Genomic DNA, 144,179 nt, shown 5'->3' on the forward strand with positions numbered 1-144,179 from the left:
TGCAATGGATGAAAAGAGTCCATTGCAATAACTGTACAATTCATTAAAAAACTAGTCATTCATCCATTTTCAGCTTTTGCATGGCAACATGGTCAGCAATCAACATTATAACATATTACTAAAGATTACTAAACACATTGTGAGAAGAGTTTACTGTTTATGGCTCCTCTAAATTTAGTTACAAAATCCTTCTCAACATCTGTCTTGAGGAAGATTTCAAATGTAGCCTTAACTGTAATAGTTCAAACAGCCTAATTACAGTCATACTTATGAAGCTGTGAGTGTAATTTGTTATTTTTAAAAATAAAAAAAAAATATTGTAAATTCACACACAGTAACCATTGAAGTATATTGCCTGAGCTTATCTGAAGGGTCTAGTCATTGCAGGCAGGGGGCAGCAATGTTCTCCAAGACGTGGATAAATTTAAACACTTCAGAAAAAAAAGATTAGCAATGTTTTCTGTTTCTTTTCCACCAATTCTGAATGATTTTACCTGATGGTAATGATATAACACCTTAATTCCAGGTTGCACTTGAAATCTTCGAAATCACACCCAAAATATTATAGGCTAATGTTCCTTTTGTCATTGTCACTTTGTTTGTATTTCAGTGGCACTCATAAGAAATGAAGAATGAAGTCATCACTTAAATAGCTTAAAGCCTTTAGGCTGAACAGACACCACAGTTTACATTGTGATTCTTTCTTCTTTTTTTATTCAACCATGACCACTGAATTATCTTTAACATTTAAGTACCATGCAAACTAAAATAGAATATTATACTTTTGTGATCATATAATGCAGTACATTCTGTGCTTTTACATTCATCTAAAGTTGAACTGTCATATAAAACACCTTTGAAAGATAAATATTTCAGTGAAAATATATTACATATAGTACACATAGAGCCAAACTCTAACTAAACACCATAAATAATCATAAACAATTTCATCAAAAGTGGCAAGTGAAATCCCCACCCACCCCAACCCATATATGTTTCAATAATTTGATTTCAATACATCTTTGTGTGTGTATTGTAAACATGAAAAGCTTATTGACTAACATAAATATGCACAGACAAGTGATAGGCCTTTTTTCATGATCAATGGTGACAATTATCCTTTATGACATGTACTATGTAACACACACACACACAAACACACACACACACACACACACACAAATAGCCATACTGGATGTGCAATACACAAACTCACACACAAACAGACATACTACCATTTCAGGCCTGAGATGCTGTTAGACCTGTGATTGGTATGATCCAAATGCCAACAAAATCTCCATGATGTAGGTAAACCTTTTAAGGTGATAAAAAAGACACATGGCATTTCACCATATGCTTGTGTGGATGGTTAGATTATCCAGGATGTACCTGTGTGTCTGCTGCACTGAAGTACAATGTGTGATTGCTGGGTGATTCCATTTGCTGCCATTTTCTTTTTCCATCTTCTAGCCTCTGAGCAGCTATCAACCAGTGAAACATTTCCAATAAATGAGCGGTCCGAGGTCAATAAAAAAATGGGTGATACAGATACAGGAAAGAGTTAAAGTTGGTCTCTGCGCAGTCAGTGTTTGTCCTCTCATTTGGAAAGCTTGCTGATGACACGGATCAAGGCTCCATTCTCATCCTTCAGTCGCTGATTGTCTGATTTCAGTTCATTCAAAACCTGTAGAGAATAAAAAAAGACATGGATGAATCTAGATTGAGAGAAGTCAAGCTTTGGAGATCTGTCAAAACGCTTTTCACAAACAGTATCTGTGACCTAAACTGCACAACATGCAGAGTTACTCAAAGAAAAACTCAGTGAAATTTCAGTGAGGTAAATGGAAAAGTTGTGGGTGAAGGAAGCCATGATGATTTTTATTTTATTTCATTTTAAACCAATAATCACAAATTATACCCACAACTCCCCATTGACTATTAGATCCATAAACTCAATGTGACATTTACAGTTTTGTGTAAATGAACACTTGTGACTCAATACTGAGCGAGTGCCAGGATTCACATCACCACAACAAAGCTTCAAATCAATTAGCCCGTTTGAACTGATTACAGAAAAACAGTCAACATGCTCATGCCATGCGTTGGAAACCATTAAAACTCAACTCTTCTAAATTTCGACCACGAAGACTCTAGCAAGAACACACACACACACACACACACACGCACAGACACACACACACACACACACACACACTGCAAAAGAAGGAAAAATTTACGGGCCTGGTATGCCGAGAAAATAATTTGGCTTATAAATTGTGTCAGTGAAAAATTCCTTTCTCTTTGTAGACGCCGCTCCCCATAATCTCACAGACACTTTCTCCACACATCTCCCATGTCATTTAAACGACACAATAGCTTTTGTGTGTTGGCTTTGACAGAGAGAGAGAGCAGCGTATTGGCACATATTAAAGGGCCAGGGCTTTCAGGCACAAGGCTTTTTTTCTCTAGAGGAGGAGGAGGAGGTGGGGGAGGCAAACTTTGACATTTAAGTCCCCTTTGGATGTGTCTGACAAAGACTTTCTCATTGCATTTGAATCGTATTTTAGAGAGAACTCAACATCCCACAGAAGCATCTGATCATCTTGCCATCAACCATAAAATACAATTTTTTTCACTATGTTTATCCATAAACATAAAACACAGTGGAGTATATAAATATCTGGCCATTAATAATGGCAATTATAAAAATATGGCAATTCTAAAAATATTAATCATTAATCTTCACATAATTGTAATCATTACTATCGTTATTTACTGTATGTGATTATTTGACTAATCGAATTGTTCATTGCAGGAGTTGCCCCTTCCACACTCACTCTCTCTCTCACGCACGCACGCACGGACGCACGCACGCACACACGCGCGCGCACACACACACGCACACACACACGCGCACACACACACACACACACACACACACACACAAACAGGTTTATTTGAAAAGTCTTCCATCTAAGCCCTGACCCAGTTATTAATATCTCCCAGTGTGATGGCCACATGAGGAATTTGAGGGGGTGCCCTTCATCAGCTCTGACACAGAAATGGTGAGACACAGAAACTAAAGAGAGAAAGAGAGAGAGATAAGAAAGAGATGGGAACACAGCAACAAAGAGAGGGAGAAAAGAAGAGTGTGAGAAAGGAGGAGAAAAGGGGAATGACGGAGGGCAAGGTGGAGGTAGAGGTGGAGGTGGACATGGCCCAAAGCGAGTGTGAGACAGACAGAGCGGGACCTGCCTGTGAGGCCTGCGGAGGAGGTGGCCGAGTAGAGAAACAGCAGTGGGCAGAGGTGCCGCAGGAGGGTCAGGAGCGCTAGCTGAGGAAGACAGTAGAGGACAGCTGCAGCGGCTCAGGGAGAGTGCCAGTGGAGAGGAGCGGAGAGGAGAGAGGAAGGAAGGAGGGAAGGAGGGAGGAAAGAAGGGGGAGAGGAAACGAGCCCTAGAGGAGCCTAAAGGTCCTCAGTCTCAGGCGGAGCGGCCATCTCAGAGAGGCGGGCGAGGACGCGCAGCATGGCCCTGTTCTCAGCCAGGAGCCGCTCGTTACTCCGCCGCATGGCGTGAACCTGAGCCACGGCAGGAAGCTCCTAGACACACACACACACACACACACACACACACAATAAAAGAGAAAAAGACAAGAGAGAGAAAGAGAAAGAGAGAGAGGGAGAGGCATGGAAGGAGGGGGGCATCAGACAGGGAAAATAAAAGGAAAAAGGCAGACAGAGACAGTGGGAGAGATAGAGAGAGCAACGGAGAAAAGCAGAAAGTGTTGGATTTGAAAGATTCAGAAGTTGAAAATGCAAACAAAAAAACAAACAAACCAAGGGTAGTTTACTTCTGAACTGAGGCAACCAACTTTTGAAGTGAAAGTTTTCCACAAGGACCTCTGCAAGTCTGTATATGATTCTTGGGGGGGCTAACGAAAAGAAAATCCCTGCAGTTCTGTGGTGTGGTCAGTATGTGGTCTGAACATATGGTCCTGCGGTCTGTGTTTAGTGTGTATCAGTTTCCAAAGTCCACTTTGAGGAAAGGCTTGTGGTAAACCTCAATGTAACTCCGTAGCAGCATGTTAGGAGTGACTGTGGCTGACAACGTCAATTGTGTGATTCCAAGACACAAACTGATGTTCAAAATGACAAAGAAAAGTTCATGATCAAGAGTGACTGTAGAATTTAGGGTACAGCTGGAGAGCTGAATTAAATTCCCTGGGATGACACACAAGATACCCCTGAACACATTTAAGTAATATGTGCTGTTTAGCAAAGTTCTTCACTGATGTCACTACTTTCTTTGACATCACTGATCATCACAATATCTCTCAGCTCGTGAAGGAAACAGAGTGAATACAAAAGAGTGAAAACAGAGTGAAACAAACAACAATATAACATCTTATTTTCAGTGACTTTCAGTGACAAAACAGTGACCGAGAAGCTCCCCTGCACACCAAACAACAACAAAAACAACAACAACCTAGATACTGTGTGTGCAGCAACCCCTTGGGGCGAGTGAGTCAGTGACAAGCAGGTGTCATCTGTGTAAGCAGGTGTCTGCAGTTCTACTGGTCACACTCCTAGCCTCAACCACTCACCATGGTCCACCCCCTCTCTCAATGATCCAATAAAAGATGAGTTCAAGGCTGGTAACCACAGCGAAATGGCCGAGCTGGCTGCTGGGGCAATGATAACAGTAGAGAAGGGGTCAAACAGTCACTGCGCCAGGCCCTGATATTAGGCAGGATGCGGGCTCTTTCATTGGATGGGTAACACTGAGTTACTGACCTAACACTGTGTCGGTCATGGTTCCCACAGTGTAGGTTTACTGTTCTGTTCTGTTTATACATGAGGAGGAAAATTCTTTCAACATCTCCCTATAATACTGTCTATCTGTCTCTGTCTGTCTCTGTGTCTGTCTCTTGTCTCTCTCTCTCTCTCTCTCTCTGTCTCTCTGTGTGTGTGTGTGTGTGTGTGTAGATGTAGATGCAGACCTTTTAGATGCCAATGCAGGGGGAACACAGTAGAAGCTTCAGTTGATCATATTAGGCCATATTCACCTATCCAGGCCAAATTTAGTCTGTCGTGATCTAGCCATCTAACCCCTCAAAAAAAAACATCCAGCTATGTGCAATTACAACTGGAATGTCGAACAAAAGCTCGAGTGCCTGCTCCCTGTGATAGGAACACTCTGCAATATCCAGAGAAGCCTGGAACTAGGTCAGAGTGTGCTTCTGCAGCTCTGCAGTCTCTCTCTACCCCCCCCCCTCTCTCTCTCTCTCTGTCTCCCTTTCACTCGCTCTCTATCTCTTCTCTCTCCCTCTTTCTTTCTCTTTCTATCTGAGTTTGGCAGAAGGGCAGATCAGTCTAGCTGGCAGGTAATGAAGCCTGCACTCCTCTCTGGACTCTGAGCAGACCTGCGCCACCCTTAACGCTGCAACTATTGCCATCTCTGAGCTCAATTTAAAGGGGATTATTTCCCTCGGATTCCTGTGGATCTCACCTTCAGCTCCTCCTCCATGTCTGACACCTTTTTCTCCAGAGCTTGTTTTTCCTGGCGAAAGAGATTTCAAAGGTTCTTTCATAAGCTACATCAGGAAAAAAACAATCCAGTACTACACTACACACACTACACAATAATTAAAATAATTATGTTCAGTATTCATTTTAGAAAATAATTATCCAGCAACAAATCCTATTTACACTTACTCTTTTTTCAGATTCATACACACCAGACCTCTCTGATATCCGGTCTTGTTTCTAAAACACAAAGTTGAAATAAACGGCACACTGAGTTATAGTTATAGCTATAGTCCTTAGCTGTTGTGAAGCTGGGCAGTGCTCAGAACGAAGCACATATAATATCCACATGTGCCCAAAACCTAGCCATGTCCACAGCTCAAAACAGGCAGCACAGAGATATGTTCCTCTGGAGGCTTCTCAGCTGTACCACAAGAGGAGCTAAGAGGAGCTTAAGGTCAGGGATTTGGCTTCCAGAAAGTCCAGCTTGAGAACACATGAGCTGGCACATAGGGATGAGGAAGTTCATTTTCTTTAAGTCTTTAGCGGGAGCTTGATTAGGAGACAGTCTACACAATATAAAGTAAGACATTTGTGGAAAATTACAGAAAATATACTTTACGTGCTACCTCCCTCATTTCCCTCAACCATTATGCGGACATAGCAAACTATAACTCTCAAACGTTAGTGTGACTGGGCATTGAAGAGGGGTACACAAACAAGCTCATAAAGACCTTATTCAAAACTCAGAACTGCTCGAACATCGAGGAAATGACCTGGTGACCTGGAGCATACCTGTGTGACTTTCTGCAGCTGATTCCGAATTTTAACCAGCTCTTGTTTACTGTCTGAAAGCCTGGATTTCAGCTTGTCATTCTCTGACAGGGCATCCTCATATAGCTGGGGAAAACAGAGAGAAAAATGTGACCTTAGTTTGTGTTTTTTTTAATGATGTTAATGTTAATGTACTGCACTCTGGGAAACTATGAATTAATTCCACAACCTTGCCAATGGCAATCATTAGAAGTTATGTTTTGTGGCAGAAAAAAAAAAGTTCAACCAAAATTTGGAATCTCATTAAAATAATTAGACCAACAAATAGACAAAACACAAACACATTGTGAACCTTTTTGTAGTCTCTGTTTCCAGAGTCATCCTCGGCCTTGTTTAGAGATGCGAGGCGGTTTTCCCGCCGTGTGTAGGAGGTTGTCCGGCCAAGTAGCCTGTCAGTGGCTCCCTCCCCACCACTGGAATCTGACCTGACCACAAAAACTCCCAGTCAGTGTGGTAGACATCACATACATCACACTTGTGTAGCAGCCCACTGCTATATTGCCTAGAGTGGATTGTTGGATATGCATTCTGGTATGTGACAGTGAGACAGTGACATATTTTCCTTGTGAATGACTAAAATATTGCAGCACTGGCGGGTTTGGTGGAGTGCTTACAGTCGAGTGAGTGTTCCCATGATCCAGAGTATGACCAGAACAATGTGTGTTTTTACCCTATTTGTGTGATTAAGTTGTTTCAGTGTGTTCCCTGGTGATGTAACTTCTAGCCTGGGATATTTCTGTTAGTTATAAATCTCGTCAGTGTGACTACCCCCTGTACTGATCCTTTTGTTCAAAATGGATTAAACAATAGCTCTGTATTCATGCATAATGTCAGAGTGAGTGGACAGGCACCCTGCCTATGAACTTTGAATAGGGAAAGTAGACAGGCCATTCCTTAGACTACCAAGTTCTTCAGCAGCAGAGTCATAATGGATTTCAGCCATTGCTGACTGGATGAAATCTCTTAGCACGTCTCAGTAGGTAATATGTCATAGCTTCACATCTCTGTTGTGTGACAAAACAGTGACAAAACGTCCTCGCTATGGGCAGCATTATGATGGGCTAAAGTGACTCTAACCTAAGTGGTGCTTAAAACTTCATAAGCCTGTGTGTGTTCAGTTCAGTTCAGTTCAGATATCTTTATTAGTCCCCGAGGGGCACACACACACACACACACACACACACACACACACTTCGCCTACCAGTGACGGAACAGAGCAGCAGAGTCCAAGAAGCAGTATTGTTGTAGATATGTGCATTCTTTTAACAGTCTTATATGATGTTCATTTAACAATCTAATAGCAGAGGGAATGAATGAGTTGGCATAGCGGTTAGTTTTACGTATTGGCACATGGTACCGCCGACCTGACTGCATGATAACCAATTCATTACTGAGTACATGATTTGGTTGGCAAGATATTCTTTCTGCTTTCTGAACCACCCGTGTTTTCCAGAGAGAACAGAGATCTTCTAACTGGGTACCAGTGATTTTTGAGCATACATGTACTTTGACAATGTAGCTCAAGCTCTTTTTGTCCTTCACAGACAGTCCATTAAACCAACATATAAAAGAAAATGTCAATAGACTCTCAATGAAGGCTTGATAAAATGTACATAGAATTTGTTTACAGACACCAAAAGAGTTAAGCTTCCTCAGTAAGTATATTCTTTGGTTTGCTCTCTTAATAATGCTGTCAGTGTTCTCACTGAATTTCAGTTGCGGGTCAAACACTGTGCCTAAGTACTTATATACATGTATATATATATATATATATATATATATATATGTTTGGACTATTTGAACATCTTCATTGTGCATTACACTCGGTTTTGGTTCCTCACTGTGCTTCCTAAAGTCTATGATTAATTCTTTAGTTTTAGACACATTTAGGTCAAGGAAGCTGTGTGTGTGCGTCGTGGCAGTGTAGCACAGGCAATGTTCATGCTGAATTTTCATACGTCATTTATTATGCATGAAAGAACCATTCAAGCAGTTACTTACCTTGAAGCCCTTTCATGCTGTAAAGACAAGAGAAAGAGAGAGACAGTAATGACTTATCAGACTCCTTGTGCCTTGTTTTCAAGATGAAGGGTTTAATTTCCTTAGTGTTAGCCTACATTAAACACATTGCAAGACCATTTTTCCGCAGCTATGTCTTTGCAAACCGTAGGCAAATGTGTGCTTTCCAAAATTTCATTATGCATGCATGGATGATTCTACACAGAATTTCAAAAGATGACCCATCCACACATCTCAAGATTTTTATCATCATGCACTGTGAATATGGACCAAAACTGTGGGAGAAAAATGTGAGGGAAATTCTATACAGTGTCTTTCATCCAACAAAAAGAATCCATCATCATAAATTTTGGATTATAAACTACACAATTGAAAAAAATAACTCATTTTGTGCCAAGTGCCAGAAGTGGTCTATCTACAGTATGTGACTTAATGTCTATGAATTTTCCCTGTGATCCCTGACATGTGCAATGTGCCCTCCGAAGTGGACGGTAAGCATAGAGGCCTTCAAAGAGTGTCATAGACAGTGTCCCTGTGCTCTTTGTGTCAGGAAATGACTATGACTTCATGTAATGACATAATGTCAAAGAGCTTCAATTGTCTCTGCACGTGTTACTCCAGCCCACCTCCGGACAGCAACAGTCCCCCAGCAACTGCACAATGCATCATTTTTATACACTTTCCATTGGATGCAATTCTCGTATCCCCAAGCATTTATCAAGGCATTCACCTTTATTTATTTACCATATCATCACTAGCTTGCTATGCGTAACTACAGGAACTCTTCATTCCAATGGCAGAGGCGCTGGCTAGCTCTTAATTCCACCATGCCATCAGAGGAATCTTTTTAAAAATGGTTACTCCTCTCCTCAACACTAATCCTCTCCTTCTCGTTCCAGGCCCTCCCACCCTGTCCTTTCTCTGGTTCTCCTGGGGGATGCAAAATATCCCGGCCTCCTCCTTTATCCACTAGTGTCCATCCCTGTGGGACAAGCCACTCCAACTCAAGAGACCACAGAAGGCATTACAGTAATGGGAAAGGCAAGGGATGTGTGCAGCGTCTGACCGATAAAGACAGAGGACACACATAGAGAGGAGAGGAAGGAGGGAGAGGAGAGGAAGGAGGGAGAGGAGAGGAGAGGAAGGAGTGAGAGAAGAGGACAGGGTGAGCTGGAAGGTCACTGTTTTTTTCTGGTGCTTTCCTGCTGGATGTTGTGTTGTGTCGTGCATTCCTGGAGATTAGGGATCATTCCCTGGCCCAGCCTGAGAGAGTGTGCGCTAACACACTCTCCCATCAGGATCTCAAGCCTGATTCCCCCAGCACAGTGATCTTATCCTGTTTGTGAACACTTTCCACTGGAAGGAAGCCTGATGATGTGTTTGAGAAGGAAACTATAGATAATGCACAAACTTTGTGTGATGTAAAACACACACACACACACACACAATAAACCACACTCACAGTAAGTGAGTGAGTGAGTGAGAGAGAAAGAGAGCAAAAATTCAATTGCAAGGTGTTAATTCAGACTATGTGTGATTTTAAACTATATAGACAAACTAGTCGATATCAAAACTGCTAAAATCAGATCAACTAATATCTTTTCCAACACCAAATATGGGTTTCCCTGGTTGATAAACAACACAACATATTTACGAAACAGCGATGCTTGGTTGTCATACACATGAACTAATTGTTTGCTTATTTGGTGGCCCCCGGGCCCTGACATGGTTTAGTGCGAAAGAAAACAACGTCGGCAGGAATGCGGGGCTGCCGCGCCTAACAAGCCGTTCCTCTGTAAATGTTTATGCTCCACTGCCAGAGCTGCCTGTCCTTATGTGGTCATGGAACAGGCTCCGGCCCCCCCTCCAGTCCAGTCCCAGACCTGGGATTGTAAACATGATAAATGAGAGTGGACTCCACGCTGAGCACAAGGGGAACCCTGAGCAAGAAGAAGAAGGGGAAGAAGAGGAAGAGGAAGAAGAGGAAAAGGAGGAAGAAGAAGAAGAAGAAGAAGAAGAAGAAGAAGAAGGAGAAGAAGAAGAAGAAGAAGAAGAAGAAGAAGAAGAAGAAGAAGAAGAAAGACCACCACCAGATCGTCTTCCCCTTTGCTTTCCCTTTCCAGAGGAAATTATATTCCAGACTGATATGGTTGATGGGGTTTTGATAAACAGAGAAGATAATGTTTATTAGGGGGTGCTATGATTTTTTCCTCTTTTGGTCACACAAAGGATTTGTCCTCAGTAGACCTCTCTCCCTGTCGGTCGGTCTGTCTGTGGTTCTCCTGATTAGGTATGAGATTTGGCCCCAAATGAATAGTTTCTCGATTCAGGCGAAATCAAAGGGAGAGGCTGGAAGTTTGGCTGCCCATGCAGGGCCTGGGATTAGCAGGGCATGGCCGAGGTTCCAGGGCATCTGTGAGAACCATTAAACACAGCGGCTCACAACCAAAGGCACCTGCTGGCACAGTGGTGTTTACACACGCACACACACACACACACACACACACACATGAATGTAAGAGAAGAAACAGAATGCATGCTTCAGGCGCCGTAAGCCTTGTAAGGCAGAGCAGATGCCTGTGCATGGACATTCCATTCCTGGGGTAAAAATAACACTGCATCAAATTGATGGAGATGGCCCCTGAACGGTGCTGTGAGTGAAGCGCGTGCTGTGGATAAACACGGCGTGTTGTTTTATGGTGTGTCTAAACCTCTCCCCCACATAGGCCAAGTGGGCTCGCACGGTTCTCTATCCCCTTTCTCACTCCACACAGTTTGTGTGTGTTAAGTACTGTAAATATCCCCATAGACTACCCATCCGTCTCATGGGAGCCAGGTCCCCTTTTGCGCCCACCGGATTACTACTCCATGCCGAAGCATAACCATAAAAGCCCTTCTTTGCTTTTTCCTCCCTCTTTGTCACACTGACTCCCCTGCTAGATCCTCACTCACTCCCTCACTCACTCATTTGCTCCCTCGCTCACTCCCACTCTTCTTTCTCAGTTCAAAGAGCATTTAGCATTCATTTTAATCTTGGACAGCCGCTCTCTGTTTGGTGCGAAACTCTCTCTCTCTCTATGTGGGCCTCTGTTAGATTAGCTCAGGCGAAGACTGCCGGTCTGTGTGAGACAGATCTGAGACAGATTTGTTGGTGTGTTTACAGTGAAGCGCATGAGGGCTCTGTGCAGCTGGGCACTCTCTCTCCACGCACACACACACACACACACACACATACATACAGTATACACACACACACACACACACACACACCAGACAGACCAAGCCTTCTGTCATAAACAAAAAAGCAAATGAGCTAAAAATAAACACTTGCATTCTCTCTCCCCATTACTTCCCCCCCGCCCCCGCCCCTCTCCCTCTCCCTTAACTGTTTTTGTTTTTTACTTTCCCAAGGAAAAGTTGCCAATAAGTGCTTGTTGGCGTCATGGAAACTTTATGCCTGACTGCAAGTATGGATATATTCTGGGTAAAAGGAACATGACACATTATTAGGGAGGGAAAAGCCAAACGCAAGAAATTTTATTTCTTTGGCTTATTGTATACATTGCTCTTGACTTCATATCCCCTCCGAGGGGAGTAAGGATAGCATCTGGAGACCTTTAACACCTGTTTCCACAATGCGGCACTGTAACATTGGCATAAACACATTGCCTAATTTCTGCTAGGCTTTTGAAGTGGTCCTCGCTTAATTTTCTCCATGCCCCGTGCAAACATAGCAGCTGAAGCATGAAGGAGCAGAAATGCGGTAAACAGATTAGTTTGGGGGTCTTGTTTGGCTAAATGTCTGTGTGATGAAGTGCACTGGACGCAGAGATTCACAGCAGGTAGTCCCTCTTGCTCTCTCCCTTCTGGACTCTAAATCGCTTACAGTTTTGGCACTGGACACTGCCACGGAGTTTGTGATTTTGGACATGTTCAAAGAGAACAGATATCCATATGAAAAGAACATTCACCAAGGTGTTAAGCAAATGGCAAAGTTAAGAGCTGGCAGCTGTTAGTACCATAAGGACAATGAAAAAGTAGCAATTTTGAGAAATATAGACCACTATTGGTAGGAAAAGCTCACAATTACTGTTGTTTATTTACTAAAATAGACAAACATGAGAAACAAACATAAATGAGGAACACAGACACCCATGGGTGATGGAAGCACAGCAAAAAAAGAAAAAGAGATAAAAAGCAGATGACAGATCAAGTCCTGGCAAGCACACAAAGAGAGTGATCAACATCAATTTCCTGTACTGGTCATTTGGGAGAACTTGAAAAGACACAGCTACAACAGTGGGGTCAGTTTGTTTAAACTTATATGGCTGCAAATTGATAAGTAGTCATTAACGTGTGTCTTCAAGATAAGCCATTATGGCATTAAAAGAAAACGCAAATGTTTTCTTACACTAACCATCTGTTTAAAAGTGATCACTGGGTAAACAGCGGTTTAATGATGTAAACATTTTCTTTAAGACAAGTGATTAAAGGCGTAATGAGAGGTGCAATGGTGTCAGTGGTCATATCCATGAAGAATTAATAGACTTAGAAGACATCTTCTTAACCTGGAACTTTTCAACTTTACTAAAGTTCATGGTCTTTTAGTCTTAGAGTAAGCCACGTCATAGTCATCACTGAACTGTTGCTAAATATGCTTGCCACTTTCGACAGTTCAACAGTTTTTTTCTCAGATTTTCAGTACTGTATAACTGCATCACCACCAGTCTCCAGTTACGCTCCAGACACTACCTAAATAATAATAAAATCCCTAAAAGACAAGAACCTTCATATTCTTCTAAATCAACAATACACAAATATGGCAATGTAGTGTAAAATCAGATAGCTCATGCTTACTCTGTAGCTTTGTGTGGTTGCAGTGGGGGAGGAGGGGGGCGAGTCCGACAGCGACTTTCTTGTGCGCGAGAGGTCCTTGTTGCGATGATAAAGAGATGACATCTCTCCAGCGTAGGCAGAAGAGGCAAAACTGTGGTACAATCCACCTTTTGGTCCAGCAATGTGCGACAGCTTCTCAAGTCCCAGAGGCGATCAGATAGACACTCTGCACACTCCCATAGCTGCCGCGCGCGACACATAAAGCATGCTCAACAGGTGTCTGATCGGCCAAGTTTAGAGGAGTTGCCGGCACTCACGACTGGCTGCTCCTGACACAGCGGCAGTCAAGACTGATCCAGCAATCTGTGGCTCCTTCCCTCTTCTCAAAAAGCACCAGTGACGGAGGAGTGATCATTAGAGAAAAAAATGAAAACAATCAAAACTGCTGTGCTGCGCGCTCTCTCTCTCTCTCTCTCTCTCTCTCTCTCTCTCTCTCTCTCTCTCTCTCTCTCTCTCTCTCTCTCTCTCTCTCTCTCTCATGGCCTCCCCTTTTTCTTCCACTCTCTCTCTCTCTCTGGTCCACCCACCCCCTTCTCCGGAGTCCTCTGGCGCACACACACACACACACACACACACACACAGATACATAAATAAACACACAGACACACATGCACGCACGCAGGCATGGATGCACGAGCGCGCGCACACACACACACACACACACATGCCAGGTATACAGAAATACACACTAATCATGTAAAAAATCCTAAGTTAATTGTGCTACAAGTGATTTAAACCTGATCCTTTCGCATTTGTAAACATTGACATGATTATCAATGAAAAACACCATTGTTCATTCTCGCTTTCAATCTTAGACACAGACTCTCTCTCTCTCTCTCTTTCTCTTTCTCTCTCCTGTTTGGAGAAGTATAGAGCTCTGTCCAACTTTGGCCAAATTCTCTCACCCTCCCCTCTCTCTTTCCTTGTCCTTTACTCTCTACATCCCTTCCCCTCCTCTTTTCTCTCCCTCTTTCCTTCCCCTCTCTCACTCTCTCTCTCTCCCTCTGGCTATCTGCCAAAGGGCTTTAGTTGTGGGCAGGCCATGAGTTAGGCTGAGAGAAAATCATTTGGAGGAGGAGGAGGGAAGGCAGAAGTCTGGAGTTACCAGAAAGCTGACAGTATTATGACAATTAGCCCTTTCATGTTTGCATATTTAAAATTGCTGATTCATTTAAGCTCAGTGTATTCTCTATATATAATGCCGAAAAATTAACCCGAATAATGCTCTATGCATATGCCTCTTAAAAGACGTATTCCTCTTTAAAGAATTTTGACTACATCTTACAAGCTTCTGCACTGATATGCAAATGCGCTGGCCATTCTCACTGTAGGCATGGACTGGGAAACAGCAAACAAACATCTGCTTCTGATGTTCCTCCTAAATCACAGAAGAGCACAAATTATGCTGAAATTAAGCTGTTCTACAGAGTAAGCTGGAGACACTGAAGCATCGTCAGAGAGAGGAAGAGAGAGAGAGAGAGAGAGACCAAATGCTTTCCTCTAAAAGTGAACTCAGTCGACCCCGGTTGAGGAGATAGGCCTTGAGAGACTTGTTTGAAGCCGTGCAGCTCGGCTGGCTTGCCAGAGCTCTTTGGAGCCGTACGGAGGGCGTGGGCCGAGTGGACTGTTGTTCCTTTATGATTTTCCACATGGAACATTCGCATCACGGGGAGAGTGTGGCCAAGGTCGGCTCCGGTCTCCACTCCACTCCACTCCACTCCGCTCGCTCTCACTTGGGCCATAGAAGAACAGAACCTTATCTCCATCCCTGCAGCTGCACTCGGGTTGGGCAAGGCCGCAGCTCCTGCAGCAAGTTGCACACCGGTGGACTGGCGGAGGGTTTTCATCCACACCAAGTTTTTCTCAAGGTCCGCTGTGTGCATATTTCAAGGTGTTTCCTTTCTCCTGCTCTTTTATATAATTTCAAACTAGATCATTCTCCTTTCTCCTCGACTGCTTTCCTTTGGGCCTTCATATTTATTTCACAGCACAAAAGAACAAGAAAAAGACAGAGGGAACGGGCAGCAGAGGCACAGGAAGACATTTTGACATCTTAATCGCATCCTGTGGGAAAGGGAAATGTTCATCTTCTGAGAGAATAGTCTTTCTAATCTCCTTTAAGAAGCTAGCCTGACGAGCCAGACCCACATTAAAATGTAGGGTCTGGGCACTCACCGTTCGCAGTGCTCAGTCCGAGGGGCGGGATAATCGGTTGTCTTTCAAATATCCTCTGCACGCAATAGGACAGCGCTATGAGTCCCATGCGTTCCAAGCGGAGCTAGTTGCCTAGTTCAAACTTTTGCCAACTTAATAAAAGCTTAACTAGTGTCACACTGTTCGCCAACAGCAACATTATCTTATTTGTTTTCAAGTAGCAGGGAATTCAAGCCAAACCGTTGCAACTCTGCCATCAATCATTATGTTAAGCCCGCCTAACGACTCTATACACGATTTGATTGGCCTGATAGAAGTTTAATTTTTCGAGCTCACAAGCCAACGGAGAGTTGCTAGACTAGCCCTGGAAGCAAATGTAATTTGCTGCCGCTAGGGTACGTCTAGATTTCTAAGCTATTAAGAAGCAGCACCACTGCACTCAAACTCACAACATTTCAGACATACATACTAACATATTTTGTCCCTTCTCTCGCCTGGTAGTCCATAATGGCTTCAATCAGCCCACTTGTGCACACTGTCTATGGCTTATGTACAGATAGCCAACAACCATAGCTGCAATATACATTTGTGTCTAGTTCTTGAACAGCAGAGGGCATACCTTACTATCATCATAAGCAGCCAGCAAAGGACAATTCATCATGTTTCCACAGAGGTGATTATCTCGGACAAATATAGGCTGCTGCATCACTACAGAGCCTGCTCATATTACCCACCGGGCTCTGTGGAGTACCAGACTGAAAACAGCTGAAGATAAAAAAAAAAAAAAAAAAAACATTCACTGAAAACTGAAAATGCCTCTGCAAAAATCCCCTTTCCCCTGCCTCTCATTCCTGCTAAAACTACACACGTGCTGAAACCAATCACACGGAAGTACATGGTCTTCCTGCTTTCATGCTAATGGTCTTCCTGCCACTGTTTGGATTCTTGATACCCTAAAAATATCCCACCTCTCCTTCTCTCCCCCGCCCTCCCCATCCACCACCATGTGTATTTCAAGGTGGGCTCACTGGGTCACGCAGGGTGCAGGAAGGAATTATGATCTAATCATTCTCATATTGCCAGGCCGTGCTTTCTGGTTGAGCTGAAAGGGACCTTTTGCCTTTGGCTTCGTTTCTAGTAGCGACTGCCTGACGCAGCTCCAAGCACATATTTAGTTCCCAGCCAATGGATGCCAGTATATTTAATATCTATAAGTCAAGGATTGAGCAGCATGTCGTATCAGCAATTACAAAGGTCAGAAGGAAAAGCAAGACATGCTGTACTGGCCATTTTTTTTCATTGGGTGATTGCTGTAGACAAGTTCAAGGCATGGCTGTAAAGGTACAAGGCCAATGCTGAGATGAGAGGAGCCAGTTAGTTTCTCCCTACATGGTATGGAATGCTAAGATACCTCTGCCATGTGATCTATGCGGGAGAAAAGGAAGAGAGTTTTGCCAAAGAGAGTAAAAGCTACTGGTACCACTATCTGCCTGGAAGATTCTGGAGAAAAAAAAAAACAACAACTCAGAACAACTCAGATGTGATGAAATTCTATCCGTGACACAGTCATCACCAGCTGTTCCCTGTCATAAAATAAAGCACGCTGTGAAGTACACAACAACATCAAGTTTTCATGCTCATTATCCCTGCCATTTGTGTCTGACAACATGAAAATATAATGACTAAAATCCTCAGTCACTACACTTGTCTGTCTAATGCTTGCATCAGCCAGAAGTTACAACTAAAAATACGAACCTGAACATCCATCCGTCACACAAGTACCTGAAGCAAGTCAAACACTGACTGATACTAACATAGGGAATACTCCAAGGCCAATCTATTTTTTGAATGACACATGAGCATATCTAAATGTCTCTATAAGATGACAGTGCAGTGCTCACTATTGTACATTTGAAAATGAGTTCTAAGGTCCCATGATAAAGCAAACTGAACTCCTTAGCTGCTTATTGCAAGCCTCCATATGAGTTCACAGATGACTCATCTCATCTGGGTTTTACTCTAAAAACATCTATTTCCTTGCCTTGAGTCATTTAGATGGTTCTAGCCATATTAACAGTGACTTGCTCAAGATCACACAGTCGGGTCATTATATCCTCCACTTCACGGTTCGGGTGTCTGTGGCCTATTTATGTGCAGGGGCACACTTGATGGAAGAAGAAAGCATTTAGGGCAGCAAGAGAGATATGCTCCTTTTGCATAATACAGATGTCTACAGATGTTTTAATGAACTTGTGTGAACTTGTTAGCCATGACTCAGTCTTCCAGGAGGCTCGTTATTCCATCCTGACTTGCTCTAGTCTGTCAAGCTTGTGATTTCTAGTGTGCAGGTGACAGTACACCACTTATTATAGAACACCAAAAATAATTTCACCATACGACTCTGTCTGTGTGATGCACAATGTCACGATTAATAAATTAAGTATGGTCAGATCTAGAAATGCTGGGCATCCTGGAGGTCTTGCTGTTGTTGTGACATTCACAATCATACTTTTGTTTTTTACTTAGGTCCTCTTCAGATGTGATGTATTTAAATACAACAATAGCATACACATTTATACTCAGACATTACATGTGCGTAGAGTTTGAGTCTATAATACAACAGCCAATATGTTTTCCAGCCCAGTTTGTCCAAACCCAGAGATTTTATAGAGTATTTTAACTCCATCTAGTGGCCAATATGAAAAATGGTCATACCATGGAATACTTCAACAAAACAATGTTTCAACATATTTGATGTCATGGTATTGACAGCACAAGTACCTTTGCAATCTGGTAACAGGCCTGAGCTGTTGTGAAGTTGTCTGTCTTCTCCTGAGCAGCATTGAGAAGGTCAAGGGTACCCATAGGGTTTTCATTCTCATCTCTCCAATCAATACCTAAGAACAGCAGCATTATGCAACATAAAAACAAAATTAACAATAGACAATATATTTAAGATTTGAACTAGATGCAATGCATTAACATTGATTGACATTTAGGGTAATGTCAAATTCCATAGCAGCAAACATCTGTTAAACTGCCTAAGGAGTGCTGATTTCTTCTGAGCTGAGACAGTGGAGCACATTGACTTAGACAGAACAAGTAACCTCCCTGATCACAGAGCAGGTGACCTGCTGCAGAATGTGATGGTATGGAATGTTAAGAAAAACATTTTGGGTTTATAGTATATCTAATGGACTATAAGGCCCTGCCTGTAGGTCTGTGTGAGGCCCCTCTGGTTCTGTGAGCCGCTCTACTCTACTTCTCCTCTGGGACACTAGCATGCCTGTGGGTTGAGGTAAGAGTGGAATGCTGTGTGGAAGAGTAGGAATAACCTGTACTCATGTCTGACAGAGTGCCACCACTATGGCTGAGCATGTGCTCTGAGTGCTGTACCAGTGAGTCGGGCTGTTGTAAATTGCTGTCAGGGAACAGGTTTGAAGGTCAGGTAAGTGACTGCTCTTACCTGCTATTACATCATGCTAATTAGTTTGCAAGAGGCGAAGGGTGATGTAGAAGGTGCCTCATGTGTGTTGTTCACTGATTCAAGCAATGTAACTATGTAACAATTTTCCATGTTTTACATTTATAAACAAGCTTAAAGCAACTACTTTTTGGTATAATCTTCAAATGTATTTTAATGGTAGGCCTATATGGTAGTTCTGTACAGATCATCGTGCTGAAATGTAGGCGTACAGTATGAATAGCCTTATTAGCACATCACCACCACCAACCATTTCATCAAAAGATGCTAGTTAGCATGTTATCAACCTTATTAACAATGCCAAGGAGCCTGTTTCTAAGGTTTTTGCAAGCCTTTTCAGATACTTGCATGGTTTGTTTTAGACCAACCTGATAATGCTGCTGTAAAGTACTTATTGCCTGAAGCAGTGTTGTCTGTGTCTGATGCATGATGGGAAGCTGTAGAATACTCAGTCTCCAAACACACACGAGCCCTCCGATTTCCCAGCTTGAAAACAAAATGGGTTTTCGTCACTGACTCAAAAGCACATGAAATATTTCAGTAACATACAGCAATTAGAGTAATTTCAAGATATGTCCTCAGGAGAAATAAACGGCAATTGACACATTTTATTTAGTGTGTCCTCTCTAATGCAGTTAAAAACGTTTTCTATTTGCAAACAAACCCTGATATATCAAAAACCCTTAACCCACAGAACCTGATCTCTGGATAGCACATTTACCTATTCAAAACAACTCAAACACATGTTAAACAAAATAAAACTGCAATTTTGACGGGATTGTGGTGGAATCCCACTCTGCTAAGAAGTCATTCTGATAATGCATTATTTGTGTTTTTAAAGATGTACTGGTGGACATAGGCTACAGCTGAAAACAGGATCAACCTACAGGGTGGAACTCAACATAAAACAACATGATGGACACAATGCCAGTGGGTGATATAGTGATGCCTGGCACCCCACTTACCTCATCTAAGTCTGTGCTCCACTGGGAGCTGCTGGCATCACACTCGGTCAGCTGCGGTAAGATGGGCAGAGGGAGTCGGTCATCTCCCGTCTGCAGGTGCACTCCACCGAGGTACCTGCTGCTCACATCACTCTGAGTGTCCAGGGTCTTCTTGGCCTCTTTTAACTCTGCTAGTGTAACTCCCTAGGTTAGTGGCAAAACAACTCGTCAGATGACATCTCTTATGTAGAGTATGTCGACGTTAAAACTTCAAATAGATCACTTTGCATTATAATGTACCTGGGTTGATCTTCGAGTCTGCCTTGCATGGCGAGACTTTGCCTTTCTTTGAGATTCAGCCTCATCATCCCTGACTGGAGCCAGATATGACCTGGCAATCAGCAGACAGTTAGGGTCATTTGACACTGTTGAGCAAAATCTGAAGTTGTCTAAATTCTATCTTTGCAATGTAAATTGTTCTCATAGGGTTTTTTATTTATATTTATATATATATATATATATATATATATATTTATATATATATATATATATATATATATATATATATATATATATATATATACATATACATATATAGTGTTTACAGCATATGATTACTGCAATAGCTTATGCATTCTTGTTTGTTTTCCTCAATTTACCCAGCATCATTTTTATTCAGGAATGATTGATGCAACTAGTTTACATATTTTCCAGTTCCAGTTCAGTTACAATCACCTCTTCACAGCAGGCACATCTCACAAAAGGTATGACAATACTGTACATGACCATATTCAACCTGAGCCTAAGACAAAGCTTGAACGTCAAACTATTCATAGAACTGGGAAAGGATATTCTTAGTATGCATGTAACAAATTCAGTAGGATGAAGCTTCAGGGTTCAAATCTGGCCATTGCCGCCTCATATCACCGTATACACCACACTGTCACCTTCTGAAGACTATATATCAGCAGCTGACTTCCTGGTGCCCTCTGACACACTGACACTGACACTTGGCCTACTAATGGAAGATATGATGAGAATGAAGAATGTAGACCAGCGTGTGGTGTCATGAGACACATTAGCATGTTGCGCTGCTAACAGTGATTCTAGATAGCACAATGAAAACACCATAGACAAAGGTCTTTGTTTTTAAGGGAAGGAGTTGCAATTATCTGACCATTACAGACTGATTTGATTAACTTTCCTGTTACAATATTATTGACAACCGACTTGTGCAAAAATGTATGATTGTGTTGTCATACATTCTCATCCCATTATGGGGAGATTAGAAAATTAGAAAATGCAAAGTCAGGGAAAAGAATATCAGTGTACAGCAGACCAGAGTTGAACACTTGCTTTTGTTCTAACCACTTTACATGTCCTGCTCACACATACACTCACACAAATAGCTCAGTCAGATCTTGTTACAGCTGCAGCATGGAGAAAGTAGTATGTGTTTGGGTGTGTGTGTACGTGTGTGTGTGGTTAAACAACAGACACCAGTTCAAGAGAAGACTATTGTAGAACATTAGTTAAATAGAATTCAAAATCCATTAGCAGTGAGCATGTAAGCATTTTTTCAGACAAATCAAGGACATTTTTGTCTAACACTGAGTCTTGTATGGCCTTTTCTGTCTTCCCAGCTTGGAGGCACAGCGTTCACAACTCAGAGTAAGACAAAAAAATCAATTTTTCCCCACAGGTCACATTTCCTATGTGCAAGCTGTTAGTGCACATAATTGATGACCACTCAATGACATCCTAACGGTTGGAACCCCAAGACCCACAGTAACCGGAAGAGCTGAGAAAGCATTTTGTCTAATGGCCGTCCTACTCTATTGAGAAAGTTTCTCCTCCCTGACCCGTCTCGTGCTGCAAATCGATCCATCCCACGGTAGCAAACACCCGAGCACTCGAGTCCTGGTAATCCTAAACCCACATGATCTTTCCTGCAACTTTGCTTTGGCAATGACAACTAAAACCAAATCATTGATATTTTAGGAAGACTTGACATAATATTTTCATGACAATTTTAGCAGTATAAAAATAATCCATATCAGTCCATCTAACAGACATCAGTCATGGTAGCATGGCACAACACAAAACACTCTGAGATGGCATAGTACACTATGCATAGGATGACAGTATTTAAGAAGTACCAACTAGTCACACAAAGTCCTATAAACAGCAGTACACCATTTGCCAAACAAACACATAAAAATGCATAAAAACACAGTATTTCATATAGTATGTTACCTCGGTAAGCAAGCTTGCATGGTCCACGTATGAGTTTACAAGAGGCTGCCTAGCACTATCACTGAAGGAGTGAGCTCTCGTGTGAGACTGCAGCGCTGACCAGAATGGGCAAAACAGCCTGACTAAGCATGAGCCACTGATTTAAAGAGAGGAGAGATTGAGAGAGAGAGGGGGAGGGAAAGAGGGAAAAAGAGAGAGAGAGCGGGGCGGGGGAGAGGGGAAAGGATGAGAGAAAAGAGGGGCTGTTGTATCTTTCATATGTTTGCTGTTAGTCAGTTAGTTGAGATCTGCTGTTACATACAGTACATCTGAATATGTACGTCCATGACTACGGCATATGGTCATTGACAAGTAGGTAATTGTATTGTCAAGATAAATCTGATAGCAAAACGTAAAAAAAAAAAATCCCTCTTAAAAAATAAGAGGACATTTCATTTTCATAGTCTTTTTCCAGAGCCAGTAAGCTGTTAAAATGTCCCTACAGCAAAGCCAGAATCTACACAGACAGCAAATCCCTGATGGGGAAATAGAAGAGACACATACACTGGAAACATCATCTGACAGAGTTATTCCCATTTTTCCCAATTTATGAACCTATTCCAACCTCTACAGTAATGGCCCACTATTACACACTTCCACAGGAGGTCCTGTCAGGGGACTTGAACCTCCCTGCTAAGAGGTAGAGACTAACACCATTATCTGATCTTCTGTTGGAAAGCAAGTGGGGAAAAATCATTCTGACCACTTTGCACCCACAGAGAGTACAATGCACATGAATGTCTCTCCATCACCTTTCCAAAAGAGTCAGTGTATCAGCAGTTAAAACATTTTGTACACATTTTCTAACCCATCAATATTGCGAACACTAAGTATCACATGGAAAGATGAACTAACTGTACATTATGTTCTGTCCAAAACACATGCACTTCCACAGCATCAGAGCAGATTAAAAATGCATAGGAGGAGAAAGAGCAAGTTAAATATATCCTAAAATAGCAGCATGTTTAAAAATAAAAGAGGTCTTCTGGAGGTCTCCAAACATTTTGGTTGTGAACAGCAGTGGCGTTTACATTTATATTACTTAAATTCTCTCTGGATCTAGTTCTTTCAGTCAGATCAGAATCAGTCAGAATAATCTACTGTTCCTGCTACATGTACATCTACAGTATATATCAAAGCACCCTCAACCACTAGAACTAGCATGCTACTTGTCTGAGGGGAAAAGGTAAAATGTAATAATCGGTCCTCTGTGATGCAATGGCATAATGCTTCATCTGCCTATGCTGCCACATCATGTGGCACTTAAACAATTACCCACAGGAACATAGAATCAATGATGACATACACATTTGCTTATTTTCATCTGCAATATTGTATTCATTTGCGCAATTTCAAGAGCATTCTATTGACAAATACAGTAGTTACTGCAGTTGAAGGCGGATGTGGGGTGGGGGTGGTGGTACTGGTGCTGAAGTGGGCCAAGGGAGAGGTGCTAAGGGAATGGTCTTCACTTCTTTCATGAAGTGTTGTGCAATGGAAGCCTTTCAGGCAACAGGAAATGGCTCTGAAGACATAAAACACGCACATTTCTAAAGCTCAAAAGCCAGACCTTACGCAGATGATACAAGGGGCACATTTTTGAGCAATGTTGCCGGGCAATGTTCCTCATTAGTGTAGTTGCATTTTGCTATTGGGCAACAATTTATTTTATGGAGAACTTTAATCATCTGCAGGCAAATCATGATCATCCAATCAGAACACATGGTTATGTGGTTGCCCTGCAACATTGTTCAAAAAGTTGGCCCATGTATTATCACCTAAGACAAGGTTCAGCCCGTTTTAGTCATCTTCATGTGTTATAAATAAATACTCTAAGAAATTCAGTCAAGTATTAAAAAGGGGGTGAATCCAGCATTTATTTCAAAAAAATTACATTTTTTCAGACCCAAGATGAAGTGTGCAAAAAGCACCATTTGATAGTGAGCCTGGAGTGAGATCACAGAACATTCTAGAAGTAAGTGAAATCAAAAGACATTAGAACCCATTCTCAATTAGCGCAGCAACCATTTCCCTTCCTCCCCAATTCCCTTTCTGACATAGAGCTCTCCCCCCAGTACTCTTACTTCCTCTACTGTATAAACAAACCTGATAGCACTGGGATGTCATTTCCAAGAGTCTGGGGTGCATCCCGTTCACAAAAAGTGCTCCCCAGAAAGAGACAGAAGGCAAAGTCATTCTCACAAAAACAGCGATCACATTTCATGGGACACTTTGAAAAAAAGTTTGGCGGCAGAAAAAGATACAGTACTGATTTTATCTAAGGGTAGTGCAGTAAAAGTGAAGTGTGATTTTAAAAACTCTAGAAAGACAACTGTGTTGGTATAAAACGTTAAGGCTTACAAGGTTGGTATTGGCACCAGAGTGTCCTGCATATTGTAAAATCCTCTGGCCAAGGTACCCTCCAAAAAAACAAGCCGTTTCTGTTCTGTCTTTGCAAAATGAACCCTCGTATGTGACCTGGTTGCTGTTTGTGAGGAAAACAAAGTTAACGCCTTCTTAACTTCTTGTTTTATTGTCCTGCTAGTCTTAAGACACGTGGAACTGTCTATTCTGTCCTCATCACTGGGTTTGGTGGAAGATTCTCCTTGTGAAACCGTGTCCAGATACAGTAACTCTGTTGATGGAAAAATATAGTTAGCTTTAAGTCAGCGTTTTCATACACAATCCATGAACCATATAAGACGATGAAACAAACCAATAAGCATGCTAGTCCATTGAACTAATGGAAACTACAAATTCTAGAACTTGGATGATAGAATAGCACAACATGGTCACAATGAAACCATTCTCTAGACAGAAACTTACATTATTCTTCTGCAGACGTGTCTTCTGCCGGCGGCTCCGGCTCTGCCTCCTCCGCTTCTACCTCTGGTTCTGAAGCTGCCATGTCCTCACTCGTCTCCGCTAACTCTTCAGTAGTAGTAGCAGCAGGAGCAGGCTCCACCTCCTCCGGAGCAGAGGCCTCTTCCACGGCTTCCTGCTCCACTTCCTGCACCACCTCCTCCTCGCCCGCTGAGGCCTCCTCTGCCTCAATCACCGCATTGTCCTCGACGGCCTCCTCGACGGCCTCCTCGACGGCCTCCTCGACGGCCTCCTCGACGGCCTCTGCTACTTCGGCTGCTGCCGTTTCTTCAGTGGCTGCAACTGGTGCTTCCTCTGCCTCCACTGCAGGAGCTGCCTCCAGCACACCACCATTTTCCAGCTTGAACACAAAAGAAAGGAGTTCATTTTAATGGTCATAGGATTCATATAATTCCAACTAGCTTCCTAGGCTATTTGTTGTTGTGTGGATCAGATCAGAAAACCCAGCAAACATGCCAGAAAAGCTTTTACGGCATGACATCACACACAATATCCCTACAAGACACCAATTAGGACATTATACAAGCTTTTACCAGTGGCAGTGGGGATAATGCTGGTGTGTTTGCAATGTTTATACATACTTTCTAGGTAGGTTGCACACTAGTTTTGAACTAAAACTCCAGAATGGTTCTGTAATTCAAACGATTTGATCACGTTCAAACTTGCATTTGGGAAAAAGTGAGACAGGCCTATTTGACTCACCATGTGGTATTTTAGTATTAAGGTGTGCATAGTAAGGATGCATGTGGTAGTCACTATGAGACAAGTCACAACTTGCACACGGCAAGATGCTGTGGACTGATCTATGAGTAGTGCCATTCTGGCCGCTAATCTAAAATTGCCCATTTGAGACTTTAGGAGATAATTAGCCTATTTGCATATTGGAGAAAGAGATTCCAATGGGAAAACACCGAGCCAAAAATAGTGCAGCCGTGCCATGTGTAAAACTCTGCCTAGTATATAAACCTCTATGTTCAAGCTATTTGTAGATATTTTAACAGTACATTTTCCTGATGAATACAATCAACATAGGGATAAATAAAGGAAACCATTCCAAACTCATTAAACAGCATGAAATGCAACCTGAACATGAACTAAGCCTGACAGATGTTTTTGAAGGGACCCAAACAGGAAAGTGACAGTTCTGACCTGGGCCACCTGACTCTGAATGGCCTGTAGCTGGGCCAGGAGCTCGGAGTGAAGATCCTGGGCAGCCTTGCTCTGCTCTTTGAGGCCCGCGCGCATCACACTCAGCTGTTCCTCCACGTTAGCCTGCTGGGACCGCTGGACCCCCTCGGCCTCCAGTAACGCTCTGCTCAGCAAGCACAGGAAAAAGCAAAATGACTTACTGTACAAGACACACACACATGTGTAACTAAATTAAAGGCACTGATGAAATGCAAGTCGGAGTACAGACACAGTAGTTGACACCTGAGAAACCAGGTGATCAGGAACTAGAAATCCATCATGGCAAATAGTAACTGACATAAACATGCAAGATCCGGTTCTTGTGAATGCCAGGAAGGAAAGATAATACAAGACTTACACCTATAACAAGGTTTCCTCTTCAAGACCATAAAGGTAATTTAAACTTAAGCAACTTGTTTGCATTAGCTTAGACTACTTACTTCACGCCTGCAATATCTTGAGTGCTGGTTTCCAGTTCAGCCTGCTGTGCAGCAAGCAGCTCGTTCAGGCCTTGAAGCTTAGCAGCTTGGTCCTCCAGTTGGGCGCCAAGGGCCCCAATGGAGGCCGTCCTGTCGTCCACCTTTGCCTCACTAGCCAACAGGCTCCCTGAGAGGTTCTCCAAGTTCTGGGCCAGCTCTGCGCTCACCCCAGCTAGTCCTTGCACTTGTTGCTTGATGGCCTCGAACTCCTGGCTCTGTTCGCTGAGCGTGGCCTCCAGCTGGGCCAACTGATCAGACGAGACGGTGGCCTGCTGCATCTCCGCTAACCGGGCCTTCATCTCGGTGTGCAGGGACAGAACCTGGGCGGGCAGGTCCGATGTCTTGAGCTGCTCGGCCGTGGCTAGGGCCATACCCACTTGTTTCTGGGCCAGAGAGTAAGACTCCTCCAACGAGTGCAAGCGCTGCTCAATGCCCTCCATGCCATGCTAAGTCATCAAACAGAAACAGAAATAAGGAAAAAATAAACACCAACTATTGTATAGGAACGTCACATATTACCAACCCTCACGTATGTCCAACCTCTTACGTGTATGTGTCACTTAATATTCATTTCTATACAAACCAAGACGGCAGATTCCTATAGAAATGCAAGCACCCACACCATAAGTTTATCTAAATTAGCTATGTACCAAAAATTACATTTTACCGTGACTTGAAGAGCTGTAAACAGTGTTGTAAGGTTGTGTGTACAAATCCGCTTGGAGCTCCAGTTGAATTTTAAATTGTGACGACGAGAATTCTCGGGCTAACCGTTGATGTGCAGTGAGAAAGGTTGGGTACCCACCAGCCCAGCACTAAACTCTGAGCGTGGTAAACAAAATCGGATATTTCAGGCAGTAAAAGCCCCGGTAAGAACCAAACTAGATTTTGTTCAAATCTACACACCAATGGCTACTGAAAAATGGTTAATTTAACAAATGTTATTTTGAAGTATTAAAAAAAACATCGTTGTTTTAGAATTTTCGAACGAAATGGTTGGTAATTAGCACGTTTACGATAATTCTGTAATATTGCAAAACCAAATGTCCTAATAACAATGTGATCATTTCACATAGTGAACTAATATACCTTGCAAATATATGACCAATATGTTAATGTGAGGAAGTTGTGTTCCATTGGCAAACATTGGAGTCACTTTTTGCCCAGTGTTAGGCCACAGGAACTCTCTCCTTCCATTTGAATTCATCTGCAAACTGGCAGAGTGATCTGACAAAGCAAGTAGGTCAATTATGCTTTGCAGTCACCAGGGCCAAAACCAAGTCCAAAACTAAATGAAGACTAACACAGCTGCTGTATGTGAGTGCGGCTACATTTGACATGATGGGACCACGGACTAAACATACTGAATAGCATATTAAGGGTCTTGCATCATGGAGCATAGGTTACAACACACAAATATGACTACTACTGGGCAAGCCCTATCGACAGAATGTACAGTAGTCATTCATTGTGGTTTTCAGGCATAAAAAATCTGAAAGGAAAACCTCAAACAAAGCATATTTCCACTTAGATCAGGGGTGTATTCCAAGTAGGTGGTTAAGTGACAAATCTGGGTTAACCCAGAGGAAGTGGTCAACCTTCTAATAGAAGAACCTTTTGGCTTTGTTTAATTTGGATATTGAATCCCCACACTGTTCTACATATACAGTAATATCAGGTGTACAATTTTCTCTGGGTCATTTTACCTAGGTATGCTACTAAACCACCTACCGGTACTTGGAATCATGACCTGGGGTGCGTTTCCCAAAACCATAGTTACAGTAACTAAGCAACTTTGTTGGTTTCATTGCAATTCCCCATTGCCAACCAACTAAGTTGCTAACAGGTTAGCAACTTGGGAAGCGCACCCCTGGACAGGAGCTTAATCCAAGAGTTGTGTCATCTCCGCTAACAGAGAGCCCATTCTAGTTATGTGCTAATGGCCCGTGAGGGATGCTTTTAAATAAGGAACTTCCTAATCATATGCATTATGTGGTGGTATGTGCTGTACATTTATTGTGCACACATGTACAACCGTTTTGCAGTTAATCAAGCTAATGACTATAAAAAACAAAAGGGCTCCTCTGTGTCTACCACATTGAATCACACAACATACCTGTTCATATCAAAGGGGATTTCTGAAATTTGACTTGACCAAAAGTGTGTCTGAATGGTTTCAAAATAACACAAGGGTTTATTTTGAGTTTTCAAAAACAAATTCAAGCAGGTCTCTGATTGAAATATTTTCTTTGTTTCAAATGAACATACCTCACAGTATTGATTCCTGACCCTCTACAGAACATCTCAGTGGTCAACTGTCAAGTCATCTCTCCCATGAACTTCACTTCCCCAAATCTATTGAACTTTAAGGCACCAAAATACATTGTGAAACATATACATCCAACCATGAACGTGACGCATGGTCCTTGCACACTTTTGAATGAGCTTATTTGATTTGACCTTATTGCCCATCAGTGACATTCACAGTTCATGGAATGGGGATCCAGGAAGGTTTTGCTGCAAGATGCACAAATAACTTATTGGCAGGAAAACAAAGTTCAAGTTGCTGCAATGTGTGTTAGAGGTTTAATGTGCAATCACTAGACAAACACAGTAAAGAGCATGTTCCTAATACATACATGATAAGGTGGCAAGGAACCAAATATCATGTGGACTCCATGTTAAAGATCACATGGAGTACCTGGGGTCAGACCAGATAGCAGAAGTGAATTCCATACATGCATTTAGTCTGACACAGTGAAGAAACTGCATGGAAAATCTTTTGGGCAGTAGCCTACAGTATATGATAAAGACAGTATCTAATACTGATGCATTTCATGTCACCAGTGCACTGATGTTGAAGTAAAATAAGGCTTTTCTCTTCAAAGTCTTTGACAAAATGAACATTCACATCTGTGGTAGACAGAGGGCTATTTTTGATCTCTGTTGACAAACTCCTCTCTAAGGACAACTGCCAGCATGGATCAGATATAAATGCTCCTGTAGCTAGGACAGCAAATGTGAAGATTAATAACGTATTAAAGACCTTTCATTTCGCCATTTAGGGGCAGGCAGTGCATTAGACCATATGATACCTACCATAGTACAGCCAGATAACTTGTAAGTGGAAATAAACATTAACACACTTTGGAGGCGTGATGGCCTACTCCAGAAATGCCAGCAACTGTGTGACGTTAACGTTAAACCTCCGCGAGTGGTTTAGAAATAGATTCATTTGTGTCACTTCAGTGCCACAGCGGGGGGTGGGGGGAATATGATCGTAGTTTCCCATTGAACGTTCTGATGTGGACAACGTGGATGTCCCACGAGCGAATAAACACATTTTGACTATGTATCCTACGGGTTTGCACGAAGTTATTAATGACACGCGGGGTGCACAAATAGAGCACTGACTACACTGGTCAATCCCATCATGCGCGCTGGGAACTCAATGTTCTATTTACAATCACTGGACACAGTTTAATGCCCAGTAACTTATTTGCGACTCAGATGTCGGCTGATTTCATTTGGATGTGTTTAAGGGGTCCTAACCTTACTTACCTTCTCGGTTGACTTTCGCAATTCCTCCTGGAAAGACTGCAACTTCACCATTTTCATCTGCATGCCCATGAGGTTATCAGTTAAATAGGTTAGTGTTTGCTGCTGCTGGAAGCAGAACCAGCCGACGGTGGCTCCTCCAATAACGATAATGAGAAATAAAACAAGCAACAAAGCAAGGTTGTTTCCTGGCCGCTCCTCTGGTTCCAGAGAGTCATGTTTGTAAGAATTTTCTTCGTGTTTGTTGCTGCTTTTTCCTCTGCGGTGCTTTGCTGTCATCTTAACTCTGTCTTGATTTAAACTGAGGTCAGGGAAGAGTTTGCAGATTAGAGTAGCCTACCTATTTGCTTGCAGGAGCACCGACACGGCCTGGATTTTTTGATCAAGTGTTTGATCAACTGAATGGAGAGGATAGGCAGAAGGACCTCATGGGGAGAGCATCAGAAAGTACCGAGAAGCAACGAGTGAGGGGGCCGGGTCCTCTGGCACATAAGGAAAAAGGCGTGGCAGCAGAGCTCTGTTACTGGTAGGGAGACATGTATGTAAAGACGTATCATGGACGTGACTGGCTGGTCTGCGCGAAACCATGTGTGTTCTTATCTAATGGAAAAGACACACGTGTTACCACCGACATATATGACGATAATTAACTCCTGCAGCAGCACATGCCTGCAGCGTGGCCATTTCCCCTCACCTAAACTACTGTATACTCACAGCCAGCCTTTAGTGTGTTCTCAGTGGGGGATGATGCGTTTTTGCACCGCATCCTCAGGCCTATAACGTCAATTTTCTAAGGTTGTTCTTTAACCCCGGCAGTATCTCCAGAATGAGCCAGCGGGTCTCAGTGCCACTTGAACACAATTTCAAACAGCCTTATTATATGGAAAGAGGAGTCAGTTGAGTTTCAAATATTAGATTTGCCTATCTGAGACTGTTGTAGCCTATTTAATCAATATGTTCTAAGGAGGACACCAACATGATGTTACGACTTTTCTTTCACTGCTAATGAATGCATATTTTATTGTCCTGATTCACTTAGATGAGAGCAGTTAAAATGCAGGTTCAACTTTATTGCAAAACACAATTGATTGGATTGCATAAGGTCATGTGACATTTTCAAAAACACCCACTGCACTCATACAACCTGGTAAGAGGTGTGCCATATTAAACACTCAACCACCAAGTCATCAGGATGATATTTCAAGTATGTGGTTTAGTGACTGGGTAGTTCACTAATAGTAGGATAACTGTAAATCTCCTACAAGAAGAGCCTTCAGGCTTTGATTTACAAGGCAAATGAAGCCACAAGGCTCTCTTATTAGGAATTTGTGCACTTCCTCTTAGTTAACCTACCCAGGCTTCTCACTAAACCACTTACTTTAAATACACCTCCATCTACAGCTGAAAACAAGCAACAGTTTTTTTAATTACAGAGTAGTCTAGGCCTACTCTGTCCTCAATTATAAAGACCCGACGGTCTTCTGAAGCAGTGTAATACTTGCACCTCTGTACCACATTCATGTCATTTCTGCCTCTTTCTGTATTCATTCACTGTTTCAACTTAGTGTACCATAGACTGTCATATTTTGTCATTTTGATGTCTTTATAAATAACCCAGTAGCTTTCATTTCATTCATTCTCACAACAGACATTTATGTTTCCTTTCAATATATAAAGCAAATAATATTCTCACACTAAATCTGAACTCAATAAATGAGTCAAGCAAAAGCAAAATTATATGAGGTTTGTCTACCTAAACAGAAAAGAAGAAAAGGCAGTATAGCATTAGATATGTACATGTCCTCCAATTGGATCAAATAAACATGCCAATAGTTGTGTGAAGGGTCGATGGGAGCAGTCAGTAGTAGCACAACAATGCTCCCATCCAGAATGTTGACATGATGGAAGAAATCATGATAAAAAGATGTGTGAACTCCATGCCATCTCATTCTGTAAAACAGAAAATATATCACATTATTCCTTTACTTTCACATCACAACTATAAAACTGAACAGAGCATAAAATAAAACAGAATATTTGGACATGTTTTTTTACAAGTTTTAACATATCACATTATCATATTGGTAGAGTAAATTTGTTTGTTTGTCTACATTCATTTAGGGACTAAGAATATGTATAGTTTCTATATAGTATGACATCTTCTTACAAAATATCAGTCGCCATTATCCACTGTGGGAATCTTTAGCCATTGTTCTCATGTACGCATGTACTGTAGTAGTCACGCATGCATTTTCATACAGTACCTGTTCTAAATTTTACAATCTGACAGATACTGTATGTCTTAAGTTGCAAACCTCGAATATTGAGCTTGATGGAGCTCTCAGCCCGGCCCAGTGGGTTCTCAACCGTAATGGTGTACTCTCCCTCATCCCTGGGCCCCACCCTGAGGATGAGGATCGAGCAGACGCCACAGATGTTGGAGATCAGGTAGTTGGTGTTGGTGTTGAGGCTGACGTTGTTATGGTACCAGGTGATGCGGGGCAGTGGGTTGCCCTTCACAGCACAGCTCATGTAGCATTCATAGCCCTTGGGCGCCGTACGGACCTTCAGGGGCACCAGGAAGGCTGGTGCGCACTGGAAATTGCAGGTTTTGTAGTCAGGCATGTTGACTACAAATTTGCCTGTTGGAGGTGGAATACGATAGACTCAGTATCACATCATGACACCGCATTTGATATAGTTTATTTGATGCCATTCATAAAATTACACAATATTGCTACTGTTGTATTATCGAGATTATATGAAGTTTGAATCATTTTATACTAAAAAAACAAACAAAAAACTGTTTTACTCCTGGTATGAATTTTAGATTTATTCTAAAATCAGGCCTAGTACTTAAATAACTTTGGCTTACAGACGTTTCAACCCTGTACCCTGTACTGTAATGCCATGGCATGCCTTTATAACAAGAAAAAAACATGTTTCAGTGCATATTTCAGTCCCTGGAAAGTGTCAGAGTTCATGAAAATCACATCTAACTCCATGCAATACCTTTCTGCTTAGTTGTACCCCATGTGGGCGATTCGGAGGGGGAAGACAAGCCCATGTCGTTCTTGGCATAGACACGGAAGTGGTATTCACGCCCCTGCATGATATTGCAGGCGGTGAACTTGTTATTGAAGAGCCTGTCTGCGACTGTGTGCCAGGTCCGCTTGGTGGAGTCACGCTGGGACACCATGTAGTGCAGCCGGTCGTCCCTCTTCTCGTCCGGGGACGGCTCCCAGACCACAGTCACCGTGCCCGGCACATTCTCCTCCAGCTCGATAGGGCCTGGTGGCTTTGGCTCATCTGATGTCACATCGAAGACATAATTAAACTGACGTCTGATTTCACTGCATGTTTCAAGTTTGTTGTTGAAGAATGGCAATTTGATGTGACGTGACAGTTTAATGGCCTTGTTTATGAGCTTTCAGTGGCCCCACAAAATACTACTGCAGGGTATTTCAATTGCGTGCCACAGTATGGCTATATAATTAGAGGATCTTTACTAGGATTTTTTTTTTGACTGTAAACCAGATAGAACTTTCTAGTTAACTTATTTATAGGTTTTGTGCTGTTTAAGAATGAAGGCTTATCAAGGATGTTTATAAAACCTAAAACTCAAAAGGTTGATCATAAAAAGTCCCCCAAGAGGAATAATGTAAATACATGACATGATGACCTACCTGTTACTCTGACCTCAATACTGAAGGTCTCCTGGCCCACCATGTTCTTGACCACTATGGTGTAGATGCCTGTGTCGGTGCGCTCAGAGGACGGAATCAGGAGCTGAGATCCACCATCTGAGTTGCTGATGGTTGCACGTTTGGTGACAGGAACGCCATCTTTCAGCCAGTCCACGTCTGGCCAAGGGGATGCCTGTCAACAGCAGCTTGGTGAGTTTTAGCACGTTGTGGTGACAAATATTTTATTTGTATATTTTAGGGAACAGTTGCAACATGTCAAGAGGGTAATGCAAAATAAGTCAATCATCAAATGTCCATAACCTCTTATGAACATTTTTATATCGGGAGTAACTGGAATGGCTTAATACCATTGGGACCTATAATTATGATCAGAAATGTCATTTTCCTCACACTTACTTCAAAGGCTAAATTGAGCCGTACTGTGTTCCCTGCGCACACAACCATAAAACTCTGCATGTTGCGACTAGTGAACTTTGGCCGAACTGGAAAGAACAATAGATGGATACGTAAAGGTATTTAGATACTGAAAAAAAACAATGTAAATCAGATATCACAACCACATGGGAGTAACATGAGTGTTATAATAGTAATAAACATTGAAGATACTTAAATTAAATGTATTTGCACCACATGTCATACTTACCAGGGGGAGGTATGGCCAAAACATAGTTGTCCAGGTCAGTGGGCACACCATCTCCACCCTCATTCATTGCAATGACCCTCACCCAGTACATAGCCATGGCCTTCAGACCTTTAATGGTGTAGGAGGTCAGAATGATGGGTGTGGGGTTGCTCCTCTGCCAATCCAGGCTCTCTGCTGGCCTGACCTCCACAAAGTAGCCCTTAGCCTCGTCCATGACCCCCGGCTGTTCGTCGGGCTTAGTCCAGGTGATTGAAACAGTGATGTATGTCGTTTCAGTCACTCTCAGGTCAATCACTTTGCCTGGGGGCTCTGAAATGGTACATTGCAAAAGATATGCCTACTTATGAAGATAAAATTGACTGATATGTTGACTAGTTTGGATGTGCTTTCAGTCACTCTCAGTTCAATCACAAGGGCTCAGAAATAACAAATTGTATGATATACACTGTACATGTTAATGAAGACATCTTGACTAGTTACAGTAAATGTGCCAACGAAAAATAATGTAAAGCCTTTACTGTTGACAGTGAGACAGTGTTTCCTTACTTTTAGGGTCTCGTGCAATCCCAAACTCCGATGGTGGACTGGGTTCACTAGGACCAGAGACATTGATAGCTGTCACACGGAACTCATACTCCATTCCAGCAATGACATCTTTAACAGCATACTTCTTTTCTAGAATTAAGAGGTACAATGTTCCTTTAGCTTTTTTCAGAAGTAAATAATCAATACATCAGTCAGAATAACTGATTTCTCATTTAAGTCAGTGGTTTGATATACCTTTTTTAAGTTTAATTAAAGCTCAAGGAGCTTATACTTTTTAAATTAACCCAAATAATTTGATACTGGAAGTGAATGTTGATCATAATTCATACATGATCAAGTTTAGCCCAAAAATACACCTGGTATGAGTTCCCCTGCTGGGTTTACTGCACTCCAGACGTTGCTGCCCTTCTTGCGTTTCTCCAGGTTGTAGCCCACGATACGGGAGCCTCCCGTATCACCAGGGGCAGTCCAAGTCAAGTTGATGCAGTCCTTGAAGGCGCTTGCCACTTTTGGTGCAGCCGGCTGCCCTGGGAATGCTGGAAACCAAAACATTAAGTCAAATAAGTGTACGAGATGATATCCTTTGAGAGGCCAAAGCAGTGGTGAACCCTGCCTCAATTATTTCAGTTTGAGAGTATGAACATCTACTATTAGAAATCAGAAAAACACCCCTCACCCAAAGTGCCTGCCATGATGTCGTCTGTCTCCATCATCTCGCTTATTCCCTCCTCGGTGATTGCCCGGATCCGGTAGCAGTACTTCCTTCCGTGGTCCACATTGGTATCCTTGTAGGTGGAAACGCCGGGAATCTCTCCGATTTTGGTCCATGTGTTACGACCAATCTGCTGGCGATCCACCATGTAGTTCTTCACGGGCGAGCCACCATCATCTTTCGGTGGTCTCCACTTGATCTCGATGCATTGGGAGGAGGCTTCCACAATTTCCACTGGGCCCTGGGGTGGTCCTGGTTTATCTGATCAGAAAAAACAGAGCTATCAGCAGCTATAAGATGCTGATGTGATAATCAAACCTTATTTCTTCCAACACAAAGTATGTCACTCCATGCCTTTATTTGCATACAGTAAGTATGAAATACTTTGTGAAAGATCAACTCAGCATGTAGACATAAAGAAAAACGAACTGAATTTCTGTGGCATTATAGTCATTCATTTTCACCTTCTCGCTAAAACTAAGAAAATAAAATGGCAGACTTAAGCCTTAGCACATCACTATCAAAAATGTCTTTAACTGATTTCATTTACATATTATTATAAAACTATAAGACCCCACGGAAGTTATGTAAACTGAACTCACCAAGGACAATTAGCTTTGAAAAGGCTTCTGTTGTGCCAAACTCGTTCCTCAGTCGGAACTTGATTTCTCCGGACTCTTTGCGCTGGCACCTGCTGAGGAGGAGCCTGCTCTGGGTCAATGACTTCTCGATTTTTACATTGGTGTCGTCCAGAAGCTCCTCGCCCTCCCTGTACCACTGAATCTTCATTGGATCACGGCCCTCAAAAGGCAACTTAAAGACTGCATTTTGTCCTACTCGTACAATCACAGGCTCAGAGAATTTGCCCAAATCATCAGAGTTGAATCTTGGTGGATCTAATGTGAAATAGGGTACAAGTTTAGTTGCAGTCAAAGTGATATAAATATACGTACTGCAGTGTTTATGCTATATTTATTCTGATCTCTGGTACATCACACCTTCTCCCATCAAATCTGACCTTTTAAATATAATGTAGCCTCCGATTTCCGACCTTCGGCCTCAAAGCGGTACCTTCCTGAGTGTTCCTCTTCACACTTGCTAATCAATAACTTATGGCTGGGCCCATCTTTAGACAGGATTACTCCATCTTCTCCATCTGCAGATAGCTAAAAGAGATATGGAGGAATGCAAAAAGTCAAAATTGGTATGAGCAGCATCCTTGATTTATACATTACTGAATTCATCCATACATTTATCCATACAGTACTGTATATGTCCTTTCTACACTATCAGCGTGTCTTGGCAGGGACACGTATCAAAGTCTCATGACCTAACCACAGGTGTGCCTCAGGGATCAGTATTAGGGCCCCTACTTTTCTCTATTTACACAACTTCCTAAGGTGAGACCAATCGCTCCCATGGATTTGACTATCATTGCTATGCGGACGACTATCATTGCTATGCGGACGACACTCATCTTTACCTATCTTTCCCACCTGAGGACTCTAGCATTTCCCATCGGATTTATTTTCATGGGGCTATTGATTGAATTGACATTGTTGTTTATTATTGCTATTCTCCTTAATGTAGTCTTACCAACTTTATAAATGGTTTGCTGTTAAATTTAACTTTATATTGTTGTTATTTATATGTCACTTTGGACAAAAGCATCTACTAAATACCATAACCATGACCATATAATCCTCCATTGATGCATCAATCTAGCCATCCAATCATTTTATCCAGTTCTTTCATTCATTTATTCATTCAGTCATTCATTCATTCATCCATCCATTAATTTGTTAATTAATTCATTCATTCACTCACTTAGTATATTTGTTTCATGATGGCCTACCTTCTTCCCATCTTTGTACCAGGCCCCCTCACTCTGCTCACTGCTGAGTTTACACGTCAGTTCCGCTGGCTGGCCCAAGAGGGCGGTCACATCTGATAGACCACTGACAAACTGAACCCCAGGATCTGGCAACACATAGTTAGAGAGTTAGAGAGCTAAACACTTGTGGATGAAACTCTTGAGTCAGACAGGAGACCCAGATTTTAGTCATGCAGTTTGCAAAAAGGCTTTCTGCAGTATTCATGTGTGTAAAATAATGATTCAAGTATTGCTTGTCAGCACTGTGGTGAAAAAAGATGTTTGAAAGAGACAAATGAAAGGGACAGTGCAAGAAGGTTTGCAGATGGTCCTTGCCAATGGCAAAGAAAATACATGTTAAACGTGCCAGCTCTCCATTAGTTGGTTCATTTACTAAAACCAACCAATCCTGTTTTGCCCACCCATTGGGCTTGTTTCTTGTCTTCTTGATGTCTTCAATTTGTGAAGAAATTTCACTTCAAGAAATAATCAAAATGTCTCTCGAAACTTCTTGAAAAGACACATGTATTTAAACTTATTTTGATTGTTAGTGAAAATTAATAGTTTAATTTTGTGAAAATCCACAATGTGTTTCACAAATTAGACCAGGATTACAACTCACAGATAGGAAAAGGCAGTAAAAGATTTTACAGGGATGTCTTCTGAATACAGGTGCTTCCATATGTCCGTCAATCTGTAACATATATTCTTGGTTTGTAAAATACTGAAATCTTTGTTTTGTGGATCTATTTAATTTACAAAGGCATTTAGTTTTTACACATCTGGATCTGTCATTTAAAAATACTTCTGTAGGTGTGTAAAAAACACTAAACAATTTGAAGCGGGTGACGTGTAGAAAATAAGCGTTAAGTTAGATTTCAAGTCTAGTGGTCTTCTTAGGCCAGATTGTCCACTGATCTGAAGCCTCATCATGATGGTCTTTTGTGGTGTTAAATTGAAAACATGTTGCAGTTTTCATTCTGATTCACATTCCAAATGAATACATCGATGCAGTCAGTGGAATGTAATGAAAAGCAGCTCCTGATACATTGTGCACTTTCCTTAATTTTGACAAACGTGTCAAAATGCGACAAACTGATAATTAGGAAAAAAAATATTTAATCTCCTCCTTTCTATTTTCATAATCGAAGACAAGGTGATAGAAAAAGCAAAGCAAAGAATCAAAACATTATGCTGCTGGTCACACATCAAAGATACTCCATGTCAGACTTCGCCACTAGGGCGCAGTACATAATAAAGTTTGTGCTTGAATTGTACCCACTGGTAGGTGGATGGCTGGTCTTGATGGCTTATTTCTCAAGAAGGCCGACGTAAACTGTAGTTTCCAAAAAACATTCCAAAAATAGACTTTGTAAGTGGTGGGTCCTCATCTGTAGACTTTAAGTGGTGGGTAATCTGGAGTTCAATTTAAGAAAGCCTCATACATTGAATTTGAATTCAAAAATAACTTATAAATGCAAAAAATAATTTGCATTTTTATACATACAATAGCATATGCAATGGCATTTTACACTGAAGTAGCTTCTACTGACAACTCCCAAATATGTCTCACACTACACAAACACACATGACATGGAAAACAAGAACAACGACAAGATCATTTGCATTCATGTATCTTTGTACATGAATTGGTCCTCTTTTGACAAACATGTAAAAGACAATGTTAGAACAACTTAGTAAACTCTTTTCACTCCTTCTATGCATTAAAATTACACCCACACTTTTTATAGGTGAATTTAATGAATGCATTTCTTTCATGCCACCATTGACCCAATCACCCTCTTACCAATGACCGTCTCAGGCATCAGAGAACCTTGTCTTGCACGGCGCCGCGCAGCCCGTGCATCCGCAGTGCTGTCCTGCAATTCAGCTCCGTCTCTTTTAGACTGACCACCTTGAGAATCTAAATCTGTGAGGCCTCCCTCCAGTGTCCCTTTCTGGTTCCAAACTTCAACTCCGTCATCGACGTAACCTCCAGCATCTCCTGCTGATCCTTCTTAGATGTTTTCAATAGTGTAGAACATTTTCAGTTATTGGCTGCACTTCGGCTTCATTGTGTGATGCAGTGACAGAAACAATGCAAGACATTGATATAGCATTATCAATGTACTTTTGCAAGAATTCAACCATGCATTGAATAATGCCAAGAGCCATTGAACATGGCATTTGCACATTAATGCATGATTGAATTTATGCAGTGGGTTGGACAATAATTTGACAAACAAAGCCAGCTGGTACCAAACAAATACCAGCTTGGTGTCCATCCAACTTTTTACAGTGAATTTTGACCATTCGAACATAAAATCCTGTGTTGAAATGCTCAAAATTTCCATACAATGTTCATAGTCGAATAAGAAATTAATTTGCTTGAGGGACGTTAAATGATTCCCGATTTGTATGAAGTTGATGGAAATGGGTTTATATTATTTATCAGCTCACAGTTGTTGAGATTTTATGAGGCGTTCCCATTACAGTTGCCAAGATGTAACCAACAACTGTTCACAACTACTCCCTTAATTAGGAGAGTGAATTTTAATTGTTTGGGCCGAATTTGTATGAATCCACAGCTATACAAAAGACTGCAACATGGGCACAACAAGAAACAAGCATTTGTCGAGCTCATGTTGTGCTGTCAGTTGTTACAATCAGTATTTCTCACATGGTTAGAGATTAGAAACCAGGTGATCTTACAACACTCATGCAAAGTCTGGAAAAAAGACATCAGGGATGCACATTTTTACAACTTTGTAAAAACACAAAAATGGTTGTTTATGTACTTGCAAATGTTCAGTAGAAAGGCGTATTTTAAATATTGTCTGTTGTTAGTTGATACAGGCAGTGTGCTGTGCAATTTAGGTCATTTAGTTTGCAAATCATAAACTGTATGACATACAACATTTATCAATAGAGAATATAGCGATGTACCGTTTATGGCAATAATCAGTATTATTGTGCATCTTTTGTTCATTAAAAGGAATTTGTGATCAGATTTAGACCTTGGCTAATGCAATCCATGAAGAAAAATCTAGGATCACAGTGTTTATTGTGGCACTTAGTCATGCAGTTTCAAAAAGGGGTTTGCACTGTCATGTATGCGAAATCATCTAACAATCGCAGTGACCAAGACAGATATTTAGGAGAGACGAATGTTGATGAATTACTGCAGATTTCCTTTGTTCAGAATAAAAAGCGAAACATTTAATCTTTTCATGATGTTGGTTCATCTAACCAATCAATCATGTTTTGCCAATATGTCTTATCAAAAAGGCATTGTGACTGCCATGATATTACATTAGAGATTTGTGCTTCCTTGGAACTTGTTGCTTTTATCCATTGGACATAGATATTGTCTTCATGGCATCTTGAAGTTGTGAACAAATTATATTTTTATGATGTCTTCTGAGAACAGACTCTTCAGTGTATACATCAATATGCACAGCTTCAAGGTTCTTCAAGATTCTGAAATCTTTGCTTTGTGTGGTTCGACCATATTTAATTAACACAGGTCATTATCAGACATTGACATCTCATATACAATTGATACTACATAAAATAACTCTGGAATTGTGTAAAAAAAAGCCTTCTAAGAACTTGAAAGAGAACGTAATATAAATTAGTCCTTTTGTAGACGCAAGGGTTGAGAAGTTCGATTTCAGTCCAGCTGTCTTCTCATCCTTTATTTATCATTAATGACATCATGGTAAGGCTCTTTAGTAGTGAGAGAAGTATATTGTACACTTTCCTTTCTGCTTCAAATCATTCAAAATTAATGCATTTATCCAGTGAAACTTAATGGATTTAATTCCCATGGCTTGCAGCAACTGATAAATGGTGCACTTTCCTTGTACTTTTGGGCAAAAGTGCCTGATAAATTAGGTAAATGAATTTTACTTCCTCCTTTGCCTTTTCTTGATAAAAGAGGTAGTGACACATTGAATCAAAAAACTAAGCAGCTGGTCAAACTTCAAAGATACTCCCGACTTCACCACTAGGGCGCACTACTGTATAATTTAATAAATGTGTGTGACCGACTTGTAACCACCAGCATGTGCATGGCTGGGGTTGGTGGGCTGTTTATCCACCAGTGCCGATGTAAATATAGAAGCTACCAAAACATTCCCGAAATAATTTCAGTTGCTTGGAGAAGTATCCCTATCCATTGAAAGTCATCACAATTTTGTGGTTTACACAATATATGTAGACATACTGTATTGTACCAATCAGTATTTTCATTGTGAACACTTATGCCCTAATAAAAAATACAAAAATATTTGAAATACTAAAATATTCTGCTTGCATAGATATTTGACCCCTATACATTCATACTTTGAAGAGAACATTTTTTTGCTGTAACTTTCTCAAGACTTTTGAATTTAGTCATTACTAGCTTGCATATTGTTCTGTAGTGTTTTTCGCCCTGGTAGAAATCACCATGGGATGGCGCGCGGTCCCGCACTGTAGGCTAGTGACAGAGACTCCCAGAAGGATATACCTCGAGGCTTGTACTTGTCTCTAGAATATTCACTTGCCTATTTTTGAGCCAATCCAGTATAGCTTTAGCCTTGTGCTTTGTTTAATTGTCCTATTTGTGGATAAAGCCTTATCAGATTGCAAAAGGGGTTTCTTGTGATATGTAGAATTTTCATTCATTCTCCCTTCAATTATCAATTATCGTAGTACCTATAGATAGGAACAGCATGCTGTTACAATGTTGACACTACTTCGCCATTAGAATGGTGTTTCTTTGGTGTTTTACAGATAGATTTACACTACCATGTACTTTAAGGATTAGACAAAAAGCTTGATTGAGGTTTCATATCACCATAACCTGTTCAATTTTACAACTCCAACAAATCCCACTCTCCTTCCACTATTGAATTAATTTTGGTGATAACATGAGACTAAAAAAACTGCCTGTTTACATGAGAGTTACAGCAGCATATGTAAAGGCATTTTATATTTCATAATAGTTTCTACTGACAGCTTCCAACTATGTTACACACTAAAACACACAAACACACAAGACAAAGAAAACAAGAATAATCACAAGACCATTTGCATTCATGTGAACATGGATTGGTCTAGTTGTTGTGATAAGAGAAACATGTAAGACAAAGATCACAAAACAACTACAAGACCCTTTTGAATTCATGTACATGAATTAGGCCAGTTGTGATATGACAAACATGTAAGACAATGTTAGAACCAATCAGTTCAAACCCTTTGAGGGCATTTCTCTCTCTCTTTCAGTTCATTCAAATTCTACCCAATCTTGTTTGTGGGTGAATTTAATGAATGCATCTCATCCATGCAACCAATGACCCAGTTGCTCTCTTACCAGTGGCCGTCCCGGGCTGCTGGGAACCTTGCCTTGCACGTCGCCTGGCAGGATCCTTTCTTTTGGGATTGGAAGTTGTACTGTTACCCTGCATGCCAGCTCCGCCTCTGTGAGACTGACTTCCTTCAGACTGAGTCCCCGTCTTCGCCCCCTTCTGCGTCACATTCTGTGTTCCTTCTTCCTCTTCTTCCTCTGAGGTTGTTTCAAGCCAGTCTTCTCTTTCTCCTGCATATCCTCCTTCTTATACGTTTTCAATAATGTAGAACATTTTCAGTTATTGGCTTTACTTCTGCTTCATCATGTGATGTTGTGACACCAAACCACGTCAAACAACAACGTACTTTCCCATTTTAGTTTTGCACAAATTCAACCATGCACTGAATGATGCCAGGTACGGAGGATTTTTGTCATAAAGAATCCTCCATAGCCAAGAGCCATTGAACAATAATGGAATTTGCACCCTAAATGCATGATTGAATTTATGCAGTGGGTTGGACAATAATGTTACAAACAATAGACAGTTGGTACATCACGTACCAAACAATGGACAGCTGGGTCTTAATCCAACTTTTGAATGTGAATTTTGACCATTCAAATCATAGACTGTATATACAGTATCTGCAGTCTATGATTCAAACACTGAAAACCAATTCAATCATGAACTGAACTCCAACAAATCCCAGCTCTCTCTTACAGATCCAGTGGTACTTATTGTACATCAAAACACTTTTTTTCATAGCATTTTTCTCACTTGAGAATGTGAATCAATGTGTCTCTGTAGTCTTGAGACAGAGTATTTTCTCTGTTATTTCACAACCTTACCCTAAGACATACATATTTTTATATCCAGATGGGCATTTCTTCTGAACTAGAAACTCTTGCTATTCCTGGTCCAAACTTTCAGTAGGGACAAAAACTATGAGAATAGGGTACAGTATTGAGCTTGCAGGCTAATGCTAGAAATGGCTAAGTGGATCTATACAATGCAATCCTGTATAGCATGCTGTCACTTTAGAATAAACCTCTCCACCGACTAATGTTAGGTTCAAAATGTGTTTCCAAATGTTGGCCAACATGGACAATCTCCATACAGAGATACTCCGGTGTCTGTTTACCTCAATAAATATGAAAAAAATGCACTATTTGCATTCGTACAGTGCCTGGCATTGCTCATTGATTGCTGCATTAGCTGTATTCTGATTACTGGAAAACAGGCATTGAATCAACTTACATGTACAGTATGCAGGGGCATATGGCTAGGTCACTGAGAAGAGGTCAGGCACTGATTTTACAAACAGTCAATTTATAAAAATCCTTTACACTCATAGAGGTAAACACAGATGTGTTTGTACACATAGAAGGGATTGTTTCCACGTAGGCAGACACTTGTAACTAGAATTGCATCTCCGAGGAACTGCAAGAGTCGGCTTGATCAGGTGCAGTTCGCCAAACGGATCACAACAGTACCTCATTTTTGAAAATCGGGCACACGGATCAAAAGTGATCTGCATTAACGCAACATCTAATAAGCCAAAACGCATAAATAAAGCGGTTGCTATGCTGGTTGCTTGGGTAATCATGCTGGTTGCTATGCTGGTTGCTAGGGTCACATTATAGTGGTGGTTGCTAGATTGTTGCTAGGGTAATTAGCATGGTTGCTAGGGTGTTGCTAGGGTAATTAGGATGGTTGCTAGGGTGTTGCTAGGGTACATATGCTGCTTGATATGCAAAATAAACATGGTTGCTATGGTGGTTGCTAGGGTAATCATGTTGGTTACTATGGTGGTTGACATTATAGAGGTGGTTGCTAGATTGTTGCTAGGGTAATTAGCATGGTTGCTAGGGTACATATGGTGGTTACTATGTTAAATAACACGGTTATTTATCTCTGCCATGCTGTGGGCTTGCTTGATCAAACCCACTAATGATATGTTAAGCCAAGTCAGTGGCCTAAGGGGGCATTCAGACTGACACTGTAGGGACACCTCACTGTACATCATTCATAGCCAGGATTATCCTGGTAATTTTCATTGTATGCTGTTGACAAGTGATTGTCATTGATTGTTGACGTGTTGTCCCGCAACGTGGTGATGTTTTGCTGTTAACCTTAACCGACATGTGGGCTAGTTGCTTTGTGCTAATTAAATGTTTCCTCATTCAGGTAATTATAAACTCATAATGTCTTTACTTTCTCTAACGACACCACTAAAACATGCTTTTTTCTCCTCCAGGTGTTCAAATTCAACAGAGCTTTCCATTCTGTCAATCATAATAATGTAAAAACCAATCAAATAGTCCAATTTTCTTGGAGCTTCTCCTTTTGTCCCACAAACAAATGGTGGCTCTGGTGGTGTGTATATCAGTCACAGGTAAAGATCTTAAAGTGGTGCTCTAGAATCTTTGGTCGCAGGCAGGGGCGGACTGGGACCAAAAATCGGCCCTGGCATATTTGGCCCAAGCGGCCCTCAAATCGGTCGGCACACCTAATTAAATACAAAATCTTTGCATTACACTTAAATATGCATATATTTTCAACTGTCATGGAGCACTGAAAGTGATGTAGCCTAGGCCTCATTGGTTATCTCTCTGACTGATCAGAGGTAGGCATGGAGCATATGATCTCCATATTCAAGTAGGCTAACAAGCAATTATTAAAGAAGAGTTTCTGCTTGAATTCAAAGTATCATTTCAAATTATTCAATGGGCTACAATTGACAGCAGCACCAAAAATTACTGAAGCCTATGTGTAAAGAGTTAAATTACCCAGATTGTCTTAGACATTAATGTAATTTATACCAGTTATCACTGTAGGACAACTGAAACAACAGAAAATAAACAGGGCTGTTGCTGGAAATATTTTATTCCTGTAGGCTATACTACCTACCTACATTGCTGGTACATTTTGGAACAGTACAGCTACATGTACATGAACTACTTATCTTTAGTGTCTTCCAGTAGCCTATCGTAAAGGTTATATATAATGTAGCTTAGTTGGCTTGTGCATGACGTGACGTTTTAACCTACATTTCCGTCAGTCTACAGTCTTTTAGCCCTTCTTTACCATGATAACCCTTCCCAGATAGAACCCTATTCTACTTTGAGAGACCAACCACCACTCATGCCATCGATGTTGAATTTTGGGCGTCTGACGGAAACTGATCAATCTGACCAACAATTAACGTCGATTTGACACTATTTTGCTGTCCGGGTTTGCAAATCATTCATTTAGAAAATTTAAAGGAGAATTCCGGTGTGATATTGACCTAAAGTGTATTGAAACATGATACCGAGTGTGAACGTATGTCTCATAGCCCATCTCGGCTTGTCCCCTGCACTCCAAAATCTGGCGCTAGTTAGCCGATGCTACCAACAGCTTTTTCAATTGTGGTGCTTCGGCATCGGGCTAGCCATGCAAATAAATCACTGTTTTACACCCATTTACGAGGCTCAATGTATCTCCACACTTCATTGGTAGACTTCCGAGGGCCCTCACTCACAACATATTGAGTATTGTGGTGTAGCAATATTTTTTGGGAAAATAATTTCTAGTATATTGGTCACCTCTGTGGCTATTCTCACATCTAGTCAAATTAGCTCCCATGTTGATTTCTACCAGAGGTGTCACTAGACCTAGAACTGCACTGGGGCACAAGCCGCCCTAGGGGGGTCTGGGGGCATGCTCCCCGTAAGAACATGTTGTATATTTTAACGTTTAAATGCATTCATTTGGTACACTTTGAAAAGAAATTCAGAGGTTAGACTTGCTTATTTTTATCTATGGATGGAAATATTTGTGCTGTAGTAACCTAAGCTATTTTGCACTTCCGAATTTTAACCATGCACAGGTGGAATAGTTATGATGATACTGCAATAAGTTCACAACTGCAAAGCATATTTGCTGAGTTTCACAGTTCAGAAAAGGTCAAAAATAGTGTACATTTTGACACTCCATGAAATTACGCATAAGTGGTCACTTAAACAAGTTCAAGTAGTTTATTGTCATGTAAGTGGTAATTAAAAAGGTATACTGTGCATGTGACATACAGTCTGGGCTACCCATATCTGAGAAAGTATGATGTAATAATCCATCAAAGGTCAAAATCCCTGTGCACAGCCCTTCTTGCTCCAGGTGCTGATGGTGTGCAGTATAAGTATGGAAAAGTCAAAAGAGTAGTATACATCGCACACTGGAGGGTATATGCATATACAGTAGGCCTACATATACACAATCTATGTCATTTAAGCATATTTGTATCAAGAAAAAATTATAACTTTGATTATGCAATCGCAAGGCATTATAGAGATAAGAGTCATGGACCAGCCACTACCCTTAAGTTTATAGGTATTGAGAGGATCAAACCTCAACCACAAGGAGGTAATTTAATTAAACAGCTTTTACAGAGAGAGGCCTTTTGGATACATGAACTCAACACAGTAGAACCATACGGTCTAAATGAGGTACTGGATTTAAGTGTATTCTTGGGATAAGATGTGTATGTAGAATATATTTTTGTAAATAGATTATATTTTTGTAAACAGAGTATATTTTTGTATAGAGTGTATTTTTCTATGTAAATTAATTGTTGGTTGATATGGGTAATGACCGAAAAAATCTATTGTATTTTTGAACATGCAAAATGTATTTTTCTTGATACAAATATGCTTAAATGACATAGATTGTGTATATGTAGGCCTATATGCAAGCTAAAATATGCAGGATATTGAATTGACGATATTGATTGCAATTTCTGGTGTGTTAGAGTGTGGAGTACTTTCACTGGGTCTGGTGTGGTCATGTGATGATGTTACCACCTATTTCACCTGCGGGTGTCAGATTGACTGTGAACGTGAACCTGATGAAGCAACTTGCGAAACGCGTTGTTCACGCCAAATAAAGTCAGCAAAATATACCCTCCAGTGTGCGATGTATTCGATGTACTCTTTTGACTTTTATGATGTAATAATATTTGCATATGTCTTATGTCAGCCTATATATTTGTGTCTTATTATTTTTTGCCCTTTCATATTGTCTGGAATCCGGTAATATAAGAACCATGATGGTGGGATACTCTATGGCTAAGCAATTTACAACAATGTATACTGACATAAATAGTTTACATTTTTGCTCAAAGTTGAAGACCATGTAAACTCTAAAAAAAGATAAACTCTATTTCTGAAATCTCAGAGGTGGATAAACTGTGTTTACTTGCGTTTAGCCTCCACTACATCCCTGAACACTGTATACATATCGCAACTCTAGGGGGAGCTCTAGAGTGGCCAAAAACAGAGCCGTATATGGAGAGAGTTTGTGAGACCTTAGCAACAGTAATGCTGCATTCCAGACAGCTGGGAGGTCCGATGTATCCCACAAGGTCCAACTTTAAAGCATTCCAGGTGAACTACGTCGAAGATAAACAAAGAACATGGCTGATCGAGAGAAGTTGACATTTGTTTTATTTTTGAAAAGGCAATTTGACTGTCAGTATTCCAGCCTCCTTTGCTTATATAAACCAATCAGAGACGGGAAAACGATGTACAAGGTAACAGACCCCATAATACTCTGAATATAGCCTTCTTTTTCCGTTTCAATAGCCTCTTTGTAAACGTTTAGACGTTGCCATTATTGTGTGACATCAGATTACTGCATCTCAACGAAGTCGGGGTACATCGATTTTCCCCCGACCTGGTGAGTAGAACCTCCCACTTTGACTGGCGTTCCAATGTGATTTTCCCTTCTAGAAGGTCAGAAATTTCAGACCTCCCAGTTGTCTGGAATGCAGCATAACTAGGGGGCGGTAAAGCGGAAAGGTCCTTTTGTTTTCATTGAATGATGCGACTGACCATTGCAACTTGCCTCACATTAAAATAAACAAGGCGCAACAGAAAAAAAGTGAAGCTTGTAAAAATGTGAGGCGCACAGAGTTGAAAATAGTTCAACTTTTAAGGTCATGTTTTTATTTCAACAGTGGGCCATTGCTTGGCTGCCTGCCTTAGCTAAGACAGGGAGCTAGGTATTTAGCTAAGTATAACATATAGCAACAACATGTACATTATCAATTTCCACCTTTTAACACTCACTACTGGAATACTCACGTTTTGGACATGGAAACAGCGTGTCAGTGTGAACGGTCTTTGGTTGGCATTCAGGTTACTGGTAGCCCATGTTATGCTGTGAAGGACAGCCTTTACATATGTGAGGCTGCCACATGCCAGTAGTGTATTGTTGTTCTATCTCTATTGTGTAATTTAAGGTAGGCTTGGTTGTTGATTGGCCTCTGTGGCAGCATATGTTGTGCCGTGAAGGAGAGCCTTTTACAGGTCCCGGGTACAACATGTGGCACACTTGTGACGTCACGTCATGCTGTGTAATGCAAAATAGGCTTGGTTGTTGATGGGTCACTTTTGGAAATCACAAGGAATTTCTAAAATTTGATACCAATAGTTTGTATTAGCCTGCTTATTCAATATATATTATATTGTCAATATTAGTAAAGGTTTGCAAAGAAAATACTGACTGGGAAAATTATGTGCAAGTATCTTTGAATTGTGATGACTTTCGTATTAGGGCTGAGCTACACCAGGCACGTAACTGAAGTGTTCCGTTCGCATTGCGTCTGCTGCAACAATTAGCTTCCACTATAATCAATGGAAGTACATGTAGCTACACCAGATGTGATAGCGGCGCGTACAGTATGTTCGACCATTAGACCATTCATCTAAAATTGATTTTACGCGTTGCGAACGGAACGCTTCAGTTACACGCCTGGTGTAGCTTCGCTGTTAGAGTTTTGAATAGAAGAAATACGAATTTATTTCTGTTGTTATTTTTGCAAGTCTCAGTGAATTATTTTTGGTGATAACATAAGACTAAAAAACTGCCTGTTTACATGAGACTTTCAACAGCATATGTAAGGGCATTTTGCTTCATAATAGCTTCTACTGACAGCTTCTAACTATGTTACTAAAACACACAAACACACAAGACAAAGAAAACAAGAATAATCACAAGACCATTTGCATTCATGTGAACATGAATTGGTCTAGTTGTTGTGATAAGAGAAACATGTAAGATCACAAAGATCACAAAACAACTACAGTACAAGACCTTTTGAATTCATGTAGGCCTACCGGTACATGAATTGGGCCAGTTGTGATATGACAAACATGTAAGACAATGTTAGAACCAATCAGTTCAAACCCTTTGAGGGCATTTCTCTCTCTCTTTCAGTTCATTAAAATTCCACCCAATCTTGTTTGTGGGTGAATTTAATGAATGCATCTCATCCATGCAACCAATGACCCAGTTTCTCTCTTACCAGTGGCCGTCCCGGGCTGCTGGGAACCTTGCCTTGCACGTCGCCTGGCAGGATCCTTTCTTTTGGGATTGGAAGTTGTACTGTTACCCTGCATGCCAGCTCCGCCTTCAGACTGGGTCCCATTCAGTGTTCCTTCTTTCTCTTCTTCTTCCTCTGAGGTTGTTTCAAGCCAGTCTTCTCTTTCTCCTGCATATCCTCCTTCTTATATGTTTTCAATAATGTAGAACATTTTCAGTTGTTGGCTGTACTTCAACTCCGTTATGTGATGTTGTGACACCAAGCCATGTCAGACAACAACGTACTTTCCCATTTCAGTTTTGCACAAATTCAACCATGCACTGAATGATGCCAGGTATGGAGGATTTTCTAATATGTCACAAAAAAACTCCATAGCCAAGATCCATTGAATAATGGATTTTGCACCTTAAATGCATGATTGAATTTATGCAGTGGGTTGGACAATAATGTTACAAACAATAGACAGCTGGTACATCACGTACCAAACAATGGACTCCAGCTGGGTCTTAATCCAACTTTTGAATGTGAATTTTGAACATTCATATAGGAAATCCTGAGTGAATGGTTGGATTCCAATCAAATCTATTACATCAAATCAAGTAAATTAATTCACTAGATTGACTCCCTATTTGCACATTCTATTTGCACTATAATTTTGAGGATTTATTTGCATTTGTTGAGATTTATTATTGCTCACAGCTGCTCACAACTCCCTGACTAGAAGTGTTCATTTTAAATTCACCTGGATGTAAATGTGCATATAGAGTCATTTTTGTCTCAGTTGAATTATCATAAATGTCTTTGAAAAATGCAAATAAGTTGGATAGACACTCAGCTACATACAAGACAGCCGAGTATAACATGGTCACAACAAAACAAATACTAGTGTTGTGCTGACAATTTTTATGGTCAGTGTTTTTCACAAGGTTAGATCAGAAACACTCATCCAAAGCTCAAATGTTGTAGCTGATCAGGAATGCAAATTTTTTCAATTATAAAAATGAAGAAGTAGCTGTTCATGCCATTACAATGTCAACATTACTATTGTCAACAGATTAAGGTAGTTTGTAGTGCAATTTATCTGATATAGCACACAAACTATAAACTCTATGACACATTCTATTCTATTCTAAGATTATATTAGCCACCAGAAATATAGCAATATGCTAGTTAGGCAGATAGCAAAACCCTAAATCAGAATATTACGAAATCTTTTGTTAATTCAAAATAATTTGATCAGATTTACACCTTCGCTATATCACATAGTGAGGCCATTATAGCAGTGCTTATTATAGCAATAAGACCTGGGAATGGATTTATGTGTGCGTTGCTCTGATTGCCATGCTTGCATGTGCCATACTGCAGAAACATTGTCAGTCTTACCAGTAACCTTGTCTGGACCAAGTTGCACCTTATTTCTCTTGGCTCTCTTGCCATCTTTTCCCTCTTCATTGATTTGCCCTGATTGTGCATTTGGGTCAATGCCATCATTGAGTGAATCTGTCAGGAGATTTTGAAATCGCCTTTCAATCCAATGTATATATATATATATATATATATATATATATATATATATATATATATATATATATATATATATATATATATATATCATTTTTATTTTGTTATCATTATATACTGTATGTAATAAATGATATGACAAAAAAAAAAAAAAAAAAAATATATATATATATATATATATATATATATATATATATATATATATATCATTTTTATTTTGTTATAATTCATATTTAGAACAAAATACACAATATATAAATGTGAATATGTCTACAAGTCTACAAGTTAAAATTGCTGAAGTAGAAAGATCATAGCCAGGGACAAGCCAAGAATCTTACCCTCTTCTGCAAAAAAGTGATTATTTCAAATGATATGATTTTGACTTTAATTCAATTTCATATTGTGGAGAGATATGGTAATAGCATGTTCAAAATCACATATCAATTTGTTATTGTAATTGTATTGGTGATTGTTTCCTGGGATATAAATGCACCGATCCATTTGGTGGAATGTCTCAGATGTCCATCAGGCAAAACAGATAAATGGCCTATCTACACATTGATTACAGTTAATAACATGTAAATTATGGAATGCTATGCTTTACCTTTGTTTAGGTTGTCATTTGAATCTTTTCCATCGTCTTTTCCTTTGCTCAGCCCACTGCCATCATTGGCGCCTCTCTTTCCAGATCCGTCACTGTTACCCTTCCCCTTCAGTTTGGACCCATCCACATCAGTGCCATGTCCGGAGCCATCTTTTCCAGAACCATCTTTCCCAGAACCGTCTTTTCCGGACCCATCTTTTCCAGACCCGTCTTTTCCGGACCCATCTTTTCCAGACCCGTCTTTTCCGGAGCCATCTTTTCCAGAACCATCTTTTCCAGACCCGTCTTTTCCGGACCCATCTTTCCCAGACCCGTCACCTACCCCAGAGCCTTGGCCCTTGCCATCTGCTCCGTCAGCTGCTTCGGCGACGGCCTGGGCTGCCTCGGCCCTCAGCCTCTCCGCTTCCTCCCTGTCCCTCACCAGCTTCTCCTGCTGCTCCTGGGCTAGCTTCTCCAGGTCCACCCCGGCGCCTCCAGCCTGCGTTGTCTTCCTGGCCACCTTCTTGCCCTTATTAGCAGGGTCGGAATCAGCTGTGGGAGACGACAAAGGGGTATCAGTGAGGTATATGGTTTGGAAAATAAGTCTAATATGCCAGTTGTGTATCTGAATTATTCTGTTACTCTCCAGACTTATGTAGCTGCTTTGCTGCATCTGAACTGATATATCAAGCCAGAAGTAAACAGCTTTACATTATAGGCACAGTTCTTGTTAACAAAATATCTGAAGTAGCCTTTATAAGTCTGTTTTATCCAAAGCTTAAATGCTTTGGATAGAGTTTGGTCTTTGGTCAAGTCTCGGTCCTCTACGGAGCTCGGGAGGTGTCATTGTAAGATTATATATTGAGAGAATGTGCGCTCATTTCCCTCATCATATTTTTACTAGCTATATTGTGTGCTTGTTTTACTTTAAATTGTATTCTTGTTTTAATAAAATTGTGTGCTTATTTTAATTCTTTAGTTTCCACATTTTATTTATAGGAACTAGGAGTTTGGTCAGTTAGGACAGTTTGGTAAAGCTGTAAAATTACCCTCCACGATCAGCCAGGCACTGCAGGTTTTAATGCCTGCTATAGCGCAGTAGATGCCCTTGTCCAGCTGCATGCAGTCTTTCACCAGCAGCCTGTGGATAAGTTTGTCATCTGACATAGTGATTGAGTACTTGTTCCCATCCTCCAGGGCCACGTTTTTGCCCAGCCATTGAATTCTGCCAAAGGGGTGAGAGAGGACACACTCAAAGAGGGCATCCTCGCGCTCTTTGGCCTTCACCTCCTGGAGTTTCACGATGAAGTCCACCATAGGAACTATGCACACAACAACAGTTTGATTAGTACTTAAAACTTCTGCCCTCTCAGCCTCCTCTAATAGTATTGCTTGATGTAGGACAAATGTGTCTGCTGAATTCACATTATTTTGACCTTGAAAAGCAAAAGAGTTTGGTTCCAAAACGCTTTATCCTCCATGTTAATGAATTTTCATAAATATTTTTTTTTACATTTTGTTTTTAGTAGAAATGCAATTGGATATTTATCTTTACTTTACAAAACAGCAATTTGATTGATACAGTATTACCTGAAATACACAATTAAATAGCATGACTTTTTAATGTTTTTAAAAATGGAGATATAGCGTTTTGAAACCAAACTCTTCATTATGGCCTTACTCTTAAAATCAGTAGAGAACATGTTGACCTCCTCCACATCCACCTGGTAGAGGCCAGCATCCTCAGGTAGCAGGTCTTTGACAGAAAACACCAGAGTCTTTCCAACTCTCTTCAGGCTGTGTTTAATCTCTGTATCATCATTGTTGTCCGTGTACGGGATCATGACACCGTCCTAAATCGCAGCAGGTCAAGACATGTGAGTATGCGTCTCTAGGCATGATGGGCTGATCACTTTGACAAGTTTAGAATGATGAATAATGAATGACGAATGATGCATTGTGATACACTGTGATGTGAAATCAAATGCAGTGTGAGAGTTAGTGAGAGTGTGCATTGCTTGCTGACATCTTAGCCAATTAGTTTGCCAATTAGTATTGCAATGTTTTCAATTTCTGGGACTTCCACTGAGGACTTTGTCAGGCCGATGAAAAGGATGAGGATATTCCAAAATGTGTACAGAACATTGAAGAAGAACTTTTTGCAGAATATAGATGTTCATGGAAGTTGTCTGTTGACCGCAACACACTCATAATTTGGTTTTAGTCAGTGTCATCTTAATCTAAATCAGCCTCACCTTGTAGAGGAAAATCCTACTGGCAGGGTCTTTGAGCTCCAGGTCAAGTTGAAATGATGCAGAGCCGTTTGCTTTCACCTCAATGTGTTTCAGGTTAGATATAGCCTCAACATACTGGCAAGAGTGAAGGATGGATGGGGGATGCCATGGAAGGTAATGAAGGGATGGGGAGAAGATGAAGTTAGAGACCATTTTGATCGATGCCCATGAAATGGGTTAACACCATAGACTGTATATATATAGAAATACAGTCTACGGTTTACACTGACATGTGACTGTTGAGGGTTCAACACATACAGTATTTCAATGATGAATGCTGCTGTCAAACATATGCATCATTAAAACATGTTTCGACTGCCAAGCCATTTGTCTTTTTTTTTCCTCATTTAGAGGTAATTTGGCCATATGGCTTGTACTCATGGCGTAGCAGGGTTGCCAATTCTTGCAAAGGGCAGGAATTGTCTCTGGTATCATTTCAGTGAAATCACCTGTTATAAGCAGAATGATCAACAGTAATGTGTTGAAAGACAAAACTACTGTAAATCCAATGAAACACCAACCATCTTTTGCTCCTCCTCTCTTTCCTTCTTTATCTCATTGAGTTTCTTCAACATCCAGCGGAAATTGGTGACGCCAAACTCAGCACAAATACGTTCATAGTCCTTCTTGTCTGCACTCATAAGGATCTCCCAGAACTTTTCATCAACTTCTCCTGCGTCCCTCTTCTGTTCTTCCTTCTCCTTTCCTTTCCTGCAGTAGAGGAATACTGTGTTTTAAAAAATAACAGTGCACACTTAATCAAGTCTGTTTTTGCGGGACTACAAACACACAGTTGAAAATATGATTTCTGCACTTCATACTTGTCAGTTCACTAAAAATAAGAGTCTTAGATGACAACATCATCACCCATCTCAAATTACACAGACCTCTTTCTGAGCATCTTTCTGAACTCAGCAGGATCTGTTGAATTAAAGTTATGAATATATGAGAACAAGTATGCATTTGCAAAAAGGTCAAACAAACTTGACATGAAAAGAGAATTCTGTAAAGAAGAGACACAGATGACATACCAACTTCTATGTCTTCCAAAACAACCTTGTTTTTCTTGAACCCAACTGATACAAGGTTAAACGTAGAGAAAATGTAGAGAAAAGCAGAAGTAAAAAAGATAGAATATTGAATAAAAGAAAAAACTCAAGCATTCAATAACATTGAGTGTAGCTGTGCATTTGTACAAAATCAGAATGGATGTACTAAAGCATTGCTACTGTATTTGTTCAAGATGGGGAGAAACTGCTTCAATGATGTGCACAAGTGATAAGATGATATGAAGTTTGAACAAACAGTTTTGAGAATTATAATTCTGATCTGAGAAATGTGGCATGAAGCAACTGAGAAAAACTAATAATCAGAGATGACAGCATTCTCACCTTCAATGACATTGAGTGTAGCTGTGCAAACTGCTTTCCCATATTCATTGTGAGCATAACATTTGTAGGTATCGGCCTCAGCTCCAGTTACCTTGGGAATCTAACCACATACAGATAGTATATTTTTATCATTGGAAACAGACACACACATTCTTGGTCCTCCATGCAAACTCCACAGATACTCTACACACCCTGCCACTAAGTCATGTCAGAATAAAGGCTATAGATCTTACCACTAATGAATACTCTCCAGTGGTCTCATCATACTTCTGCTCAAATTTGCCTTCGTCAGAGAGTTCACCCTTGGCTCTTCTCCAAGTGAGCTCAGGTTTCGGATCACCACATATGACCGCTTTGAAAAGGGCCAATTTACCTAAAGTTGACAAACATGATAAGCTTGTAGCTTCGCTTTGCATTGGGCCTAACAACACCCCTAAGCTGTTCTAAAATCAGTGGAATCTATGGCCTTTTGGAGCTTATTGCTTAATTATATTGACTGCACACTGATGTACAAACTGAAATAGAAAGATATAAGATATCCAAATATATTTGATTGGTGTAGATTCAGTTTTGAGTCTCATATATCCACACTATCCATTCTGTTGGGAAAAGGGGGTGGAAAAGTCCAGCTTTAGAAAGTAAAGGTCCAGCCATGTATTGGTTCTACTGCACACTTACCTGGCAGAAAAGTTATGTGCTAATTACAATCAGCTGGTTTAAATTAATGGTTGGCACAGATACTGTATGTGGTAGGATTATTACTTTCTGATGCTGGACTTTTCCACCTCTGAGGAAAATGCTCACAAAATGTTGCATTAATCACCATCAAAAAGCTGTCTCTGCCAAGTGATTCCTTGCCTAATGCATTTACAGTTAGAGACTGTTGATGAACTGACTTTCATTGTAGTTACATTTGTTTACATTGTAGTTTACATTTAGGCTACATTTATTCATTTAGAAGACACATTCCACAGAATGAAGAATATTTAAAGCACAGCGTTTGGAAGCTGTTGCAAAGCTTGGCAGAGGGCAGACTCCTGTGAGAAACAAAATATCGACCCCTGGCTTACAAGACCAGTGCTCTTGCCGCTGAGCCATAGATGTTGTTGTACAGTGAGTGTATGATATGCTGTGTGTTTTGTGCCTTACCCTCCTGGATGGTTAAAGCGATGGGTTTGCGAATGAAGTCTGGTGTTGTCATCCCCTCAGGGATTTCCTCCACCCACTGTGTGACCATGACACCTGGGACTTTGGATCGCTTCTTGATGCCCACTGAAAGAATAAGCAAAGATAGTTAATACAGAACTGAAGCCACGTCAAGTGATAAGTGTTAAGTGAACTCTTCCACTCCTTCATCTGGCCTCAGGTAGCATCCTTGCTAAGCTGTGTCTGTATCGTTAGTATGTTGTTTACCCTTCTGCCAACAGGTGTCAGTCATGTCACACTAGACAAAGTAATGCACAGTGATGTGATGGTTAAGCAGATCCCAAGTAAGACATTTGATCTATTACATTTCCAGCAAATTCTCTTGACACAGAATGGCAGAAATGTATTACAAATCTGCAGCTAATAGCCTATAGTAAGGATCTGCTTAATGGAATTGCTTTCCATTTAGGTTATGAGACATTTGTGGAAAATGTGGTTACTTATACGGATTCCACTGGTTCCTCTGAATCCATGAGATTTCCTCCAAGAGGTGGTCAGAAGAAACAGGGGGGGGGGGGGGGGGGGGGTAGCAGACTGACAGAGACTCACGGAATACATACACACAGGGGATCACATACAGTCCTGGACAGTCCTTGGCTGCAATGCTCCCTACCTCTTTTCTTGTTAGGTTTCTCTTCTTGAGGGGGTTCAGTTCCTGCTCGAGTAAAGACATGGGAATCACAGAACAGGAAAACAAGACAGAAAAGGGTTATTTCCCGGACAAGTCCAGGCTCAGGCCAACAACTTTGCCCAAGATAGTAGAAAGACACAGAAGAGAAGAGCCATCATGGGATGGTCTGTATACACATAGACTCTGGGAGATACACAGTGCATAGCAGGGAACAGACAGGTAGTATTTTCCCACCAAAAATGAAAAAGGAAGATGACATCTATTGAAATGTTTGTGTTGTTCTACATCTCAGTATAATAAAGTACATTAACAGAAATGTTATCAGCCTTTGATACCAGGGAGAAACATTATCATAAAACGAAACTACTGTCGCCAAAAATGGTCAAGCCAGAGCTCATTAGTTTACTTATTCAACTGATGAGCTTAGTTTTTCTTTTTTTTAAAGGGTGGATTTCTTTTTTCAAATAAGATACCCTGAGGCTCTGTTAATTATTCCATGTTAATTAAAATACAATATAATTGGTCTCCTGAGTCTAATTGATAATGACGTTTGTCATAACATATTTTGATAAATATGCTGGTCAAGGTCATCTTTTTTTCATGTTTTGGTTGACTAGCTGAACAAATAGTCAGACAGGTGCCGACAAACAACAAAATTGACATTGAAATGTCATATTGAAGAGGTAAGTAAGAATTGTGGTTATCATGTCGCAAATTAAGACTTAAAGAATCTTCAGCTGAACATTCAGCTGTCCTTCCAATGGGACGAGCATTCACCACAAACAGCAAAGTTAAGTGTTAGTTCCTCCAAAATATCTGTTTCGTTTTTTGAAGATGTGCCCTAATTTCATTCATGGGTGATGCGGCTGGTAACACACAAAGTCCAAGTCCGATTCTTGGGTCAGTCTAAGTGCCCACATGGGTTGGTCAGTGTAATGCTGGGTTGTGTCCACAAAGAGACGTGGGAGTTCCATGTATAAATGTAACGTCTTTTCCATGAAACTTCAAAATGATTTTCTGTTGGGCAGATCTACCACACTAGGACGTCAGTCCCCTCACTGTGCAGCTGATGCATGAAGACTATTCTGCAGCAAGTGTTGTACGCCTACTGTCGAATTAGATATTTAGACACTAGATAAATGGAAGACACTGTATTTTGAATGTGAGTTCTTGCATCACACATTCTAATAACATTGATTTAAAACAAAACTGTAATTACTTTAAGCCTGCAGTTACGATTCACATAAAATGCAGAGGTGGTAAATTGTCCACTCTATTGACACACGCAAGAGCCTCTCTGATACAAGAATTGATATAAGGCAACAATATTCACTGATTTAAGACTACACTATTATCATGGCAGTTCCCAGAACTAGAGGCCTATAAATAATGTAATGAGCTATAAAGCGCATCTAAAAGGGTGTACGTCAGTTATGTGTCCAGTTAAGGTCCTCTGAATCTGATGGCCAGACTTTATTGGGTATAGCCATATTGAGCTTCTGCCAGAGAGGTGGTCTTTTGTCAGTCCCATTTTAGCGATTTGACTCCATTTTGTTATCAGAGAGGAACAGCGAGGGTTCCCTTCATCTTATTTTGACAAACTTGTCTCCCACATTGGAGTTGGATGCAGCATAATTCTTTCCCTGAAAGGTATGTTTATTAAACCACCATGGAAAGATCAGTCATTATGAGCAGAAATTGAGCTTTAGCTTGCTTTCAGGAATTAAGAACACTGAATTGTCCTTCTTAGAGTCCTACAATGTCAGTAAAACCTTCAGGTCTTCTTTTCTTGCCACGTCTGCGGCATAAGTGAAGAAGATTCTCCAGCGCAGGACATAAGCGGTTTTACCTTGGGGACATTTACATATACAATATTTAGCATTGCAAATAGTCTGTGAAGACATTGGGGGAAATCCTGTCCTGACATTTGAACAGAAATGCCATCCCACTGAGATAAATATACTCTACTAAGCTACAAAATATATACTATAAATACTATGAATGTATGAATTAACTATGTGTGTTTCTTAATATTAATGTGTTTGGGAATCAACAGAATCAAAGGTTTAAACAGAGAGCAACAATTTCATATAGTTCCAAAGTTCCCTTTAGATTCCTAAAATCCCACTCAAGCTGCTATGTCCCTGGACATTAGTGAGATCACCACATGCATAATGCTCACTCACTCACTCAATCAGTGACTCACTCAGTCATTCACTCTCTCACTGATTCAGTCAGTCACTCACTTGCTCACATGCACACATGCCACATGAGATGTAATGAGCATTAGAGCATAAAAGCATAAAGAGCATACTAAAGTGCCTCACTCAATCATTCACTCACTTACTCACTTACACACAAACACACACACACACACACACACACACACACACACACACAGTGCCGCTCTCTCTGCAAGGACAAGAAAGAAATTAGCAAACAAATGACAGGTGTGAGGAGCATAAAAATCGTGCTAAACATGACTAATTTGTTATTGTATTGTTGTTACCCCATGAACGGCTTATTATTTTACAATCAATATTAAATCAGATGATTAGATTCAACCATGAAAAGTTTACCCTGTCCCACAGCTGTTTGGTCTGTAACCTTTGATTTCTTGATCATCTTGGCACTTTACAATATCGGATCCAAATGCCAGAAAGTCCTAAAAATAAAACGCACGTATTACACACAACTTTTGGATCAAACATCAATCATATCTGTGTACCACCCAGTGATAGCACCTGCACCCAAAACAAACACACAAACAAAGAAACCCAAGCATGAATGAAGGATTTGAATGATCACATCTATGTGGATCACAACGCCCAAGTGTAACTCAAGTGATATTGGTGTCACATATCTCTGCCGAGCTCTGACCTAAAGCTCTGAGAGATACCATATATCTGCCAGTGGAACTCCTTGATGACATGGTTTCAATTGCACTTGCTGAAAAGTCTGTAGCTGTACAATGAGTGCAGGATACAGGTGCTTTTGTCTGACTTTTCACCCCTCATGAAATGTGACTGAAATATGAAGACATACACTTAGGACTTAATATTAAAAGACAGTGTCATTGTGTAGTTGTGCATTTCCCTAGATTTCTCCAAGCTTTAAACTGTTCATTTTAATGTTATTGCCATGTTGATTGATGTCATTATAAGTCACTTTGGACTAAAGTGTCTGCTCAAAACTGTACACACAAACAGCATAAGCCTGATGGAATTGCATGTGGTACAATTCAACAAATGTATGCACCTGTAGCACACTGCTAGTGCAAGGTGCTAATAACTCCAAGGTCACAGGTTCAGTTCTGAAAATACTATGCACTGATCTGAAAATACCATTTTATACACATGAGTATAAAAGCAAGTGAACGGTAGGTTATGGCCAAATCAGCACTATATATTGAATTTTGCCAAGTGTGACCTGTGTTCTATCTTGCTGGGGCACAGAACCAAAAACACAGCAATAATTATTTTATCTTGTTATAAAAAAAAAACTTTAGTGGTAAAACAGATGACACAGGCAACAGCATGGTGTGCATATGGTGTAGAAGAGAGAGAGCAGACACATACCTGTTCTGCTGTGTACTCTTTATCACCAACAAATCCAACGTTGCCTGATGCCCACTTCAGTGTCTACCCTTTTCTGTTCAGTCAGACAATAAATCCGTATAGGAGAGAGATAGAGAGTGAGAGAGAGAGATGGAGAGAGTATTTTTGGTTGTACTGCCGACCAGCACGCGTCTAGACAAAATAAGTATTAGAGGGAGGCCCGTCCCTCTATTTAGGCTAGTAATTTAAAGGGGAGGAAGACAGAGGAGGAGGATCGCTCTGAACATTTCACCCCGCATTGGATTTCTCAGTGCCTAATGACTGGTGACAGCATGGCCATCCTTTGCACCATATTCGCTGACAAGGCCATGATAAGTGTGGGCTTAGTTGAAAAAGGTGTAAATGTTGGACAGGTATTCACTCTCTGTCCCATCCCTGCTGTGGAGTGAACCGTAACAGCTGTAAGGGCCAACTCTCATCCACGTTTTGTTTCTTTAACATACATATAACTGTATAACTGTAAAGTTTGACAGAAATATAAACTTAAATTACACAATTGGGGTTTGTATGATTGTGTGGAAATGAAAAACAGTGGCCACTGGTTTCTGACACATTTAGCATGTCAGCAACCATGCAACTGTAACCCAGGTTTACAAACTAACCTATGAACCCAAAATAAGATCAATAATAATAATAAACATCAAAACAGTGTTTAGTTTATTGATTTATATTTTATTGAAACTAAGAAAGAAGTGACAACAGAAAATATGCATTGCAGATATTTGATTAAGAAGTGAATAAAAATGAACTCTATAGCTTTAAAATAGTATAGCTTTAATGACTAGGAAAATGTTAGAGCTCCCTCTACAGGTTGTAGTGAGAGGAAACAGGGAATCGAAACTTAACTAAGAATTCGTCAGTCCAGAAAAGAAAGAGAACGAAGATTTGAGGGAAAAAGAAGCGCTGAGAAAACGATAGAGTGAGAACATTAAAATAAACCAATTGCGACTAAACGACCTGGTTAAAGTCAGTTTAGGTCAAGATTTAAAGTATTATACTTTCAGATACCGTTTGTGTAAAACGAAACGTGCTGTTTAAGGCTACAGCCTTTTATGTTTTTTGTCTAATTGAGTGCTAGCTCCAGAGTATAGCCTGCATCGTCATTGACTAGCAGCATATCTGTTTTGAGATTTTTCTTTTGAATTTCATCAGTTATTACAACGTCAGTTTTCAGAAAAGACTTTATTGAAGATTTGCCTTTCTCAGTTTGATTGAACACAAACTTTTATTGCTTTGAACTGAATGCTTCGTCAGACATGGACAACACATGTAACGACAACGACAAGATGGCGAGCCTACCCAACGAGACAAGATGGATTCTACTACACACAGAGGATTAGCCGGACTGGAAGCATAAGGTTAACTAACTTTCTCTTTTTTCCAGTTTCTCCATTTCTACAATAAGTAATACTTTTCAGTTCCTTGGATAAAACAGAAAAAGACTGTGATAGAAAACCGAACCTAACAAACTGAGAATTGACTGCTACTTGAAAAAAGATTGCTTTGTAAATGTGAACTTGCTTGTATTTCTGTTACTGATGTTGAATTGCTCCACATGTTCTATGTGGATTTGAATGTGCATTTTGATTTGAGGGTTTGAACTGAGATTTAAATAATTCCAATAACTTGAATTTAAACTAAACTTTAATAGAGAATTTAGCTTACAGTAAAAGATTAAATTAGTTTTTCTACAAAATGGGAAATTAAAAGACAAATAGTTTTCTTTAAATAGGAATGAAACTAGAAACAAATAGGAAGTAAATAGAAATTCAACAGTGTTAAAGTGAACTTATGCTACTGATTGAAAAGTTAACTGAAACAGAAAGGTTTTTGATTTGTGAACGATTATCTCCCGAGCTTTTGTACCCATGTATATAATTTTCATTTAACTAAAATTCTAAACTTGCTTTAACCGTGTGTGCTTGTGTTTTACTCTCTCCTGAAAAATACCTTAGATCTTCTGATGGCCCAGATATTGTGTTAGTCTATTGTGTGACAATCAGTTGCACATTTAATGTAAACAAGTGTTACAGCTTGGCGAGCCAGCCAGGAGGAGTATAGTATAAAACACAGACTAAAAAGCACTAAAAGAAATAGATTCGGTTGACTAAAATTGATACAGTAAAAACCTAGAACCGAAAATGGAAGTTATCCAGGAAAAGGGAGTTAAAATACCTAATGCTGTCCTAATCAGCGGCATAACAGAAACCGATACAGATGAAGAAATATTTGACTTTCTAAAGCAGTACGGTTCAATTGATAGGTTTATTCCACTTGCAGACACTAGCTCAGTGTCAGGGAAATCCATAATAGTTGAATATAATTCTGGGAGTGCTGTACAAGACCTTCAGCCCCTCTTACCTCGAACCCAGCAATCCCGTAGTGACTCCAATGTGTCATATAGTGTTGTAGCTCTGGCCAGTGTCTACGCAGAAAGCTGGAAAAGATATAACTCAAACTTACCTGGATGAGCTAAGAGCCATAGCAAAGAGTAGCGGAAAAGGCAATGAAGAAGTCCTGAAAGAGATGTTAACAGAGATTAGTGAAACCATCACCACTACAGAGAACCTTGAGCCAGTCACTGTTGAAACAGTTGCACCTAACAACATCACAATCACAGCCTCTTCCAACGCTGGTGCCATTGTCACTGTAGAACCACAGACACCTCAAAACGTTGTGCATAACAGTTCAGTGCACACAATGCCAATAGGGAGAGCCTCAGTAACTCCATCTCTCTCTAACAGCGACCTGAATCCTCCTGACATTCAGAGAGTAGTAGTAGAGCACATTGTACGCAACAATGACTCAATGGCTCATGGCCATCTACCACTCAGACTGCGAACCTTTTCTGGTAGGACACCTCGTCCGTCTAATGAGGTTGACTATGACACCTGGCGTGCCAGCGTAGAACTGCTCTTACAAGACCCAGCCGTGTCCGATCTTCAAAGAGTGCGGAAAATCTGTGACAGTGTATACCCACCAGCTTCTGATATTATCAAATCAGTTAGCACAGGATCTCCACCAGGAGATTATGTCAAATTATTAGATTCAGCCTTCTCCACCATGGGAGATGGTGATGAGTTGTTCGCCAAATTCATGGGCACTTTCCAGAACACTGGTGAAAAGCCATCAGTTTACCTACAGCGACTTCAAGTGGCTTTGACTCTCACGTGAAGCGTGACGGAGTGCCACCTGCTGATGTGAATAAGCATCTCTTAAGACAATTCTGCAGGGGATGCTGGGATGACGCACTTATTACAGAACTGCAATTAGAACAGAAAAAACAAGACCCACCACCATTCACAGAGCTGCTGACATTGTTACGCACTAAAGAGAACAAAAATTACTCTAAAGCCACACGAATGAAACAGCACCTAGGTGCTAACAAGCAACATGCTACAATAAATTCCCAGATATCATGCTCTTGCCAACAAGAAGAGGTTACCCAGCTTAGCTCAGTCACTGTTCAGTTGACCAAGCAAATTGCAGAACTCCAGAGCCAGCTTGCCACACTGGCTGATAAAAAGCAGACAACCAAAGCAAAAACGACCAGTGGTGTCAAACCACAAAAAGATAATCAGAACTCAAAAGCTGAATCAGAACCGAAATCTAAAGCTACAAACAAGCAACAGGCTGTCCAGCCTAGACCATGGTATTGTTTTAAATGCATAAAGAGTTCCATCTCCACACCATCATAACAAACTTCATCAACAGATACACATATCATCAAACACTGGGCAGTGGAGGGTAGCTGGAACTATTATTGTTATTATTATTATTAGTAGTAGTAATATAAATAGCATCCCCTTCTTTCCCTCCCCCTTTTATTTACATTCTCTGATAAACTTTACTAATTTCACTCTTTCTCTCTGCCTCTCCCATCATTATTCTGACGGGGCCCCATTGGATGGCTTGGGAGACTCGGTCCTGGCGGGTCGCGGTGTGGTTTTGGCATTGGTTGGGTCCTGTGGGTTATCTATTGGCCCTGGCCCCCCGGTGTGCACCCTCCTCATACGCTCATGCACACGCCTTGTCCTGGAAGCACACAGCACGCTTCACTCTCTTTTAATTGCACTACATGTTAGGTGACATACACCAAACATAAACAACAACTACAAAACAGGCTAGGGTAAGAGTGGAGTGCAGGTAGATGCCTCATCAGGTGTCTATCTGCATGCCTCACTTATTTTAATGCACACATTGAGGAGGCATACATCTTACACAGGGTAAGTGTGGTGTGCATGGGGAAATCCTGACAGATATTCACCATGCATGCCCACTTCTTTTAATGCTACACACTAGATAGATTCCTCAACCTAGCCATTCACATACTGTACATATTTAGGTCAAGAGTGGCGTGTTGGGTGAAGGTCTGGGGGCGAGGTGTGGTTGGTCGTGGTAGTGGGGGATGTGTGCATATGCTGGGGGCCTGGGGGGGTGGGTGGCACGCAGGTCCTCCCCTCTGTCAGCTCATCGCAGTATAACAGCGGGGGCTGGGTGGAACTGTGGCCATTAATGGATGTCCTATTATTATACTTATCTTTAATAGAATAATTACAACTCCTCTCCTCTGAAACCCTCCCTCTCTATGTTCCAGCTTCTCTCCTCTTGGCCCAACAGCAAGCCAGCCTTATACATATGCACACACACACACACACACACACACATACATCCTCACATACTCACTACCCCTCACCCCCCATCCCTACCCCCATCCCAACACCACCTCATTCACACTCTCAGAGCTACCATCCGCACCCCCCACCCATCCCCCCTTCTTTTCATTCCGGTCATCAATTTCATCCCTGATAATCATATCTGTAATCATCCTGGACGCAAATCATCCTTAGCCTTTCTGTTATTAATGTTATGTTGTGTTATGTTTATGGAAGCCAAGTCAATGTGATGTTTTGTTAAGTTACAGAATGTGTTTATGTAATGTACATCTGTTTGTCGTATGTAGTATTCTTGTGCATGTCGTAGTGTTGCATTTTCTGTAATGTCAATGATGTTTGCAAATAAAAAAAAATAAAAATAAAAAATGCGGCGAAGATGGACATATCGCAAAATCCTGCAGTAGTGAACCTAATCCTGCATTAGTGGCTGACAAGAAAAGACAATTACAGAGACGACAGAGTGAATGGGAGTCCCATGATGGTCACAACTCTTTAAACTAGAAGAAGTTCCTGTTGCGGAACGAACAGGGACTGGAGAACGTCCCACATGTCAAAATCTAATCCTACATGACAAAACAAGATACAGATCACACACAACAAACGTACCCAAGGGGTTGGTTGGCACAAAGTGTACCACCCAGATAAGAATAGCTGGAAGAAAATGCACCTGTTTATTAGACACAGGATCACAGGTCACGACTATTCCCGAATCCTACTACAACCAATACTTGTCAACAATTTTCATTGAACAATTTATTGAATGTTGAGGGAGCTAATGGTCAAGCTGTCCCGTATCTGGGATATGTGGAAGTCACCATTACATTCCCAAAAGACTTTGTAGGAGTAGACATGGAAGTGCCAACCTTAGCATTGATTGTTCCAGACCTTCCCTCACAGTCTAATATCTTAGTTGGCATGAACACATTAGATGTGCTATACAAAGACTATTCCAAAATACGAAATGTCCAGCATATTCCCCCGAAGTTTGGCTACAGAGATGTATTGAAAATCTTGCAGATACGTCAGCAACAGTTTACTGAGGGAAACATTGGTCTTGCAAGACTACCTGGCAAAGACCCTAAAGTAATTCCAGCTGGACAGAGTATGGTCTTATGTGCGTCTGTCACAGTCAAAGAGCTGCACACTGACAAATGGGCTGTTCTTGAACATCCAACATCTCCTTTGCCCGGAGGACTGATTGTAAAGACATGCATGGTCACTACTGAAAACAAACAGCATTCTCACTTACCTGTAGTGATAACCAATACAGCAGATCATGATGTTGCAATTCCCCCAAGATGCATAGTAGCCCAATTGAATGCAGTGCAGTCTGTGCTTCCCAAAGAAACACCCCTTACAGCCTCCAGCGATGTTAGTAGCATGGCTGCAAGTCCAGAATTCAACTTCAGTGATTCCCCTATTACTCCTGAATGGAAGGAAAGACTAACACAGAAATTGCAGAAAATGCGTGATGTGTTTTCCCAACACCGCTTGGACTTTGGATGCACTGACAAAGTAAAGCACAGAATTAACTTGACTGATGAGACCCCATTCAAACACCGATGTCGACCCATACACCCTGAAGATCGAGAAGGTGTTCGAAAGCATCTCCAGGAGTTGCTAGACACCGGAGTTATAAGAGAATCTGAATCTCCCTTCTCATCGCCAATTGTCGTGGTACGGAAAAAGAATGGAGACATTAGATTGTGTATAGACTACCGCAAGTTAAATATGAGAACAGTGAAAGACGCGTATGCTCTTCCGAATCTTGAGGACACTTTCATGGCTTTGACTGGATCAAAATGGTTTTCCGTTCTTGACCTAAAATCTGGTTATTACCAGATAGAGGTTGAAGAGGCTGACAAGCCGAAGACCACCTTTGTGTGCCCGTTTGGATTCTATGAATTCAACCGAATGCCACAGGGAGTAACAAACGCGCCGAGCACCTTTCAACGCATCATGGAGAAATGCATGGCAGGTCTGAATATGAAGGAAGTTCTTGTCTTTCTAGATGACATCATCATTTTCTCTAGAGACCTAAAAGAACATGAGGAAAGATTGTTTAGAGTCCTGAGTAGGCTAAGGGATTATGGCCTGAAACTAGCGCCAGAGAAATGTGTCTTTGCACAGACCTCTGTGAAGTATCTAGGTCACATAGTATCTCATGAGGGAGTCAAAACGGACCCAGACAAGATAGCCGCTGTTAAAACTTGGCCTGTACCGACAAACCTGAAAGAACTCAAGTCTTTTCTTGGATTCATTGGCTATTACCGGTGGTTTATAAAAGACTTTTCCCGCAAAATTAAGCCGCTCAATGGATTAACATCTGGATATCCACCCACCAGGAAAGGCTTGAATGTGAAGCACAATGGTCAATACCACAACCCAAGAGAGGCATTTGGTAGCAGGTGGACGATAGCATGTCAACAGGCGTTTGAGCTAATAATTAGAGAACTTACATCTGCTCCAGTCTTAGCATTTGCTAACCCCCAGTTGCCTTATACCGTTCATACAGATGCCAGCACTACTGGTTTAGGGGCCGCCCTTTACCAAGAACAAGATGGCTGCCTGAGAGTTGTAACCTATGCAAGTAGGGGACTCTCTCGTAGCGAATCAAGATACCCAGCCCATAAACTCGAGTTTTTAGCCCTTAAATGGGCAGTTACTGAAAAATTCCATGATTATCTATATGGAAGTTCTTTTACAGTAGTTACAGACAGCAATCCTCTAACATACGTGCTGTCCACTGCTAGACTAGACGCAACCAGTTACAGGTGGCTGGCCTCTCTATCTACATATAACTTCAAGTTAATGTATAGAGCAGGAAAACAGAATAATGATGCCGACGGATTGTCGAGACGATCACATGGAGAGCTTTATGACGACCTCACATCCCGGAAAGAGTGTGAGCGTATACAAAAGTTCAGTGAAAGTCATCTGTGCGATGATGAAGTCACCTCTGATGTTGTCCGAGCCATTTGTGAAAGCCGCCTCATCCAGATGTCTGCACCTGCTGCAGAGGCAGCTACTGCGTTTGTTGGTTCTTTGACAATGGATACCGATGCCATACCAGACAGTTTTGTGAATGAAGATCAGTGTGGAGGATTACCTGTAATTTCCCAACTGTCTAATTTCGACCTTGAGGAGTTGCAAATGGCAGATCCCTGTATAAGAGAAGTCACTAGACAGATGAAAACTGGAGAGAAAACATCTCATTCAGTGAGAGAAGCCATTCTACCTCTTCTGCTTAGGGAACTGGATCGCTTAGTCCTACAAGATGAAGTTCTTTACAGAAAGCGAACAACAGGAGGTCAGATTACTTACCAGCTTGTTTTGCCAGAACAGCTTCAAAGTGATGTACTGAAGAGTTTACATGATGACTTCGGTCACATGGGTATAGATCGCACTCTAGATTTAGTGAGGAGGCGATTCTATTGGCCCAAAATGGCTATAGATGTCAAACACAAAGTCAAGACATGTGGACGGTGTGTAAGAAGAAAAGCCTTACCTGAGAAAGCAGCTCCACTTGTGAATATTACCACCTCCAGACCCTTACAGCTTGTCTGCATGGATTTCCTCTCAGTAGAGCCAGATCAGAGTAACACTAAGGACATATTAGTGATAACGGACCACTTCACCAAATATGCCTTAGCGATTCCTACACCCAATCAAACGGCCAAGACTGTTGCGAAAAGCCTTTGGGAACACTTGATCTCTCATTATGGCTATCCAGAAGGTCTACACAGCGACCAAGGCCCTGACTTTGAGTCCCGGTTGATAAAAGAACTATGTGAAATTGCTGGAATTCAAAAAGTTCGAACAACACCTTACCATCCCAGAGGAAACCCAGTAGAAAGATTCAATAGAACACTCTTGAGCATGCTGGGTACCCTGGAGAACAAAAGCAAAAGTCGCTGGCGAGAGTTTGTGAAACCGCTTGTACATGCGTACAACTGTACAAAAAACGACACAACTGGGTTTAGTCCATATGAACTCATGTTTGGCCGTGAACCAAGGTTGCCAGTAGACCTAGCTTTTGGACTACCCTTGAGAGACAAAGAACATACATCACATTCACAGTACGTACAGAATCTGAAATCAAATCTTGAGGAAAGCTTCAAAATTGCAGCTGAACATTCAAAGAATATGGCAGGACAGAACAAGACCAGATACGACAAACATGTGACTGCCTCACAGTTGAGAGAAGGAGACCGTGTGTTAGTGAGGAACCTACGCTTGCGTGTGAAACACAAACTCGCTGACAAATGGGAGCAAACCATCTACGTGGTAGTTAGCCAGGCTGGTGATCTCCCTGTCTATAAAGTGTGTCCTGAGAACCAATCTGGACCAATGTGAACACTGCATAGAGATCTACTTCTGCCTTGTAGTCTTCCCCCTGAAGAAGATGAACAAGTTGAATCAGTTCCTGTCCGAACTCGTAGAACTAGAAGAAATTGTAAAGATGTAACCTCAGTGGAAGAAGAGGGAATGTCATCTGACTCCGAAGATGATGTGCCTTACTTCTTCAGACCCTATGATTTTGAGATTGAACCTGTTAAAGGGAAAGAACCATGTACAGAATGGATTGACCAGAGAAATATGGAGCCTAACTCCAGTCCTGCTCAACCAGACATGATCAGTCAAACCAGAGAGGAGGTTTTGGAACCTCAGAGAAATGAGAGTGACTTACCTGTGAACACTTCTGCTGCTGAGAGTGACTTACCTTTGACCGCTGAAGAGTCCACTGGAGAGACTAACTCACCTGTCAGTTCAGAAGCGAAACCTGTGGAAGAAAATCAATCTGAAAATATGTCCAGTCAGAATATCTTACCTGAGGACAGAAATCTGGAACCTACCTCAGACTTGGAAGAGAGGATGAGAGAAAATCAAGAGACACAAGAACAGTTGACTAGTACAAATAGAGCACCTGATCAGACCTGTGAACAAGAAGAACCTACACTAAGAAGGTCTTCCAGACACAGAGAACCACCTAGGAAGCTGACTTACCCTGAATTTGGGAACCCGTTAGTGACTATAGTTAAGTCCCTTTTTCAAGGTCTAAGTACAGCCATTGTAGAATCACTCCCAGATTTAGCTAACCCCGAGTATCTCAGTCCTATAATAGCACAGCCTATTAGCATGCAAAGGGACTTGCATATATTCAGAGGGGGAGGGTGTAACCCAGGTTTACAAACTAACCTATGAACCCAAAATAAGATCAATAATAATAAACATCAAAACAGTGTTTAGTTTATTGATTTATATTTTATTGAAACTAAGAAAGAAGTGACAACAGAAAATATGCATTGCAGATATTTGATTAAGAAGTGAATAAAAATGAACTCTATAGCTTTAAAATAGTATAGCTATAATGACTAGGAAAATGTTAGAGCTCCCTCTACAGGATGTAGTGAGAGGAAACAGGGAATCGAAACTTAACTAAGAATTCGTCAGTCCAGAAAAGAAAGAGAACGAAGATTTGAGGAAAAAAGAAGCGCTGAGAAAACGATAGAGTGAGAACATTAAAATAAACCAATTGCGACTAAATGACCTAGTTAAAGTCAGTTTAGGTCAAGATTTAAAGTATTATACTTTCAGATACCGTTTGTGTAAAACGAAACGTGCTGTTTAAGGCTACAGCCTTTTATGTTTTTTGTCTAATTGAGTGCTAGCTCCAGAGTATAGCCTGCATCGTCATTGACTAGCAGCATATCTGTTTTGAGATTTTTCTTTTGAATTTCATCAGTTATTACAACGTCAGTTTTCAGAAAAGACTTTATTGAAGATTTGCCTTTCTCAGTTTGATTGAACGACACAAACTTTTATTGCTTTGAACTGAATGCTTCGTCTGACATGGACAACACATGTAACGACAACGACAAGATGGATTCTACTACACACAGAGGATTAGCCCGACTGGAAGCGTAACGTTAACTAACTTTCTCTTTTTTCCAGTTTCTCCATTTCTACAATAAGTAATACTTTTCAGTTCCTTGGATAAGACAGAAAAAGACTGTGATAGAAAACCGAACCTAACAAACTGAGAATTGACTGCTACTTGAAAAAAGATTGCTTTGTAAATGTGAACTTGCTTGTATTTCTGTTACTGATGTTGAATTGCTCCACATGTTCTATGTGGATTTGAATGTGCATTTTGATTTGAGGGTTTGAACTGAGGTTTAAATAATTCCAATAACTTGAATTTAAACTAAACTTTAATAGAGAATTTAGCTTACAGTAAAAGATTAAATTAGTTTTTCTACAAAATGGGAAATTAAAAGACAAATAGTTTTCTTTAAATAGGAATGAAACTAGAAACAAATAGGAAGTAAATAGAAATTCAACAGTGTTAAAGTGAACTTATGCTACTGATTGAAAAGTTAACTGAAACAGAAAGGTTTTTGATTTGTGAACGATTATCTCCCGAGCTTTTGTACCCATGTATATAATTTTCATTTAACTAAAATTCTAAACTTTCTTTAACCGTGTGTGCTTGTGTTTTACTCTCTCCTGAAAAATACCTTAGATCTTCTGATGGCCCAGATATTGTGTTAGTCTATTGTGTGACAATCAGTTGCACATTTAATGTAAACAAGTGTTACACAACCTTTTAGATCGCTTAAAGTGGCAATGATAAAGTTGATTTTATGAGGCAAATATCTATAAGTTATCTATCAGTGAAAATTCCTGTGGGTAGTAAGAGTGAATCAGTGTCAAATGCTCAGAGGAACATGGATAGTCAGGGTGTAGGGCAAGAGTGAACTGTAAAAGCAAATGGTGAAATGGTTGGCAGGTTCAAAATCGACCTTGGCAGAAGCCATCCAAATGGGTCAAGGTTAAGTGCAATCCAGCTATTGCTTTCACCCTAATAGACTTATAACATTACAGGTATTATGTAAGCTACTGCCATTCTGGCATTGTAGTGTAGATGTACTGTTCCTTCTGTTCTTCATGGTATTACCACGTAGCAGCTGCTTGTTGACAGAAAGAATAACACCACATAGGACAGAGGAACATGTACAGTACATCACGATCAGTGCAACATTAAGATCAATCCATGATGTCGACCCCAAATTATATTAGACATCAGTAGTTGCTGTAAAAACAGTACTTCTTGAGACTGGTCATGTTTGATCCAGTGAACTTTGTATCTTCCCGCAGTATTTGGTTTACGCTGACAGGTGGACTGTGTTTGTGCAGTTGCTGAAGGATTTCGCAGGCAGACACACAGGGGAAGGGATCAAAATGTGATGCCACTTTGGATGTGACATGGTAACGCTTCCATGTCTGTTTCCCTCACGATCATAATCCTCAACACTTGAGAAGGCTCTGTCAAAGACTTTGATCTGGGTTTTCCCGACAGGAGACAGGAAGGGAACGACCTAGTCTCGAAGACTAATTGGAAATGAATTTGGAGCTGTAAAAAGCCATGACGGCAGTGGGTGATGTGTGCAACTTAGAAATTATCCACAGAGCCTTGGCAACTTGGCATAGGAGGCCTGGGATCATGTAAAGATCGAATTGTACTCACTTAATGAAAGTACTATTCTCAAGAAATAGATCAGATATTGGATTATGTAGGATTACGGCAATTTACAATTTTGACATGCATTTCCTTCTAGTATCCCCTCCAAAGAGATTCCAGCTTTCCTAAATGCTGTCCATGTATCCTTTAAATAATCAAACATGGCTTGGTTACGGCATGGGCGTGTTCTACACCCTGATTGATTGAAGGCATGGAGGTTTTATTTTTGGGCCCACAATCTGATGCACGGGACAAGCATGGCAGTCACTGGCAACAGTCATGTCTGGGATGCAGGCCCCAGCAGTTGTGAACTTTGGAACTCTAGCCGTTCATGTTTAAAGGCCACAAGAGATCAGATAATCAGTTAATCTTGCATTACTATGTGTTACTATTAGATACAATTACTACAAATAAATGTGCATAAGAACAATATGAATTTTCAGACAGACAGAATCATGCCACACTGGAAGTAAGTCAGGCATTAATGTTGTTAATGCTTGTTAATGTTCTGGAAAGAAACAAGTCACTCTGTATGTCTTCTCTCGGACACCGTCCTTCTTGGAGAACCAGGCAGGAGGTCACAAGGTATTGTTACAGACAACCTATCCTCTCAGGATTAAGAGATCAAACCATCTTGCCTATCGTTTTCCATTTTCATTAAATGTCACATCGCATAGTGATCATTCCTGACACCGGCCAACCTGAGTGAGCGCTAACTAGACAGCCAGCCTGCCGGCTGCTCTTGCTGTGAACACGTGGCTCCACTCAAGGGTGACATCAGGCATCTCATGACAGTCAGAAAGGCATGGAGCTTATGAGTGAGCAAAGGACAATGTAATGTTCGAGAGCATCATATGCCAATTAACACTGTTGTTTTATTGTGATGACCCGAAAACATTGCCATGTACAATAGTGTCATTATTGATTATGAGACTATGTGACATACAGTGTAGACTCATATGTTATGTAGAGCCGTATGTTTGCCTGGAGTAGGCACTGAGGGCTTCTAATACTTAATTAGTTGTTATGAACAATATAAGAACTATTTAAGGACATCTAAACAAATTAATGTAAACTTAGTATGGGTATAAGATTATTTGATAAATTCACAAGTGTGAAGGCTTTTGAGTGCAGTGATGAGTATGTATACATAGTTATACATACTAATGCCAATAAAAATGAGGCTTTATGAATGCTTTATAACCCTTAATGAATGTGTTGATAATACTTTATGAATACTGGGTTCATAGAAAGTATTTAGTAGGAGCTGTCTCCCTAGCCTGGTTAAAACCAGACTTATTTACTTTGTGAATAGAGTCTTGGGACTCATGATTGGGAAAAGTTTCCAACACTAGCATGGTGACGAGCGTAGATTTTGCGTTTACTTTGAAATCACTGGTCCAGCCTAACCGATTACATTGATCTGGGATTCCTAACGTTACTTCCTACCGCAAAACAGCATTAACTGTCAGGACACAATGTATGTAGGCCTACCTTTGCTGTAAATAAATGTACACATTTTTTCCGACTACATTTTTTGATGTTTGCACTGCAGGTGTTGCTACTATCGTTTACCACAGCCACTTTCGGTTTCGAAATTATGCCGTCATCCTCTCTCGTCGCTGATTGGCCTGATCCTTTTGAGGTCTGATGGAAACGTTAGTAAATCATGGTGTTCCAGACTAGTATCTCCATGAAAGGAGGTCTAGGTGGGCATGGCAAGGCTAGTCTTTCCCTGCTGTTTCTTTGAATTAGTCTGTGATTTCAGACAACTCAAAAGTGATAGCTTGCGTCCCAGGATGACTGTGCTTGACTCATGTCACACAGTCTGTCTATTACCAGCCCACAACAAACATGCCCATCTTGGACAAGCAGTTGGATAAAGGCTTTTCCTGCCCCCTCCATGGTTTGAGTCTTAAAATAAATAGTGCCCACGCTGCACTTCCTCTAGTAAACAAGACCAATGACTGTTGAAGCCGTCAAATATTATGTCTTATAAAGTTGTTGTCGAAAGTACAGCAGTTGTAACTTTTATAAATCATTCATAAAACACAATCATAGATCAAGAACTTGAGTTGAGTTGTCCAGGCACCGACTCCAGCTCTAGTGGTTGTGGCTTTGGATCCCCTTTCTTGAGGAAATATCAGAAGTAATTTTTGCATTTTTATCTTTTAATCTCACTCCCTTGGTCATTAGCTTTACAATCACAAGTAACAAAACTCTGTTGCCCTGGATCATTATCTCTATAAACATATCAGACACTCTTTAGGGTAGACCAACTCACAACTGCATAGATTTTGCTTTTGTTGATATGTGTCTGTGTAAGTCAGTGTCTTGTGGCATACATTAAGTACACATCACATTGGGGAATAATGTCAGAGACGGTACAGAAATAGCCCAACAGGTCATAACAGCAGGAGAAAGTCCTGTTAGTGTCTCCTTGTGGCCCTCCAGGAATCAGATTGTGTGCCAAAAGGGCACTGTCCTGTCAGGGACACAGACGATTGTCGCAGGTGCATCCTTAAATTATGTCACATGTCAAAGCACGATGGAATCATTGTCTGCCTCACGTGTTATGTTTGTTGATCTGATTCACATCTGTTTTTTTCCTGACAAAAGTCCTTACTAGGGTAAGACATACCTGCGAACAGTGTTTTGAGGCATATGAAGACACATTCAAGGGTTTGATAGGCAATGAGCTCATGATCTAGTTTAAATAGCATCTTATGTGAGAGGTCACACACGTAGAGAATTGATTTATCACCACCAAGGTTAGGTATGTCCCAACTATGTGCCAAGGACCGACCTCAAGACTGGAAATATAAATCAGCTGCTATTTTGAAGCAGATGACTGGCAATGTGTAACGTTTTATATGAGGTGAGCCATGTTGCCACAGAATGCCATGGAACATTTTTGGAACAATAAAACTGGGTTAGTATGTATTTATCATGTACTTGTTCAAGTTTGTGACAACAAGGAGTTGGAGGAGTATCACACTTCCTGATGATTTATTTTGGTCTTCTACCCTGTTCATTGTCTGCATTGAGACTGTTATGATTCAATATACAGCAATGCGAGACACACAAGCAGCTCTCACGAACAACACTGACATCACAAGCATGCAATAAATCAAGTTGAGCAAACACCAGACAACTGACACAGAGAGAAATGTTCATGCTTTCAGAAAATGCCATCCACTTCAAAAACATACATTCTGGTGGGAGGTAGGATACACTCTAGACATACACAATAGGCCTATATATAGAAGGTCTTTGCTATTTGTAGAATCTTTTGTGCTTTTGAAATGTCTGTATATCTTTGATCATTCCCAGAATGCAATTTTGCAGCATGAAAAAAGCTGACATTGTTTTGTTCTGACTGCTCTTCGGAAGGTCCTGTGGTCATATCCGCCCGGCCTCATGGAGGATTTGCCATTACCAGTTTGATTTTAGCTGTTTTATTTGCCCCTTGTCTGAGTGGTGCCACACTAGCGTAATTACGTTGGGATAAGGCCTTTGAGGTGGCCATTTTAAAGCCATAAGTGTTGCGTATTGATTTTATTTGCCCCGTGTTTGGGGCCGCTGATGGCTTGAGAAATGAAAGTTTTCCCCAATAGCAAACATCCCAAAGGTTAGGCATGATGAATTGAAATATGGTTATACCTCCATGCATTGATCCCTCTATTGATTTTGACCAGGTCCTCCATATGAGTGGAGAAATTGCAACCAAGCAGGCCCAAACGGTGATGGAGTCTCCACCTTGCTGAACAGACAGGCTCCTGGCAGGTATCAGTGCACTTAACTCCGACTCCTCATCTAGGCTGTAGGCAAGTTTTTGAACAAACTATTTGACATTTGGCCTCCTAATTTGAAGTCATCCGGCCACTGATTGTCACTCAGAGCTGTGTCATGTTTCATGGTCGGCCACCTTGAAAATGTTTGAAATGAGTGAAATAAGGTACAGTATGTCAACTTGATATGGCTATTTACTTAATCTGGGTAATAGACATTTTGAAGATAGATTTGGCTACATTGATACATTTCAGCAGATTACATTCATTAGATTTCAGCAGTTTACATTACATTAGCTACACCAAATGACACTTTTGAAGTACTAATAAAATATCATAATAGAAAGTAGGGTGGCACAATTAATCAATATTTTACAGAAATCACAATTTGAATTAATGCAATTAGCTAGGCTGCCATTAACTGTGCATATCTCAACCCTTGTTTCAGTGGTTAATCTGGTCACATGTATTTTTATATTCATGGCATCCTCCTTGGCAAAGTAACACATGCACTATGTGAAGTAGTGACTAAGATATCACCCGACATATGTCACATAGCAAGCTCCTCGTCACATTCAGGATTCCCATCTGTAGTGGCTGACACACAGTCAGCGCCTTGAACTTCCAAACGGCAGGCAGTGACATAATGAACAGTGCTGTAAAACTAGCATGCTACAATGTGGCAAGCATACTGGCTTCGCCCACATGCTTTTACTATGTGTCAAAAATAAGGTGTCCTATAGCGTTCCGCATCAGACACACACACAACACAGCACTTGTGAGTTTTTCAAAGGGTGGAGGCAGTTGACACAAATATAGTGAGTAAAAATAGTACAAGATACTTACCAAGAGTGTCAAAATAGTAAGTGAAGTTCTTGGTAGTTTATGTCAGGTGAGTTTGAGGCATTTCAGGTATTGGCTCTTTGTAAAAGGTCAAATTGCAGGTCAAATTGGCTGCACCATGATAACCTTTACAGTCTTGTTATTTTGGTTTGGACATTTAATGGACTGACATTAATTTGACTGGGGAGTGCCAAGGCACTGAGAAGTTGTCTGTTAACAGCATTCTCCTCAAAGCACCATGGTATTTAGAGACAACAGCTGTCCTGTTTATTGCAACTCTGAGGGCGATGGGACAATGCTATTATGATCATAGCTAAAGGCCATGACTTTAAAATGTTTTCCAACCCTGTTTTTCCTCTTGCGGCAGGAAGTTAGGCAAATACAGTGCTCACAAGGAGAGCGTGCACTCCTGGAAATTAGCTGCTGTAGCTCATATTAGCTAAAAAACAGATGTCATTAACTGAATTAAGAAGTCACATTTCGAGTTTAACATTTCACAATTTGCCACATTTCTTCCTCCAAATCACTCCAGGCACATAAAACACAAACATGCACTTCAATGTCAAACACCCTTTTGCCATTTTTCGAGGTGTGTTTTCCTGCTGTATTGTACTGAAAAAGGTAATAAACCAGTAAAATGACATATGCAATAAATATGTTGAGGTTACCTCCTGCTACATAACCACACAGCCATTAAAATTAATATGGGTAGGTCTCTGGGACTATAATAACACATTCAGATATAATACTCAATAAATTCAACTATTTGGGCCAATTACTTACTTTATTCATTTAACACTTTCTTTTAGTTATCTTATAATGCAATAAATATACATTTGATGTGTGTTTCCTTGGTACTCGATAGGCTTTGGTTCAATTAGCTGTTTTTTCTGGTACAGGAACATTTTGGTAAACATTGGCTTGACATTAGACAGCTCAGCCAAAACCATCTTTAAAACTGGTAATCACTAAACTGACACACATTACAGCTGTACAGAAACCTTACAGTATATCTACCGTAGGACAGTGATCACTCTTGTCCTTTTTGCAGATCCAACCATCTGGAACCGTCTGAAATGTCATACTGCCTTTAAGCGGAAGCACCAATAACAGGGAGCAGTTTAATGGTCAATATGGTTAAAAACAGTGTGTATTAGTACTGAAAATCGGGTAGTGGATTTTAGTAAACATTTTTTGCCAGTCTATGAGTTACATTGCTTTTCTGTAAATGATGCAATTGTTGAAGCAGCCACAAGGTGGCACACAGTTTCTGCTTTTCTCCTGATAATCCAAATCTATAAAAATGGATTTCCCAAGTGGTACTGTGCTTGTATGCAAACACACACACACACGCACGCACATACACGCACACACACACACACACACACACACACAGACCAACAACTTGGTCTGTGTCTTCCACTCTGTGATCATAGCTCATTAAGCCAGAAAAGTTGTTAAAATATAACATTGGCATGTGGATGATAATTACCAGAAAGGAAAACATCTTACAACAACAACATCTTATAAAAATGCATAACATTGTGCTTGAAGAGGAGGTGCACACACACACACACACATACACACACGCACACACACACGCAAACACAAACACATGTGCGCACACACGCACACACACGCATACACACACATGCACACACGCAGACACACACACACACACACACATTCCAATGATCTAAAAATATCAGCTTGGCAAAATGTGTTTTCTTTGTTGCAATCTACAGTACCTCTGTCATGCTACACTATGTTAAGAGTTGAGTTCATGAAACGTTCATGTCATGTCATATAATGTACTGTAATGTAAATGTAATATAATGCAATGCAGTATCCTATACTATACTTCATTACACCACACTGTACTGTACTATTAGCCTAATCCACTCTCCGCTATGTTTGAATAGTGCCCTGTTGCTCTCTTTCTCTCTCTTTGTACTTTGTATCTGATCTTAAATCAGTGGCGATCTTCGTATGAATATTAATTATGAAATCTGAAAGTAATAGTATACGTACCAGACAGTCCACAGACACAGACAGTCCTGGAAAAAGATACCAAAATAGAAGATTAGAAAAAAAGATGATGAAATGAAATGCTAAAAAGGATCTTGGGTCTTTTTAACTTATCTGGGATTAAAAAAAAACATCTTGTTTGTTTGTTTTTGGATGTAGCCTATTTTGTAAATAATCTGGTATCAGTGGTAATATTGACTTCTAGTTTTTAAGTAGCAGTCTCTTAGATCTATGACAACACACCAACGTCTATGCACGGGAATGTTTGTGTGGGCTGTAGTTTTCATCTGAAAAGAAGATGAGTGACATAAAGAGGTCTTAACAGTGATCTCCATTGCTTAGTGTGAGGATGCAACAATAGCTCACCCTTCAGTAAAAATCCTCCGTCTGAATATGATGATCTCGATCCGAGTGGAAGATGAGACCATTTGAATGGGGGATAGCTACTGTAATTCCTGAACACTTGTGCTTTGATATCAGAGAATTTTGTCTGACTGTCCTCATACTCTTTCAGGATAATTGTCATGCCAAGTTAGAAAATGTGTGCACATTTTTTTCATTGTTTGCCGTTTCAGTGTGCCAACCACCTTTCGTTGGAACTACTTGCTCTCACTGAGACTTGGATCAAACCAGAGAACACTGCCACCCCGGCTGCAATCTCCACTAACTTTACACTATCCCACACCCCTCGCCCATCTGGACGAGGAGGTGGGACGGGCCTGCTGATCTCCAACAAATGGAAATTCACCCCGCTACTACCTTCAAACAAATATGTCTCATTCGAATTCCATGCCATCACAGTGATCGCCCCAGCAAAACTCTACGTGCTGGTCATCTACCGCCCTCCAGGCCAACTAGGCAACTTTATGGACGAACTTGACACTCTGCTGTCCTCCATCCCTGAGAATGACTGTCAGCTTCTTGTTCTCGGCGATATGAACATCCACTTAGATGCCACAGGCTCAGCGGACTTTTTGGCCCTGATCCACTCCTTTGACCTCAAACTGGTTCAAAGCCCACCGACTCACAAAGCTGGCAAAGAGCTTGACTTGATCCTCACTCTCATGGTGACGCCTCTCCATCTTTCTGACCACTTCTTCATCCAGTTCAACGTCAGCCTGACAGAACAACCTCCGGCTCCTCAGCCGATGATCACGTTCCGCCGCAACATCCGGAACCTGTCTCCAACCCACTTTTCCTCTGTGGTTGCCTCTGGTCTACCTCCACTCAACACCTTCTCCTCTCTGGAGGTTAATGAGGCCACAGACTCGCTCTGCTCCACACTGAGCTCATGTCTAGACAAGCTGTGTCCTCTTACCACAAGGCCATCTCGATCCAAACACTCTCATCCATGGCTAAATGATACCCTCCGATCGCAGCGCACCAAACTCAGAGCCGCGGAGAGGAAATGGCACAAATCCAAAGTAACTGATGACCTCAAAAACTACCAGACACTCCTGATCTCCCTCTCAGCCAGCATCACTGCTGCTAAGACGGCTTTCTACAATGACAAAATCAACAGCGCTACAGACACTCGAAAACTTTTCTCAACCTTCAAATCGCTACTCAACCCTCAGCTGCCTCCTCCTACATGTGGAGAGTGAAGTATCTAGACTCCTGACATGTAGCCGTCCTACCACATGCTCGCTGGACCCTATACCTACGAGCCTACTTTAGTCCATCAGCCCGACCATCGCACCAGCTATCACACATGTGATCAATGCCTCGCTAACCTCCGGCACATTTCCAACAGCGTTCAAAATGGCCCGGGTAACACCGAAAGCTTCTCTCAACCCTGCTCAAGTCGAGAACTACCGCCCTGTCTCACTCCTGCCTTTCCTATCCAAAGGCATTGAACGAGCAGTCTCCAAACAGGTCTCTGTCTTCCTTTCACAGAACAACCTTCTGGATCCAAATCAGTCTGGGTCCTTTTACACGGTTAATCACCGCATCCTTCTCTCTATACTCTCTAAGATGGGAATCTCCGGTTCTGCTCTCTCCTGGTTTGAATCCTACCTCACAGGACGTTCGTTTAACGTATCATGGCTTGGTCAGCTATCTGCACCTCACCATCTCACCACAGGGCAGTGGCGATTGCTGCTCTTTGGAACAGGGGAAGCTCTGATAAAAATGGTCAATTATTAAATTAATATTATTAAGGTGCTATATTGTTCTTTGAGGGCAAAAATGATCCCAAAACCCAGAATAGTCCAAACAGTAGGCATGGCAGACATGGCATAATGTAATGTAGCCTACACCGTTATATAGCGCGCTACCTAACTTAGCCTAAATACACAACTGAAACAAAAGCAAGTCACAAACTCTGTAACTCCACATTACGGTTTTATTTACTGTATGCTATTTACAGTACAAAGACAAATAGAAACCGACTGTATTGCTCCCAAATTATGAGAACTTGAGCAGCAACTTGCCTTGCCTCTCGATTTCACCTGCCAACGTTAACGCATCCCTTGAACTTAACCACTTCCTGTCAGATCGCGACATATGCTGTCAATCAAAAATAGTCCAGCCTCTATGACGGTTCCTCCAATCATCATACAGAAGCTCGGCGTCTGGGCATCCCACTGTCCCATTCACTCCCAGAGACGCCAGGCTTATCTGGAAATGACAATTTTGTGGCGCTTGTCCAATAAACGTGTAGCTTTTCTGCACTGAGATCAGCCCACTCTGTAGTGCCATTGAAAGTCCAGTGAAGCCCAGCGTCTATGGGTTTTTTGCATGGTCTTTTGATGGATCGTGTCGTCACAGCAATTTATTACGGGTGCGAAATCACGATAAATGACCGGCAAAACCTTATTGCTGAACAAACTAGCCATGAAGATGAACATGTTTTCAGCATTTTCTAGTTGGAATAGTAGGCTAGGCTAGAAGCTAATGTAATAGTGTTATTTGATGCGAATATTTTAGAGGAGGCTGAGCTTCCCCTGTAGTCTTAGAGCAATCGCCTCTGCCTCAGGGGTCCCCCAGGGCTCAGTGCTGGGCCCCCTTCCCTTGCTATCTACACCACCTCCTTGGGACAGATTATCCATTCGCATGGCTTCTCATACCACTGCTATGCAGACGACACAGCTCTATCTGTCCTTTCCACCTGATGACCCCTTGGTTTCAACACGGAAAGGATTGCCTCTCAGACATAGCTACATGGATGAAGGCACACCATCTCCAGCTGAACCTCTCAAAGACTGAACTGCTGGTCCTCCCAGCTAAACCTACAGTACCATACACCACGACATCAACATCAAGTTTGACTCCCTGTCTGTTTCACCTACCAGGACTGCAAGAAATCTAGGAGTTGTTCTCGACAACCAACTAACCTTCTCAGATCATGTTGCTTCAGTCGCCCGGTCATGCCGTTTCGCACTCAGTGAAACCCCTTCAGATGGTCCAGAATGCAGCGGCGTGCCTGGTCTACAACCAACCCAAAAGGGCACATGTTACCTCGCTGCTCATCCAGCTACACTGGCTACCTATGGTGGCCCGCATCAAATTCAAGGCTCTAACGCTTGCCTACAAAGTAGTCTCCGGTTCTGCTCCCGCCTACTTGAATGCCCTCATACAGACATACGCTACCTCTAGACTGCTGCGCTCCTCAGACGAACGACGTCTACATGTAGCTCTACCACCGGTAAGCTCAGGCCAATCCAAACTTTTCTCATCTGTTGTTCCTCGTTGATGGAACACACTGCCAGTTCCTACAAGGGCAGTGACATCCCTCTCCATTTTCAAAAAACTCCTGAAGACCCAGCTCTTTAGAGAACATCTCTCATAGCACCACTTGCAACAAGTCTTGCTGATCCTAGCACTTACCAGCCGTCTTGAACTGACACGTAACTGTTAAAAACAGCACTCACTGATGCACTTATTCTTACTGTACTCTACCGTTTTTAAATTGTCCTAAAATTTTTGAGAATTGCTTTAAAACTTAAACTGTTTACCATGTTGTTAGTCGCTTTGGTTAAAAAGGCGTCAGCCAAATGTAATCTAATGTAATGTAATGTAACAAAAAAAGACATTTTCAAAAGGTGTGTAATTCGTGTGTCAGTTTGTGTGTGTGTGTGTGTGTCAGAGCCGGACAGTAACGGAGTACATTTACTTGAGTACAGTACTTCAGTACAATTTTGAGGGATCTGTACTTTACCCGAGTATCATTTTTGGGGAGTACTCATGACTTTACTCAAGTACATTTGAGAGGCAATTTGAGAAGCTGTGTACTCTGTCCGCCTCTGGTGTGTGTGTGTGTGTGTGTGTTTGTTTGCTGGTGTGCGCAGTGTGTGTGTGTTGGGGAAGTGGGTTGTAAAATCACCATATCCTTCTCCTCTGTTTATAACAGCAGGTCCTAGTCATCAGTGTGCAAGAGGTCACTTCTAGATTCATCCCCTCGTTTCTGTCCGGCTGTCTTCACCAGTGGCCCAATCAACAGGCCACCCTCCATCATCTGTGCCTGACGGTTTTAAGTAGCAATAAATAAGTGTGCCCCCAGCACTTTGTCATGTGGAGGCTCACCCTCCATATATCTCCCCTTTTAGAGACTGTAGGTCTTTCCTTTATGGGCCCTGTCACAAGTTGGCCAGTGGGTGCAAATGATGGCACCGAATGACCGCTGGACAAATAATTATAGCCGATCGTTCCACTGCAATAATGAGAGGGAAGGGTCCTCAGCTTGTAAAAGAAAGACACCTTACAAAAAACAACAGATCCCACATGGCATGGTGAGGCAAAAGGGAGACTCATTGGTGGAGATGAGAGTGAGTAATTATGTTTTAACAATCGTATAGCTCCTGTTGGGGAGAAAAGGATAGGTCCTCCGTTGTCACTTAACTGTCATTAAACATTTTAAGACATCTCTTACTGGCTGTGTCTTCATGCTTATTGGTTAAACAAGTTACAAGGGACACATGCACTATAATAATCACAGTTGTCTCAGAATGGGGAAAGGGTAAGTTACTATTTACACATGAAATGTATATATACATGTAATTGTCAGCCAAAGTGAAAGGAATTGCTATGGCAGGCATGATAAATATGAATTACCAATGTAACAACAGCATTGGAAGGATCACTTCTGTTTCTTTCCTAGCTCAGTGTCCCTGAGGGCTTGAGTGTCTCAGAAAGATCCCAGACTTGTTAGGGCTCAGGAGGGGTGGAATCACACTCTTTTTCAGATCCTCTCTTCTCATGTCACACTGTCTACGATGCTGGTGTAAAATGCTATCTATTCAATATCTACACCATGTATAATATAAATTAACTGACAACGTTATGTGGCCTACTGCACAAATTATGTATATAATTATGTGTTCTGGGTTACAAACAGTAAGAAAGTAAATAAGTAAGTAAATGTAATTTATATAGCACATTTACATCCAAAGTACGTCACAATAAAAGAAAGACACCAACTACAGCTGATACCTCCAGACAAAGAGCAAGAGACCGTTATAGAGTAATACAAATCTCCATCGACAGTAAATACTCCTGAAGAGCGAAGGTAACACATATGGGGGTAAATTGAGTAAGTATTGTAAATAAAGCATGGTCAACAAAAACTCATTAACCTTTGCCCTCTAGTTATTTGACAACAACAGTCGTGATGACTGAAATACTAAATATTGATGAGCATCTCAAGTACTAATCAGCAGAGCCATACAGTAAATGACATCTACAATTATCTGTTATCCTAATGCTTCTGTCATTATCCTGTTATCTTACCCATGGGAGAGCTTTGGCTCTCAAAAGCCCTTGTTATTGTTTGTTGCCCTTCAGTTTAGCACTATATTGAAACCTGTCAAGTGAAAATGGTGAAACCTATTCTGATCTTATTGTAGGCCATATCATTAGGGATCTAACCTGCATTCCTGGGGCGTTTACGCTCATCAGATATCATCGTCTCTGACATCCCAATCCAGCTGAGCCTGATCAAGCCTCACGTCTCCGCTCTCCTGATCAGGAGCTGCCCGCGGGCTTCCTCTACTGCCGCGGTACTGCTGTAGATAACTTTCCCCCTCCTCTTCCACCAATGCCAGTTGCAGAGTATAAGCCCTGCAGGTTTAGAGTAAATCAAAGCCTGTGTGTGCACCTATTACCTCCACGGGCGAGCACTGCGGCTGTAGCACAGAGCCTTGCCCATGGCAGTCAGTGATGATGACCCTCATTCTCTCTCTCTCCCTGCCAACGCTCGAAGGCCTTTCTCTGACATTCTCTCCCCCCACGGCTCAGTGAGCCCCATGCAGCAGAATGCACTTGGTTGCATCTGACATCTGAATGATGTCAGGTGTGAGGGTGGCCTTGGCAACGTATTGAAGAAACTTGATTAGGCTGCCAAAGTCCGCCACCTGCTGTCAGTGCTCCTCCTGTGGAGGAGGCTTTATGTAGGTTTGACATTGTGTTGAAGTTTTCCCAGTATCTATTATTTATGGTTGTTCTGGACAACTGGCCCACGGTGATGGCACTATGGATGTGGACTTGTAGATGTGCTGCCACCAGCAATATCAGCGTCACCTCCACAGTGCCACAGTCTTCTCTGCAACTGAACTAAACTGACTTTTTGCCTCACATTGCATCGAATGAGCAGCTAGACTTACAATATGTAAACATTTAATATGACCCGGGTTATCCAAGTCTGTGTGTGGAAGCAGGGCCAAGCCGCCATGTTTGTTTCCCATGTGCAGCCTCACATGCTGAAGGGACAGGTGGAGGACTGTGAAGACCAATACATGGAATTGGAGAGAGAGTCCTGACCACCTCTAAGTAGCAACTAATGGCATTATCCAGATAAAATATGAATATTTCTTTCAAAGATTGTTTTGCTTTGCTGTTGTGTTAGCCTCTTTTAGCCTCTTCTTTGGGCCATACACACCATGCAGACTGTGAGTGAAATGATCTTTTCCTCAGATAAATGGCCAGAGGACCCTGGGCCAGCCAGACAAATAAGACTACTGTATCTCAAGGCAAGCACAACCGTTGCCCTGTGAGTCTAGCTGAAATTGAAAACATATATAAACCTACACATGTTCAGATGTGACAGTGTGCCTTTTTCTTTCTTTTTGACCTAGATGAAAAACAAATCCAAGCTGTTTGTCAGAAAAATAATCATATTTGTATATGCTGCAATGAACATGAAAAAGGTAAGTCCCACAAACAAATGAACATGAAAAGGCTAGTCTCATAAACAAATGAACATGAAAAAGGCTAGTCTCATAAACAAATGATGAAAGGATTGCTCCAAATACTTCTTCAAAGTTAGTTCATTCAGTAGTCTCTCTCACTCTCATGCAAAGTTATTGAAATCATGCTGCGCTGGCATCTGAGTATTTCAGTGATCATCTAATGCAAAATATTCAATTTAACTGACATGATTCATTTTGGAGGAGTGATAAATAGATTTGAGCATTGCTTCAGAATTCTTGAAAACTGACCACTTTTAACCACTGAAAGTGCTGGGTAATTAGTTAGGAGTTTCTCTTTCCTCCAGAAAGGCATATCTAAAGGGTTGTTAGGTAGATTGCGAACACATTATGGAAGACTGCTCTCAAATCATGGTATACTATGAAAGGGAAAAATGTTCTGCACATGGGGCAGTCAAAAATATTCTGCACATGGGACAAGTCTGCTACACATAACCTAATACCAATTATATAATTATTATATATATTATTAACTATTATTAATTATATTACTAATATAATTATATATATTCTGAGATAACTACACTGATCTTATATATAGAAAATATATATAGAATATATAGAAAAAGGGTGAGCTGTCTCAGAGTAAACGTCCTCTCACCATCAATGGCTATTTTAAAATCAGGAATGGAATAATCAACATAACAATTAAATGTATTATTTATCTACCAACTAAAATCAAACTCAAAGTTGATTTTGCATTGTTCTGTGACTTTGCCAGTATTTTACACTTCTGTCAACAAGGCACAACTTTGCTGATGACTCTCCTGTGCAAGATTGGATTTCTTTTGGCATTCCCCTACTGTATAGGAACACTATACACCACTTGTTTCCCCTCCAGAGCGTAAACACATTACATCGGCCACACACAGCAGTCGCCTTCCCTTCATCCTGAGTCCTACAGGGGACTCCATTAAGCCGTCTGCCGCTCACTGTATATGGAGGCACGGACACGCACACAAACACACACACACACACACACACACACACACACACACAAATACACAAAAAAAGTGTCCTGTAGGATCCCTTCCCACCTTCGGCCGGTTGTTCATTAACTGCAAACACAGGAGCCCTCCCCGAGCGGTGTGTTTTTTAGCGCTCGCATAGATGGAGAGGTCGGGCGCCCCTTCACACAGGAAGCAAAGCGCTCTGAGGCGGGCTCATTAATATAAATAGGGTTTTTGTTGGAATGCCTGTCGAGATGAATTATTCAGGACACTTTTCGCCACAGACATATGGGCAGTCCCCTTTGGAAACAGACGGGGAGAGAGTGGGAATGGGAAAGTGTTAAACCCCTCGGAATGGACACAGCGAGGGGAGAGACGCTGCTCAGAGGAAGCCCCTCCTGGCCGCACGGGCGACGCTTAATCATTATGGCAAGGGCATTCACGTAGCAGGTGAGGGGAAAATGGATGGGGCTAACCTGCATGGCATACTGATTCATCATGTCTCTTTCAGACGTGTAATCAATATTACTGGACCCAAGGTGTTTTCTTTCCAAGGTAAACAACTATAAGAGAGGCGGGAACCTGTTGGCTTGCCGACACTCTGTATCTCAAACAGAGATGCATAATTTCAACAAACAGAATAAGAATAGCAGTGAAATAATAAAAAAAAAATGTGAGTATTTCAGAGAGTATTCTCTTTTATCCATAAAGGGGTGGATCTGATATTATGAACAGCTTGTCCACATGTGTTATTGCTGGTAACATAATGACATGCTCAAGCTCTGTCAAAAGTGTCCCAAAGTTTGATAAACCTCATCTTTTTATGTGGCAGTTTTGTGAGGATAGACAGCAGTCCATCAGGCTTGACAAAGTAATATGGGTGATGTGGTTTGATGTTAAGCCAACATCTAAGGGATCATGCCATCCTTTGGGAGGAAATCCCCTTCTCTGCCCTTGCCAGCACACTCCTGTCACTCAAAACCTGGGAACCTTAAGACCTGAAATGTGCAGTTCCTTTTATGTCATTAAATAAGTGGCAATAAAGCAATATCTTTCCAAAGTTCAGAACAATAGGTATTTTAGCTTAGACCAGCAGCACTGCTCATGGATAGCCTACAATATGAGATATATTGTTTCAAAATCTTGACTCTTGAATCTTGAAATCTGCTAACTAGCAGTCAACCCAGATCTCAAATTGAGTTTAAATATAGCAAGTCGCCGTGAATAAATCCTATTCCCTTTACTTTACTTTACTTTTAAGCCTTGAGATTTTGTCCCAAGAAAAAAATAGCAGAATTATTTATTTCATTTTTTTTTTATATTTAATATACCTTTGCTCTGTTCACATTCAGATATGAGCTGCTGCTGGCTATCAGACTGTCGTTATTGAGAAGTGGACTTCGCTTGGTGGCCTTGTGCTCTCAGCCTGTTCCTCTGCTCTTCTCAGATGGGATTTGGCCATGCTGGGCTAACAGCCTCCTGTACTCACCCTCCCACTGTTTTTCCACTGTTCTCACTCACCCCTCTCTCTCTGTTCTTCCACTGTTCTCACTCGCCTCTCTCTCTCTCTCTATCTGTTCTCACTTACCACTTTCTCACTCTCTCTCTCTATTCTCACTCACCTCACCACTCTCTTTCTCTGCTCTCTCTCTCTCTCTCTCTCAGTTCTACCAGAAAGACTCAGTAGACAGAATAGAATCAGTTAACAATTTAATTAGTAAAGGAACGGCTTGGATGCAAGCATGATAGAGTCCTGAATAGGTAACAGTCTTTGGCGTAGGCCCCGTCTCGGATCCGTCCAGCGATGAGCGGATCTCGTCTCCTGCCGATGGATGAAGGCAGGGGCGGGGAGCCTACCCCCCACGACGAGACGGGGACCAACTGGTGGCGGTGGCTGAAGGAAGATGATGTGGTAGGCAGACCGTGCCCGATGGACGTGGACTGCTGGCAGAGGTGGCTGGAGGGGAGGTGGAGGGGACGTCAAAGTCAGCATACTGAGAAGCAGAAGCAGTGTTAGGTGGTACGTATTTAAAGAGCCCACTGAATTCCTATAGGCTAGCACTGATTGAATGAGTGAATGATCAGATTGCAGGGCTTTCCCGAAAGTAGGCAAAGCTAAGATTGGCTCCGTGTAAGCATGGGAGGAGTAAGTTACACTACGAGTCTTCCTAGTAGAACTTTCGCTGAAGCTATCATTTCTACCAGAAAGACTCAGTAGACAGAATAGAATCAGTTAACAATTTAATTAGTAAAGGAACGGCTTGGATGCAAGCATGATAGAGTCCTGAATAGGTAACAGTCTTTGGCGTAGGCCCCGTCTCGGATCCGTCCAGCGATGAGCGGATCTCGTCTCCTGCCGATGGATGAAGGCAGGGGTGGGGAGCCTACCCCCAAAAGGATGAGTGATGCCCGCCAGGGCGGTGACTCAGTAATCTGGTTCTGAGAGGAGCAGAGACATTAGTATACATACAAGATGAATTAAACAGCATGACTGGGCCTGGGTGAAGACGTTGTGCCAGGACGCCGACAGAATTTTAAAGTAGCTAGGTGTTAACCATAAACCTAGGGTTGTAGTGGGGCCCGCAGCATGCTTTCGCTTTAGTGGGATTTAGAAGCTTGACGAGCTGGGCAACCAGCGTCTAGGGCAACCTAGACCAATGCGGCGGCCGGGCAACAGGCGTCCAGGGCAACCTGGACCATAAGCACTTCACGATCTGGGCACCCAGTGACTAGCAAGCTAGTACATCGTGACGAGCCAGGCCACCGGCATCCAGAGCAACCTGGACTTTAGTGCTTATGCGAGCTGGGCAACCAGCGTCTAGGGCAACCTAGACCACGAGACGTGCCGGGCTACCGGCGTCCAAGGCAACCTGGACCATTAGCTGGGCAACCAGCGTCTAGGGCAACCTAGACCAACGTGACGGCCGGGCGACCGGCATCCAGGGCAACCTGGACCGAACTGGGCAACCAGCGTCTAGGGCAACCTAGACGAGCGTCACGAGCCGGGCAACCGGCGTACGACGCGACCTGAACCATGAGCTGGGCAACCAGCGTCTAGGGCAACCTAGACAGACATGACGGCCGGGCAACCGGCATCCAGGGCCACCTGGACCAAACTGGGCAACCAGCGTCTAGGGCAACCTAGACGAGCGTCATGAGCCGGGCAACCGGCGTCCAAGGCAACCTGGACAGTGAGCTGGGCAACCAGCGTCTAGGGCAACCTAGACCAACGTGACGGCCGGGCGACCGGCATCCAGGGCAACCTGGACCGAACTGGGCAACCAGCGTCTAGGGCAACCTAGACGAGCGTCACGAGCCGGGGAACCGGCGTACGGTGCGACCTGAACCATGAGCTGGTCAACCAGCGTCTAGGGCAACCTAGACCGATGTGATGGCCGGGTGACCGGCATCCAGGGCAACCTGGACCAAACTGGGCAACCAGTGTCTAGGGCAACCTAGACGTGCATCACGAGCCGGGCAACCGGCGAGAAGTGACCTGAACCATAAGCGTCGAACGAGCTGGGCAACCAGTGAAAAGGGCAACATGCCCATGGCTGAGACTAAATCACCACAAGCTACCGGCATGCTGGGCCTCAATGTTTCAGCGATTAGTGCAAGGCGAATGCCAGAATTTAACCACCGCCACCAGGATTTGTGAAGGTAAAATGAGGTACCTGAGTTAACATGGGAGAGCAACTTCTGAGCATCGAAAATGTCAAGAGGAGTTAGTTTGATGCATCCTGATGGATGACGTGGATGGCCCTTTTGGCCGGCAGACTTGGCTGCGCCGATGCGGAATGAGTGAGAGGTGAACCTCTTTGAAGAGCGGTTACATTTAAGCAGCACGTTAGCTAGATGGCTGCTGAAAATCAGGTAAAGTGTGAGCCGTAGTTTAAGGTAGTGAACGGGGACCAGGGAAGCAAAACATGGTTAGGGTTAAAAGGTTAAACATAATGTACTCAGGATCAATGCAGGGGAATAGAGCTTGTAGTTGCAGATGCTTGGGACCGGAGCAATGAGTTAGTTGATATGGGTGCTTGAGTATATTTACATCGAAGTCATGTGGTTTAATATTTAGGATAGACAAGCATTATGACTAGTTTTGTAGAAGACTAGTGCTTGTGAAGCCAGATGTGTGTTCTGGTTCGATAGCTCACCTGCAGCGGCTAGAGTGAGATGAATGCATTGAGCTGCAGACCCAAGCCAAGATGGATGCGTGTGCTACGCCTTAGCACCTGCTCTTGGAAAGCCCCCCAAAATAAGATGAGCAGCATCAGTAATGCGAGGGAAGCATGCCCTTGCGAGGTAGACAAGGGACTTCAGGACAATTCATGCCTGTATGTGACAGGAGGAAGAACATATGTAACTGAATATGACGAGACAATGAACAGATGAGTGCTGGGGTACCACCATGGTGCTTATGCATCTCAGAGTGCAAAGGAGCTCTGAGAATGACTTAACGCGAGCTCGCTATACCAGCTGCACCACTGTGGCAGGATAGGACAGTTTAGAACTGGCTGCTGGAGAGACAATGAGTAAAGGTAGCAATGAGGAGAGAATAGCAATACATATCGCCCAACTGGATGCAGAAATTATATTAGTCATGCGCCAGCACTGGCCCCTGAGTGAGTGGAGGGGTGTGCATTCACGTGACATTCCATGTGGCCAGGACATTTTTAATCAAAGCGACTGAGAATGTACCCTGGGAATCCAGAGTTCTCACGGAAGCGTTTGCTCAGGGAGAGACTCAAGTCTGGCAAGGAGTATGATGCACGTAACTTTTGCCCCTTGCATCGCGGGGAACCAATATCTGTGTAGCTGGTATAACGGGCCAGAGGCGATCTAAACAGACGACAGACGTAGTGTCATCCAATTGCGTCGAAGTCCGGGATCAGGCAGTTAACATTGACCGTATAGCGGTATCCTGAACCATGAGCTGGGCAACCAGCGTCCAGGGCAACCTAGACAGACATGATGGCCGGGCAACCGGCATCCAGGGCCACCTGGACCAACTGGGCAACCTAGACGAGCGTCATGAGCCGGGCAACCGGCGACCAAGGCAACCTGGACAGTGAGCTGGGCAACCAGCATCTAGGGCAACCTAGACCAACGTGACAGCAAACAGGTTAAAGCTAAAACAATTCTCCCACAATGCCAGTGCAATTAAAAACAATTTAGAAGGTAGAGCGCAATAACAAAAAGTGCATCAGTGTGTTTTACACAGACAAGTGTTAGTTCTAGACAGGTGATAAGTGCTGGGATTAGGAAGGCTAGTTTTAAGCCGTGCTACAAGCGCTGGCCTTCGGGAGATTTGTGAAGACTGAGGGATGACCCCCTCCAGTATGAACTGGAAACATGATCCACGCGATTGCGTGATTCCGTGAACTGGCACTGCCATCCCTGTAAGAAAGTAGATGTTAGTGTGATATGTGGAACTGCTTCTCCATTGACGAACTGCATCCCCTCAACGGAAGAGGGGAGGCATGATGCACCTGCAGGGGTTAGCAAATTAAAGATTGGGAGGAGAATGTAAAAGGAACTTGCACGTCCTCCCTGGCGCGATCACTTCGGGTGAGCATATCTGCCAAAACAAAACAGCCAAGGCAAAATAGGAGAATGGAAATTAGAGTACACATTATGCAGAGGATCCTGCTAAAACGGCAATTCGAGTCAGCAATCAATGTGACTGATGGCGTGACTAGATGGGCTGAAATCACACAGACACGCAGAGACCCGTTGTGTCTAAAGAGAGTGCATGAAGGGCGCGGCGTTGGGCTGAAGGAGACTTGAGTCTGCCAGTGATGGACCGCTCCGTTTGACCTGCGAGAAGGAAGGAGTGGTTACAGGCGACATGTAGTCATCGGTAAAACCAGCCAACGGCTACGTTGGTAGTCGTGATCAACGAACTTCCAGCATAGGCCACCACTTAAACCACAACTAGCGAAATGTAAAATTGCCGACATAATCATGAACAGCCGGTAACCATTAACACCGATATATAGAGTGCTGAAGCGACCCACTGGTGGGCAGTGAGCAAAGTGAGGCCTGCCATAGAATTCCTAGGAACCCAGTAGGCTACACGATATGGAATCAGAAAATACATTTTAAACATACAAAAGACGCTAGAAGGATGTGTTACATACACAAATGACACAGCTTCTTAATTAAAAGCTCAACCATGTGGGCATGAGCCCACACTGTGGTGTCAGCTCATGAACACTGACAATACGGGCATTGAAAAGGAAACACCTATTATTGCCTAGATAATAGCTTGTGTGACATACTGGCAATTGATGACCATGGGCCGGCGTGCCGTCATTTTGGTTCGAGCTTTGGTGTAAGACCCCCCAAAATTGAGAACGCAGATAGCTGAGAACGTCGGGGACGTCACGGCATACCTGGGAGATGACAGATCAGCGGTAGCTGAGAGTAGTTTGAGCAACGGCAAGTGCATGCAGAAAATCACCCGAGGAAGGCCGTGTAGACTTCCTACCAGAAGGTATGGGACGCAATCCCAGATGATTAAATGAATGCAACGATGAACTGGCTTCCCGCAGCCATGCACAAGGAGTGATACCTGAACCGAAGGTCCAGCAGACGAGTAGCCTAGCCTAAAGCCTATGCAGCCCAACGAGCAGCGAGGCAAATTAAGAGGCTACACAAAAAGACAACTGGTTTGACGACGCTCAACCAGGTAGACATCGAGATAACCACAGTGAGTGTAGAACATCAATTAAACAGGTCTTAATACAGGGTTGGGTTCAACGGCAGCGTGGTGCAGGCCAGGAATTTACAGCGCATATCGCAAGGATTACAAAATCAGGAGGAATTATGTAAGGAGGCTTAAGTGAAAGTTAAACCGTGTCAGACAAGTCAGTTTGTTTGCTGCCCGCCGAATATCGTTGGCAAGCAGGTTGCATGACTGTGGGTAGAGTGTAGCCCAGCTCGAGGAGCTTGGGAAGAGAGAGCACGATAACCTTACCAACCAGACGCTGAAGCTTGAGAAATTGTTGCCGAAAACGACATGGGCCTGCAACAGAGTTGCGCGAGGACGGCGACCCGGCACTAGGCTATCGTGAATTGAAGGCTGCAACAGCGTGAGCGTGACTGGCTCCGATATGCAGAGATTAGCGATGAAGCGACATGCAGTGGCCCTGACTGAAGGACGCACAGGTCTGAACAGCGCAGCAAACGAGCGGGGTAGGATTGTAACAAGTAACGCCACTGAGGGCAGAAGGGGCGAATGTAAAAATGCAGAGAGCCCAGGTCCACGCGGAAGCCTGAGCTAGGACGTCAAAGTCAGCATACTGAGAAGCAGAAGCAGTGTTAGGTGGTACGTATTTAAAGAGCCCACTGAATTCCTATAGGCTAGCACTGATTGAATGAGTGAATGATCAGATTGCAGGGCTTTCCCGAAAGTAGGCAAAGCTAAGATTGGCTCCGTGTAAGCATGGGAGGAGTAAGTTACACTACGAGTCTTCCTAGTAGAACTTTCGCTGAAGCTATCATTTCTTCCAATGTTCTCTATACTCATCACTCTCTGTTCTTCCAATATTTCCACTCATCACTCTCTCTCTGTCTGTTCTTCCACTGTTCTCACTCACCACTCTCTCTCTCTCCCCCTCTCCCTCTCTCTCTGTCTCTCTGTCTCTCTCTCCCTCTCTCCCTCTCTCTCTGTCTCTCTGTCTCTCACTTTCTCTCTCTCTTCTTCCACTGTTCCACTGAAAACAGCTTAACCCTTAGATGCATAAGTGGGGTCAAAAATGACCCCAGCAGTTGTTTTTTTGCAATATCTCGGTAATCTTAAATTTGTATAATCTAATCTTCCATGTCTTCCTTAAATAGGTACTGTAGTCTTTGACATGAGGCCATTTGGATTTGTATGTAATTGGTATATTTTTTTAAGTAATTGCATTTTTTGTATCAGTACCACACTTTTCCATACATGGGGTCAAAAATGACCCCAAGCATTTTCTATGGAATTTCAAAGGAACCTTTGATTTTTATCAACTGTGACTATCAGGTATACATTTACTGATGTATTATGAATGTAGTATGAATTATTTCACTTTTTACTGTCATGGCACAAAGTTGCCTTGAGGCAACAAATCTTAAAAATATATAAAAATTAAAAAAAAAAACATTATAAAAATTATTATTATTATTGTTATCATCATCATCAAATCATCATCTTTAACCAAAATGAAAGAAAATTCTTTAGGTTTACAGCATAAAACGCTTCATTCTAATGGGGGTCATTTTCACCCCACTCATGGAAGAGTGTAGGTATTGGTAGGTCATGCATCTAAGGATTAAGACTGTATTGCATCATAGTTATAGGTATTATAGTATGACCTTTGTGGTTTTACTTTAGTATACAAGGTCTTTTTTGGACTTAAGGAAGTTTAATGGCCTAAAGCATGTCTCTCTTTTTCTTTCTTTTTTTTGTCAAATCCAATTTTCTTCTTACTGATGGACAGGGGTCTGACTCAGCTTTTCTTTATTGAGAAAATCCTCCCCACAGCTATGTTGGGTGTGATGTTAATATAATGAATTCTCCCCTTGGAAATTGGACCTGTCCTTCTATGATCACGCTCTTCTGTGCTCTCAACAGACTGACAGGTACAAGAATGGCACACACCTGAAGATAGCCACAACAGAACCAAAAGGGTTCTGTTATGAACTCAATGTTGTGCTGCTTTCTGTAAAAAGCAATAGAGTTCTGCTTCCTTGTCTTTGGCTTAAGGTCACCAGGGTGATGAAATCCATCTTAGCCCCAGTAATAGGAATCTCAAAGTTTTCCACCTTACTGTATGACTTAATGACATGAATGTGGTGCTCATTCATATCTTCCTTTTTTAACTACCTACCTACAGTATATTGAAATGATGGAGCATCAGTTTTAACTTTTAACTTCTTTAACTAATCGTTTTAACTTCACATTGGACATGCCATTTTTAGCTGAAAGTAGATCAATATAGAAGAAAAGATGAGTAGTTTACACAATTATTTGTAAAGGTATGTCCATGCGTTTTGCAAAATGCCCTGGAGACTCCCCATAGGACTTTTGGTTACCCAAAATGCATACTGATAATAAAAGCCTAACTGTATGAACCCTTTGGTGTAGAAGCATAATCATGGTAACAGTTTCTTGTTATTTGGATTACATTCTGATATAGAATGACTACACAACATATGGAATAATCACACAAAAGTATTTTCTGGTAGTATTAGTATTTTTTTTTTATTTAGTATTTTTTCATTTTTTCAATGGGTGTGTGTATAAGATGGACTATAAATCTGCACGACTTATATTGGATAAAACAACATGAGTAATTTGAGTATTCTATTTCTATGGATTCTTGTGGACATTTAAAGACCCAATATGCTGCATCTACACATTGCTAAGGACATGCATTATGGCTAGAAGGTAGGGAAGCACCAAAGGCAAAGGAGGGGGAGGGGGGCATTTTTAGTAAATTTAATTGAGACATAGTAAGATTTATTTTTACAATGTAAATCACTATATATATATATTGTACATGAAAAAGGTTGCCATGTATGGATTCCCAAGAGTCCAAGCTTTCAAGTGGTGTACAATATTACTTTACTACATAGCAATATGCATCCAATTGATTTATAATGTTAAATGTTTGGTTAGGGGCGTATGTGTGTATTTATTGGACCTTGATAGTCCTTGATAGTCTCATGTTTTCTTCCCTGATGTTGTTCTTGGATTATGTGACAATGGTTGTATATGCCCTAGCCTGGAAAAATCCATATTCACATACTGAATAGAGCCTGGTGACTCATGATTGGAATTCCTTTCCCAGACTTGCCGTGTCCCAGACTAGTATCTCCCAACATATGCCCCTATTCCACAAGAAAACAAGACAAAATCACCTTCAACTCTCCATGACTCATTTTAACTTCCACAACTAGCCTGCTAGTGGTGAATGCAGCATGATGAATAGAATACAAACTTCATGGCCTTACTTTTTTTGGTAGCATCTGTAATGCTATTTGAAAGCTAATTTAATGCATTTTACAATGGTGACAGTTGCATGAATGGTCATGAAAGAATGTGATTTGTGCAAATGTTCATGTGATCTGCGTTTCATTTCCATTCCGGAATTCTAAGTGTGTGTGTGTGTGTGTATGTGTCTGTGTGTGTGTGTGTGTGTGTGTGTGTGTGTGTGTGTGTGTGTGTGTCTGTGTTGTATTAGCTTTGAAACAGCATTTTAAAATGAAAACAGTAGTGTGGATGTGGCTTCAGTTGAATCCAGACAGCACTGTATCACTGTATTTGTAAGTCTTACCTTTAAACCATTAGCTCAATCCACTTGAATCCTTAAACTTGACAGGAACAGTGAAGCTTTCCACTCACATTCAAGTCAGTGACATCCTGTTCTTGCAGCAGAGTAAGCCCAGTGAAACCCTCCTCCATCCAGTCACCATAAGCAGTCCAGTTAAGCGATTCCTCTGCACTCAAGTGGGTAAGCCCGAGAAGTTGTCGCCCTGAAGTCTAAGGCAGCCAGCGGTCCAGCAAAAACCCTCTACCTGCTGTCAGGTCAGCCAGAAGTCCACTGAAGCCTCTGTCTTGCATTCAAGTCATACAGTGGCTAAATCTTTGTCGATGTGCGCTTAGGCTAGGCTACTTTCAACAGCATGGTCATTCTCAAAAATCTCTGACTGTCACAACAGAGATGCTTCACAAATGGAGAGCAAAATATTTGTTGAACATATTTGTTTATTTGTTTTTGTTGATACACATATTACAGAAGAACTCAGATGGATGCCAGGAAGCATGCTAAATCCTTTGTTATATGTTGTAGGCCTACATCTTGCAAATCACTTGCAGGAAATCACTGCCACACATAGTTTCAGTTTTCATGTATGGTAGACCATTGTATGCATACAAATTTAAAGAAAACATAATTTGTCAATTATATTTATTTATTTGTTTATTTATTTGTTTTGTATTAGCAGACACTGATAGACGGCCTGAATGATAGCATAAAAACATGCATCTGTTCAGTAGGCAGGGACGAGTCAGTCCATTTGTTTCACTCAGGAGACCAGGATTTGGAAGGGTTAGCTTCAGCCAGTTAACATCCACCATCTTTAAAATGCTGTCCCTCAAGTGCTAATGTCCGACCCTATTTTTATACACAATTACTGGTTGACAGTAATAATTATACACGCTTACTGTCTACGTGGATTGGTGGATGAGCTGTCAATTTCCTGCTGAGGATCAGCCAATCCACAATGATGACATAATTTGTGTTCATCAGTAATGTAGCACCTAATTGCTGCCTAATTGGCTTGTTTGTGAAAATGAGAGTGGAAGAGAGCAGGATGAACATAATTTTTACGGATGGCAGCAGGCCACTGAGTATACTTTTGGCTGAATTTTGCTAGTCTAGCAGCAACCATTGGAATGAATGGGGGCATAACTTCCTCTCTATGTCTATCTCCTGTGCTATATAATACCTCCATGGCTTCACTGTTAGGTTAAGGAACTTTATTTGACCTGAAGGAAATTTGTCCTCTGCATCCGGGGGTAGTGTACACACACACACACACACACACACACACACACACACACACACACTCACACACACAAACTCACACACTAGGAACAGTAAGCTCATCAGGAGCACAGATACACACCTGGAGCAGTGGGCAGCCCTTGATCCGGCGCCCAGGGAAACATATTGGCAATGCTAGAAACATATTGGCAATCAGAGGCAGCTCAAATAGCAGGCAGCCTAGTATAATACTGAAATGTCTTATGGCTCTGGTACAAACTACTTGCGAGGATGTTTGATGTGACATTTCTTGTGTTTAGATGAGCAGCAAGACACATTCCTGATGTAGTTCAAGGTTGTAATTAAGGTATAGTGCATTGGGCTATAATTGGGCCAACAAGCACCGAGTCCAGTTGTTATCAAGGATTATGTGGACAGTGTGATTGCATACAGAGTATTTATTTCACCAAGCAGTCCACCAATCATCTTGCATATGTGACACCTAATATGGCTTAAATCATCCATGAACAAGTACAGTGATTCTACAGTGAGTTTCTGAAATAAAACTACTAACAGGGAAGTCTTTTAAAAGTACCTGTCTTTAAATCTCCATCAAACTGACTGAGACTAGACTAGATTAAAAAACAAGAAATGTTGCACTGACATGGTGTTTTTGTTATTGCATGCCTTATGGTAGTTGAGTACAGTAAGTAGGTGATTGAACTTGCAGGTGAATAAGGTCAATGTTCGCTGGCCGTGGCCCTGGGTGTGAATCTGTATATGTGTATACTGACACCTCCGAAAGAGGATGAGGTAAAGTGAGCTCCTTAAGAAAATGACGAGAACATGGAGGTGGGATACTGTGCTACATTATATGTGGGTGATGTGGTGGGCAGGAAAAGAGGGTTTGAATCTCCTAGAAAGTGAAAGTGGCGTGGTCGGCTGTCAATCATCTCAATGGGCCCCACTCGATTTGTTTTAGAAAACATCATTGTTGTAATGAGCCTGTGCTACTGAAACTAATTTAGAAATGAGTTATCAAATGAGAGACAAGGAGGAAAGAGACTGTTCTGTTAAATGAGATGAGGCAATTTTAACTGCAAAACATTTTATTAGAAATATGTTGTAAAAAAAATTAACATGCTCTACACATTTTCATAAGTTTCTATACATAATTAATAAATATCCAGGCACTGCAATTATATACTTATATATATATGTACTTTTCATTTTGTTTTAAATTTGTCAATACACATAGCAAACATGGTCAATTTATTTTTCTTATTTTAAATTACCTCACCATTTAGTTGGGTCAGCACATACTCTACTCTGAATAACAACACATACAGTTGGAGCATTGGTAACCAAATCAAGGAGACAGGGAAGCAAAAAAGGAAGCAAATCATTTTACACAGTTACAAACAATCCCACAATACTTCATCTGAAGATTTCAAAAATATTTAATCTTGTCCTTTTTTTAATTTTATTTTTATCGAAGCATAGAACTGACAACCACGGATTGAAGGAAAATGAAACATACCATCTTTAGAGATCTATTTATCGGTTTTCCTTCTGGAGATCATACAAGCAGACAAGCATTGGTCCGAAGTCCAGTATAACATACTGAATGCCTTTAAATGTAGTGTATTGTGCAGTGACATCATACCGACTTAAACATCTCCAAGTGAGTTGTGCCTTAGATACTATCAAGAGCATATTAATGCCATGACCCTTGAACAACAAAAAATAATTTCTACATGTGCTTGTCATAGAGATAACTATTTGACTGAAATGACAACTGTTTTGGTTGAAATGACAACTATTTTGGTTGAAATGACCTGTCCTTTTTGGTAAGAGGCCACGAGGGGTTGGGCATCAAGGAAAAATGCACAACTACATAACTGACTAGAGTTTGATGGGGTCCTACAATGGCCTTCAAGCATCAAGACGGGTTGTTGTATATAGTTTGGAGCACTGTCACTCTAAGAGCCAATATACCTGCTACCACTGCTAGTTCGAAGCAGACATTGGAAAGGCAGTTGAAGACTAAACTGCATGATTGCCCACAATATGATATAAATTCTAAATGTATATATAATAGATTCTAAAATATTTTTATATACTCAAGAATATTGTTTCTCACAATGTCAATTCTTCGAAAACAACAATGAGGAGAGCTGATGCATATATTTCATTGTATGTTGCAATTGTATGACTGGTGGATAAATTGTAAAGCTATGGGTTTTAAAGGCAGTTGTTGGTAGATGCCAGTCAATGGTTTTACTTATTGTTACTATGTGTTCACCAGTTATTATTTGAGCACTATCCCACAAGATAAAGTGTGGTTACAGTAAATATGAGCTTTGCTATATGACACTCAATCAGAGACAACCACACAAACAGACAAAGAAAGATCCTCAGTCATGCCAACAGCCACTATGACAAAACATTTACTATGATAATGCTTAAATAACAAATGGTTACTATATAATGTTGTCACACAGCGTTTGATTTCAGAGTGACGCAAGTATTTATAAATATCACAGTGCTGTTAGTGAAAGTCAGCACTCCTGGAATGTATCTTGAAGATGAAGATTTTCTTGACCTTAACAAATCATCACTCCAGGTTAATTTAATTAATTAATAATTAATTATGAATGTGTTTTGAAAGTATTTCTTTGGTAATGGCTGCAAAAATAACCACGTTTTAACTGTTTTTAACTGTTGCTAAATTAACCATAAACATGATATTTTGGTGATCACTGACTTTCTCAACACTATTTATGGGAAGCTTACACTCCAGGTTTAGGATAGGATGTTAAATGTGATGCTGTTTTCGTCCATTTGAGCTTCTGACTTGGGCAACAGTCGACTGTGGTCAGCCAGACAGCCCAGAGTATTTATTTCACCAAGCAGTCCACCAATCATCTTGCATATGTGACACCTAATATGGCTTAAATCACCCATGAACAAATAACATTTTGTGGCTTTTTACCTTATTAGTAAACAACAAATTCATGTTAATAACTTAAATACTGTCAAGGTGCCAAATAAAATGTGCCACATAATAACATAGTATTATTATGTACACTATTAACCTTGGGATTTCCCCAGGAATAACAGCACTTTTAGGAATATAACTATGAATGACTAACTGGATAAAATAACCTTGAAATAGCCCACCTCAGATGTACAACTAATTTTGGCTCCGCTGCATCCAAGGACTATGAAGTACAGTAGGTGTTGCATTTTTCATATTACATACTAAACTCAGGAAGGTATGGAGAGCTCAGGAGAATGGAGCTCCCATACCAACGCGAGCAGAGGCAGCATCCTCGGTATGTGGCAGAGATGTGTCTTTATGGTTATATGACATGCATAATTCAACGGGCCAAACTGTGAGAGGCCTGAGTGTATTTTGAGGATGGGAAAGGGGGTTGAGATGGAGATGAAATCACTTTGCAGTATGCCCAACATACACAGGCCTTGGCCTTGCTGCAGACCTCTTGTGACATTTGCCTAAAAAATTAATGAACGCACAACAGAACACATGGGCTTTAGCAAAATGTTAATCACATAAACATGCATATTTTACTTTCAAAACAAAGAAGGGCTTTGATCTTATCCTCTGAGACAGACTGCACCCCAGGGGGACTAAGTGGCAGTTCTGTATACGTGTGGGGTGCAGTGGCGCCATGAAACATATTTGTTTACAGATTTATCCCCACTGTGCTTGTGCTGACACATTATGTCTGTTTATGTTTTTTGAAAAGAGTTGTACTTTTTACTTTCAAACATCCAGTGTCATTGTGCTTCACAATGGCATTTCTGTTGCCAGCTTATCTTAGACAACACTGTCATGTCGAGAGAGGTTGTCTGTTTTGCCAAATTGTCAAAACATATTTGAGAATGAAATAAAAAAAACTAAATTAAATCATAGGGTTGTTTCATCAAATTATTCCAAGCCTAAAACCCTTGTTCAATACTGTCCATTGTCATCAAATTTCATATGTTTTGAAAATAGACAGTGTCAGTTTTCTACACCAAGCAATTTAACAGAAATTTGACTGAAATCGACCTGGTCACACTTCTATCTCAACATCTGATTTAGGATTTTATCGACAGCCCATAATTACTCCTCTTGTCCCCCCACTACTCTGGTCACTGTGGAAACGATACTCATCTATCACAAGAGGGATGAGTAGTCCTGACCAAATCGCCAGAAAGGTTTAATCACGCCTCGTGAATACGCACGTTCCATTTTCAACCAATTTAACAACACAAGCCAGGACGAAATAGGCACCGCTAGCCGTGCCTATACGCCGGCAAGTGTAAATAATGGACCCATTTTGCAAGCACTGTTGTCATTATCACAGATTAATGGGGAGCTGGAGGACACAAATGAAAAAAGGAACTACAGTTGTTACCCCTGTGTTGATGAAAGAGAGAGTGTAGTGTGTGTGTGTGTGTGTGTATGTGTGTGTGTGTGTGTGGAGTGTGTGTGTGTGTGTGTGGGGGGGGGGGGGGGGGGGCGTGTGTGTGTGTGTGGTGTGTGTCTATGCGTTTGTTTGTGTGTGAGTGCGTGTGTATGTGGGTGGGTGTGTCTATGTGTGTGTGTGCATCTGTGTTTGTGTGTGAGTGTATGAAAGAGTGTTTGGACATTGCATATTATATTTGCCTTTTGTTTGCTTGTGAATCAACAAATAGTCAGCATCATTGTCCTTTGTGATGTCAAATAGCTATTAATACAGCATTGATACCAAATTCGCTCTCCAGAAATAATGGACAGGACCATTTACAATCAGCCACCTATACAGTGTGTGAACTTCAAAAGGATGGATATTTTGAATATCATGGATATTTTCTTGAGTGTGGGGTGCAGTGGTGCCATGAAACATATTTGTTGAGTGTCAAATAGGCTTTTAATCTTTGACAGCACTTCCTTTAAATAAACTAAATAAAATAAAATTCTAAATATAGAGATGCTCCACTGCAGACACAAAAACTTAAATAATAGTCCATGAACATTGAAAATATTTATATAAAAAATAACTTCACATAAGTCAAGCTTGAACAAAACCATCATGAAGACACAATACAAACTCCAGAAGGAAAACACTGTCTTCACTGTTACCTTGGAAACCCGAAGGATGGGCTGAGGGAGGGGAGATTTCACTGTCATTTCTGTGGCAGGTTCCCCCTCTCACACTGCCTGTATGAGTTGAAATGGAAAAAGAAAGGATCCCAAAATATTATTTGATTCTTCCTTGTATCATTTTTTATTTCCTGTTGCCCATCACCCTTTGCTGCCTCGTGTTGTCATTTCCAGTCTTCAGCTGACCAACGGGCCACAAGGAGGAGTGGCGGGGGGCTCAGTCGCTTTTAGATGCCATGGTTACTGTAGCTGATGTACGTTTGCTTTGAAGACAAAGCTGGAAGCAACATAAAGGGACACATTATTAGGTTTGAAGGGCATAGTTCATTATTTCCTAAGAAAAATGCTCCCCTTTCGGAGGATCCCTTATCTCAGACTAGATTTGGTTTGCACAGCAAATGTTATTAGAGTAACACACACATTAAGACTGACAATAATAGAGCACTGTATATACAGTAGAGTAACTTAATACTCATATTCATGATATTACAAATATTATACAAGGAGTATACCAGAAGTATAAAGTACACACGCAGATGGCATCATTCAGTAATACTGTCAGTTTCCTGTATGTAAGCATTCAGATACAAATTCCAAAGTGTGAAATAGCATAACAGTATCAATGCATGTGCAGTGTTTTGTTTACATATATAACATTCTTATGGAACCCCCCGTCACAACAACCATGGTCCTGGGAAACATAAGCTGAGCATCTTGTCAGAATACCAATCGTGCTGCTCTGATAAACTGCTATTTTAACAGAAATCTCAGTCCCATGCAGATACATCAAATCATGTGCAGGTATTTTGTGCACCAGGCAGTACATGCAGTGCTGTTCCAACAAAAGCATAGATAAGTAGCATAGGCAGTTTGTCCTGCTGAGACATGCCAGAGAGATAGCAGAAAACATATTCTCTGCGAGGCAGTTGAATGGGCCAAAGCCAACGCATTGGGAATACTGCCATTTGTGTTGTAGAGAAGCCCATAAAGATAGAGAGCATTTTAAGCACTCCGACACTGTGTCAAACTAATGAAGATAGGGGGAAACAATATATGAGCACAGCTCCCTCTGTTGGGCAGATACTTAACTTCACACTGTGCTGACGGCTTCTAAAATTTCCTCTATAAATTTATGAATTAGGAATGTTTTCAATGAGGTTTCAGATTAACATCAAGTCAGTATCTGTAAAAGACTTGTGGACTGGAAATCTGGGGGGCTGCATTAACATTTCTTTCTGTGTACATTTCAAAGTCAACTCTCTGAAGTAACCAATAAAGTACTTCACAAAACAATATTTCTTAATAATGTCTGTAGCTGTTTAATTTCATCCATAAAATTCACATGTCCTCTCTGCTCTTTAAGATATTGCCACATCTAGGTACAAAGTTTGAGGGTAAGGCTGCCAGTTGAAATAGGTGTGCTTGTATGTGCGGATGAATGGTGTGTGAGTGTGTTTGTGTTTGTGTGTGTGTGTGCTTGTTTGTTTGTCTGTGTGTGTGTGTGTGTGTGTGTGTGTGTGTGTTTCTGTGTCCTCCAATATAAAACCATCATCAGTTCGGCGCAGCCATTCTGCTGTGCAATCAGCACACAAATCTGCCAATCTCGGCCAGATGGGCTCCGGTGATTGGCTAAGTCGGAGTGGATAAATCTGAGAGGGCACCGTCTGACAGCTCCCCGCGACGGGCGAGACCGGGAAAAGGTGCTCTCTCTATCCCGTCCCCGTCCGTCCTCCCTGGCATGCAGTGACAAATGAACCTTATTTAAATATTTACACAGAGATAAAAAATAGATGGTCCAGAAAAAATTGAAGTTGACAGTTCCATCTGTCTTAGCCCCCCCCCCCCCTCATCTTCCTCTCAAAGCAGTTGTTGTTTCTCCCATTACTGTTAATTTCTCAGTTTGCCATCATGCAAAAACAAATTACTGGCATGTGCGGCAATTGCTTGCCCCTGCAACATATACAGAGTAGCATGGAACACCATTAAAACCAGCAGCTGTCTAGAAAGAAAAGGGGTGCCGGTGGGTGGGGGTGAGAGTGGAGAGTCCTGTAGAGGTAGGTGGCATTTTAAGAGTGTTGTTTACTTACAGCCATTACTCAAGATGGACAGAAAGGGGATTCGTTTTCCTTAACCGTGGAAGCAAGCTGGCGAATGTGACATAACCAAAGCAGGCACAGGAGCTCAGAGAGACAGACTCAGTGGGGGGAGGCTCAGTGTGGTGGCGAGTGCTGGCGAGCCGGATCATACCAAATCAAACCAAACCAAACCAAACCAAAGGGCCGTTACCTGGGCGTCTGTCTACAGTCCCTCACCGGGCTCCCCACCCTCGCTATAATCTGACACATAAGTAGAGAGCTGCAGTTAGTCCAGGGCCCAGGAGGACTAGAGAGGCCCAGGGAGGGCACACAGATACAGTAAACACTTCCCATAGATGACAGGCAATCAACACTCAGATTTCTGCATACAGTCCTTGAGTTCGTTTAGACTTCTCTTCTCCAGAAGATGAGTTTAGCTAATAGTCTAATAATTCAAATAATCATAATCATAATAATAATATTAATCATAATAATCATGATCCCGCTCCTCTGTCGCTCAGAGGAAGTGCTGGGGTACAGGTGCGTTAGATTAGCTCCGCTGCTTAATAGAAGACAGGAAGGTAATTAGAGCTAGTCGAGCTGTGGGATTGAACTCGCATGGCATGCACCTGTGCAGATTACCTGGGAACACAATATGGATAATGACTAAAGGTGTATTTTTCCACCTAATTCTTCCATCTCACACAGGCATACATACTGTATCTGTACATGGCCTTTATTGGCACTGGCTTTATCTATACACATTGAAGGCTTGCTTCTGTAGCAGAAGCACCCTGTTGATCTCCAACAAACAAATCATGAGTAGTTGTTCAGCTGTGTTTCCTGCATTCAACCAATAGATCCCAAATGGATATGCATGTACACCTCTGCTTAAACATCTGTGACCATTTTTGAAAGCATTCCCATTGATGATTCACTTTCTGCTTATTACATAACAAACAAACAAACAAACTAAAATACTGCAAATGTTTTCTTTCTTTCCAGAATTGTCCTTTATACAGATAGGAACTGCTCATGCACCGAGGCATTTATCTTCTGTCACCAGCTTGGCATTGGTGACAGGCATTGTCACTTTCGTTTATTTGTTGTCTACATGTCCAAATAATACCAAAAGCTGAGAAAACAAAACAAATAAGGAAAATAATGGAAACAAGAAAGGGAAAACAGGAAAAAAAAAACATCACATCTCACAAAAAAAAAACAACAGTCTGCGAATACAGAAGACGTAGCATCAACAAACAGTAACACACACACGCGCGCACACACACACACACACACACACACACACACAAACAAAAACACACACACAAACACACGCACGTGCATGCACACGCGCACACGGACATGCACACACACACGTACACGCACACACACAGACACATTGTCTCCCTTCATCATGTGACACTAACCTTGTGTTTCCAAGCTCTCGCAGAGTTCCGACTTGGCCTCCCCGTTGGGTCTGAGGCCCCCCTTGGGAGTGAACTTGTTGGACATGGCGGCGGCGGTGACAACGGCCTTCAGGCTGCGCTTGCGCTTGGGTACGTTCTGCTCCGGGTGGACGAGCACCACGTACACTTTGGGCATGTAGAGCAGCCCCAGGGACACGGAGGCGCTGAGGCTCACCGAGATGGTCAGCGTGGTCGTCTGAATGTACAGCTACAGGAGAGAGAGGGAGAGAGAGAGAGAATGACAAAGAGAAAGATAGAGAGAATGTTTGTGTGTGTGTGTGTGTGTGTGTGTGTGTGTGTGTTTGTGTGTGTGTGTGTGTGTGTGTAAAAAAGAGAGAAACAGGGAGAAAGGGAAAGAGAGATAGAGAGAGAGAGAGAGAAAGAGAGAGAGGAAGAGAGAGAGAGAGAGAGAGAGAGAGAGAGAGAGAGGTGATGATTATTTTATGACCTCTCTCTATAATGTGGGTCTGTTGACCCAAGTGCAGGTCAGTATATATACAGACCTCATCAGTCTGCACTATCCTCTCTGCGGCTCTCCTACATATTTGGTTACAAGCAAGGAGCTCAAGCAAACCAAGATGTGTCATAAACAAACAACCACACCAACAGACACAAACTCCACCATAAACAACAACAGGAAGAAGATGATTCGGCTTTCGGACGCGGCCTCCTATCCATGGGAAACACAAATCCTACTAGTAGCTGCTTTGTTTGCCCATTTGTTTATGATGTGTGACTAACAACACAAAGCTCCCGACGGGTGAGACTGTTACAGATGGCTGTACCCCAAGGGGGCCCAAACAACTGTATGCTGCATGGTCTGCTGTGCTCAAGGTTTGGGGAAGGTAGCACCAAGACAGCTGAGACTCACAGCTGCCCTCACGAGCATGGCTGAGGGCTAGAGCATGCGGTGGAGGAGAATGACATCAGGGGACATTAATATTTAGTATGGGAATGTGCTGCTCTCGAAGTCTGCACACATTTACTCACATATATAGACACACACAGTACATATACACATACACATATACACAAACACATACACATACAGTACATATGCACATACTACAAACGCTACATACACACACACTCAGATGCAATGGGTTATAGGCAAGGCAATAGAAAAAAATTTCTTTCAGCTTTGGAATGTGGTTCACATCATGTGTATTGGTGTGCATTTATGACTTGGGATCCAAATATGCACATACACTTAGACCGCCCCACAAACAAAACACATACACACACACACACACACACATACACACACACAAACACACACAGACACACACACACAAACAACAAAACCATAAGCAAACATACACACATACACACCAACTTTTCCACTCACCCCTTCTAGACATGCTAGACATGTATTGATGTAAGAGAGCTCTGTTTGTGCTCGGCTTGAGAGGGAGTGTGGCTGCATTGAGAGTGATGCAGAACCCGGGGGTGGGAGTGAGTGAGTGATAGAGAGAGAGTGAGAGAGAAAGAGAGTGAATGAGAGAGTGGGGGGGGGGGGTGTAATCCTCGGAGAAGATTACACGTGGCCTTGTGCGCCTCAGCAGAATATTGGCCCTATTTCCACACAACGAGTCGTATAGTGAACAGGTCAAACGTCACACACACACACACACACACACACACACACACACACACACACACACACACACACACACACAAACACACACACACAAACACACCTTCACCTCCTCTCTCCTCATCTCACGCATGTGTCAGCCCTTGGCCAGATTAATTCTGTTCAGCATGCAGATACGATCACCAATCTCGCTCATCTGCGACACCGAAAGTGACGCTTTGAGAAATGTTGCCGTTGACTCCATTCAGGAATTCCATAAAAGGAGGGCAGGGACGCACTGCCTGTTATTGGCAGGAGCTTAATTCCACACCACTGGCTATCCCTTTTTCCTTTCTTTTTTTACAGAAAGCCTGTCTGGCAGCATGCAATGATGACAGCGCTTAGGGAAGGTAAGAAATTAGAAAGATTGAAAGTTTCCTCTCGCTCTCTCTCTGATGTTGTGAAATGACTTTTTTTGATTTTTTTTTTTTTTGATTTTGTTTTTTCTACCTTTTACCTTTATCTCTTTACAAACGCATTTTCATTGAACATTTATCTCAAATAATTTCGCACTCACAGCACTCCTCTGGATTCAAGGACCCAGAGAATGCCAGAGTTGAGATATATTTCATTCACAGTCGTTGTTTTTTGGGGGGAAGAGACTTTTCCTTTCAAAAACGAAATCCTCTGCAATGAAGAAAAAAAAAACCCAACAACCCCAATGGCATTTGGCAGTCAGATCAAGGTTCTGCCCACGATGTAGAGAGGCACTCAATTTGAGGCAGCAAGGGCCAATGGACAATTACGCCCCCTCGTCTTGCCCGCTGTGTGCTTTCTACCGCTGTCTGAGACTATGTCACACCGTACGATGGCGAAGGCATCATTACCGAGCGACACTGGCACTGTGACCTGAAGTCCTCCAGCATGTGTCAACACCTCCGAGCTTCTCTACCAGCCAAATCAATTACGCGCCGCTCACTCCAGACTTTCTGAAGGCACACTGACATTTGTATGTGTTAGTGTAGCTTTTTTGTTCTGAACAACTGTTGCAATGCTAGTGTGGAGGATATGAGGAGAGGCCCTTTCATCAGAGCTTGTCACTGTATTTCAGTCAGAAAAGTACCAAAACGCATTGATGGGATTTGTTTATGTTTTTTATATATGTTATGTATATGTGTTTGCCTGAGTGGAAGTCATCTGCTTTGAGAAACTGCTCCTACTTGAGCTGCCAGTGCTACTGTTGCTGTTGCTTTTGCAGCTGCTGTGGCTGTATCAAGCAAAACAAATAAAAAGCACTGAGATCAAGAACGAGTAAAGAAACTAGACAAGACCCCCCCTGTTCTCAATGTGGATTTTGACAGGAGGTGCTGGGGACTGAGGCAAGAAAAACCCACTGTGCTGCAGAGAGCTGTGGCTGACAGCAGACTAACCGAGAATTCAACAACTCCAGAAAGGCGTTGTTGAGGGAATTAAGATAATTGGTTTTCAGGAGGTGGGCCATAGGAGACCAACGATCTTAAAATAGCAGGTTATGTATTGTACCAAACTGAATTTCAGTCTTTTATATAAAAGACACTTTTTAGCATTATAATGTATTACTGAGCAACATGTTTTTATCCTGTATTCAGACTATTCTTTGCCTACAAATGGTAATTCTTTTTGAAAACCTTAAACCTTGTATCTACCAACATGCATGAATCTAGCATGAATCTGCTTATTACATGTTGCTGAGTGGCTAATGAATGGAAGGACTATGCTAATGCTCTGAGAAAACAACAAAAGAAATCTTCACTTAACTGAAGACTAAAATTATAATGGTATAAGTTTTTTAATAATAATGATAAACTTTTTTTATCTGATTAAAAGGGTAGCCAGCCACCTCCAGAGGATATTAGGCCTGTAGCTCTATCTATGAAAACATTCATGGACATATAATAATGTCTGCTGAGTCATATAGGCCTTTAAGAGGATGTCATGTGAGACTCTGAGAAGGACTTGATGAAATGTTTTTATTCAATTCTGCAAAAGGACTGCCTTTATTACGGGAAAAAGCTATAGAGGAGGAGAGGCTGAGCCATGGCTTGTTTGTTTGGGGTGTAATGATGGGGTTATGTCTGCATGATGATAACCAGGGGATGTTATCATTTTCTTATGAAGTAAAAATCCAATGGAATGTAATTAAAGTGTATTTTAATGTCCTCTGTGCTTGACTTCAAGACCTCTGCTAATGTGGTGTCCACCTTTGCTCTCTACACAGACAGGCACAGACAGTCCTAAAACAGATTATGAGCTGAATATTATTGGACGTTTCTAAACCAGACTGGCCTGTGAGACAGCAATCAGAGCTAACATGGTTAAGAGATATGTTGTTGTATGTTGCTAATGGAATGCATACCTGGTTAGATTGTCAAATAGCTCAACAAATATGGATTTAGACTTTAGAAGGATTCTGTGTTCATGCTAATGTTTATTTCAACAGTATTTATTTTATTATTTCTGATATAGAAATGATTAATTTGTGCACTGTCTGTTTGAAAGACATATTACCCACACAGATAATCTGCATAACACGTTTGCTTTTTCCTGTGACATGACAAAACTGACAGAAATATTTAAAATGACCCATGGCACATACATCTACAAAACTTGTTTTCACTGGAGATTTTCTCTCTCTTTTTTACTTTTTTTTTCTCTCTCTCTCTCTCTCTCTCTCACACTTTTTTAAGATGAGGTGGAAGCGAGACATGGCCATTCCCCTCCATGTGTTGAAGTTAGATATCAAAATTGCCGAGCGTGTTGTCACGCTCGACAAACCTTCACCCAGCAACTCCACGAGTCAATGGGCCCCAGTTCCCCCTTTCATCGCACACACAAAGCGCCTGGTGCCTCACCACTTTGCCTTTCATGAGGGGGGACAATGGTACAATTAGTACATTATCACTACCTGCCAGTCTGCTGTCACCCACCGCCACCACCACCACCACCCCACCGTCTCGCTGTCTGCTCTACTCTAAACTAAGTCCTCACATTATGTGATGGGTTGCCAGGTTCACATTATGTGATGGGTTGCCAGGTGTCCAACAGACAGGGGAGAGCAGCAGCGAATGGAGTTATTGTCAGGGCCCGCTTCTTCTGGAACCCCAACCACTCCCTCCCTTAGCCAACCACCCACGCACCCACGGACACATACATGCGCGCACACGACTGACAACAGTGGTGTTCAATCAACTTTTAACCCACTCAGAGTCAGGGGTTGAATTGTGAACTGATTTCTTAATGAATAAACTGATTGCTAAATAAATAAGCAAGAGGGCGGGGCTGACTGTGAGGATGCCTGTTGACACAGTGCAGCCAAATAGAAATAACACCAATTAGTATCCATTCACTGTGACGGCCTCAACATATTTCCCTTAATCGGCATCATGCCAATCTGACATGACAAACTTCATAAGCTACTAAAGACAGTTACAACACGCATTGTCATTCAAATATGGAAATGTCAAAATCCTGTCATTTGAAATGTCATTTTATCACAGAGCTGTTATGTCAGCTTAACATCAAAGAGGACAATCAGGCCTCTATGACAGCTCCTATTAGTTTGTATTGGCCTGCAAGAGTGTTAACAAATGTCTATATCAGTTGTCACAAGTGCTTATGCAGGTGTCATGTAATTGTTGTACAATGGCTTAAAAAGAAAGCATTCTCAGATATAATGGGCTATAATATGACATTACCTCTTAAATAAATAATCAAGACTTCTCCTAAGCGTGACACCACCTGCTTATGTGGAGCTGGGCTGGACAGAGAAGACAAGTGGTAATTGCTATCTCTGTCAAACAGCCGTGCCTGTCCTTGCTCTCTGTAACACTACCCACTGTAATTTGGGTGCCATCACACTTGCAGTAATCGCCTTTCTTTTTTCTTTTTTTTTTTTGCTGAGGCTCCAAGTCGCTCGCTTGCTCGTAGCTCATTCATTTCAAAGCATCTTTCGGGGTGAAACAACAACAAAAAAAGCATCCAAAAATATACAGCCAAGCACAATTAAGGAAATGAGCAAAACAAACTTGAGCAGCAAATAAATTACACACAAGAAGTCATCACTGGCTGCGTGTTTTCCCCGTGGGGAAATACCACAGGCACATCTCCTTGAATGATTAATACTGTAGCTGAGCACAAGTGATTGATGTTATACAACAACGGCAATTTAACCCAGCCACTTTCATTTCAATGGACCACGGTACAAACATGAATTGAAATGGAGGGACGGGCAGCCTGTTGTGTTCCAAGGAGAGTTTAATTGGCTTGTTCGTGTGACTCAAACCATTTTGCTGTCGAGAGTTTACTAGTCCAGACTGGACAGATGTGTACATAAATTGGAACATGATTCACGGATCAAAGGGAGAATGGCAGATCTATTATCTCCCATGAGTGTGTCTCAACATATCATACTTCAATTTTGTTGCCTTGTTATATTAGAAAACTGCAACTGAAAGTGTTCCTGAAACGGCATTCTGTGCCCTGTGAGTCTGACAGAAACAAACAAAAACCTTTCTTGATGGATATGGTAATTTGCTGTGCAGCCTACCTTTTCTGCTGACTGTGAGGTCCCAAAGAAGATGGGTATGAATGCCAGCCAGATGATGCACGTGGTGTACATTGTGAAGCCAATGGGCTTGGCCTCATTGAAAGTCTCGGGCACCCCTCGCGTCTTGATGGCGTACACCGTGCACGTGACCATGAGCAGCATGCTGTAGCCGAGCAGGCAGATGAGCGAGAGGTCCGAGATGTCGCACTTGAGCACGCCCCGCGCCAGCTCTGGGTTGGCCGTGCGCTGGTCCTCGTAGTCGATGATGGCCAGTGGCGACGGGTCCATTCCGAACCAGATGCACACGCCCAGCAGCTGCACGGCGATCAGGCTGAAGGCGATGACGAGCTGCGACGCCGGGCTGATGAAGCGCGGCGCGCTCACCGACTTCTTGCCCTGCTCGAAGATGCGGTAGATGCGGTTGGTCTTGGTCAGCAGCGCCGAGTAGCTGATACTCATGCCCAGCCCGAGGAAGATGCGTCGGAGCGAGCAGACGCCCACATCCGGCGTGGAGATCATCAGGAAGGTCGTGGCGTAGCACATGAAGATGCCCGTCAGCAGCACGTAGCTGAGCTCGCGACCCGACGCCTTGACAATGGGCGTGTCGTTGTAGCGCACAAAGGTGACCACCACGAAGAAAGTGGCCGAGATGCCCAGGATGGCGATGAAGACTGGGATGAGTGCCCACGGCGAGCTCCACTCCAGCTTGATGATGGGGATGGGCTGGCACGCCGTGTGGTTCTCATTGGGCCGCAGGTCGAAGCGGCACATCTTGCAGGTGTGTGTGTCGGCCAGGTACTGATAGCCATCGCAGCGCTCGCAGTGCCAGCAGCACGGCATGCCCTTCACCGACTTCTTGCGCTCCCCCGGGCGGCACGGCTGGCTGCAGATAGAGGTGGGGACCTCACGGGAACCTCCAGGCCATCGGATGTCTGTGACCTAGACAAGAGCAAATACATTTACACAAGAGCAAATGCATTCTCACTACATCTCAATACACTGCTATGCTCCAGCACCCTCATTTACTGCCACCCCTGGTAAAGATGAGTGAAAAGAGGTATAAAAACATTTTAGTTCCACAATTAACTCCATGAGGAAAAACCAACCTTGAAAGAAAGCAAATTCTCCTCCTTATCCTAAGTATATTTATCAAAAGCAAATGTGCCACGATAATTGGCACCCCTGTATTTAATTCTTTGTAAAGCTTCCCTTTGCCAATAAAACAGCTCTTAGACTTATACTATATAATATCTAATGAAGTTGAAGAATACAGGGGATTTGAGGACGTATCTCTGGATCATTTAGATTTCTCTAGCCCTCCTTGTGCATGTCCTCTTAAGCTATCCCCACTGAGTTCAGATCAGGGAACTGAGATAACCATAACAGAAACTTGATTTATGTTTTGGATCATTGACCTGCTGGATGTGCTTTGGCAGAAATATCCAGATTTCGATTTAAAATGTTCAGGTATCTCATGTACTTCATGATACCATGAACCCTAATTAGGTTCCCAGGGCCTTTGGATTAACAACAGCCCCAGAGCATCACAGACCCTCCACCATATGTATACTTAGGCCTAGGGTTCTTTTCAGTAGTCTTTTTTCTATGTACACCAAACCAACCTTGAATGTTTGTTGGCAAAAATATACATTTCCATTTTCATCTGACCACAGACCACAATTCCAGGCATTCCTGGCAGAATTTAGCAACTCTAGACATTTACATGTGTAGATACATGACAATAAAGGCTTTTTCCTGACAAGCCTTTTAAATACTCTGTTAGCATGGAGGTCACTTCTGATGTTTTTTTCAGACTTAGTGACCTCAAAATGCTTTTTATTTTTATTTCTTCTCAGAATAAAATTGTCTCCCTTCAGGGCTGGATTTTACTCTCATTGTTTTCATTGTGAAACTTAGATGAAACACCCAAATAGGATTTTTAAATATTCATCTTACTCAAACTCATCTTACTCATCTTCGCCAGGGCCAATACCATTGCCTGGAGGGTTCTGTATAATCTCAAGTCTGTATTTGCAGTACACTATACTAAGATGCCAATCAATCAGCCTGATTGCCAGTTCAGGTGTGGGCGGTGCTGTAGTTATCAAAAGACCATGCCAAGGTAACAGACAAGTAAAAAAAAACATCTGCGAGATAGAGACGTGCGGTATCGTTAAGGTCTAAAACCGGAGTACGCTTCCCCATTATCTTGAAAAGTAACGTGAAAACCAGTACATGTACATGTAACTTCATAGTAGGGCTAAATGTAAGGTTAATAGCCAAACCACTTGTCTTCACTAACATAGCCCATGGAGCTTCGCAATATAGCTTGCCTTGCCCTGCGCTGAGTTTGTGAACAGTTTGTGAATTTACATGCACACAGTTTGTGAATACAGTTTGTGAATTTACATACACACTAGCCTACTCACAAAAGAGTTGCGTTTCACCAAATATACAGTACAGTACATGAACAAGCCCCTAATCAAAGATGAAGGTCAGTACTTTAACCTCAAAGCCATTTCATTTCAATCACCAATCAGTGGGCCTCACAGCACTGTCGAAATACAGAAACTCAAAGCAACACTATAAATTATGTAACCAAACAAAAAGACACATGTGGGATTTCTTATTATTTGTGGATGTTCAGTCAGGATAAATGGAGATCTTTCTTCACTTGTAGGGATTTTCAACAGTCAGGGTCTTTGCTACAAATATGATCGGTATGTGATATTTGCTTGAGAAAACGTACATTTAAATGAAGCTGGTCTATCCAATGCCCGATGACTTTGTATTCTTTAGTGTGATTCCTTATCTGATACTGGAAGATCTCATAACGTCCAGGGGCATCTCCATTCACATTGAAGACAACAGGAATGCCAGCAATACCTGGGGGGCAGAAAAAATATATTAATTTAAAGGAAAATTTCTTATTTGGACAATGATTATATGATCACAATTTAATTACTTGTTCACCCAGTGCTGTCCACTGTGAGGACCTCAGTGAGGGCATACAGTGAATGGGATGTCTGAAGCCAAAGCAATGATGTGTAAGAGCAAACATGAAAGCCATTTCGTATGTGCATACACTGCAAAAACTGCTTATCTAACAAAATCTAACCAAGTGTTATTAGGGGTCCGAGCAGCGTAGCTGCAGGACCCCTATTGTTTCTGTACCGTTCATTTTTGGCCAAAATTCTGTAAAAGTCATACTGCTGCCTAAACCATAACTCCAAAACTCTTCAAATTTTCAGGTATGGTTACCAGTACCCCCCTCTGCCCATAACCCAAAATTTGGGGTACTGCACCCAAAGGTGGCGCTGTTGGAAAAAAAAGTTAATTATGCTAATTTCTCCTTACCAGATTGACCTAGACTCAAAATTCTTTCATAATATTAATCTCTAAACTCAGATGCATCTTTTTGGCCCTGGTCTTATGGTCTAAAAATGTTTATTTTTGACACAATTTCATGGAAAAGCCAAACATTATAAAAAGTTTCACACTCTTCAAAAATAATAAAATCTTCACCAAAATTATCACAGACAATGTTTAGACCAAGCCTCACAAAAGTTATGGATCAGAATTTTGATATTTTGTTCCATTTCAGAGATATAGGCTAATAAAGTTAGACCACTTAGGCCATTTTTCCTAGATCACCTATATTCCTATAAACCGTAAGTCCTAGAAACTAAACATTTTCAAGTATTGTTACCAGTACCCCCCACTACCCATAACCCAAAATTTGGGGTACTGCACCCAAAGGTGGCGCTCTTGTCAAAAATGCTTATTTCTCCTTACCAGATTGACCTAGACTCAAAATTCTTTCATGATATTAATCTCTACATTCAGATGCATCTTTTTCACCCTGGTCTTATGCTCTAAAAATGTTTACTTTTGCCACAATTTCAGAGAAAAGCCAAACATCATAAAAAGTTTCACATACTTCAAAAATTATCAAATCTTCACCAAAATTCTCACAGACAATGTTTAGACAAAGCCTCACAAAAGTTATCAAAATAATTTGGATATGTTTTTCCATTTCAGAGATATAGACCAATAAAGTTCGACCACTCAGCCCATTTCTCCTATATCACCTATATTCCTATATGAGTAATTTTTTTTCCTTGGTGAACAACCATACAACCATCATTATGTGGATACCATTAACAGTGCACATTTTCAGATCTGTACTCTTTTTTATAAAGCCCTTAATTCTATTGTCAAATGTATGCTAGGAATTTTCTTGATGTTGTGTGTTTGCCAACACACCTTTTCACCATGTGAATGTGACTGCCAAATATGTAGGATTGTCAGTGGCTCAGTGGGATAATGCCTAGTGCTGATGTTTGTTAGGTTGAGAGTTCGAATCCCTGGTAGTGCTTTAGGCTCTAGCTCGAATACTATTGGTTATTGAAGATTCACACCATTGAACAGCACCTGAATGAAATCAGGCAATCAACATACACAGTCATTAGTTGCCAAGAATCAGAATGCCGAGACACTCTGACATTTAGGGGAACTTCTTTGTTCACTATTTTTCCTTCATCATTAAGTCTATCATATTTATATTTCATCCATTAGTGTTCTTCTCTACAAATGTCTAATTGCCCCAGAATTTCAAAAAGATTTCAGGTGTACTCTTTTAGGAAAGCCCTTCATTTTATTGTCAAATGTATGCTTGGAGTTTTTCTTGTGTGTTTACCAACACACATTTTCACATGTGAATGTGACTGCCCAATGTGTATGATTGTTAGTGGCTCAGTGGGATAATGCCTTGTACTGGTGTTTCTTAGGTTGAGTGTTCGAATCCCCATTAGAACTTCAGGATCAAGCTGCACATACTATTGGTTACTGAAGATTCACACCATTGAACAGCACCTGAATGACATCAGGCAATCAACATACACAGTCATTAGTTGCCAAGAATCAGAACGCCGAGACACTCTGACATTTAGGGGAACTTCTTTGTTCATTATTTTTCCTTCATCATTAAGTCTATCATATTTATATTTCATCCATTAGTGTTCTTCTCTACAAATGTCTAATTGCCCCAGAATTTCAAAAAGATTTCAGGTGTACTCTTTTAGGAAAGCCCTTCATTTTATTGTCAAATGTATGCTTGGAGTTTTTCTTGTGTGTTTACCAACACACATTTTCACATGTGAATGTGACTGCCCAATGTGTATGATTGTTAGTGGCTCAGTGGGATAATGCCTTGTACTGGTGTTTCTTAGGTTGAGTGTTCGAATCCCCATTAGAACTTCAGGATCAAGCTGCACATGCTATTGGTTACTGAAGATTCACACCATCGAACAGCACCTGAATGACATCAGGCAATCAACATACACAGTCATTAGTTGCCAAGAATCAGAACGCCGAGACACTCTGACATTTAGGGGAACTTCTTTGTTCATTATTTTTCCTTCATCATTAAGTCTATCATATTTATATTTCATCCATTAGTGTTCTTCTCTACAAATGTCTAATTGCCCCAGAATTTCAAAAAGATTTCAGGTGTACTCTTTTAGGAAAGCCCTTCATTTTATTGTCAAATGTATGCTTGGAGTTTTTCTTGTGTGTTTACCAACACACATTTTCACCATTTGAATGTGACTGCCCAATGTGTATGATTGTTAGTGGCTCAGTGGGATAATGCCTTGTACTGGTGTTTCTTAGGTTGAGTGTTCGAATCCCCATTAGAACTTCAGGATCAAGCTGCACATGCTATTGGTTATTGAAGATTCACACCATTGAACAGCACCTGAATGACATCAGCCAATCAACATTCACACTCATCAGTTGTCAAGAATCACAATGCCGAGACACTCTATGACATTCAGGGGAACTTCTTTGTTTACTATTTTTCCTTCATCATAAAGTCTATCATATTTATATTTCATCCATTAGTATTCTTCTCAACAAATGTCTTATTGCCCCAGAATTTCAAAAAGTTTTCAGGTGTACTCTTTTAGGAAAGCCCTTCATTTTATTGTCAAATGTATGCTTAGAGTTTTTCTTGTTGTGTGTTTACCAATACACATTTTCACCATGTGAATGTGACTGGCCAACATGTAGGATTGACAGTGGCTCAGTGAGATAATGCCTTGTACTGGTAATCCTTAGGTTGAGAGTTCAAATCCCACTTGAAGCATTAGTGTTAGAATACTGTTGGGTTGTGGATGTTAGCATACTACAATAGAATGCTGTTGGGTTGTGGAGGTTAACACACTATTACATTACAGCTACTTGTCAATATGGACTTGTAGTGTAACTGTATAATTATAGGCTGTTTTTCTTATTGACTCCGACACAGCTGTAGCCTATAATTATTTGTTATTCTTATAATATTTGTCATTTCTTATACATATTTAGTCGGCTCTTCCACTTGACAGAACAACTCTGTATCGGTTAAGGATGTCACGCATGAAACAATGCTGCAGAAACACGAAAATACGACTTTGAGTTTAGTAGGCTATAATTTTTCAGTTCCTGTTTATCTATTGCACGATGGGTAATAATTTAAAGGAATCGTGTTGCAGTCTTGTAAATAGTGACCCTGCAAGATCCCTAGTCATTGCAAAATCATAGTCTGTGACTTAAAACTCTACTACTTGTCTTTAGATGTGAGAGGGTCTGAGACTGTAGTCTTTCAAAAATCTTTTCCAAATCTTTGCAAATCTTTCCAAAGTCTGTCAGTGTAAGGAGGTGCTGTGGAGAAATTGATGGATTGTTTGGCTCTGTCACCAAACCACACCCAGTTTACCTGCTGGGAAACCCTGTAGCTCCGGAGCAGGGGCTCAGACCAGGATAAATTGTTTGCTCGCCCTCAGTTCACTCTTTTGTTCATCTCAACCCAGCACTCCAGTGTGTCCTGCTTTGTGTGCGTCTTTGAGTTAACGTAAGTCATCACTTTAATGACCCTCACTATGACTTTTGTGATGTTTATCAGTTTGTAGAGTAGCTCTGCCATCATGTGTATAGTTAAGGTCTTTGTTTGTTGGTTTGGTGTGTTGGAGTCCAATGTGAGAGATGATTAGGTGATGTTGGTTGACTTGGGATGTCAAGTATTGTTTAGTTGTACCTTATATAGCCATATGATTTCAGTTTATTGTTCAAATGTCAATTGGTTTGTTTGTGAGTTGGGATCTGTACTGATTTACCCCATTTCACTGATTACTCCATTTTCTGTTTGTTTCCTCTTTGATGCAGCACACATACAAGTAAAGAACAAAAGAACAGATGAATTGAAACTCAAATAAAGTTCACTTGTGTTGCACCGAAACCTGCCATCTCCGTGTCATCACTTCATACCATTGAGCCTTCTGACCGAGGCTCTGCCTGCTCGCCACACACTCACTCTACCTCGACCCACATCGCCCCCTACAGTTCCTTCAGCTGGGTTGTGGAGGTTAGCATACTAGAATAGAATACTGTTAAGAATACTGTTGGGTTGTGGAGGTTAGCACACTATAACGTTACAGCTACTTGACAGGACTTGTCGTGCAAGGCAAGTATAACTGCATAATTATAGGTTGTTCATCTTATTGACTCCAACACAGAACCCACCCCCACCCCCCTTCACCTACCACCACAAATACAATTCCATTCTGTGGGAAACACTGCCTTCCATTAACAGACGCTTCATCTTATCCATGACAAATGCATAGTCCTGTAGAATAGAGTATTGTTAGAATACTATTGAGTTGTGGAGATTAGCGCACTAGAATACTACTGTTGGGTTGTGGAGGTTAGCACACTATAACGTTACAGCACAGGGTAATCCTAATTTTATGCATCAAATTTATTCCAATCCAACTCAAAAGTTCTGAACAACACAAAGTGAAGGTTTTATCCAGATCAAAACCAAGAATAGATTATGTGATCTAATCCAATTTCAGGATCCTTGTTTCCCTTTGAACAAGCCATTTTCAAGATTTGATCCAATCCGATAGCCGAAATCCGGTAACTGAAATCCGATAACCGAAATCCGATCACGTTTCTTTTGAAAATTGGGCCCAAACAATCAAAGCATATGTAAAACTAAAAAGCTATGCTACCTCATGTTCGTTTTGCTCGGACCCCGTAAATCACCGCTTGCGGTTATATTTAATCTTATATCAAGATAAAAAAAAAACTAGTTGGTATTGTTTTCAGTATAAAGAGACTTACCTAGCGCTTTCTTGTGAAATCATTTGACTTAATTAAAAAAAAAAAAAATTGACTTATTTTAAGACATCTCATCTTGAAAACAAGCAAATTTGTCTGCCAGTGCATTGAGCAAATTTGTCTTGATAAGACTCCTTAAAATAAGTTAAAGTCTTCTTAAATTAAGCCAAAATGATCTTTTGAGAGGGCGCTACACTGTAAGTCTTTTCATACTAAAAACAATACCAAATAGATTTTTTAATCTTAATATAAGATCAATAACACTTGGTTAGACACTTGGTAATTTTTTGCAGTGTACAAACCCTTGACATCTTGCGCCCTGTCTCATTCTCCAGTACAAATCTCTGTGGTTCAAAGAGCAACACAATTCTGTGTTCTGATGTAGGTTAAGGTTTTCCATATTCAGCATGATGGTAAATTATTTATGGCCGATAAATTTTGGTTGCTGAAATGCTTTCCCTTTGATAAGGATTTGGACCCTCTTCCTCGCTGCTAATATGCAAAATGTGCACCCTGGGACCTGCTAATTGGTCTTACTAAACTGTTGACAAGAGAAGAGGGCTTGTCTACTACCTTCTGGAAGGTTCACAAGAGCTTGGTGTAGTTGGTGCTTAACTGAAGCATTGGAGTTTTGAAGTTTTTTGGTGGTTTATTTCTGCATTTGTTGCATTTATGTTTTTTTACTATTTGGACAGTGCTTAATCATTCATTTTGATCTGTACCTACCAAAAAAAACCCAAATGATTCATATTAAATCATATGACTGATTTAAATTGATCGGTACAGTAGGTTGGTTGGTTGAAAATAAAGCTTTGAAAATATCTTGGTTTCAGTCATGTTGAAGCTTTTCTCACAGTATTGTGTTAATATGTCATTAGCGACTTGCCATTAAAGCAATTTGGTAGGAGACTTCAAGTTGTGTGAGAGTAGGAATTACAGGCTACATGCATGCCAGTTCAGTCAAGCAACCTTGAACTTGTGCCTTGCATGCTGACATTCACTCTCACTTATCTGACTTGACAGTCTCCTTGCACTGTCCCCTTGCAAGCCTCTCTCTCTCTGTCTTAAACTGATGCATTCAATGTGCCATACCATCCCTGAATGCATCCAAGTATGAGGAAGATGCTAAGGCAGCCGAGCAAACAGCTGGAATACTGCACATCCAGATAGGCGTGACTCAAACTCAGAGATTCACAGAAAGTCTCTAATCCCCACCCCCCCAACACACACACACACACACACACACACACACACACACACACACACACTCCATGTCTCTTTCTCTCTCTGACAGTTCGACAATGGTTTTAGCAAACACACTTAAAAATGTAGTTGTGCGGCAGCTCCTGTGCCTGGCTCTTGACAACCTCCAGCACTTCAAAGGCAGTGCATGCACTGGTTGGATCTCTGATGTGTTTCAGTGGCAGTGTTATGCACACATGTAGTGTGTTAGAGAAGCTGCTGCAAACGTATTTCAATTTGTTTAACTTCAAACTGCATTTTGATGCAGTGGTCGTAATCCCAAATGAGTTATCCCCACTGCACGTGCACACAGTTAATTATGGGTTAGATAAACGTAAACATAATTAATGCCAACATATTTAAGAGAGATAAGAAATAAATTGACCAATCCTGGCTAGATTTCCTCTATTTTAGCTAAATATAATGGAAAACCGCCAGCGCTACATTGAATTTGCACATGTAATCACTAATGAAAACTATGTATATCAAAGGAAAGTCTAAACCTTTCACCCAATCACTTTCTCTGAGATTCCTAATACAGTTTGTCATGTTATGTTATCTGCATTGAGATATGCGGGCACCCCGCAGCCATCAAAGTATACTCTACATGAATAAGAAATGGGCACACTAATGCAACATAAACCACTTTCAAATCGTTTTGATTAAGTCCTGCACAGGGAAATTGAAAAGATATGGGGTTTTGAATTAAAAGTGGATTGCTTTAAGACAAAACTCCAACCATGAAGAATAATTAATTGAAGACCTCTGACAAACTTCTGACTTCGGAAGGCATGCTGAGCTACTGTAAGGAGTGTTTGTATGGACATCGCCATGTCTGGCACACTAGACGGCTGAAAATGAACAGAGCTTTGAGACCTGTGTTCACACAACCTGGATGAAAGAGAGAGAAATTTCATCCACGGCCACCTGGGACCAACTCATATTCCGTATAAGCATAGAATGCCATGGTTCTCATCCAAGTCCACAGCCAAAAGTGGCTCTATTCAATATCCCTTAAGCTTCTCCATCACACAGTGATGTGTGTGGTGGAGAGGCTTTCCTCTAGAATACAATACAAACTGCAGCTTCCCAAAAGCAGATGAATCTATAGAAACGCTCTGTTTCTTCCTTCCTATACAATACAAACTGCAGCTTTAAAAAGCAGAAGAATCTATAGAAACGCTCTGTTTCTGCCTTCCTACACAGCCTTACACTGGGCTTCATTTGTAAAGTGGCGACAGCTGGCAGTGATGGCAGGTGCAATCTGCAAATTTGCAAATGGGACACTCTGGGGCAGAGTGGGACTGCAGAAAACAGAGGTGGTATGAACAAACTGTTTTGAGATTGATGTAGGCCAATGGAGGTAGCTGTGTGTTCCCCTTAAAGCCAGACACACACAGAACCATTTTGTACATCATTTGGAGTTATTTTCCATGTCAGTCAAAGCTGTATTACATGTCCAAGTTTTGAGAAAGTCCAAAACTAAATTTGAATGAAAAGACAACATTGTCACAGGGCTTGTTTGACTTGAATTTGTTTGATTAGGCTACATAATGACCTAAAGGTGAGCAGTAATTCACTGGTTTACTGTTGTGAAAGGTAATCAATTTTCTATAATTGGCTTACAACATGTTGGCATCCTGCCATTACATGCACAGTTGAAGCTGACCAAGGATAATGTTTATCGTATTTCATTACCTAATGTTTGTGCACTACAAATCGCTGTAATTAAGCATGTCTTCCACTTGTATCACACATTGGGGTGATCACTGAGGAGTGGTTTATATTTAAACCATTGGTGGTGCTATGCTATGTACTTAGCAAAGGCACTTAGCCATTGAGCTACAGTACATAGCTAGTCCAAGCTTGTGTATCTGTTAAGAGCGGGTGGATTGGGCTGGACTTTATTTTCAGCAATGTGCTTTCAAGACATCCCTGTTGTCTGTAATCAAGTTACAAGGTGCCCTTGTGTAAAAAGGCAGCGTAAGTTAAATAACTTATTATCAGTCCAGCTGTCTTCGCTGTCTTGTCCAATTTTCTCTGTGGGGTTGTGGAATAGTCAGCCTGCGGTTGATAAAACGGACTTCATTGCTGCTCTGGTCTCACAGTTATCACTTCAGTTACTTGCTCTTAATGAAACGTTTATTAGACTACAGAACACTGCCACACCTGCAGTAGGCTACCAGCATCAACTAGCCTAATTACAGTATGTCCTTTTCCTATACCAGTTGTTCATCTGGTAGAGGAGGTGGGACAGGCTTTCTTGTCACTAACGACTAGAAGTTTACACAGTTGCTACCTGCACAGTTATAACTTGTTTGAATGCCATGCTATCATGATAACTGAGCATTTTAAGCTATACTTGGTTATTTATCTTCCTCTAGGACAGCTTGGCTGATTTGTGCATGCAGTCCTCCTATAGGCCTACTCACAAAGCTGGTAAGGACCTTGATGTAATTCTGCTATGTAACTGCACTACAGGAAATCTTATGGCTATTATTACATGTATCCATTACAAGATAGTCATAAAAGAGCTAATGCAAAAAGATGTATCACTACCTACATAATCTTTAATTAAAAAGATCAAATACAGTCCTTATTTATTTTTTTTTACTATTTTTCTCTAAGCCACACAATCCTCTCTCTCTCTCTCTCTCTCTCTCTCCCCCATGTTTCAGCATTTTCATAACAGCATTTCTATGTGTTAATAACTGATGACACAGCTATGATATAAACATACATAAATCATTGCTGTTCCACCCCAACTGCTTCCTGACAGCAGAAGGGACTGCAGGAATGAATATTTAGAGACCAACACAATCATATTGCCTGTTTTCAACTGCAAATGAAATGTAGATGGTTGCTAAAGGGGCTATAGCAGGGATAGCAGTATGGGGTCAGACAATTTTGAGTTCTTTCTTAGGCTATCTCCTCTGGACGCTAGTAATCGCTGTATCTTCCTATAGCATTCTGCTAAAATGGCCGTTGCTACACAAACGTGACATAGTCGTCCGAACTCTATACCTTTTACAATACAAGTACACAAGTACAATAAGCATGGGTCAAAACAATCCATAAGGAATCCATCTATGTACAGGATCAGGTGTAATTAAAAGGAGGAAGCAAGAGAAAAAAATAAAAATAATAAACAAAACAGAAAAAAAAAACATATAACTAGGGCTTAGTCATTAAATCATATTCTGTAACACTGTTCAAAAGTTGTACTGCTTTCTTAGACTTCATAGCTTTAAGGGCTTTTGTATAATAAAGGAAATCATTGTAAAACCCACTAAAAGTGGGCTTAACCTTTGAGTATTTACATTTATGTATAAAAAATTTACAGAGAATAACAATCACATTGACTAAGAGATCATCGTTATCATTCACAGTAAAGAGTCCATATATAATGTCCTTCAAGTCAAAGTTATCTAACATAAAACATTTAGGACTGAGCCAGTTATGAAGGTCAAGCCACAACGTTTTAACATAAACACATTCGACAAACAGATGCTCAGCGGTTTCCAGCCCATTACAAAATACACAATTATCAGTTTCAATCCCAAAGCGCCTTTGGATTAAATCGTTGGAGGGGTATATTCCATTCAAAGTTTTGAAATGTAGCTCTTTGGCCTTAGGCATTATGGGATATCTCATGTATTTAGTTCGCAAAAGCTGTATACGATTCTTTGGAAAAACTTTTAAAATAGAATTTCTATATGTTAATAAGGGGTAAGACCGGTTGATAAATAGGTTTCTAAGACATTTGTTGGAGCATCTAAAACTCTTAAAGTCACAACCTTCACGAGGTTACATTCAGGGCTGTAGTGGAGGCTAAACACAAGTAGGCCTAAACATACTTTATCCTCCTCTGAAATTTCAGAAATAGAGTTTATCCACCTCCTATTAGAGTTTATCCACCTCTCAAAAGAGTTCACCAAATGCAACTTTTAACATTCAAAAATGACACTGTATTATCCACATTCACAATATGTACACTCATCAACACTCTAGGATCCATTTAAGGGCGCATTCACACTAGACCGTTTGGTCTGGACATGGATTGTTTGGACCAATCGTTCGGTGATTTTTGCTAATGTGAACGCAGTCTACCAAACCCCGAATGCGGACTCAGGTCCGGACCAGGGCCCCCTAGAAAACAGCGGTCTGGGGTAGGCCTATGGTTTGTTAGAACTCCGGTGCAGTTTGAATGCTATCTGTTCAAAAAAATAAAAAATAAACTGCCGTTTTTGCGACATTGCGATATTGGTAATTACAAGCTAGTGTGTATGACAAACAGACCCTGGTCCGCAAACATAAATGTAATGTAACAGAGACCAGCTGAGTCAGGGCTAGGGAGGAGTAGGCCTAATCACACTCGGTTACGGTTATCAGCGGACCCAGTGTGAAGGCAACCTAATAGGCCCTACCTCTCGTAGCCTATTGCTATAAACATTGGACAATAACTTCCACCATCATCAAACATATTCTGAATGCCTTTTTTAAAAATCAGATACCGCATGATGTAGTCCACCTTGCCGTTTACCCACCTCTTATTTTACCACTACACCCCTGGTTACATTGGATACTGGCTGGTTCAAACAGAATATTTATGGCCCATTGCTGATCTACTCAAGAAATGCTTTCACAGCAACATTGTGGCACTGAAACGTCCTGATTAGATTCTGCCTGTAGACAGCCAGGTAAGTCCAAACAGCTGGACATGTCTACTATAGTTTCAAAGAAAGAAGTGGGAGTAAGTAATGGAGCATTGCATTTCAATCTGGCATGGAGTTTATGGGTGTCTCTGATGTGAATCAACAACATGTGGGTAAAGTACACATAGAGTATCTTTAACAGGGAATATGTGTCTCCTTTAGCTCCTTTATCCACTATAATACTTAATATACATCAAATAAAATATACATCAATTACTTAAAGGGGTGGCTCAAAAAGACTGTTTTTAGTGGCAGGCTAACATACAAAAAGTGGGTGTGGCAGTAAAAATTATCTTTGAAAAGTTGTGACTGACTTTTTAAAACTTAAATGACTCATTTCACAGCAGTAATGTATTATTTCTCTGTCTCTATTTATAGAAATGTATGTGTAAATTAAAAACATCCACAGGGAAATCTAAAATGTGAAATTACACCAGGAGCAAGTTTCTTCAGCACAAAACAATCTAAAATATATTCTAGCACAGTAAGCACACCCTCCATGCCACTGTATACAAAATATAGTTTAACTTCTTCTGCTGAAACAAAAGCCTGGGTGCCAGTTCAAAAGCTCCTTTGACAATGTGAACTCCCCCTATTCAATATGAGTTCTGCAGAATTAAGACCAGGGTGCTGGATGTATGTGTTTGTTTACAAGCCTTTATTATAATACTCTTTAAGGGGATTTATGAATGCTGCCCTACGTAAAAAAAACAAACAAACAAACTCTGAGATGTCCAATATACCAAAGCCTGTGTGGTTCCTCCATGATGGTGCAGTCTGAAAATAATTACCCTCATAAGAGCCAGGCACCCAGGCAACCGTGGGCTAACGAGTCAAGAGAGGGATGTGAGGTCTGTTTCCATTGATAAAGACGCTTTGGCAGTTTCCAAAAAGCAAACTCACTGTGTAAGTCTTCAATGCGATTGCATTCTGTGCATACATTTACACAGCTGTGTGTGTGTGTGTGTGTGTGTGTGTGTGTGTGTGTGTGTGTGTGTGTGTGTGTGTGTTTTTGTGTGTGTGTGTACATATGCACGTTTAGTCATGAATATGACTCGTGCATTCTTTATCACATAACTTACATAACTGCACATACACTTGTACAGAAAATGCCTAAAGCTTTCTTGCCAAGTTTTAAGTGGGGGTATATGATTGGATTGATGACCTACAGCTTCTTCCTCAAAATACAGATAGCAGATACCACAAGTATACTATTGAACTAATGCTTAAATACATTTCATTTAGTTAGGACATCACAGTATTACAAAACCCCACTGCACATAAAAAGGAAAGAAGACGCTCTGGACCAAAGCTTCCTACCTGTGAAGTTGACTTTGCGGATGTATTTAAGAAGCATGGAGCCGTTAATGGATTCCATCGCTGGGCAGAGGCCAACCCTCCCTGGGCAAAGCTCCTTGTGCATGTTGTGCAAGGCGTGGGCCATAGCATAGACAGCGTCTATAACAAACTGCACTTTGCCCTCTTGTTCGTAATTAGAGTCTTTCCCAATCCGTTCATGATCTGAAACAGACAGAGAGAGAGAGAGAGAGTGAGAGAGAGAGAGAGAGAAAGAGAGATGCACACAGTCAATTAGAATTTCAATTTGCAGTGCCACTGTCGTTCACTTAACAACCCTCGATCCATTTTCCATGTAAGGTAGACCGAAGTTCCAAAGTAACAAGATCAATTTCTCAGGCATGTTTACTGCTAAATATCAATCTAAACAATTGCAAATGGATGACACCATCTGATATTTGAACAATTTGAACATGTCATTCGTAACTCATGGGGATGCAAAGTGATTGATAGGCAAATCAAACAAATTATATGATTTCAAAATGCCTGTGATTACTCCATTCTTAACCCATACATCCTTTCTGAACTGAATTAATTTCAATCCATCTGTCTCGTGCCAATTATTGGTCACTGCTAATTAGTGCTCTTCAGACATGGTAGAGATTATTATTGGAATTCATAAACGGCCTCTTCATTGTTCTTGCTGCAAAGCGGCTCGATCTGTCATTGGTAGCTGTGGAGGGTAATTCAGCAGGATTTCATATTGTCAGCCACCAAACCTTGATGGAGCGTATCAGCGCATGCATAAATACAGCAATTACATTTTAGCTGGTGGACAGACTGATGGGCACAAATTAATTGAAGGAAACAGCTTTCAGGTCTGAGATCTTGACCACGTCAAATTAAATATGTGTTAATCAAGGACAGCAGATGTGTTAAAGTGGTGTTTGAAGGAGAGGGAAATGAAAAGATACAGCATTGTTTGTTCTGTGATGTTATGGCAGGCATATACTGATGAAAAGTGGGCCGTGCTTGATGGCATGGCAATAGCCTTCATTAAGTTAGGCAGCGCACTGGTGTGGCAATAAGCTGTAAAGACATCAACTGACCGGCAGAGTGGATGTCAATGATGTGAAAGCTGTTACTGATAAGGAGTACACATACTGTAGACTTCATTTACAAACTTCAGACTACATACAAATAATGTTGGCTATCTCCAGTTGCATGGGACCCTTCTGTCACCTCTCAGCCACCTTCATAAGAAGCGGACCAACATGAATCTTCAGCACATCTGAATGATCTGACTTGTGATGTGGCTCCAAAAGCAGGAAGGACTTTGGATCTTCTTACATCTCAGAGGCAAAGACTCTTGATATTGTGTTGAATACTAAGATTAGTATGCTAAGTAGGTTTCAATGGCCACTGGCAACAGACTGATGGGAAAGCGACACAGATTAGAGTCGATTCACAGCATGAATAATAAATGGCTTTCAATACTGCTGTGTCGGAACATTGTCTGAAAACCACAGTCCAATGTATTTGCATCCTACACAAGAGTTAAATCATATTGTAGCAGGGGGATTTTTTTAAAAAAATGTGCTGAGACATTAGACACTCTGCACACAAACAGATAATGGAAAGTATATTACATATTGCATAGAAATGACTATGTCGCCTTGTTATCCCATTATCATACACACACTCGAACAGACATTTATTAGATTATGTTAAATGAATTAGTAATGAGTCCCTTTGGATAAAAGCACCCACCAAATGAAACATAACAAACAGCACATTAAACACTGTCTCACTCACAAACATCAAATACACTAAAGATGCTCAGACATTATGGCCGAGTTGAGTTTTAAAACTTGTGGAAATGGAAGACTTCTATGACCTGGGGATGAAGTGCGATTAGATCAGTGAAGTGAAATGGACTTAGCTGGCTAAGAGTGCTCTGAGTGCATTAAAAAAGTAAATGGCAAAACCTAAAACCCCTCGCTCCTGTCAGGCACACAGGTCCTCTGAATAACATGACAATGATGATTTGCTTTAATTGCCATTCAGCTTTTAATATTCTTAAGATTGTCATAAAATACTGCTCAGGGAGGCAGGCATCAGGAGGCAGAGCTGTGTATAATGACTTGAGCAGGAAGGTCCTCACCCTCATGATGAGACTCTTTGGGAGTGTATTCATGGAAATGATAAGCCCTGAGATAGACCCTTGATGGACCCCACAAGTAATTGAGGTACAGGACCAACAAAGGTGGAATAAAGTGGTCAGTTGGTCACTGCATCCTGTATGCCAGTCCCACTGATAATATAATACTGTATGTTATGTTAGTCAGTATGTCTGTAATATTAGTCACTGGAAATATTTGCGAACACTATATTATATGTATACACTATATTGCAATATTAATGGTCATTAATGCTGAAAGTGTGATACTTGGGGTGGATAGTGTGCAGGTGAACAGGTGAACAAATAAAGGTGAAATAATACTGTTGAAATAATAGTGTTGTCATCAATGCCTTTATGTTCATCTATGAAGCATTGTCTTGTTTACTCAACACAGTTAAATATGAAATGTGTTGTCCTTGAAAGTCTATCAAAGTTTCTATCAACTTCAATCAATTTAAAATGACTTCAGTTCACAGTGATCGTTTGAGCCCTGAATAAGAAAAGCATTGTGATCCTATACTACAGGGTCATTAAGGGAAACACATATTGTACATTACATCTATGTATTCAAAATACACTCCATTACTCAGTAAAACATACTCGCATATACACTGTGAGAGTTAAAGAAAGAAAGAAAGAAAGAAAGAAAAAGAAAGAAAGAAAGAAAGAAAGAAAGAAAGCAGAGTAATTCTATTGGACAGCTTTCTTGTGTTGCCGGGTGAGAAGGCAAATAGGTGAATAAGCCTCTGGACTGTCTGGTCTGTCCAACAAAACAACATCATAAGCCCGTGCAATTACAACAGTCCTGTGTGTGACAGTAATGATTAAAAAGCCTTTTGTTTACAAAAGCACTGAACTACTTCCAAAACTCTACAAAAGGGTTTGACATATACAACTTTGGCACGGCTGCCAGTTTCCCTGTACTGTCATGAAACTGAAGGGGACATTAGCATATTGCAGCAATATTTGATCAAAGTTTTGAATAGGGTTCAGTGACATAAAATGCAAATAACATCACTATCAGTATCAAAATATAATCTACAATAACAGGATAGACATCAAATGTAACTGTTTTTCTGGACATACTATGACTACATACTATAACATCTCATTTCTACATCTCTCTACAAAATAGTTGGCCTGTAAAGGAAATTTCACATGCAGTGTTTTGGTTCAGTGCTCTTAAATGATCAATGCTGAAGCCTCTACAGACATCCCCTACTGCACATACGAAACATCAAAGGGCAGGGCTCAGTTATCTGAGAGAGATGGAGTATTCTTGAAGGAGATGTCCTCCTACCTGCAGCCCATCATTCACAAATGCACACACACACACACACACACACACACACACACACACACACACACACACACACGGACACTGGAGATCTTCAGCAGAAGATTTAGGCATCTCTGAATGATACCCTTCAGCTCTGCCACTCTGGTGGGATTTGTAGAAGGCCATTGGTGTGCTGGCCAGACTTCAACCCACTGAAACATTCATATCCTGCCTTTCCTATTCTGTTCAAGACTGGCAAGTCCAAATGCCACACCAGCCGGTAAAGGGCTGGTTCCTGTTCAATTTATCATAAAAAGACTCAGACAGTAAGTTATGGGCTGGCCTCCTCTACCAGACAAGCACATAGCAGCTTTCAATATGACTTCACACCTCACACAGCCTTTACTCTAATGCATGTGACCACACTAAAAAGTTGAGTATGGAATACTGTTTGTTGAGTAACATGCAGCTCTGGAAAAAAATAAGTGACATTTGAATGAGCTGACCGTCATATTCAAAATGAAAAGACCACTGCATGAAATGCATTGAATATGACCATCAACTCATTCAAATGTCACTCAGCAACCGTATATGACATCAGATAATCATAGACTAAAAGGTATAATGAGAGGTCTTTGGAGGTTATAGAGTGATAATGACTATGTTGTACTGTAGGTAATGTCACACACACACACACACACAAAAAAAAAGTGTTCTTTGATGAACTATAACTCAACTTCTGTGGAGAGTAATAATGCTCATAAAGAAAACCACATGGGTAGTTTGAAGAGCCATTATGTGCATCCTGTTGCGCTGTCGAGAAGCAGATATAAATGTTGGCAAAATACAGAATCTTTCTGATTCCAAAGAGCTGCAAGTATGGCAAGCAATCTAGGGAAAGTTGCAGTCAAAAAGATGACTCACAACTAATGTGGTATTTAATCTGGTGGTTTCCAAGGGTGAACAGACTGACTCATTTTGGCTTTTAGGAGGACTAGTCCCCTGCAGTGCAACCTGAGGTGGGAATTATTTTGAACATTCTGTAAAGTAATACTGTCTGCAATTATTGCACTATTGAAAATGCCAGACATATTAATAGAGATGGAAATATAACAAAATACACACTGACATCTTGTATTGGTCAGAAAAATTAAAATGAAAAATGTTGGAGCAACACACATGTACAGTACACATACATACCATTTAACACATGTACACATACATACCATTTACTCACGCAGACACACACAAATACGCTCACTCATTCACATAAACCACCTTAAAAGGAAGTTTCCTCCAGAATTGCTTCAGCTAGCATGTCACAGATCTCAAAAAGCCATTTGAGTTTATCATAGGTTAGATGCCAATGTTAGGCTAGGAGGCATCTTACATGGTTTATTATATTGTACTGTATTTCTATACATGTACTGTAGGCTACATATATACTGGTGCCTATATATCTGCCTACAAACATAGTTCATGAAATGTCCTTACAGACTTGAACTGAATATGCAATGTGGTTAATGAGATAATTTCCATTTCTTTTTTTTTTTTTTGCATTTTTATGAGATTCCTACAGTTACCTTAGGGCATGTGGAGGAAGGGGCTTAGATGATGAAAGCACATGTAAACACAACAGGTATCATGTCACATTTGCACATCAGTAACTTGCCATCAGACGTCATCATTCAGGTCTACCTTTGGTGTTCTACGGGGTGTAATCATAATTTAAATGTGTCTCTAGAGTATTAGAACCTTCCTCTAACATTTGATCAAAATATACAACGTATTGGCCCTCAATCACAAATTAAATTATAAATGTCTAATACTTTACATACTGTACATGTTTATGTAGAGATATATGTGTACTATGTTGTGTGTATGTTTTGTGTCTAATAACTATTCAGTTATTACTATTTGTGTCTAATTACTATTCAGTTGTTACGACTGCTTTCAAGCACAATTATTGTGATTTCTTGTTATACAGAGCTAGAATACATCCAACCTCTGAGTTGAAAGTTGAAAACCATTATCCCTCCTGAAATTTTCAAAACAACTGAACTTCATTAAACCTGTGTGTCAGAGTGTCAGAGACCTCAGTCAATTTGGCAGTGGAAACATGACAGGGCCGTAGTCACCATAGATATTGAGGGGGACGTGCCCCCGCCCCCCCCCCCCAATATTCAAATATGACCAAAATGTCCCCCCCAATATACGGACATAGCAAAATAAAGAAAGAAAAAAGCGCTATAGGCCTACAGGAAACCAACACGCACCACCATCTGAAATGTAATCAAACGAAAATAACGCACAAATTAGTGACCTAGTGATGGTTCCAGATTAGCCTAGACCCCTGAGTGGTTTGTCCTGGTGGTTTTCTGTTTTTCGTTAGTGGCGTGCGCTATCAAAAGCTTCCATTTACTGCACCCTACTGCGGTGAGGTAGGGCTGTCAACAATATCGCAAAAGCTACCGGTACAATTTTCACAAAACTTGTTGGAAAGGTGTAGCACAGGCTAAGGAAATCCCATACATTGTTGGAGCCGATCAGACTCAAAGGGAACTTTGAAACATTTTCCATATTGTAGCCTATTCTCGCAATGATAGCGAAAGTGAAACGTTTTATTTTAAATGATGAATTCGTGCAAGCCTGTTTCATTCATTTCTTTCACATTAATTTCTTTCACCTATTTTTTCAACATAAATAGGCTAATGCATTCATATGCTAGTAGTAATGCCAGAAATTGCCGTTAATAGGCCTCTTAGAAATGGTTGTTGCATCTTCCGTATGTTAAAATTGTGTGATTAGCCGCCAGCATAATAAAATCTAAATTAAAAGACAAAATCTTATTAGGCTATAGGTCCAAACCTATGAGTCTAAGCCTTAGTTAAAAAAATCGTCAGGTGTAAGTAATAAGTCAAAGAACCACATTCTGTGTAATATAGAGTAATATATTTTAAAGTATACATTTTGAAGACAAATGGAGTTATACCACAGGTCCAGGGATGAATTACTGAATGGGCTTACTGGGCCCTGGAGCCCAAGCCTCTGTGTGAAGTTGGTTCTTCTCCATCCTTCTCTTTTCACAAAACTGCCCAAAAGTCATCATTTAAAGGGTCATTTAAAAAACAAAACCTTCCATGGGAGAATGCCTCAGGACCCCTCTACCCCTCCATCTGTGCCCAGGGGTTCATAATCCATCCATGCCATGCCTATGTCCGTCAAAAGTTTGGAATACCCTATTGACTGACTTAACTAATGACTTGTTTGTGATTTTTAATAATATTTTTTGCATGGTAGGAAATGTATTGAAATTCTGTTTGGGGGTCCCTCAGACCCCACCACAGATTTGGTCCCCCCCCCCCAATGTTGACATCATGACTACAGCCTTGAAACATGACAATATTATTATTTTGACTTTTAAGTCTTCGCTCAGATTTGATTTATAATCAGTACATCTAATAAAACTGTATTTAACCACAATTTATGTGTGCAGATTGATTTTTAAAACAGACATTTTTCTAACACATCATACCACATAATTTAAAATATTAAAAGAAGAAGAAGAAGAGTCTACTATCCAAAAATATTCAGGCCATAATGGACTATCTACTACACCCGCTAAGGGAACCAGGGCAAAAAGATCTTTAAAGTTTCTAGAGCAAAAAGCCTAAAAAAAATGTATGTTTGTGACACACACACACACACACACGCATACACACACCACCACCACCACCACCACTCTGATGTTATGTACCCCCCCCCCCCCCCCTCCCCCAGACTAATATAAATATATCATTGTACTCTAATTTGCACAGTATACCAATATATGTGGCAGTGCTCATGTTGCATGGAAGCCATGGTACATTCATCCATTCTCTCAAGAGGGCTTAGTATCAAAGTCCCAATCTAACATGAAAGGGCATCACAGTCAAGTGTGTTGGTGGGGCAACACAGCCTCTCTGATTTGGCTTTGATCTCTGAGATTGCCTCCTGTCTCTGGCAAATTAAGATATGCCCTCATTTAACCACAAAAAGAGAGAACAAAAACAAAAATATCCCAGTTGTCATAATCCTAACACTTCCTGCACCTTCAGGTGTGTCAATGTGAACAGTTATCTCTTTGAACAATTACACACACCTACATACATTGCTCATACCCACATACAGACGGTGTTTTCATTGGTGTGCTTGTGGTGCTCGTTGTTGTTGTTGTTGCTCTAAAGAACTGTGAAGATGTCGTCAATGCCTCGACCATAGACACTGTGCCCACCACCCACCTCCCAGCACATTGTCTCTGCCGATGACTCATCCTCCAAGGGGCCCAGTCAGTGTGTGAGTCAGTCATATTTCCTTCAAGCCTCATTGAAACACCTCGTGAACTGACATCAGAGCTTGCATTATCAGCTTCGCCACCCGCCCACCCCCCCTCTGCCACCGCCGCCTCCTCCCCCACAGATAGGCTCTGCCCTCTACATAAAAGTCTAAGATTTGATGCTTAAGAGCAGCTGTGAGGAAGCGCGTTTATCCTTGGGCCACTGTCATGTGGCTCTGACTCCAACGCCAAAGCTTTACACTATAGCACTGATTAATCCATGTGCATCCACACTGCTGAAATCCTTGTTGAATTTAAAATGGACAAATAAGCACAGCAGGCCTCAATAGCGTTGCGTTCCATTTTTGGAAAATGCATAAACTGCTATGGTTGTGTGCACTTTGATGCACAGCATTGGAGATTCACATGGCATGGATCAAGTCTTTCCCGATTTGATTTCCTGATATGAACACTTGATTTGCTGCTGATGTAGCACCATTATTTCAATATACATTATATGGTGTGTGTGTGTGTGTGTGTGTGTGTGTGTGTGTGTGTGTGTGTGGTGTGTGTGTAAACCTCCTTAGACAACAGAGGTAAAGTACTTGGACAGAGGTAATCTCAGGCTCAAGTCACACAGCAAAAAGCTTACACGCACAAAATATATAGTTTCATTTGCTGTCCAATTTGTTGATCTGGTCATGTACCCATGTATATTCACTGACAGCACACACATACAAACTTGTTTAGCCATCCTCATGGATTAGGCCATGATGTTGCCCTTAGTTCTGTGTTCCCAGCAAGAACACTACATGAAATGCAAGTGAACAACACAAACAGCAGGGGTTTTTTCCCTCAGTGTGATGACTATTGACACTAAGGTGTGGTGCAATAAAGCAGCCACTCAATAGCTTACCGCCTTCAGCTTGGTAGTAAATAAATTAAATAATGTGTCTTTCAGGAAATGGTATTAGACACCATGCATGACCATTATTAATTGTCAAGACCAGCCTCAGGGTTGTGCATGTGTATTGCTTTATCTATTCATTTAACAAATTAATAACAGTGTGACTACTAGACTGTTGGAATCATCGACAGGAATAAGAATGGAAATATTCTGGAAATTCAGTTGTCTATAAAGTTTTAATAATTTTTGCTGATCAAACGGAAGTGTGTTAATGTATTGTAATGAGTCCAGCATGTATGTTTCACAGTCACAAGGGCATGGGTTGAATAATTCAGCTCCTGTCTCTAAGAATTCAAGGCTTTAAATGAGCTTAGTGGCTTTGGACTTGTCTGCCGAAACATTGATTGGATCCTTTACATTTCTGGTATAGAGAGAGATAAATAACTGAGCGGTGACCGGAGGATTAAGATAGTGTCATCTTCTGTGTGTCTGAAGTTTGGGCTCACTAGTTGGCAGTAAACACAATGGCAAGGAGTTAAGGCATCTCTGCTATTATGCTAATGCATTTAGTCTGGTTGCATACACAAGATAAAGTTTCCTTTTATGTTTGTGACTTAGTGTTGTGTAAGTCTTTTCTGTCATAAGAGTAAGATTTAAAACCTCTATTGCTCTTAATAAAACACTTCTCTCCTTCTTAATTAGACTTTTTTGCTCTTTGCTCAGACAAATAGAGTATGTTGGCTCTGCTCAAGGATGTCTTGTTTTCTATTATGATGTTTTTTACGATGAACTTTCTGCATGAAAAGCATAATAGCCTGCCATAACAAAAATCCATTTGTGTTAGCAAGTTAAGTTTTTAACTAATTGGTTTCAGCACATAATTGAAGACTGCTTTATTGATTTATAATCCACTCTTGGAAACATCAAGGCTGGAATACACTACCAATGCAAAAGACTGGTGAAATAATTAATTAGCTCTTAATCAATCAATTAACTAAATATATAAATTAATGATAAGTTTGTTAATTTAATTCCCCTGTATGCAATCAGTGAAGCAATTATAACACATACAAGCATTATTATTATTATTATTATTATTATTATTATTATTATTATTATTATCTCATCTGTCAATGAGGCTTATCAATACAAATGTACAGCATTCAAATGTGGATGATATGTGGACAAGATGGAATGTCATGTGCTGTGTCATATGCTGGTCATAGGTTTACTGCCTGTGGCTATTAGTCTTGAAGCTTGCACACACTCACACACAATGTCCTTGGTTTGAAAACCCAAGGTCATGAATCTCCTACACACACAAACTCAACTCAACTTTATCACACAGAATCTCCCCATCTCTGCCTGATACTCATACTTGAATATGAAGCGTTTAAATAATATCACAAACACTGAATGTTCACAACTACATGTAGATCCTGGTCTGGAACTAAGTAGATGTGATTTATCAGGTTGTCTTGAACTCTATGGATCTGTCATGCTGTTAGACATAACACCCACTGCGTCTGCAATCATCTAAAATTAGGTAAATGTGATCAGACAGGTTGTCCAGAACTCCTTGCGATTAGTAGAAGACAACCTGCGTAAGAGGGCCCATTGATTGAGGTGTCTCAGGACATGGGTTCCCTGATTAGATTCACTGCTGATTAAGTCCTCGAGAGCTGCACCGGTTTACAGTGTCTGATTGTGATTGTGCTGCTGTAGATTGAACCAGGATGAGTGCAAAAATGAGCATAAGGCTTGCACATTGCACACTTGGGGAATCTTTGCACACATCAAACAATGAGGGCATGCACATATATACACACATGTACGCACACACACACACACACACACACAAATACATTTGGAATTTAGTGGTGTGGTGGTAGACAGCTATAGGGTAAAGTGGAGTAATTGGGCTATAGCCTTATTACAACCTATGCAATTAGCCGCTAAATACTCTAAAGAATGTCTCAAAAGAAAGAACAAATTCCTTGATAGCATTGATCGAATTCCCATAACAGTGATGACACACAAGAGTGACTGAGAGTTAAGAGTATTCAGGAAGTGGACCTACTTGTGCATTTCTTGATGCCTGATCCTTTCTTCAGGGCATGCCGGCTGAGTTTGCACTGGAAATTATCCTCCCAGAACTCGGCGAACCAAATATTTCTTCTGTTGTTGTCCAGCGTCCGGCTGATAAAGTAGCGATCAAATCCTAGGAGAGATCAATACAAGTAATATTGTTGCTGCACTGCGCTTGGTTACAGCAGCTTTATGACACTATTGATTTGTAAATGCTCACGTGTTCTCTTGAGACAGAAGTTGCAGTTTTAAAGACTTTTTTGTACACATTCAGAAAACTGACTTGTACCTGTTTAGTACCATATATCACATATTCACATATTGTGAGAGTAGGAGATCGATGTGTGATGACTACCTTTGATGGGCTGACGCTTGGGCAGAATGGTGATGGCTCCCTCCGCCATCTCTTCCTGATGTAACACCGGGGATATCTTTGACCCCCAGCTGTCAGACCCTATCCAAATAAAGTGACCGGGTCCACTAGCATTCTTGGCCGTTTGCAGGAGTCGTCTGCGGAGAGTAAAAGAAAAAAGGAAAAAAAAAAGAAAAGAAAAATGAAAAGGGAAAACTCATTTAATGCCTCTATTGTCCAGGTGGTTCACTGTCACCTTTTTTGTTCAAGGACAGGGAGAGGTTCCAAACACCTTTCTGAGGAAAATTTTTGCAGGTCACAAGGTCGGACATTCTCCATTGTGCCAAAATTTCGGCTTTTGAGCCAGCATCACAACAAAATCGATTCCCTTCTGGGAAGCCAGACATTCCAGCATGAGCTGCAGGATTTCCTCTAAGCGGGCCTTGACACCAGCCATCTGTGATGGACTGTGACGCTTCACTGCTAGGGCTTCAACAGGTGCACGCTGCCCTGAGGCCTTTGAGTGTGTGTGTGTGTGTGTGTGTGTGTGTGTGTGTGTGCGTGCGTGCGTGCGTGCGTGCGTGTGTGCGTGCGTGTGTGTGTGTGTGTGTGTGTGTCTGTGTGGGAGAGAGGGAGGGTAGACTGTAAGGGAGGGTTTGTGTGTGTGTACAGTATGTGTGTGTCTATGCGAGGGGGGCTTGTGTGTGTGTGTGAAAGACTGACAGAGAGAAAAAAAAGAGAGAGAGAGCAAGAGAGAGAGAGTCTGTGTGCGTCTAAGTGTGCGTGTGTGTGAACGGAAGTACTAATGAAGAGGCATCAGCAGCAGCAGCAGGGCGAGGAAGAGAGACAGATTATAACCGGGCAAAGTCCCCCCGCTGCTCCAAGAGTTCCCGCATCTCATTACCCCTCCTGCTCCCACACAGACTGACCAGCAGACAGGAAAAAATAAAGTGCACACACATAAACACTTAAGCACACACACACACACACACACACACACACACACACACGCACAGAGAGAGAGAGAGAGAGAGAGAGAGGTGACCCTGGTGTCCAGTGGCCAGATGGAGGCCTGGTTACCTCACCTACTCTTATTTACCTGTCCTTCCAAACACATGTGGGGCCCTACACAGTCCAACCAGTTCAATTTGACCATAGGCTCACTTTTGCAAGTCACGGTGTAAACACTGTTGTCTTGATTTACTCTGCTGCCCAGCTCGTTTCCGTACCCTGACCAACTACTCTGTTCTGAGAATAATTATTGAATAAAAAATGCTTTACCTCTTCGCCAAATTTAATAAATGCATATTAATTACGGGTTTGCCTGATGAAATTTTGCACCCCCCAAGAGGTGAAAGTTGTGGCCACCTGTTGGTATTAATTCCACTTTCTCAAGAGCTATAGTTTAATTTGGTTTTGTTATCAGTTGCCCTTTGTAATGAAGAAGACAAGTAAAGTAGAATGCAGAAAAAAAAACACTTGCCTACAATAATTCTATTATCCATTTGAAGAGTCATTTGATGGAAGGAGTGAATGAACATTTTCAACATTAACATTTATACAGCTAGCCTTTTATCCTTTTGCAAGTGAGAAACAAACTTCGCTATAAGACCATGGAGTCAGCATTGCGTTGTAAATCTATTCAATAAGATTAAGTGCAAGATCATGTCAATTAGCGGATAGTAAGTGTCAGTAAATGTCTTTTGTGCAGGGATGGCAATACCAGCCAATGTTCCCTGGAGAAACACAGTGGCCAAAGACTGTGAGATTGAGTTCAAGTGGATCACAGGTTGTGAAGTAGAGGTCAATGAACTGCAGAGTGGCATGCCCTTTTGGGTTGATAGAAAGCCACATACGCCATCTGGACCATCTGTAAGGGTTTCACAGCAGACACCCAGTAGAAGGGCAGTGTAGGAGTTGAGGTGAAAGATAGACTTGCATTCTTGGTTAGGATGAGTAATGAAGAGGTGATTTTTATGTTGACATTGTAATGGATAGATTGATTGGCTGGGATTTTTTTACAGAGGTTTAACTGAGGGTGGTGTTTCTTCATAAACGTGCATACTGTATGTCTGAGGCAATCTGAGATCCATACCGAAAGTGTGGGATATTCTGGTGGGAATAACAAGTATAATTGGATATTGTCGGCATAACAGTTACATACTGTATGAGTAGCCATACAAGCAGATAATCAGACCCATGGAAGTGGTGTATATTTCAAAGAAAAGGGAACCCAGCACCAGGCCTTGGGGAACCCCTGTAGAGTGGCGATGGGGTGTGGACATGTCCTGGCTATGCTACATTGAAAGAATAGAGTGAAGACAGTGATGCAGGATTCAAACCAAGCATGTATTTTGCCTGAATTTCCCCATATCAGGGCAAACAGATAGTAGGACGCAGTGGTTTACCACCTCAAAGGCTGCTGATTCTGCAAGATAAGTGAAGACTGAGCTGCAGGTCTAGCTGTCCTCAGGGTTTCTGTCACAGACAACAGGGCTGTCTCAGTGGAGTGGCCTCTTACGATTAAAGCCTGGATGATTTAGATCAACAAGGTCA

The 144,179-nt window shown here is 41.3% G+C and overlaps 5 protein-coding genes and 3 long non-coding RNA genes across 17 annotated transcripts in view; 3 read left to right on the forward strand and 5 right to left on the reverse strand.

Moving 5' to 3' along the window:
- Positions 1-691: 691 nt before the first annotated feature.
- LOC121713426 (protein phosphatase 1 regulatory subunit 12B-like) lies at positions 692-13,700 on the reverse strand. 6 transcript variants are annotated; one of them, XM_042098003.1, is made up of 8 exons: positions 13,238-13,699; positions 8,363-8,379; positions 6,654-6,786; positions 6,323-6,427; positions 5,717-5,767; positions 5,511-5,561; positions 4,606-4,686; positions 1,546-1,684 (listed from the first exon to the last, which is right to left on the reverse strand). In XM_042098003.1, exons 1-7 carry the CDS (start codon positions 13,337-13,339, stop codon positions 4,648-4,650), a joined length of 498 nt encoding a protein of 165 aa, XP_041953937.1. In that variant the 5' UTR covers positions 13,340-13,699; the 3' UTR covers positions 1,546-1,684; positions 4,606-4,647. The 6 variants fall into 6 exon arrangements, with proteins under 6 accessions (XP_041953936.1, XP_041953937.1, XP_041953939.1 ...); XM_042098005.1 differs by having other exon boundaries at positions 4,606-4,683; positions 13,238-13,698; XM_042098006.1 differs by lacking the exon at positions 1,546-1,684 and adding an exon at positions 3,464-3,601 and having other exon boundaries at positions 4,606-4,683.
- Positions 13,511-22,194, reverse strand: LOC121713379. Its single transcript, XM_042097940.1, has 8 exons — positions 22,115-22,194; positions 20,159-20,249; positions 19,880-20,062; positions 19,283-19,400; positions 18,212-18,327; positions 14,827-15,105; positions 14,635-14,654; positions 13,511-13,595 (listed from the first exon to the last, which is right to left on the reverse strand). The coding sequence occupies exons 1-8, from the start codon at positions 22,132-22,134 to the stop codon at positions 13,511-13,513; spliced, it is 912 nt and encodes a 303-aa protein (XP_041953874.1). The 5' UTR covers positions 22,135-22,194.
- Positions 22,195-23,998: 1,804 nt separating this feature from the next.
- On the reverse strand, positions 23,999-30,714 carry LOC121713615 (retinitis pigmentosa 1-like 1 protein). 2 transcript variants are annotated; one of them, XM_042098322.1, is made up of 6 exons: positions 30,265-30,714; positions 26,665-27,149; positions 26,186-26,348; positions 25,278-25,376; positions 24,980-25,241; positions 23,999-24,788 (listed from the first exon to the last, which is right to left on the reverse strand). In XM_042098322.1, exons 1-5 carry the CDS (start codon positions 30,538-30,540, stop codon positions 24,981-24,983), a joined length of 1,284 nt encoding a protein of 427 aa, XP_041954256.1. In that variant the 5' UTR covers positions 30,541-30,714; the 3' UTR covers positions 23,999-24,788; position 24,980. The 2 variants fall into 2 exon arrangements, with proteins under 2 accessions (XP_041954256.1, XP_041954254.1); XM_042098320.1 differs by having other exon boundaries at positions 24,980-25,376; positions 30,265-30,713.
- Positions 27,519-35,276, forward strand: LOC121713616. Of its 2 annotated transcripts, none has more exons than XR_006032891.1 (3): positions 27,519-27,572; positions 34,013-34,157; positions 35,164-35,276. It is a non-coding gene; the product is annotated as an uncharacterized LOC121713616 (long non-coding RNA). The 2 variants fall into 2 exon arrangements; XR_006032890.1 differs by lacking the exon at positions 27,519-27,572 and adding an exon at positions 30,650-30,787.
- On the reverse strand, positions 31,311-61,801 carry LOC121713614 (immunoglobulin-like and fibronectin type III domain-containing protein 1). 2 transcript variants are annotated; one of them, XM_042098318.1, is made up of 27 exons: positions 61,640-61,801; positions 60,641-60,726; positions 58,044-58,085; positions 57,374-57,496; positions 56,458-56,597; positions 56,225-56,324; positions 55,865-55,909; positions 55,721-55,754; positions 55,355-55,544; positions 54,795-54,908; positions 54,221-54,392; positions 53,589-53,861; positions 52,561-53,091; positions 51,819-51,935; positions 39,550-39,759; positions 37,725-37,849; positions 36,888-37,035; positions 36,472-36,765; positions 35,834-36,130; positions 35,514-35,693; positions 35,158-35,286; positions 34,612-34,920; positions 34,365-34,450; positions 33,948-34,140; positions 33,274-33,570; positions 32,577-32,903; positions 31,311-32,211 (listed from the first exon to the last, which is right to left on the reverse strand). In XM_042098318.1, the coding sequence occupies exons 2-27, from the start codon at positions 60,684-60,686 to the stop codon at positions 32,207-32,209; spliced, it is 4,527 nt and encodes a 1,508-aa protein (XP_041954252.1). In that variant the 5' UTR covers positions 60,687-60,726; positions 61,640-61,801; the 3' UTR covers positions 31,311-32,206. The 2 variants fall into 2 exon arrangements, with proteins under 2 accessions (XP_041954252.1, XP_041954253.1); XM_042098319.1 differs by lacking the exon at positions 58,044-58,085.
- Positions 61,802-62,889: 1,088 nt separating this feature from the next.
- Positions 62,890-79,631, forward strand: LOC121713617. Its single transcript, XR_006032892.1, has 3 exons — positions 62,890-63,036; positions 77,578-77,665; positions 79,565-79,631. It is a non-coding gene; the product is annotated as an uncharacterized LOC121713617 (long non-coding RNA).
- A 25,173-nt stretch (positions 79,632-104,804) lies between these two features.
- The window catches only part of LOC121714100 (metabotropic glutamate receptor 4-like), a 181,413-nt gene continuing 142,038 nt past the window's right edge, over positions 104,805-144,179 (reverse strand). For both annotated transcript variants that reach the window (XM_042099279.1, XM_042099278.1), the window contains 7 exons: positions 141,627-141,781; positions 141,264-141,404; positions 130,525-130,725; positions 117,834-117,970; positions 115,085-116,023; positions 108,885-109,131; positions 104,805-105,656 (listed from right to left, as the gene is read on the reverse strand). In XM_042099279.1, coding sequence (XP_041955213.1) covers positions 105,607-105,656; positions 108,885-109,131; positions 115,085-116,023; positions 117,834-117,970; positions 130,525-130,725; positions 141,264-141,404; positions 141,627-141,781 — 1,870 coding nt within the window. In that variant the 3' untranslated portion in view covers positions 104,805-105,606. The remainder of the gene's footprint in view (positions 105,657-108,884; positions 109,132-115,084; positions 116,024-117,833; positions 117,971-130,524; positions 130,726-141,263; positions 141,405-141,626; positions 141,782-144,179) is intronic.
- LOC121714101 lies at positions 125,873-131,936 on the forward strand. The gene is made up of 3 exons (XR_006033025.1): positions 125,873-126,088; positions 126,874-126,928; positions 131,721-131,936. It is a non-coding gene; the product is annotated as an uncharacterized LOC121714101 (long non-coding RNA).

This window comes from Alosa sapidissima, chromosome 7 (genome assembly GCF_018492685.1).
Source record: "Alosa sapidissima isolate fAloSap1 chromosome 7, fAloSap1.pri, whole genome shotgun sequence".
Classification (NCBI taxonomy): Eukaryota; Metazoa; Chordata; class Actinopteri; order Clupeiformes; family Clupeidae; genus Alosa; species Alosa sapidissima.

Bases quoted from the DNA above. Each gene is read 5' to 3' on its own strand.
- LOC121713615 (XM_042098320.1), bottom strand. From the start codon at position 30,540: ATGACAGCAAAGCACCGCAGAGGAAAAAGCAGCAACAAACACGAAGAA. The intron at 26,349-26,664 runs GTAAGTAGTCTA...CTTGCTGAGCAG, and splicing joins CAAGATATTGCAGGCGTGAA to AGCGTTACTGGAGGCCGAGG. The intron at 25,377-26,185 runs GTCAGAACTGTC...TTTGTGTTCAAG, and splicing joins TTCAGAGTCAGGTGGCCCAG to CTGGAAAATGGTGGTGTGCT.
- LOC121713426 (XM_042098000.1), bottom strand. From the start codon at position 13,339: ATGTCATCTCTTTATCATCGCAACAAGGACCTCTCGCGCACAAGAAAG. The intron at 6,428-6,653 runs GTTCACAATGTG...TGTTTTCCCCAG, and splicing joins GAAACAGAGACTACAAAAAG to CTATATGAGGATGCCCTGTC. The intron at 5,562-5,716 runs GTAAGTGTAAAT...CTCTTTCGCCAG, and splicing joins TGTATGAATCTGAAAAAAGA to GAAAAACAAGCTCTGGAGAA.
- LOC121713614 (XM_042098318.1), bottom strand. From the start codon at position 60,686: ATGATCAAGAAATCAAAGGTTACAGACCAAACAGCTGTGGGACAGG. The intron at 57,497-58,043 runs GTAGGGAGCATT...TTATTCTTTCAG, and splicing joins GAAACCTAACAAGAAAAGAG to TGGGCATCAAGAAGCGATCC. The intron at 55,755-55,864 runs GTATGTCATCTG...TTAATTCAACAG, and splicing joins TTTGGAAGACATAGAAGTTG to ATCCTGCTGAGTTCAGAAAG.
- LOC121713379 (XM_042097940.1), bottom strand. From the start codon at position 22,134: ATGCAAGCTTGCTTACCGAG. The intron at 20,250-22,114 runs GTAACATACTAT...GCTGATTGCCAG, and splicing joins ATGCAAGCTTGCTTACCGAG to GTCATATCTGGCTCCAGTCA. The intron at 15,106-18,211 runs GTACTTGTGCTG...ACCCTCCGCCAG, and splicing joins CCTGTTACCAGATTGCAAAG to TCCACCGGTGTGCAACTTGC.